Source organism: Rattus norvegicus, chromosome 17, assembly GCF_036323735.1.
Source record: "Rattus norvegicus strain BN/NHsdMcwi chromosome 17, GRCr8, whole genome shotgun sequence".
Classification (NCBI taxonomy): domain Eukaryota; kingdom Metazoa; phylum Chordata; class Mammalia; order Rodentia; family Muridae; genus Rattus; species Rattus norvegicus.
In genome coordinates, this window is record NC_086035.1 from 71,883,640 (window position 1) to 72,027,328 (window position 143,689).

Below are 143,689 nucleotides of genomic sequence, written 5' to 3' on the forward strand. Positions count from 1 at the left end.
ACGGCATAAACTAGAGAGAGTCATTGCACCGGTGCCTGTAATCTCAGCACTTAGGATTGAGGGCGAAGGCAAGAAGATCAGAAACCAACCTGAGTGCAGGGAGTAGCAATGAGCTGGAAGCCAGCCTGGGCTAGAGACTGTCTCAAAAATGGAAAATATTGAAGGGAAGGTTGCGTCTCTTATAGCAAATTTTCTCCCCAAGCCAAAAGTGCTGAACAGTGTGTGATTTCAACACCTACTCTCTTGCTTGCCACCAGAATACTCTATGGCTTTGCCAACAGGATATTACACGACAAGAAACACAGCTTCCAGGGGTTGTGTTGGGCTGGCAACACGGGAACAGAAGAGGAAGGGAAGCGAGGTGCTCTTCCATTTTCCTCATGGTTTGTCCAAATGAATTTCAGGGCTGGGATCTGTCCTGTGGGATCTGCCAAGTGAGGGATGCTTTGTAGAAGTGACCGTGAACCCATGGGTTTCCTCAGTTCTCTCGGTGTGGCCTAGAAACAGCCATGTCGTAAGCTAGAACCTTGCTGAAAGACCAGGAATGCAGACCTCTGGAGGGAGATCCAGTTATCTGTTTAACTAGCCCTTTAGGGAGGTAATTCAAATTTCTACCCAGTTTGAGACCTTTATCCTAAGGACCTCATGGGAACTGGGGCTGGAAATTGTGACCTGGATACTTGGAAGGCTGGAGAAGGAGGGTTACCATTCTGGGGCCAGCCCTGCTTGCATGGTAAGGCCCTGGCTCAAAACAGCAGCAGCAGAAACAAACACGAACTCGGTAAGGACTTAGAGGTGTGGCTGGGTTGGTAATGCTTCCCTCGTGTGTGTAAAACCCATGCCCATCACTAAACGAGCAGGGCATGGTGACACTTGCCTGTGATCCCAGTGTCTAAGGGGTGGAGGCAGGAGAATCAGAAAGTCAAGGCCGTCCTTCCCACACAGCAAGTTAGAGAAGCTTGAACTATTCGAGACCCTGCCCCAAAGCAAATAAAAAAATGGACGGACTTCAGGGATGGTTCTGCAGTGACAGAAGCAGCAGGGGTGGAGGAAGCCTGGAGCCTAGCCGAGTCTCCTCACAACCCCTTGCTTTAGGTTGGATTTTAAATGCTGCCTTGGTGCGCCAAGGACTCCTGAGGAGCTTCTGATCGATATGCATTAGACCCGGCAGATGCAGCAGCCGCACAATTGAAGGTGTGACGGCGAAATTACATTCTCTGACTCATACGTTATTGTCAATGGGCCTGAGGACGCGGTCTCAATTAAAACCTGCTTCGTATGTGTTCTCTGAGTCTGAGAATCAGCAGAAGCTATCTGCCACCCCCGCCCCTGCTGTCCTTCAGCCCTGGAGGGCTCAACAGACTCACACCCTCCTTGGCCATCCTCTCTTCGGGAGTTTCCCTCCCTTCCCCTCCCCCTCCTCCTTTCATCCCTCCCCCTTGCCTCCCTCCCACCTCTTTCTTTTTTCTTCCCTCCTCCTCCTTCTCCTCTTCCTCTTCCCCCTTCCTCCCCCTCCTCTTCCTCCCCCTCCTCCTCCTCTCTGTGTCTCTTTCTGGTTCGGTCTCACATAACCCATATTGGCCTTGAACTCACCTTGTAATCAAGAGTGACCTTCACCTTCTGATCTTCCTGTTTCTGCCTGTGGCGTAGGCACTGGCCACCTGCTTTGTTCTTAGTTTTGTTTGTTTAGGGAGCTAGTGATCTAACCCCCACCCCCACCCCCACCCCCACCTCGGGGGTTTGTGTGTATAAGGCAAGCACTCTACCAAGGGAGTGCCATCCCAGCTGTCCCACTCTTTTACAAGCCAGTAGTCCTTGGTGGCCAGTTTTAATTGGTAGAGAAAGAACAACTGTTTCCAGGATCATTAATCAACAGCTAACATCTGAGGGGTGCTCTCTGCCATTTGCACATGGGATGGAACAAAGCAGCCAGCTATAGTGTTCTTTGTCCTCTGTTCCCAACCAGACAAGTAGAGAGATCAGAATACACCAGTCTGGCACGTCTCAATCATAACTCTTCTGGTGCTAATGGAGTGGGGTTTCCTCACTCCAACAACTCAGTCTGCAGCTCTCTGGATGCCAGCTGGACATCCTACAATCCCACCTGATCCTGTTGCTACCCAGAGAAAGTGTCAGAAGCCACAGTCTGAAGAGTTCCATCGGGTAAGACCCAAAAAAGTGTTAGGAAAAGGTGAGGGGTGATGGGTGACTGGAAAGGTCGGTGGCTCTGGAGAGATGGCTCAGAGGTTAAGAGCACTGGCTGCTCTTCAAGAGGACAGGTGTTCAATTTCTAGAATCTACATGAGAGCCTGAAACCATCTGTAACATCAGACCAGGGTAACTCATGACCCTCTTCTGGCCTATGCGGGCATTGTACAATCATGGTACATAGACACACACTCAGGCAAAATACCCATATGCATACAATGAATACTTTAAAGTACTTGGGACATTGGTATGAAAACTCACTGGGTTAAGGCACTTGCTATCTACCCTGATTGCTTGAATATGATCCCTGGACCTCACAGAGTGAAAGGAGAGAGCCGACTGCCACAAGCTGTCCTCTGACTCCGTATGTCTGTGGCACATGAGTGCCCCGCTCCCCCAAACACAAGTAAAATAAACGTAAAAGGAAAAGAAAGAAAAGCATTGAGTACTTAGCCTACCCATACTTCTGTCCAACATGGCTATAAAGATCAAGTGTTCCGCTCTTTTGAAAGCTCTGCCTTCATTGATCTACATGTTTGATTACTAGAATAACTCACAGAACTGGTGATGGCCGTTTAGTATTGGGAAAGATTTGAGTCAGGAATAGCTAGAAGGGGATTTATACCATAGCTAAGCGTGGGTGGGGCAAGGAACTTGTCTGTCCCTCTGGACTTACCAAGGGAGAATGGGACTGAATTCCATCCTAAGGTGTTTAAGCAGAGGCTTCCTCGCATAGCCAATGGTTGATAAGTCATTCATCATTGGTCACCAATTCTCCTCTCCCCATTGGTCCGGGAGGTGCCAACCCTTGATGGAAGCACCAATCAGGCCTTAGAACTCAGCACACAGACAGCACCAAAGACAAGACAAGACACAGACCTAATCCATCAAAGTCCAGATAGTTCTGAGAAAGTCACTAAGTGTACCAACCTTCCCTTTTGGCTTCTACTGTAGTCCCACATCTGGGTAAATGTTCTTGTTAACTGAAGTATATGTCGACCCAGGATATCACTTTTGTACTTAAGAGATCACTCCGAGAAAGGCTTGCGGTTACGTACACTGGATCCTGAGCATCCAGCGTAGTCACCAGTCAGCTAAGAAAGACTTTCTATTGGCTTAAACACACGTCCAAGTAGTTGTCTGGTAGATACCTCACAACAGTCTGTCTGGTGTGTGTGTGTGTGTGTGTGTGTGTGTGTGTGTGTGTGTGTGTGAGAGAGAGAGAGAGAGAGAGAGAGAGAGAGAGAGAGAGAGAGAGAGAGAGGGAGAGGGAGAGGGAAACAGAGAGGGAGAGGGAGAGGGAAACGTGCAGGAGTGCTCTCCTTCCTTCCCATCTAGAACTTCACGATTTGAGCTGCTCATGCCTATGAGGTGCCATCTGCCATCTTTATGTGTCAGAGATCCACCTCGGGCAGCCGGAGCTGGCATAGCAACAGATACATTTACCCACAGGGTCATCTTGCTGGCCTTTGACATACTCTATATCTGGATCAATTGACCTTAGATAATGTTGGCTTTAGTAACAACCAAGTCCGGGAGGCGGAGTCCACGTCTGCTTTACATCATCATCACGGAGGGGGAAAGGTCAGAGGAGCCGGCAATCACGCACAGGGCAGAATCCAGCTCCAGACTCCCCGAGACAAACTGGAATCCATGTTACAACGGTGGTCTGAGAGCTCACCACCTGCTCAGGCAAGACTGTCATGGCTGTTTATCCAAAAACACTCTATAAGTGAATGCAGTTGGTGAAAGCCAGGCCAGCAGGAATAGAAAGAAAGAGCAGAGCTTCATTACGTGCGGTAACAAGCCCCCAAATTCTTCCCACAGCAACACTTCTTAGACAAAGCAAGCTTGGGGGACTATCCAAGGGGTCCACATGTCTAAGAAGGTACTTCATGATAGGCTCAGTCCTGAGCATGCTCCCAAAGGTCAGAGTTCATCCAGGGAAGATCATGGACACATTTTTTTGGACATTCTTAGTTTAAGGTTTAGCGCAGGTATTTGAAAAAGTATCCTGGTGGAAAGGAGCACTTTGGGGCATGCATAGCTCCCATCATAAAGATGGGGTAGACAGAGCATGCACAACTCAAATCATAAAGTTCTAGATGGGAGAAAGGAGAGGTCGCTTTGAAGGTGCATTTCTGTCATAAAAGAGTCTCAGGCAGCTGCAAATAAGTCTCTGTTTGGGACTCACGCCTCATTTTTAAGGAATTCAGGATAGAGGTCATTCTTCTGAAGCTACTTACCAGTGGAGGGGAGGGCCTTGTACACTTAAGTGAAGACACTTAACTGAATGTAACTTCCTCTTAAAGCTACATTTACTTCTATATATGTGGGCCCATGTGTCACGTCACATGGGTGGAAGTCAGAAGACAGCTTTCGGGAGTGTGTTTTCTCCTGAGATTGGGTCCTGGAATGGAGCTTCTGCTTCTATCCACCCGTGTAAGTGTCTACAGGGGCTGAGCGGGTAACTCCGTTGGTAGAGTGCTTAAGTAGCATATAGAAGGGCTTGATACCCAGCGCCACACCAACTAGGCATCGTAGGACACATAGGACATACCTATAATTCCAACGCTTGGGAAGTGGAGGCAAGAAGGTCAGAAGTTCAAGATTACTCTCTACCATGTCGGGAGTTCAGGGCTAGCCGAGGCTGGAGATCCTGTCTCAAAAAAGTAAAAGAAGGGGTTGGGGATTTAGCTCAGTGGTAGAGCGCTTGCCTAGCAAGTGCAAGGCCCTGGGTTTGGTCCCCAGCTTCAATAAAAAGAAAAGGAAAAAAAAAAGTAAAAGAAAAAAAACCATAAAAACCGACAATAGGTTAAATCTTCCTGGGACAGCTGGTGTGACTGTAAACACCATTTGTCAAGTTCTTTCTGGGAAGCACGCCTTCGACTGGCACTGTCCTTTCCCACGGGCACAGGTGTCCTCACCGATGTCACTGTTCTAGCAGTTTGGATGTAAAAGAGTCGCTGAGTTCCTCTTTAAAGGTGAAGTCGCTATGACTCCAAGATGCTGGCCGTACACTGTGTCTTTTCTACAAAGGTCGAACTATATAAGCAGATTTGACGGGCTGGAGAGATGGCTCAGTGGTTAAGAGCACTGATTGCTCTTCCAGAAGTCCTGAGTTCAAATCCCAGCAACCACATGGTGGCTCACAACCATCTGTATGAGATCTGATGCCCTCTTCTAGGGTGTCTGAAGACAGCTACAGTGTACTTATATATAATAAATAAATCTTTAAAAAAAAAACAGATTTGACAATTGCTCAGGCTAACTTTTCTAGCTCGCCTTGCTCTTTTTGCCTCCACTACGTCTTCCTCTGTGTGCGATATCACAAATTTATAGAGGCAGAGGTACATGCAAAGTGCTGGTTAATTTCTCCAGCCCAACCTGCTGACTTAGGTGCATGATCATTCATTATTTACATTTTAAAAAACTTTTTGAACAATGAAATAGCAAGCATATCCAATGTTACTTCCAAGCTCCAACTTCCCTCTTATCCCCTCTAACCATCCTCCTCCCAGCTCGCACCTTTTCTTTTTCTGATAACCCAGGTAGGATTTTCCCGTGCGCGCGCATAGATGTGGGGCTATCACCTGGAGCCCAGGAATCCGACCGGTAACACACTCCCCAGACATAATGGCTCTCCCTCCACCAGCAGTCGTTGCTAGTAGCCACTCACTGAGAGTGGGACCTGAACAGGAAGGATCTCATCTACCCAAGCTGTGCTAGGGTTTTGGCTGCTTGACCTTGGGCAGGGCTTGTGCAGGTAACCAGAGCTGCTGAGAGCTTATTACTGGGACAGCCATCCTGTGTCCTGAAGGCAGCATTTCCCGGTGCTCACTTCCTTCCTCTACTCTTACATCCTTTCAGTTTCTTCTTCCTCAGTGTTCCTCAAGTCATGATTGGAGAGGGCCTTCTCTTATTGTTATTAGTTTTTAAGATTTACTTATTCATTATATATGAGTACACTGTAGCTGTCTACAGACACACCAGAAGAGGGCATCAGATCCCATCACAGATGGTTGCGAGCCACCACGTGGTTGCTGGGAATTGAACACAGGACCTCTGAATGAGCAGTCTGTGCTCTTAACCACTGAGCCATCTCCCTAGCCCTTCTCTTATTATTTTGTTTTCTTTTCTTTTTTCCGGAGCTGGGGACCGAACCCAGGGCCTTGCACTTGCTAGGCAAGCGCTCTAACCACTGAGCTAAATCCCCAGCCCCCTCTTATTATTTTTAAGTCTCCCCTCTGATGTGCCTACAGTGTTGAGCTGTTACTTCCATGGCTATTTACTACCTGGAACAGTCTAAGGACCTCTCTTTCTTATTTAATTTCATATGTATATATTTAATAATATATTTATATGTATACATACTATATATATACACACATATATACACACACATATACACATACAGGTAATGCCCGCTCTTTTCTCAATTCTAGAGCTGAACAGAAATTCTGTCAGATCAATGTATAGCCAACTTGACGTTTACCATTAGCTATGGGGTTGCTCTTGTTCTTGTCAACACACCATGAAGGGCCTTTTGGCTTGCATATGTCTGAATTATTAGCTGCAAGCAGTCCTGAATTAGGAACTATGTCATCCAACACATACAGGAGAATGTTACAGAGAATGACTAGGTTAAGTGTCTGGCGATGTGCTTAAAGTCCAGTGCCAACTGAGCCTGGTTTCGTAATGTTCACCTACAGCAAAGCCAATTTTATTTTTCATAAGGTTGGGAACCTGGCCTGGGGTCTCGACTGTCTGTGACTGCCCATAGGATAACAGATCCACTTCTAAGACAGGAATGGAACACTTAGGAATCTATAGAAATGTTTTACAGGCTGAGGGTATATGAAGACTTGGAGTCCCGGCTCTGCATAAGCTGATCTTGGTGGTGTGCTGCTGTGAGTTCAAGGCCAGACTGATCTACATAGTGATTCCAGGCCAGCCAAAGCTACATAATGAGACCCCATTAAAAACACACAAGCAGGGGTTGGGGATTTGGCTCAGTGGTAGAGCGCTTGCCCAGCAAACGCAAGGCCCTGGGTTCGGTCCCCAGCTCCGAAAAAAAGAAAAAAAAAAAAAACCACACAAGCAAACAAAAACAAGAGACTTTGTACTTGTCCTAAATGAGATATATGCCTATGTCATCCCTCTCCCCTCAAGGCTCAGGGGTCTCTTCAGAAGAGTGGGTGGAAAGACTGTAATAGCCAGAAGTGGTGGGTGACTTCAAGAGAACAGTGTTTTCCACACACAACAGGACTGACAAACATATGAACTCACAGAGACAGACAGCACACACGAGGCCTGCAAGAGTTCAGTCTGAACGAAATCCAGCGAGGAGCAGAGGTGAGCACAAAGCCCCACCCCTAGCTGAGACGTTATTTGAACTTGGTGGATAGCTTCCGGGAGGGGGACAGCCTGATTTCTTCAAAACAGAGACACTGGCTATATGGAAGGACTTGGAGAGAGGAGAAAGAAAGGGGGGGGGGGATTATGTAATTGTATTTAAATTTTAAAAATTAAAATGATTTGGCTCTAATATCCAGTAAAATTCAGTGTTTTAAGGCCCTTGTTCAAGAAGTAAAGGTGGCGGGCGGGCGTATTTGGGGCGCGTGTGTAATTAAAGGTAATGGGGAATATGCTCACAAGCATAGAGTGGGAGCTGGAGAGATGGCTCAGTGTTTAAGAGCATCGCTCTTCTTTTAGTGGAACCAGGGTTGATTCCCAGCACCCACCCACATGGCAGAACAGTAACTCTAGGTCTGGGGGATCTGATGCCCTCTTCTGGTCTCCAAGGGCAGCAAGCAGACACATGGGGCACAGACATACATGGCACAAATCACACTAAGTAAAGAAGTAGGTAAGTAAACATTTTTTTTTTTAAAGGCTCACGGGGGTTGTGGATTTAGCTCAGTGGTAGAGCGCTTGCCTAGGAAGCGCAAGGCCCTGGGTTCGGTCCCCAGCTCCAAAAAAAAAAAAAAAAAAGGCTCAAACGGCAGCAGGGACATTTTGGGGACATGACGGTAGCAGATAGTAAAGCCTGTAGCTGTGCACAGCTTTCGTAAAAAGAGTTTGTTGTCTAACGGAGTATAGAATACTTCGAAGGTACATTGTTATTAAGAATTTGACTCTGATTTGCTCAGCTAACAAGGCAGCGAGATGCCTCCTCAGGCCAGTTCTTCCTCTGTGGCATTGTCTTACTTCGAAATGAAGGATGGCGTTTGGACTAGAGTCCATAAAACATAGCAGACTAGGGACACCCGATTGTAATTAGAAAAAGAGGAAGAAAGGACAGCCCCTCCCCCACACACTCGCTCTACTCCCATCCCCCACCCAGCCTAGCGGAGTTTCCAGCTCACCTGGACAGGACTGTTCGCTGCCTGGAAAGCCAGGCTCTTGTCATTTGAATGGGTGTTTTAAACACTAGAAGTTCAGGTGAATCCTCATTTCTTCAAAGCGCAACATAAAATAGCATTTTCCTGCAAGGCAAAGGGGTGCACCCCAGGGATCCTAGCTCTTGCGGGTAACAGGCAGAAGGAGCAAGAGTTCAATGCCAGTTCTACTAGAGAATTCAAAGCCAGCCTGAATACATGAAATACTATCTCAAAGAAACACAACCAGAAAAAGAAAAGGAGAGAGGGAGGGAGGACCAGAGGGAAAGAAAAAATAAGGAAAGAGAAAGGATATATATCACACCATTGAACAGAAATTAACTTTCTGAAATGGGGTGTCTCACAGGATGGTCTTGAACTCCTGGGCTCAAGCAACCCCCAGCTTTCTGTATGCTGACTAAGCAAGGCTGGCCTAGAAGGGGCAGTGGACCTGCCTCCAACGTCAAGTACTGGGGTTAATTACAGGCCCGATGTCACCCTACCCCGGCTTGGTTAGTTAGCAAAAGCCTTAATTAACTTAAACGAGGAACCTGCTTTGGGGTGTTTGGGTCAATCGACCATCCAGGCATTTGTCTTGTCGGTCTCAAAGAGGCAGAATGTACGGAAGAAAGGTGCCTACCTCCTCTTTCTCGTTCCCTAAGCAACACTTTCTCTTGACAGATTATCAAACTGTGGGTGAGGAACGGTTTCTGGAGAAAGGAATCATTCATCCCTGTGATCTTACAGACGAACATTTCCACCAGATGTGCCGGGAGTAGGTGCTGGGGGCTGGACACTGGAGCAGTAAAGGTGCTGAACTAGCTTTCCCAAACACTGTCAAACATCGGTTTTACTAGGCTGCTCTCTCAGCCTTTCTTTAGTGGCTATACAAGTCAAGCAGCGATTTGAACGTCCCGACATCATTAAGGCAAAAAAAGATAAGATTCCTCCAAGTCCCTTCCTTCACCACACAGCCTGAAGGAACTGATGCATGAGCTCATTTCCATCTCGTTCTACGTAGCTGTCCTCCATGCTTGGCCTCTGCACAGGCAGGCAGCACCTCTAGGGCTCTCGGCTCAGGGCGGGACCAGGTCGCCCACCCCGGCCTCTGGGTTGCCGCCCGCAGGCGCGCAGAGCTCACGGGTGACGCGACTCCCGCGCTTCCTGCTCCGCGGCGGAGCCTCCTCCGCGCCGTGACGTGCCAGGCTGTGACCAAATATGTCCCTTTCCCCTCCCTCGCCGGCCCCATCGCCCGCAGGCCGCCCCGAGCCTCGGGGCTGCCACTTGGACGTCCGCCTGCCCGGGTGTCGCGGGCCAGCCCCCCGCGCAGCGTCCCCGGCGCGATGCCCTTCAGGAAAGGTAGGGTGTCCCGGCGTCTCTCCCTGTGCGGAGACCCTGGTCCCCTCGGGGAGGTTCCGCCTTGCCTCCTCCCGCCCAGCACTGGCCATCCTGCCGCGCGTTACGCCCCTCCGCTCTGCCCTCCAGCCTTTGCACGGTACCCGGTAGCCTAGTATCGTCCGTGGCTACACCACGTGGGTGCGGGAACCCGGGCTGGGCTGGGAGGCAGAGAGCGCAGCGCCAGTCGCCGTACTTCTAGCGAACGCCTGGATCCTATAGCGTCCCAGCCCCGGGATGCAGACGCAACGCCGAGATCAGGATCTTGGGGTTTCTTTCTGCGGAAACTTGTGCCATTCTGATGGCCGGACCTCGGCAGCCTGAGGCGGCCAGGATGGAGACTGCAGAGGGGAGGAGGCCGTGTCACGCATGCCAGGCAGATCTTATGCTAGCCCTGCCTCCGCATTGTCACCCTGGGGAAGTCATTTTTACCCCGCACTTTTCAGTTTCCTGCTCAGCAAAATGGGCACAGGAAGAGAGCCGGCTGTGAGGAGGACCGGCAGAGCATATTCGGAAGAAGCAAACTGATGCTCCTCTGAGGTGGGCCTGGCACGACTACACGCAGTGCCCGTCTAGGCTTGGCAAGGTCTGCCAACTGCCACTGCTGCATCTAAGCTCATTCACCTTGGCATTCGGCCCTGCAGGCCAGTAGATTCCCATGGCTCCCTGCGTGGGTCGCCAGAGTATTTGGCCCCATTTTATAGTCAGGGTTATGGAGGACCCGGGTGACTCTCCAAGTCACTGCTTAAATCTGGGCTCAGTAATGCTCAGGCCAAAGCCTTGGAACGAGTGGGAGCGGCAGAAGTGGAGAGTGGCCGGGGGAACTTTCAAACCTGGACTATGCGACCTCAGTATTTTTGTTTGTATTAAGAGGTACGTCATCCAAGACCCAAGGCTCAGCAGGGCTCGGTGAATGGCGTGTGCCTGTAACCCCAGAGCTTCGGCAGGTGGGGGAGGGATGGAGGCGGGAAGATCAGAAGTTTAAGGCCTTCCTAAACTACAAAGCGAGTGGGAGGCTCTTTGGACTACTTGAGACCTTGCTCATGACAAACAAAAACTGCCTAAGGCTCTCTCCCTCGGGGCCTACGGACTTGTGGGTGGACTGAAAGGAAGCATGATTCTCCAGGTGCTGGGACTCTGGCGAAGCTCTCCCTGCTGCTTCCACCCACTTTTCTTGTCAAGCTTTTCTTCTTTCATAATTCAGGTGAATGGGCAGGTTATTTCTGTGGTTGCTGGGAGGCTCTAGTGGCCTTTGTCCCGCACAAGCACAGAGTGCTAAGGTACCAGTCCCAGCTCCGGGCTGTGAAGAGGACTGGCTGACACCCCTATGCTGCTGGAGATATGGAAATGGGGGGAGGGCAGCGATCAAAGAGCAGGGCTGAGCTGGGCTGATAACTTTTCTCCGCTGGTGATGGTTAAGCCCACAGCCACAGTCCTCAGGGTCTCTGTTGACCCATGGATACCGTGGTCACTTTGTCCCTGGACTCTCTTTCTTGAGGGTGTCATGTCAGAGTCTTCATCTCACCTCATTAACCGTGAGGAGTCATTGATCCATTGATCACTGAGTCTCCCGCTCTTTTCCCTCCCGGTTCCTCTGCCCTCCCCCCTCCTCTCTCCACCTACCTCTCCCTCCCTCTTCCCCTCTCCCCCTCCCCCTTCCACCTACCTCTCCCTCTTCCCTCCCCTCTGTCTGCCCCTCCCCTGCTCCCCTCCCTCATCCATCTATCTTTCCCTCCCCCTCTCCCTCTTTTCCTCTTCCTCTCCCTCCCCCTCTCTTCCTCTCTCTCTCTCTCTCCCTCTCCCTCCCCCTCCCTTTCCCTCCCTCTCTTCCTCTCATATTTATGACCTTGCAGTCTCTGTTGAGCAAATTGAAAGAAGGCAAAGATGTCTGTTAGTCATCCTGGTGTTTAGGGGATGGCCTTACTAATTAAGGTCTGGAATAATTAGGTTGTTCAATTAGGTTTTTTTTTTTTTTTTTTGTGAGTTGAGACAGGGACTCCTTATGTAGATCAGGCTGGCCTCAACCTCAACAGAGGTCCCTCTACCTGCTTCTGTCCCCCAAATGCTGGGATTAAAGGTACGTGCCACCACGCCTGACTCTTTCTGTGGCTGCACATTCTCATGCTAGCACTTGGGAGGTGGATGCAGGATGCTCAGGAGTTCAAAACCTTAAAGAGGGGATAGCGTACAGCTCAAGCTGGCCTCGCCCTGGATTCACATCGGAAGCTGGCCTTGAACTCCTAATCCCCATTTCCTGAGTGCCGGGACTGCAGGCAAGCACCTTGTCTCAGCAAGTGGTTTATTTATTTATTCTTTTAAAAACCAGAATTAACTTATTTTGTACATTGTTAGACGATAAAGACTATGTTTGCCAACCACGTTAGGCTCTGCTTTTGTTCCTTGTTTTAATCTGAAGAAGCACTGCCGAGCTGTGAGGGGACTATGGTTTTCCGATTCCGTGGTTCCTTCTGAAGGTCCTGGTTTGAGAGAAACTGCTTGGAGGTCGTGTGGTCTTGACCTCCAGTGGCTCTGATTTGAGCCAAGGTATAGACTCTGGTGGGCTCTGAGTCTGAGGCGGAACTACCTTGCCTATTAAGTTGTGAACTTATTTATTTATTTATTATTTACTTATCTACTTACTTTGTGTGTGTGTGTGTGTGTGTGTGTGTGAGAGAGAGAGAGAGAGACAGAGAGACAGAGAGAGACAGAGAGAGACAGAGAGACAGCGAGAGACAGAGACTGTACACACACACCATGGCACACATGTAGACGTCACTTCAGGAATCAGTTCTTCCTTTCTACCATGTGGATCCTGGGGGAACTCAGGTTATCAGGTATCAAGTTTGGCTGCAAGCATCTTTACCTACCGAGCTCTCTTACTGCTGCTGAGTTGTAAACCCTTAGCAGTAACACAGCAGGGAGTAGGAATTGCTGGGGCCCGTGGTGTGATTTGTGTAGGTATCCTGATTAGCCATGTCCTGAAACTGCCTGCAGGTGACACGGTCAGTTATGAAAGGAACCAGTCTAGCCCATCCCGACCCTGGGCACAGGTAGGAAAAGCATACGTGTACACATCTGTCTGCCTGTCTGCCTGTCATATATCTATATATTTTTAAAATTTTGAACCTTTTGAACATATTGACTATTCAGAGTATAATTAAAAATAGTATGAAAAGCGGGGTGGTGGCTGCACAGGTCTTTGATCCCAGCACACCGACAAAATCATCTTTTCTGTTTTCCACCCCAGACCAAGTGCAATCAGGTGGAGGAGGCTTCTTCAATCGGCAGGTGCGGGAGGTTTTCTTAGGGAGCCAAAGGTCAGAAAGGGATGGTTGCTAAGCCCATCCTTTAACAGAGTTCTATGTCTTTAATAATTAATTACTTATTATTATTGTGCGTTCATGAGTGTGAGCCCATATGAAGGTCAGAGGGCCACTGTGGGGTGGGTTCTTCTGCTCCTGTGGGTTCCAGGTATCTAGCTCAGGTCTTCAAGCTTGTGTGGTAAGAGCCATCTGTTACCTGTTGAGCCATATCCCTAGCCCTCTTTTTATGTCTTGACAATCACACAAAAGATCTGGGACCAGCACCATTGGGGGGCTTGGAAGAAATATGTCTCAGAAGAGAAGCTCAGTAGACAGCCTTCTCTGGAAGAGTGGGTAGGATACCGGGAAAGCCCAGTGGTTAGTGAGAATGCTGTGTATTCTTAGGCCCAAGATGCTCAGGGGCAGAGTGGCTGTCTGACTGTAGTCCTGACCTTGTGGAGGATGCAGGCTGAAGCTGGGCTGCAGAGAGGATGCCGTGAGACCCCCATTTTCCTTTCTTTCTGCTCTCATAGCATTGGCAGCTCGGGAGCCAGGAGCCTGGTGGTACTGTCTACACAGGTCAACCTGCCTGGCTACAGTGCCAGGTAGATAGCCCTGTGATGGACAGTGGATTTGTTGGGACCTCAGATGTCAACCTTAGGTGCTTCACCTGCAGGAAGCACTCAGTCACATCTCCAGAATTTCAGTAGGGCAAAGTTGAGTGACGGCAGGCCAAGTCATCCACTCCTCTTTGAAACGTTTCAAAGTACCTTCCAGATACTAGGTAAACAGATAACACAGGGTGCCCTCCCAGGAGCTCACTTCCTATGTTACCCAGCAAGTGCCAAGAGCGGAAGGTCAGAGGTTGACTCGGGGCGATGAATCTGACTTTGCTGGCAGGGTTCATGTAGAGCATACAGTAGGCTCCAGGTCTCATCTCCAGCACTGAATAAACCTCGTATGGTGGCACACACCTATAATCCCAGCACTGGGGAGGTGGAGGCATCATACGAGATTACCCTTGCCTACAAAGCAAGTTCAAGGCCTACCTGAGACCCCATCAAAGGAAGAGAAGGAGGAGGAGGGAGAGGAGGAGGAAGAGGGAGAGGAGGAGGAGGAAGAAGAGGAGGAAGAGGGGGAGGGGGAGGAGGAGGAGGAGGAAGAGGAGGAAGAGGGGGAGGGGGAGGAGGAGGAGGAGGAGGAAGAGGGAGAGGGGGAGGAGGAGGAGGAGGAGGAAAAGGAGGACTCTGAACCCAAATTAGGGTGTGTGGTAAGACATGTCTGTAATCCCAACACTCAGGAGGCTGAAGCTGTTCAAATCTATGAACTTAAGGCCAACCTGATTACATGGTAAGAACGTGTCTCATGAAATCAATACCATGTGCATGGTAGTGCAATCCTACAATTCTGACCCTTGGGTGGCCAAAGCAGGATTTCATTGAGTTTGAAGCCAGCCTTGATTACGTGAGACCTTGTCTTAAAGCAAACAACCAGACAACCAAACAACCTAGCAACACTCTTCTGTCTTTCTCTACTCTCTTTAACACTAACTCTATTGTTAAAAAAATATATATCAAGTGCTGGAGAGATGGCTCAGGGGTTAAGAGCACTGACTGCTCTTCCAGAGGTCCTGAGTTCAATTCCCAGCTACCACATGGTGGCTCAGAACCATCTGTAATGGGATCAGATGCCCTCTTCTGGTGTGTCTGAAGACAGTGATAATGTACTCATATAGTTAATTAATTAATTAATTAATATTTAAAAAATCAAATAGAAGCCTTAACAGAGAGCCAGTTCTGAGTTTTTGTTTTTTGAGGATAAAAGGCTCCCTCCACCCTCTCCCTGCCCTGTTAAAGAAACTAGATTATGGATGGAGAGAGGTGTGAACTGGCCAGCTGTGGTGGGAGAAGACAGCCTCTCACTGCGTTTGGTGGTTTGGTGTCCTGGTGATCATAAGGGACCTCTCACCTTTCTGATGCAGACCCCAGTGGTATGACTTTTTTTTTTTTTTTTTTTTGGTTCTTTTTTTCGGAACTGGGGACCGAACCCAGGGCCTTGCGCTTCCTAGGCAAGCGCTCTACCACTGAGCTAAATCCCCAACCCCATGACATTTTATAATATGGGGAGAGGGAGTAGTGCAGGGTCACAGGCCTCATGCACTCTGAGGCTCAGGCAGTACCTGACAGTCAGAGGAAGCAAGATGTCAGTCTCCGCTAGGCATCTTGTCTCCTGACTGGTCTCCAGGGTGACTGAGGGTGTAGTGAGGGAAGACTTTTGGTCCCAGGGCTGACCAAGAAGCAGACCTATAGGAACTGGCTTTGAGATTGGCTTGAGTGGGAGAAGTTAGGAAATATGAGATTTGAGAGAACAAAAAGGGGGACAGGAAACGTGTCAGTTAGGCACAGGGAGGAAGTCATGAACGTCACGGTTGCGTCTGGAAGCTGCTGTGGAGGGAGGCTGAGGTGGCACTTCGGCAAGAACTTGACACCTTAATGTCTGGATCTTCCAGGATTCAGAGTGTTGTTCCACGTGCAAAAAGCACTGGGTTCTGGGGTTCCAACCTCAGCACCACAGAGAAGGAGAATAGAGGGAGGGAGAGAAAAGGTGAAAAATATCTGAGCCTCATAGGTATGGATATGGCTTAGTCTAAAGCCTGGACTCTCAGCTAAATTTCTGAGGTTCCTTTCAGGCCTACTGTCTTCTAGCAATAGGATGTTAAGTGTTCCTGCCCGGTTTCATCATCAGAAGGGGCAACAAATAGTAGGTCAGAGTTTCCGCAGTAAAGATGGGCTGGGGAGGGAGCTCACTGGTAAGACACTTCCCCTCTGTGCCTGTGGCTGGGGTTGGATTCCCCAGCACCACAAAACCAAGACAGGAAGGCTGGACACAGCAGCTCATACCTGTAATATCCAGCACATAAGAGACGGCGGCTGGGGGGATTGCTGAGGAGTTCGAGGCCAGTGAGGGCTAATCAGTGAGATTGGAGGCCAGCCTCAGCTACAGCATGAGATTCTGCCAAAACAAAACAACAATTAAATAAAAACAAAACCCAGGGCTGTGTACATAGCTCTGTGGGTAAAGGTCTTTACCATATAAGTCTGGTGGCTTGAGTTTGATCTCCAGAACCCATGCAAATAGGTGGGAAGAGAAAATGACTTTGGAAAACTGTCTAATCTCCATACTCATGCCACGCATATAACACATGCGCGCGCACACACACACACACACACACACACACACACACACACACACACCCCACAATTAGTTAAGGGCTGGAGAATGGCTGGGTCATTAAGAGCCTTTATTCCTCTCGAAGAGGACTTAGTCCAGCTCCTAGCACCTACACTGAATTCCAAGGGGAACCTAATGCCCTCTCCTGACCTCTGTGGGCTCCTGCACGAAACTCATACAGGCAAGCAAGTCCTCTTACAGATTAGAACTGTTCTAGTGGTGGTGCATGCAGGGAGGCAAAGGGCAGGCAGAGCTCTGTGAGTTCAAGGCCAGCCTGGTCTACACAGTGAGTTCATAGACATCCAGGGCTCTAGAGAGACTTTGTCTCAAAAAAGAGGTGTTCAGGAAGAGGGGGAGGGGAAGGAGGAGGAGGAGAAGAAGGGGGAGGAGGAGGAAGAGGATGAGAAAGAGGAGAAGGGGAAAGAGGAGGAGGAGAGGAAGAGGAAGAACAACTGTGACCATCCCTCATTTAATCCTGCAGGAGCTGTGTGGTCTGAGGGGATGCAATAGCTTTATCTCTCTCTCTCTCTTTTTTTTTTCTTTCTTTTTTTTTTTTTTTCGGAGCTGGGGACCGAACCCAGGGCCTTGCACTTGCTAGGCAAGCGCTCTACCACTGAGCTAAATCCCCAACAGCTTTATTTGTTATAACATCTGCTATCCCAGCCCTCTGGCATAGCGTTCCTGGGTGACCACATGTGGGGGCCCACTCATCCCACAGGCCGATGGTCAGGCTCACAGACCAGTGGGTCTGTTAATAAGTATGCCTCAGTCATTGAGTTCCCGTGAGATGGTTCTGGGAGTGGCTTAGGCAGGAAGAGGCAGTGGGGTGACCTGGGAGCAGGAAACTAGATGCTGATTGGTCGCCTCCATCAGGCACTGTCTGAGTGATCTCACCTAAGGAGACCACTAGGTCACTGGGGTCCATTTACCTATGTCAAAGAAGGAAGTGAGCTAATGCTCTCCCAGCTCTGACTCTGAGGTGGGTGCTGTCCAGTTGCTTAGACGGTTGTCACACACGTGCACCCAGTGTTTGGCCTTCAGGGCTTCAGATGGAAATTGAACATGAGAAGGGTCAGCTTGGTGGGTGATGTAGCTCGGTTGACAGACTGCTTGTCTAGCATGCACAGAGCCCTGGGCTTGCTCCACAGTACCGAGTGTGCTGGTAGCCATCTGTGATCCTGGCACTTGGGAACAGAGTGGGAGGTTCAAGAGTTCAAGGTCATCCTTGGCTACAAGGTCTGGCTGAGCTACTTGAGGGGGAGCATCTGGGAGCCTGTGTACGCAAGAAGCTAAGTTCTCAGGCAAGTGACCTGTGGAAGTCCCTGACTCTGGTCTCTGTCTTCCTTTGGCTTCGACTCGAGGACTGAATTTTACATTGTTAATATACTCTACCCCTTCACTAAGCCCGTCTGCAACGCTCTGTCTCTCGGGTCAGGCTGTCCTAAGTACAGATCTGTTATTGTTTCAGGTGGCTTCAGGACAAAGCGGGCTTTGATAGGCTTCCCACAGTCGCAAGCCTTTGTGTAAGTCTCTCCTGCTCTGCGTTTTTTACAGTCGGCTAGAGGGAAGGTTGGAGACCCTTGCATTCTCTCTCTTTTTTTTTTTTTTTCAGAGCTGGGAACCGAACCCAGGGCCTTGCACTTTCTAGGCAAGAGCTCTACCACTGAACTAAATCCCCAACCCCTTGCATTCTCTTTATATGTCCAATGACAGACAACTTGAAATCTACCGACAATGAAAGTCTTTCTATGTAATCCACGCCATTGAGAAGCTCACTCTGTAGATCAGTCTGGCTTTGAACTCACAGAGATCTGCCTGCCTCCCAAATTCTGGAATTAAAGGGGTGTGACATCTGCCCAGCCTACATAGAGAATTTGAGATTAGGCTGGGCTGCATGAGACTCTGTCTCAGAAACCAAGACGCTCACCCCTTCTTTCCCCATGCCCCAAAGGACTGCGAAGTGGACACCAGTGAGGAGAGGCTGAGGAGGAGCAGCTCTGGTCTGCTGAGCACTGTTCTTCCTGTTGCCCCACAACTGTGTGTACAACTCTGGGCAGCGGCGGTGCGTCTTAGGGTCTAAGAGAGGAGGCTTTGCTCCTGGGTGTCTCAAGCCTTAGCGGAGGTGATCAAAGTACTTCAGAAGGGTAGACAGGCTTAGGGTTATCCTGCCCTCTCCATGAGCTTGCTTCAGAAATCATCCTCACCGACTGCTCGGCAAACAACCCTTATCTCTGTGTTTGCAGACACTGTCAGGATGACTGTCTTGTTCCCCTTTCCCAAGGAGAATTTTCCAGAGGCTCAGGTGCCCCTGGTGCGTGAGGACGCTGAGATATCAATTCTTTTCAAGTTAGCTGCTCTGACCCTAGGGTGGCATTGGTGTGGGGCTCCGGACTCTGTAACCTCTCTCCTTGAGGCTGCTTCAACCAACCCTCCAGTTGCACTGAGAAAGAAAGGGCTTATCAGTTAGTGGGAGGCAAAGGGGAAGTTAGCCAGATACCTCAGAGGAAGTGTGGACTTTGAAACCGGAAGAGAGAAAGTGAAGGTCTGACTTGGGCTTGAGAACGATACAGACAGGCCCTAGGACAAGGCTGCCATTGGCGTTGAGATGTGCGCCTGCGGGCAGCCAGATGCCATCTGAGATCAGTGGGCACTGAAGCATTAGTAGCTGAAGGCCAAAAACTGCCCTCCTGACGTTTTTTGTTTAAGTCAGACTTTAGAATCAATTCAGGAACTTTTCTCCCCTAAGGCAGTGTCTTTGGTAGCCCAGGTTGGTCATAAGCTCAATATGTAACTGAGGCTAGCTTAAATTGTGACTCCTGTCTTTACCTTCCCATGTGCTGAGGTCAGAGACGTGTGTCCCCATGCCTGGCTTTACTGGGAAACTTTTGGTAGTACTAGGGATAGAGCCCAAGGTCCTTGAGCGTGTTAAACCAGCATTCCGAGACTGAGCACATCTCCAGTCCTCAAGATTACTCAGCCATTTTGAGATAGAATTTCAGGCTGCCTTCAACTCATTTATAGGCTAGCCAGGCATCGATCTTGTAATCCTTCTGCTTCAGCCCTCCCCCAAAGTGGGCACCATAGGTTCGTCTTTAAGGCCAGACACGATGGCACATGCCTTTCATCAGCACTTGGGAGGCAGAGGCAAGTGGATCTCTGAGTTCCAGGCCAGTCTTGTATACTCTGTGTGTGTGTGTGTGTGTGTGTGTGTGTGTGTGTGTGTGTCTGTCAAGCTTTAATCTAGCCAAGGGTACAAAATGAGACCCTGTCTGAAGAAAAAAAATATTTTAAATATTTTAAAAAATTATTTGTTTATGTAAATTTTTTGAAACAGATCTTTCTCTACTTAGCCCTGACTGTTCTGGAACTCATTATGTAGACCAGGCTGGCATTGAACTTACAGAAATCCACTGCAATCCCAGGGGGATTCATCTTTCATGTGTGGCATTAAAGATTTTTGCTACCATGTCCGGCAATTAACAACAACAACAAAATAGCATTTGTTAAGATCTTATTTACTGCTGGATGGTGGTGGTACACTTCCAGGACAGCCAAAGCTACACACAGAGAGACCCTGTCTAGAAAAAAACAAAAGAAAGAAACAAAGTTGTTACTTTTTTAAAAAAGAGATTTATTTATTTACTATATATAAGTACACTGTAGCTGTCTTCAGACACACCAGAAGAGGGTGTCTCACTACAGATCTCATCAGATCTCTTTACAGATGGTTGTGAGCCACCATGTGGTTGCTGGGAATTGAACTCAGGACCTCTGGATAAGCAGTCAGTGCTCCTAACCACTGAGCCATCTCTCCAGCCCCATGCTACTTATTTTTATTTTATGGGTATTTTGTCTAGATATACATCTGTGTACTGTGTGCAAGGAGTGCCCGAAAGAGACCGACAGAAGGCGTCAGATTCCCCTGGAATTGGAGTTACAGTCATAAACTGCCATGTGGGTTCTGGGAACCAAAAAGAGCAGCCAGTGTTCTTGTCCACCGAGGTGCCTCTCCAGCCCCTGCAATTTAATCTTTAAAAATATGTGGGGCTGGAGAGATGGCTCAGCGGTTAAGAGCACCCGACTGCTGTTCCAGAGGTCCTGAGTTCAATTCCCAGCAACCACATGGTGGCTCACAACCATCTGTAATGGGATCTGATGCCCTTTTCTGGTGCGTCTGAAGACAGCTACAGTGTACTTATATATAATAAATGAATGAATCTTTAAAAAAAATGTAAACATTTTATTTTTTATGTCTGTGTACCACATGTGTGCACCACCTGTGGAGGTCAGCAGAGGGCCATGGATCCCCCTGCGATTGAGTTTCAGGTAGCTGTTAGCCCCCATGTAGGTAACTGATGCTCTTCACCAAGGAGCTGACTTTCCAGTGTCTTAATTGATCGTTTTGGGAAAGAGTCTCACTGTGCCACCTTGCCTAGCCTGGGACTTGTTTGCTGTGTACACCAGCTGGTCTCAAACTCACAGAATTCCTCCTGCCTCTCTCTGCCTTCCAAGTGCTGGAACTATGAGCATGTCACTACACCTGGTTGGCTGGCTTCCTTCCTTCCTTCCTTCCTTCCTTCCTTCCTTCCTTCCTTCCTTCTTTCTTTCTTTCTTTCTTTTTTTTTAAGTTATATGTCTCCTGTGGCTATGTGCATGTGATTAGAGGTACAGCAGAAAGCCACAAGGGGGCACCAGATCCCTGGAGGTGGCGTTACGGGCAGCAGTAAGCAGCTCCTGTGGACACTGAACATGGATGGAGCAACTGTGCACCCTCTGTACTGCTGAGCCATTTCTTCAGACGACTGCAGAGCTTTTAAGAAACTCAATGCCCTGGGAATTCTGATGAATAGTTTTGTTTGCTGATTTGGAAAGATGCTTCCTGACACAACTCTTACCCTTACAGTACAGTAGGGTATACGGTACGCCCCATTTTTAGTGTATTGTATTTCACTGGAAAAGTTTTGCTTCAGTAAATGGACTCCGGGGCCATAATGATCCATACCTCATCACTTTGAAGCCACTCTGCTGTATTCCAGCATATCTAGAGGTTGGAAGAGTTAGCCCTCTTCGGCTCCCTTGCAGCTAAAGTTCGGGGGGGGCGGGGGTATGGCTTAGGTGCTGTGGAGACTTGAAGGCTTGATCTCCACCTTGCGCTAGTGAAATGTGGTGCAAAGATGTGGGTCTTAATGGCAGGAAGTTAAGTCACAGAGGGCACACTCTTGAAGAGAATACAGTTTCTTTCACCTCCTGTCTTTGCTTTCTGACCACTATAAGGTGAGCCACAAGGCTTTGTACTATGTCATCACTTACCAAAAAAAAAAAAAAAAAAAAAAAAAAAAAAAAATCAACGGAGCCAACTACTTACAATGTGAAAGTAAAATACCCCTTTCTCCTTGTGAATGTATAATAAGGCAGGGGACAACAGGTGTGGGAATAGGGGTCACGGGTTAGAGAAAAGGCTTAAGGGTTAAGAGCACTTGTTGCTCTTCCAGAAAACGGCAGACAGGAGTTCCATTCCCTGTACCCATTTCAGACAGCTCACAACTACCTGTAACTCTAGTTTCCGAGAGGTCCAATGTCCTCCTCTGGCCTCCACACTCATGTGTCATACATTTACACACACACACACACACACACACACACACACAATATACATAATTATATTATTTTAAAAATAAATGTATAATGCACTTATAAGTTGACCCATCCATGCATTTTGTCACAGAAAGTTGACTGACATAATGATAAGTAGTAAGCCAGGTCTGAAGATATACAGTGATATACAGGAGACAGAACTCAGACCTGTGTAGCTGGCGCCATGACAGCTGGAGTGGTGACAAGACCCACAGAGAACAGATAAGAAGGCTGGGGTGTGCACGTTGGTGAATGCCTTTAATCCCAGCACTGCAGAGGCAGAGAGGCAAAGGCAGATCTCTCAGCTCAAGGCCAGTCTTGTATATTTTAAAAAATTATTTACTTATGTAAAATTTGTAGCTGAGCACTGGGGACCTGGCTTGCTGCTGAGCGGAACCGAGCAGAGCAGAGGTGGCCTCAGAAGACAATAGGCAGTTCACACAGGTTCTCCACAACCACAGTAGAACATCTTTTGTGTGCATAGGGAGATGCAAAGGCTTGGATGGTTTTCATGAAGGCAGGTGGGGTGCTTTAAATGAGAATGGCCTCTACGGGGGTCATACTTAATTTGCATACTTAGTCCCCAGTTGATACTGTTTGGGAAGGGTTAGGAGGTGTTGCCTATGGGGGGAGGGGTGTTGCTGGGGTGGGCTTTGAGGTTTCAAAAGCCTACTTCAGCCCCAGTTTCTCTCTCTCTCTCTCTCTCTCTCTCTCTCTCTCTCTCTCTCTCTCTGCCTACCTACTGCCTGGGGGTCAGGATGTAAAGCTCTCAGCCACTGTTCTCCAGTGCCTGTGCCTTTCTGCTTCCCCCATGATGATAACTGATGATGGACTAATTCTCTGAAACTGTAAGCAACCCCCACAGCTAAATGCTTCCTTTTATAAAAGTCTCCTTGGTCACGGTGACTCTTCACAGCAGTAGCACAGTGACTGAGACGGCAAGATTCACTTGCTGTTTCAACTTGATGTCGAAAGCGTGCATTCAGTCTGTAACCACTTTCTCGAGAAGGAATCCTAGCTAGAGTCATGGGGGTGAAGCAATTCAATCGGGTGGGAGTGTCAGGCCCAAGCAGATGGTGACTTGGGCCAGAGATGCAGCTCGTGCGGATGGGTCTGATGTGGGTGAGAGAGAGTGAATCACAGAGACCTCCCACAACTGCCTCCCACCTGCGGTTTACAGATGCGGGGGGGGGGGCACTGATTTCTCCATTAGCGGCTGCTCTGGAGTCCAGGTAGTAGCAAACTGCAGCGTGCTAAGTGAAGTCTTTATGACAAGCTAGGCACGCGCTGTCTGCAGGCTGTCTTTGGGGATGCCCTGACTCACCTGTCTGAGGTCACGGTGACCTCCCTGAGCAGCTGCGTGCCTGATGGCCTGTCTTTGATGTTGTTTTGAATAGCCCACAGGAGGTCAGTATAACCGGCGGGAGCCGCAGGGCTTGAGGTTCCAAAGAGCCTTCCACAGGGAACTATTGTGCTTTGAGTCAGTTACCCCGTAGACTGCTTTTGTTGTTGTTTTTGTTCTTTAACATGCATAGTACATGTGGGGGTATGTTTATGTGTTTGTGCGTGTTACACGTGCGTTAGTGCCCATGTGTGCAGGCACGTATGCACATCTGCAAGCATGCGTGTGGGGACCTGTGGGTATTTTCAGAAATCTTCCTTGATCACTCCACCATACTCATTGAAGTAGGGTCTCTCAGTCAAACCCAGAGCTCTCTGGTAAAGCTAGTCTCAATAGCTAGTTTGCTTTGGGAAAGGGCAGCCTTGAGAGAGAGGAATTATAGACACGCTACCACGCACACCAGGTATTTGTGTGGGTGCGCCTATCTGAACTTTCATCCTCTTGTGTGTGCAGGAAGTGGTTTAATCACGGACTGCCTCACTAGATTCCTAGCCTTCATTTTAAGAAGAAATTAGCTGGGTAGGGCGATACATGCCTGTAAGCTTAGAGGCAGTAAGATGAGTTCAAGGTCATCCTCAACCATAGTGGACTCGAGGCGAAGGTAGGCCATTCCAGATCCTATCTCAAAAAACAAACACAGACGAACAACAAAGTCATCGTAGCTCAGACCTGTCATCCTGAGGGGGCTGAGGTAGGAGGTTTTCTGTGAGTTTGAGGCCATCGTGGACAATACAATAAGTTTCCAGCTAAACTACAGTTTTGAGACCCTATCTTAACAAACAAACAAAGAATGGACTGCGCTTCTAATCCCAGAATTCAGAGCTCCTTGGCATTCATCACTTGGGAGGCCGAGGCAGAAGGATGAGCACATCTAGGACCCCACATGGAAAAGCAAACAGTGTTTGGAATGCTGGGGGTGGAGCTCAGTGTTTGTCTAACGTGTGAGGCCCTGGTTCCTCAAAAGGTACAAAAGGTAACATGCCCCCCCCCCCCCCCCCCCCAGCAACAACAGAAGCAACAGCAGCAGCAACTAAGTTGCATTGTTGTTTCTAAGGAAGGTCGGGAGCTTAGGTGCTGAAGAAAAAGGAAGAAAGAAGGATTTTCTCTTCAAACAAGGCTGAGGTACACATTAAAGAGTTTTAGAAAAGTTTGTATGCTGTACTCACACACACAAATGCCACTTTGCAAGCAAGACGACAAACATTTACCAGGCTTCCCATTTTCTGGACAGTTCTGAGTATGTAGCAGTCAGTCGTCCATTGCCAATCTTCCTGCATTTACATAAACTGTCAAGGGCTCCATTGTGAAGAGAAGGGTGAAACCCAAGCCAGGATTTCTGTACCAGCAGGGCAGTCTGCAGCTGACCAAGCTCACCTCCAAACTGAGTGAGCAACTCTTTCTAGTTCCCGTTGGCTTTCCCTCCTAGCAGATGCATAAGTTCCATCAAACTTCCATTCCCGGGCAAACTAGAAGACGGTTGCTGCAACCTCCATCCAGCTGACCCACATGATACACCTCAATGGCCTCCTCCTAGAGAAATGGGTTTTTGAAACCTCTGTGTTTGAATAACGAAAAGAATCCAAGTTCATTTCATAGCTTTGGATTGTAGGATCAAAATGACCTAAGATATAATAGATTTTTTTTTAATTGCACCTTCCTCCTGATAGGCTTCATAGAAGAAAATCAAAATGCTGACTTGCAAGATAGATGGCTTGCTTAGTGGGTGAGTGTGCTAGCCACACAAGCATAGGGAGCTTTTCCAGAATCTCCAGCACTCACATAAAGAGTAGGGTGTAGCCATGGCTACCTACCTGTAACCCTAGGGTAGAGAGAGAAAGGAACTGGCTGCTAGCAGACCTCCATGTGCAGAAACAGCCCTTTCTAAAGGAATAAGGTAGAGAGACACAAAGCAGGGCATCTTCTTTGGCCTTGGCATATGTGACTGAACATACATGAATAGATAAATAGATAAATAAATAGATAAATAGATAAATAGATAAATAAAAAAGTAAAAATAAGAATCTCATCAATTGTTGTCCCATAGTCCTCCTGTCATAAACAGCAACTGGGCATAGCATCCCATCTTTAGAGGCAGATCTCTAGGAGTTCAAGACCAGCCTGGGTTCCATAGAGAGTTCCAGGGCAGTCATAGATACACAGTGAGACCCTGTTTCAAACAACAACAGTAGCAAAACAATCCTCTTAAATAAGTCAGTGTGTATTCTACCAAGACTCTGGCGTGCTGGTGCCGTGTCATTTCCTGTGGCTTAGATGTCACTGGAGAGTGCCAGAGGGAATCCATTTTTAGCTGGGATCATGTTTTTGTTAGATGCTGGTTTATGTGAAAGCTTCTTCACTAGATCATTTGACTGAGCGAAAGGTCACATAGCTGCTACTGCTGTATAGGAAACCAATTTATTTTCTAACCTTAAAAAACTCCCAAGTACTGGCTTCAGAATGAATCCTCATAAGTAACAACACTTGGTACAATGTTGGTGCATCTCAGCAACAAGTAACTTTACTGAGCAAGGGGACAGAAAGTCCTTTTTAAATGTTCTGTGGCTGTGTACTTCTTCCGGGGCTTCTGTTATAAATAACCGGATGACTGGTAAGACCTCTTAAAAACCAGGCTGTAGGCTGGTGAGGTGGTTCTGTGGGGAAAGGCACTTGCTGCCAAGTCTAATGACCTGAATGGGACCCCAGACATTCCCAGAAGGAGAGAATAGACTCCAGAAAGATGTCCTCCGACCTCCATGTATGCCTTTAGGCACATGACCCCTGTCCCCACATATAGATAAAAGTTAAAAATTAAAACACTTCTCTTGTTTTGGTGCCAAAGATGCAGAGGTAGAAGAAAAGTCATGAGTTCCATGCCAGCCTACATGTTTGGCGGAGTTGAGCATTAATACGATGAGGGCGGCCTTTAAGTGCTCAAAAAATTAAAAATTATGCTTTGTGATTTGATTATGGTGGCCCTGTAATCTTAGCACTCAAGAAGATGAAGCTGGAGGATTTCTGTAAGTTCAAAGCCTGCCTGGGCTACATAGCAAGTTTCAGGCTAATATAACTGTTGTTGGCAATGGTAGTTATTTCTGTGGGACTGCTGGGTCTCAGGGCTGGCTGTAGGGTCACGTCTATGAGGCTGCATCAGGCATCTGATACACACGAAAGATGCTGTCCTCCACACAATTTTAGATGTGCAATGGGTGAAGGAACGTCAAATATTCCTGGTAATATTTCCTTCTAAACTTGCCTCTCAGAACTTGGAAGTCCGAGGTGGGGGATTACTTGTATGTTCAAGGCCAGCCCAGCCGCCATGACCAGCTTCAGGTTATTTTAATTAGAAAGTAAAATTCTTAATGATAACATCTGATGACCACCGGGAGCTGTGGCATTTTGTGAAGAGCAATCAGTAAGGTCAAATACCAGAGCTCCTGGGGCTTTAGGAAGTGTCTGCACAGATAAGGAAATTCAGAAGGAAATACCACCATGGATATTTGATGTTCTTTTAACCGTTGCCCAATGAACGTGTACTAGTTTAAAAAACAAAAAACAACAAAAAAAGTAATTTTCTGTATCTTTTAATCTTTGCCCAATGAGCACGTACGACTTTAAAAAACAAAAAGTAAATTTTTTTGTATCTGGGCATGGAGGTGCACATCTGAAATCCAGCGCCAGCATGAAGAGGTTGGACAGCTTAAAGCAGAAGGAACTTCGTTTTGAGGGCAGCCTAGTTACATAGCAGGGCCCTGTCCCTCCAAATGATAATAATAATAGCAAGGTACAATGACATACATGTATGAACATCTTATAGTGAAACCCATTATTTTGTATGCTTGCTAAAATTTAAATGAAAAAACCCTCACATTTTAAAACCAGTGTTTGAGATGGAGCCTCATGTAGCCCAGATTGTCTTCTAACTCACTATAATATGACCCCGAAATTCTGATCTTCCTGCCTCTGCCTTCCAAGTGCTGTGCTTACAGTTGCGGACTACCGCCACATTTGGCTTCCGAAAATTAATCATTAACTTGTTTGTTTGGTCTCACCGCTAGCTTTGGCTTGTCTGGAGCTCCTTGTGTAAATCAGGCTGGCTTAAAACTCCTAGAAATCCACCAGGCTCTGCCTGGAGAGTGTGGGGATTAAAGACCTGTCTGGTTCAAAAAGTAACAGAAGGCAAAAACAAAACAAAACCACACCTCAGTGGATTGGATGTCAACACTTGGAACTTTTTTATTCCGCCTATGATTTCTGAGAGTAGGTATTGGGGTTGGGAGCGATGAAGAAGGTAGGCTTAAGTCCTGAAGTGGTTACCAGGGAAGAGGACCGGGAAGAACCCGACACCCCAACCTGGTGTAGGGGAGGAACCCTATCTCCGAGATCCCAAGCGGGGACACGTGGACCGTATCCTCTACTGTATTCACTCACAGAAAAGTGATGGGCACCGCTTTGCAGCCTAAGCAGAGCCCGCCAGCAGTCTCAGCGTCCTGAAGAGGTCAGGCCGGGACTCTCCGCGGCTGGCAACAAAGGGGCGTGGCCTCGAGGCAGGTCTGCGTAGATTGGCTGCGGCGCACGTCCGGCCCACGAGCTGGTCAGCGCACGCTCCTCCCCTCCGGGGCCTGCCGCACGCTGAGTTCACGTGCGGGTCTGTCCTACCAGTTGTCGCACGCACGTGTCTGTGCACTGCAGGCACGGGTGGAGGAGGGCTTGCAGCCCCTGGGCTTCCCGCCTTTGCTGGCCCGCTAGGTCGCCTTCCTGGCAAAGGGAATTTTCCAAGAAGGCCAGGGTGCCGCGACGCTTTGTAAATACTGTAGAGGAACCTGCCAGCCGGGTGCGGCCGGGGTGGGCATGTAAACCCTACAAGAGGAAAACAGTTACCAGGAGAGCTCTTTTTTTTTTTTTTTTAATCTATTTGTGCTCTTTTTTTCTAATTTTTTTAAATTTTGAAACCTTGAACTTGGGCGATTGCCTAAGAGCACAGAGTGTTTTTAATCTTCGACAGTAGTACAATTACTTGGCAGCAGGGTGTGCCAACCCACCCTGATCACGGACTCGATGTTCTGCTGGGCATTTGTGTAAATAAGTCACGGAAACCCGCTGTGAGAAGACGGCTTCCGACCTAAATGATCGCTTTGGTCCAGAAACGAGGAAACCAAAGCTATCTTTCAGGCACCAGCTCTGAAAACCCCTGAGGCTGCCCCTTACCCTCTCAGTTCATGGGACCTAGAATACATAGCGTCTGTGATTACGCACAACACTTAGCTAAGAGGACAGAAAGAATTGCTGAGCTGGTAAGAGTGCAAATGTCATGTAAGGCTTTCTTGTAAGCAGTGGGGATGCAAGTTGAGGGCAGGATAGGGAGGGGAGGCACATGATTTCTATCTGCTAGTACTTGGAAGGCTGGGTAAACAGGAGGTTATATTGGTCTTGTTTTTGTCTCGGGACATAAACTTATGGGAGCCAAATTTGAGGTCTGTTACTGAAAAAGTATAGGGTTCTGTCCAGGAATCTGGTCGAGCTAGATGTCCACATTTCATTCAATAGAGAATGAGTGGCTAAGACTCAGTTCTCATCTTCCATACCTCACGCCTTTGTGTCTTCATAAAGCATCTATCTTGACCGATAGATAGATAGATAGATAGATAGATAGATAGATAGATAGATAGATAATAGACAGATAGATGGATGACCTTGCAAAAAAAGTGATATTGCCAGGAGGGTTTCTGCCCTGATTTATCACTTTGGTTTTTTTTTTTTTTTTTCTTTCTTTTTTTCGGAGCTGGGGACTGAACCCAGGGCCTTGCGCTTGCTAGGCAGACGCTCTACCACTGAGCTAAATCCCCAATCCCGATTTATCACTTTGGACTGGAAGCTTTTGTTGCTGCTTTAAGTCCAGGTGGAAAAGGACTGTCCTGCACTAGGAAAGGATCCCCCATAGCCACCCCACCAGGGAGTGTGATCCTGACTGAGCCTTTAACAAATACAAAGGAATTGTTATATCTACCGCTGTTCATTGTTTCCACTGCCCCAGTTTTCTCACCCTTCCCCTCCTCGAGGTTGATTAGATCTGAAGAACTGGGTCTGAAGGACTGACTTTGACCTGAGTACCTATTACAAGGAAGATAACACCAAATCTAGTTCCCTAAAAAGTCCGGAGGGAGGTGCTGGTCAGAGTCAGCTCCGAGTTCCCTACATTGTGCTATTTTGGACTTGAAGGATATCTAGATAGGATGATATCTGTATAATCCTAGTAGGTAGTCAGGAGGTCAGGAGTTCAAGGCCAACCTTAGCTTCATAGCAAGTTAGAGACCAGCCTGGACTACTTGAGATCTTGAAATCTTGTCTTTAAAAGATGAACACACATAAATACACAAACAGGCCTGCCCCTGGGATACCAGAGGGTACTATTATCCCTTATCTAAGGCAGAAACAGGAGGATTGCTAGGAGTTGAGGGCCGTGTGAGCTACAAAGTATGAATTCCAGGCCAGCCTGGGCTACAACTGAAGCATGAACCTTCAGAGGTGCCAAATGTTTTAGATAAACTTTTCTTTCTGTGTTTTTCTTTTTGAGACAGGGCCTCGTGTAGCACAGACTTTTAAACAACTAAGAACCCATCCAGAAAATACCAAAGTTTCGTTTGTTTGGTGGGTTTTTGTTTGTGTTTTGCTTAGAAGGATTTACCCAAGGAAGCATTCATACCTGGTTGCTTCTCTGCACTGAGTGCTGTGCTGTCTTTTGTTTTTGTTTTTTGTTTTTAGAATCCCTGAAATAATGTTGGCCTGCTGGGCATTAGACGGCCCTTGGGGAGAGCACCTTTTGCATTCTTACTCTTGGCCTGGAAGGTAATGGGTGTCTGCAGTTAGAAGTAAAGCAAGATCTTGGTGAATGGAACAGCTAAAACTAAGCCACCGTGAGTCAATGGATGTGTCGAAGACTGGCGTCAGCATTGAATACAGAGTGGATCGTCTTTCCTTGAGAGACTTGATTTTAATGGGGGTGGCGTGGGGGAGACTGCTGACCGGTGCCTCGGAGTTGTGGTGAGAAGGGAAGGGAGAACTCCTGGGATCTGCAGAAAGGCTTACAGGTTACATGGAATCTCGCTAGGGATTGTAGCTCAACTGGTAGAGCATTGCGTGCATGGATCCCTGGGCTACGTCTGTCGCACTACACGGCCTGGGAGTGGTGGTACATGGTTTCAATCCCAGAACACTGGAGGATCAGGTGTTCTGATCATCCTTAACTATCTAGGGAGTTTGAGACCAGCCAGGCGGGAATGAGATCCTGTTTTAGAAGCAAGCAGCTAGATGTGATGACACACACCTTTAATCCCAGCACTGGGGAGGCAGATGCAGGTGGATCTGGGAGTTTAAGGCCAGCCTGATCTACACAGTGAGTTCCAGGGCAGCCAGAGCTATACACTGAGGCCATGACTCAAAAAATAAACAACTCACCTAGAACACATTGGCACTTCTCAATGTTCATATTTAAGACAAAGCCCAGATGGTGAACTGACCAGGAGGGTCATAGACCAGAAGAGGGACTGTCTCTGCCTGTCTCTCAAGTGTACATTTTTATAAGGTTGGGTTTTTGTTGGTTTTTTTTTTTTTTCATTCCCCTTGCATGTGTGTTTTTTAAGGCTTTCCCAGTCTTTTTTAGGTCCCAGTTCTAGAACGTTGGGATTGAAAGTTTTGTGGTTTTGTTTGAGACAGGATCTTGCTGTGTATCAGAAGCAATGAATCCAGGCACGCTCACCCTCTCAATGACCCTCCTACCTCAGCCTCCCCGGTGTCAGGATTATAGGAAGGTACCTTTGAACTGGGCTATCTGATTTTGCTTTTAAGCAAAAGAACCTTGTTTACCAGAGCTCCAGAAATAGATACTTTGTCTCAAGACAGGGTGTAGCATTCTCTAAACATAGCTGGCGCTCCTTTGTCACTCTATCGTGTGTGGTTCATTAGATTGCTGGGTGGTCTATTAGAAAGTAGCTGACTAGCGACCATCCAAGTGTTTTCTCTCCTGTTCCTCTGGTTTTTGTTTGACAGGATAGATGTTTTTTTGAAACAGGTCTCCTGTAGCTCAGACTGGACTGGAACTCATCTTTCCTTGATTGTCTTTAAACTTGTGTCAATGCTCCTGCCTCAGCATATTTTTTTAAAAGATTTATTTATTTTTATTTTATGCGCATTGGTGTTTTGACTGCATGTGTGTCTGTGTGAGAGTAGCAGATCCCCTGGGACCAGAGTCACAGACAGTTGTGAGCTGCCATGTGGGTGCTGGGATTTAAACCCAGGACCTCTGGAAGAGCCGCCAGTGCTCTTAACCACTGATCCATCTCTCTAGCCCATTATTATCATTATCATTATTGTTATTATTATTATTATTTTAAATTTTAACTGGACATTGTGGCACATCCCTTTGGTACCTGCCATCAGGATGCAGAGGCAGGCAGATCCCCTCCAGTTTAAGGCCAACCTGGTTTACATTTGAGTTCTAGGACATCCAGGGCTACATAGAGAGACCCTGTTTTAAAAAATTGTGTGTGTGTGTGTGTGTGTGTGCGCGCGCGCGTGCACGCGCACGCGCACGACTTGGTATCTATATGTATATGGGACCTTTAGAGGTCAGAAGAGGTTATCAGCTCCCCCAGAACTGTAGCTACATGAAAGTTGTCACAAGACCTTTTATTGTTCTTTTTTTTTTTTTTCCTCCGGAGCTGGGGACCAAACCCAGGGCCTTGCGTTTGCTAGGCAAGTGCTATACCACTGAGCTAAATCCCCAACCCCTTATTGTTCTTTTTGAGACAGGGTTTCTCTATGTATCCCTGGGTTTCCTGGAACTTGCTGGGTAGACCAGGCTGGCCTCAAATCTGCCTGCCTTGGCATGTGCCTGCTGTTTGGTTGGTTGGTTTTGTGTGTGTGGTTTTGTTTGTTTGCTTGTTTTGTCTTTTATTTTGTTGAGACAGGGTTTCTCTATGTAGCCCCGGAGGTCTTGAAATTATATGTGTAGCCCAGGCTGTCCTAGAACTTACCTACTGCAGCCTCTGAGCTCTGATATTAGGGGAGCGTGCCAGCCTTATCCTTAACTCATCTTTCTAAGTTTGTTCTTTTTCACATGTGAGGTCTGTCATACGCACGCAGTACCACACGAATGTGTAACAGCGTCTTAGTGAAGATGGTAATTTGTTATTAGCCAAGATTAGCCACCCCTACTCAAAGCAGGGATGGGATAGCAGAGAGTGAACCAGCACTTCCTGAGCTGGGACACATGGAAATTGTGGAAATTGTTGTCGACCATTTCAATGGCAAATTCTCCTGTTATCAATCTGCCTGGAGCCCAGGGCTCTGTAGTTAGAAGGCTGACTCAGAAAGTGTGAGTTGGGCGCCTTTGCCTCTTTTGCTGTGTCTGAGTCAATGAGGAAAGCCCGCAAACCACTAGGTGTCAGGGACAAATGCTGTGCTGTCTGCTGGAACACTGTGGTCCTGGACGTGAGATTGCAAGGAAGTCCCTGCTTGCTCACTCAGTGAAGTCATCAGCACATTGCTGGGACTGTTCCCATCAAGGACCTGTCATATATTTCCCAGCGTTGGTTTGCATTGTGGTCCAGATGGCTTTTCGTGGCCCACTTTGGCAGAGGGGAAGGGACTGATGCAGCCAACGAGAATCAAACTTGGCTGTGGGGTGGGGAAGGAGGTAGCATGGGTTGGCTCCTTGGAGTAGAAGCAGTGCTGGGCCTTACTTTCCCTCCCTGCAGCAGGAACAACACCAAGGCCCACTACTTAAGGCACCAATACTGGGAGTTTATGCAAACATTGTTTCTTCGAATCAGGGAGGCAAGGGTTCTTTGTTACATTGTGTCCAATACTTAAGTGACTTATACAATGTGTTGTGGGACCAGACTTTTCCTCGAGAGGCAAAACACAACATGCTCATTCACTCACCCCAGATCAAAATATGGATTCGACTATAGTCCAACCTAGTGAACCAACAGTTGTATTGTGGTACTTATAGGAGGAGTAGGGGGTGAGGGGTAATTGCTGAAAGGCAGCTGCATCAGCAAAGCCCACCCCAGCATGGGTAACAGCAAAGGCTGACAGACCTGGAGCACACTGCACAGGCAGCTCAACAGATTGGAGGGTGTCCTTTTCCACGTGCTTCAGTGGATCTAAATCTCCAGGTGACTGGGCTGGTTCTCCTCTGCTGCTAGGCTCTGCTTTCTCCTGCATGGTGGACCCTAGTGAAGGTTTTAGTTTGTTTACCTCTCGGCTTTAAGAGTTCAATGTTTCAATATCAGTAGCAACTGTTAGCAAACAGGCACAAATCATTTGATCACTGCTCTGTGTATTTTAACATGTCCCTCCCCCCCCCTCTCTGTGCGTGTGTTTCTCTGTGTCTCTGTCTCTGTCTCTGTGTGTGTTTCTCTCTGTCTCTCTGTCTCTGTCTCTCTGTCTCTCTGTGTGTGTGTGTGTGTGTGTGTGTGTGTGTGTGTGTTTGTGTATTTATGTGTAGGCATGAGCACCCCAGGTACTCATGTGGAAATCAGAGGACAGCTTGGGGGAGGTGGTTATTTTCTCCCTCCAAGTGGATTCCTGGGATGGAATTCAGGTTGTCAAGAGCCTATCTCACTCTGTAGCATAGCTGATCTAGAACTCTCTGTACAAACCAGGCTGGCCTTCAACTCACTCTGACATCAGCCTGTCTCTGTCTCGCTCCCAAATGCTAAGAGCACCCTGTCTGCATGTACACCTGCAGAAGAGGGAGTCAGTTGCCATTACAGATGGTCGTGAGCCACCTTGTGGTTGCTGGGAATTGAACTCAGGACCTCTGGAAGAGCAATCAGTGCTCTTAAGCTGAGCTGTTTCTCTAGCCCAAGTGCTAGGATTAAAGGCACAAGCTACAACACCTAGCCTGTTCTTTCTGTTAGAATAGACATCTAGCTCTTTGGGGGGATTCTGTTACAAAGCTTAACTTTTGGAGATTTAAATGTGAATTCATCAGTTACATAGAATATGTTTCATCTAGTATCATCATAAGAATTCAAATCCAGGGGTTGGGGATTTAGCTCAGTGGTAGAGCGCTTGCCTAGCAAACGCAAGGCCCTGGGTTCGGTCCCCAGCTCCGGAAAAAAAAAAAAAAAAAAAAAAAGAAGAATTCAAATCCAGGGATAATGGAGGTAGGAGGATTTTCATGAATTCAAGACTAGCTTGGACTTCAGAGTAGGAACCTGACCCAAAGAAACCAAAACCAACAAAACAAAAGAATCTAGATTAGTGCTCACTTCGGCAGCACATATACTAAAACTGGAACGATACAGAGATTAGCATGGCCCCTGGGCATGAATGACACACAAATTCGTGAAGCATTCCATATTTAAAAAAAAAAAGAATCTAGATTAAAGGCAAGGACCAACACTTGAGTGTTGACCTCAACATATGTACCATGGGTACACTTACCCACACACACATGCATGTACAACGAAGCCCACATACACACGTGTGTGCATGTACACACACATTAAAAAAAACAAATCAACATTTAAAAATACAAATAAGAGAATTTTGAGACAAGAATTGGCACAGCGCCAATTCTTCTGGCTGAGGTGAGAATTTTGAGAGTTCAAAGCCAACCTAGGTTAAGTAAGCCCCAGTCAGAAAAATAAAAGGAGTTCCCAGATGAGTTTGACTCAGGCCTTGGGTGTGAACTCATGATCTATGGAGGGTGAGAGATTGGTAAATGCAAGGTTATAGGGTGCTGCTGTGGGCTAAGCTTGGAGTTTTAGGATTTCATTACCCTCAAAGAGAGGTTTAAGAAGGTTAATTGATAAGAGTGTCTAGGCCTAGCCCTGTCGAATGACAAAGACTGGGAAGGTTATATTCATTAGAAAGTCCATGTAAATATCAGAAATAGATCAAAAAAACCAAAACAGAACTGATAAGACATTTGAAATTGAGTAAAGAGAATTACTGTTTGAATTGTTATGTCTTCTGAGATTTTAGCTGTAACTTGACACAGCCTAGAGTCATCCGGAAGGGGGGTCTCAGTCGGGAGATTGATTAGACCAATTTATGGTCATGTCTGTGAGAGGTAATTAATAAAAGAGAGCCCAGCCTACCGTGGGCAGCACCATTCCCTGGGCTAGTGATCCTGGACTGTAATAAAGCTAGCTGAGTATGAGTTTGTGTGCGAGCCATCAAGTAGTGTTCTTCCATGGTTTCTGCTTCAAGTGCCTCCCCTGAAATCTCTCAGTGATAGACTATCACCTGGAAGTCCACATCAAATAATCCTTTCCTTCCGTCAGCTGCTTCGGTCTGAGTGACAGTGACGGAGCCATTTACTGTGAAGGATCCCTCTGTAAACTGGTAGATATTCTTATGAAAAATTTCTTTCTTATTTATATAGCAACTCCTTTTTCTGTTGATTAGTGTTAACACGGTTTGTTTTTTTTTCCATTTTTTTTACTTTCAACCTATCACTTCATACCTGGAGCATATTTTATATAGTTCAATTTGCTATTAAAACTATGCTTTTCTGAATTTGTTCTGAGATACTCTTTTTCACTTTGTAATTAGGCTGATTGTCTGGAACCCAGTATGTAGCACAGACTGGCCTTGCATGCACAATTCCTTCTGCCTTAGACTCTGACTGCTAGGACCGAAGGCTTGTACCACATGTCTTGTTCAAATTATGTCTTTCAATTAGAGTGTTTAGACCATTTCTCAATACAATTATTAACTATCCTTAAATACACAAAACCCATGTCTGACTGTCCTTATTCTTCTCAGAGTGAAAACTGTGTCAGAGCAGTGGCAGACTTCTGTCTGTCCTGAGCTAGTCAAATCTGGGTGACAGATTGCCTGCCCCCTGGAGATTTCCTTTGTGACAGGTCCCAGAGGTGATAACCTTCTGGGTATGGAACTTGTGAAGGGGAATCTTCGGGTTTGGTGTCTTTCTAAATCTGTACTTTTTAAGAGGCTGGTGGGGCTGGCAGATGGCTCAGTGGGCACAAGCCTGAAGAGCCTTAGAACCCACAAAGATCCAGGAAACCTGTAACTCCAGCAAACCCGTAACTTCAGTGTCGGGGACTGGAGACAGAGGGCTGCTGAGGCTTGCTGGTTGCTAGTCTAGCTCCATTTTCAGTCAGAGATGTAATTTCCAGTAATAAGGTGTAGAGGGATAGAGCAGTGAGCCCAGTGTGTGGGAGCTGACACTCCCTCACGCTCCAGAGGCCGAGACAGGAGAAGTTCAAGGACAGGCTTGATTTTTACATTGAATGCAAAGCCAGTTTGGGTAGGACTTTATTGCCAGTGTCTGGGAGGCAGAGGCAGATGGATCTCTGTGAGGCCAGCAAGCTTCAGGCCAACCAGAGCTTCATCGTGAGACCCTGTATCACAAACTCCAGCAAAACCAAGGCTAGGGATATAGCTCTGTTGGTAGAGGAGAGAGAGAGAGAGAGAGAGAGAGAGAGAGAGAGAGAGAGAGAGAGAGAGGGAGAACGAAGCGTTGGGTTCTATTCCCAGCACATAAAGCGGGCAGAGCAGCTGAGGACCGTATCTAAGCATCAGGTAATACCATCAGAAGCTCAGGGTCAAAAAACAAAAAACAAACAAACAAAACAAAAAACAAACAAAAAAAAAAAAAACAAAAGAGGAGGTTGGGGATTTGGCTCAGTGGTAGAGCATTTGCCTGGCAAGCCCAAGGTCCTGGGTTCGGTCCCCAGCTCTGAAAAAAAAAGAAAAAAAACCCAAACAAACAAAAAAAAACCAAACAAAAAAGAAGCTCGGGGTCATCTTCTTCTACATCGTGAGTTCGAGGCCAGCCTGGCTACATGAGATACTGTTCTCTCATTTAAAAAAAAAAACCTGTGTATGGGGGAGGGGTGGTAGTAGTTGGGGATTAACCTTGAGAAGACCTGCCCTGCATTCATATCTCTGACCTACCCCAGGGCCTGGTCAGGCCTTTCTCCTCTCTTTCTGGCCTGGAAAAGCACACAGACATCCCGATGACCCTTTAAGATAATGAGAAACTTGTGAAGTTCCAAGGGATTTACTGATAAAGCATTTCCTCACAGGGCTGGAAGAATGCTGCAGTCCTGAGGAGAACCTTCCGGGCCTCCCTTTCATCCCTTGCAGATCCCTGGCTCACTCAGCTTAGCACATACTCGATGTGAGTGACTGCCCCCTTCAGTGTTTCCATCATCCAGATGAAGGTGTTCCCCAGGGAAACAGCTGATGTCCCGGTGGGATGCCCTGTCACCAGCAGACATGACAGAGCCTCTGCCAACAGGTTCCTCAGGTCCCTCGAGACACCCAGGAATCTGTGGGAATGGGTTCCTTTATGGTCAAGTCCTGAGAAACCCAATTTTCCAGCACGCTGAATTGGATCGAGAGTACAGGGAATCAGAGACATTAGGCCATGAGCCACCTGTTCAGATATTACACCATAAGCAGCTCTTTTAAAGTCTCCCTGTAACCTGTGGGAAACAGAATGAAAACATTCACTCATCCCAAAAGCTGAGGTGGGGGCTGGAAGAGAGGTAACTGGCTTGATGTCTGTCTAGGTAGCTGTGAGCTCCATCCTGGCATTGAATAAATTCGCATATGACCTCAGCACTTGCAGAGTGGAGGCCGGAGGATCAAAGCTTAAGGTTATTGTCTTAGTTAACTGTTGTTCTATTGCTATGAAGAGGCACTGTGATCAAGGCAACTCTTTATTTTTTAAAAAGAGCATTTAACTAGGAGCCTTGTTTGCAGATTCGGAAGTTTAATTCAACGTCTTCTTGGCGGGGAACACGGCAAGTTCACCCCCAGTGGCACACTTCCCCCAACAAGCCACGCCTCCTAATTCTTATCAAGAAGCGCCCTTCCCAGGTAGCTAAGCATGCAAATATATGAGCCCGTGGGGGAGCCATTGTTATTCAAACCACCACAAGCCGTCCTAGGGAGTTTGAAGGCCGGCTGGGATACTGAGGCCACGCTGTGAATAAATAAAGGGCAAACTTGTGGGAACTGGAACACCGATTGACGGGTCCCCGTGGGGGGACTGGGATGATAGGACTTGTGCTCTGATCGCTCCCTGAAATGGGCCATCTCTCCAAGTGTAAGGAGCTCCTGTACTTTCCCTACAGAGTCAACCTCACTGAGACGCTCGCTGCCCACTGCAGCTATTCTCACGCACCTTGACACGATGGACATCTCCTGGGCCACAGCTTCTTCTGCTTGCCCCATCCTTCCCAGCTCCACCTCCCAGTGAGTCTCCCAGGAAGCCTTTTCTGACCTCTGAGGCAGAGGAGGAGAACTCTCCATTGGGACTACACAGGAGTGAGGAGAGGGTGGAGGAGAGCAGGCTCACACTTCTCTCATGGAAACCATTCAATGGACACCGAAGCTTCCTGTCGGTCTTGGAGGCTCTAGGGAGCCAGCAGGATTTTCCAGAGGAAGGGAAGGAGGGGACAGGGCTGAAAATGGTCTTAGGAAGCTTGGACTTTGTGCACAGAGACACAATGGAGAGGCCATAGGGAAAGTGATGGGAAATCCCGGGCTAGGTTAGGCATTTAGAGTTCAGGGCTGAATGGAACATGAGAGCATGTGCTGGAATGACTGTGAGTTCAAGTCCAGCCTGGGCTTCAAAGTGAGGCCTCCCCTCCCGCCCCCCCACCCCCCTTTAAATCACTGTGGAGACAGCAGAATATAGATATTTTAAAAAATAAATTTATGAACTAAGATTTGGTGACATAAAGGAAGTTACAGGAAAAGTCTCAGACTTGACCAGGTCGACCTTTCTCGAAGGCTCCCATATTTCTAGCTACTCCTGTGATCCTCATAGTCTCGTTTGAAAACTGAAGGTTCATGTGGTTCATGCTGGTCTGACACATCACAGTCAGATCCTTTTCCCGACCTAGGCCTGTTTACAAGGAGAAACTGACACTTTGCTGGCCCGACCCATCTCTCCTTAATTTGTTTCTTAATCGGGCTCCAGATTTCTTAGAAATGTCACTGACAGTAAACAATAAACAAGTTCCATTTCCCTCTGCCGCACAATGCCGGGGGTGCACCTGGCTGAGGACATCACACCAGGCAGGCAGGGGACACTGGTATCCAGCTTAAGTTCTGCTGGGTGAGGGATTCCACAGTCTGGGCTCATCTCCCAGGTCCCTTGGCCTAGAGCTGTCACTGGTTTGCCAGCTGAGGCCCTGGCCTTGTTGGGTTTGTTTTCTAACCTAGGGTCTTGGGTGTCCCTGATCACTTGGACAAGAGCAAAAGCCTGATGCGGTGGATCAGGCCTGTAACCCCACCACTTGGGACTCAGGCAGGAGGATTGCTGTGAGTTCAAGGCTAGTCTGTGCTACAAAGTGAGATTCTGTCTCAATTCTGTTCAAAATAAGCAAGCATAGCAAACACCAAACAAACCAAGGATAAAAACAAGAAACAACAAAGAAACGAATAGAAAGAAACAAAACAAGCATGGCGTGTCTTCCCAGCATCCGGGCCCTGGGAGGTGGAAGCAGGAGGGTTAGGAATTTGAGGATAACCTTGGCTCAGCACCTCTGTGTGCTTTGTGCACACATCAGCTGCATCTCTTTTGTTCCCAGGCATAAACGAAACGTGTGTGAGGAGAGAAATACAAGCCACTCTTTACATGGCTATAGTTCCTAGAAAATTGAGACATTTCATTCCCCAGCCATCACCACCAACAACCCTTCTGGTTTAGCACGTTTCCCTTTTTCTCATTCTTCATTGCTTCTCTGATAATTTCACACATACAATTTTGATTATAGTCACCCTTCCCTACTCCTCTCAGATCTATCCTTATCTCTCTATGCATTCAACTTCATATCCTCTCTCTCTCTCTCTCTCTCTCTCTCTCTCTCTCTCTCTCTCTCTCTCTCTCTTCAAACACATTGAATACAACTGGTGCTGCCCGTGTTCTCTTGCATACGTAGCCTTCCACTAGAACATGGTTGACCTACCAGGAGCCCCACCCTTAAAGAAAACAGACTTTCTCTCTCCCTGTAGCTATCGTTTGTCCATTAGTTCTTAATTTGGGGGTGTGATTTCATGCCCACATTCCTGCCCCAGGTCTTATGCAAGCTGTCTCAACTACTGTAAATTTGTATCTGCAGTTTCCCTGCTGTGTCGGCCACTGCCTCTGGCTCACACAGCCTTTCTGACCCCTGTTTTGCAATTGTCCCCAAACCCTGGGAGGTGGTGGATGATAAGACAGACGTCCTTTCAGGGGTGAGCAGTCTACAGTCTCCTGTTATCTGAACCGTGACAAATCATGGGTCCGTATTAATCACCATCTACTACAGAAAGAAGCTTTTCTGGTGGGATTTGAGAGAGAGATGCTAATCCATGAGCATAAGGGTACAATTGGGAGTCAGTTTACCCCGATGCCCATTTACCAGAATAATAATAGTACAGTCTCCCCGGGGGCCTAGGACCTGTCTAGCCAAAGGTTCTCTGACCCAATATCAGTGCCAGATATGGGTTTTGAAAAACCCGGTGTTTGTTCTAGTTTTATAAGTCCTGGAATGACGCTAAGGGACTGGAGTGAACCAGGCATGCGACTGTCTCTTGAGAAAATGGGGGTATGTAATTCAGCTGCTAGGAATTCTGGGAAGCACTGGGAAGAACTCTCAAGGTCCTGGGTTCCATTCCTGGAGCTGTGTGTATGCGTGTGCGTGGGGGTGGAGGTAGGGGTGGGCGGTCAGACTCTTGATATTCAAACCATTCTAGTTACTCAGCTTTTCAAAATGATTGCACTGGCAGGCTGGCGAATGATTGCCTTTGATCCCTACTGTTGGAAAGGAGGCAGGATGCAGGAGGTCAGACATGAATATGTAGATTTTACCAGTTGCTTTTCTCATTGCTGTGAGGAGAGACAAAAGCAATATATGCTAGAAGAGGTTTATTCTTGCTCATGGTTGGAGGATTGAAGGCCATGGCTGAAACCGTGTGAGCCTTGCCATCATCTCTAGTCAGAGAGCAGAGAGAGGATGGTTATTGGCTAACTTTGCTACTTCAGGACCCTAGTCCCCGGAGAGGGATCCACTCACACTCAGGACGGTCTCCCTCTCCTGTTAATCCCTGGGGAAACATGCTCATGGTGTCTCCATGGTGATTTCAGAGCCGGTCAAACTGATAATGAGCCTAACTATCACAGCAGGTCTGGGCGGGGTGGGGGTGAGGGTAACAGTGGTGGGAATTGTTGAGTTTAGGGGACACTGTTTCCTTTGGGGAATAGGAAAAGTTCGAGAGATAGGTGGTGGAGGTGGTTGCTGCCGAAAAATGTGAATGTATCCAACACCACAGGGCTGTGTGCTTAAAGAGAACCGCAACAGGACAAGAATGTTAGGCCTCCCATAGCAACACAAGAGTCACCGGAAAATGAAAGACGAATGTTAGAGCCCTAGCTAAGTGACTGGTGCACCTATAATACTAGCACTTGGGCAGGGGGATTGCCATAAATTCTCCCCAGCCTGGTGTATGTAGTTTGTTTCAGAACAGCCAGGATTTAATAGAGAGACCCTGCCTTAAGCAAAAGAACAAAGCAACCAAGCAAGCAGTCCTCACTCCTTTCTCCCTCATCTCTGCGTTCCCCTACTCCCGGCACACGTGCACCCTCCCTACAGGTGGAGGCCGAGGCCTGTAAACAGAAGTACATGAGGCTCCCAACATCTGCAGGGTAGCAGCAGGTAGGACCCGGCTGAGCCTCTGGGCGGCCAATGGTCAGGAACGCGCTGCTTTTGTATCTGATGCTGGCCCAGGAGCAGAGTGGATTAGGCTGCCTGTCCATCTTACGGCTTCAGCAAAGATAGCTGGGAGACTCCTAAAGGCCAGACCTTACCTCCTCACAGGCTGGGATTCTGTGCCACGGCTCTTTGTCCTACTTGGAAGCACAATGGGTAGGGCAGAGCAGCAATTGCCAGACTGCAGCTCAGACTTCACTGTGTGATGCAAAACATCTGGGCCTGTTCCTCCTCTGTGTTTCTGTCGCAGCGGGCCAAAAGCGAGCGCCTTGGTCTGGGGGAGAGATGTCGGTCTGACTCAGTTGGATCATGCCCAAGTCCCGGTGAAGTTTGCCGTTGGGTCAGGAGTCTGGCTGAGGTCAGGGTATGAGGACAGAGGGTGGAGGTCGTGCTAGGCTTTCCCCAACTCTGCAGGAACCCTACCGTGGATTCTCCTGGACCCACTCTGTGGCCTCAGGTTCCAAGTGCGGAGTTGCAGAGACCCTGGACGCACACGCATACATACATCGGGCATGCTTAGGAGATGAGGTCCTTCCCAGACATACCTGTTCTTTCTCTTGGGGACTTCCAGTGGGTCTAGCAGTGGGGAATTTCTCTGGAAACCCCCAAGAAACTTTGCGCCCTAAGAATGTGTCTAGTCTTCTCACAGAAAGTCAACCCAGTTTTAGTTCTCAAAACAAACCTTACAAAAGGAACCCTCTTTTCTTCTTCAGGCAGGGTCTCTTGTGGCCTACGATGGCTTGGAGCTCTTGGTGTAGCTAAGGATGATTGTGAAGTTCTGGTCATCCTGCATCCGCCTCCCCTGGACTGGGATTAGAGGTCTGGACCACGCTAACCCGTGTATGTGGTGCCGATTGAACTCAGGGCTTTCTGTATGCAAAGCAGGCACTTCACAAATTGATGTACAGCCCCTGCTCTTCTTTGGATTCTTGAAGCAGGGTCTTGTTACGGAGCCCAGGCTGGCCTTCAGCTCATTCAGTCTTCCTGCCACAGCCCACGGGTTGATGGGAGAACAGCGCGTACCACCATGCCTGGATAGATCTCAACCCGTCAGAGACTAGAACAATACCGCCGACAACACAAATGGGATTAAACAGCCAGGAGGCCAAAGTCTTGCTTCCTGGCAGGTGGGTCTCTTGTGAGAACTCAGATGGCGAGCGAGTAGGCTGTGGCTTTCCTTTGATCTGAGGACACATCGATATCAGCAGCCTACAAGGCCATACTTCCCATACTTCCTGTGAGACTACCAGTGTTTGGGTAAGGATTGTGAGGATTACCTCAGGCTCTCAGTAATCTGCTCCGGAGGCTCCAGGTAGACCACTCCTTCTGCAGCTCAGCATGTCTGTTTTTCTAAGTGTGGGCTCTTCCCTAAGGTGTTTTTACCAGTTGTGGATAATTTAACAGGAGTGGGATCCAGGACATTTTCTTTTTTTTTTTTTTTTTCTTTGAGCTGGGGACCGAACTCAGGGCCTTGCGCATGCTAGGCAAGCGCTCTACCACTGAGCTAAATCCCCAACCCCCCCGGGCATTTTCTAAGAGCAAGCTTTGACCAAAATTGGACAGCAGAGGTGTGGCTCAGTGGTAAAGCACTTTGCCTAGCAGGTATAGTCGATATAAAGCCTTGGATATGAACTCCAACACTGGAAAAACAAAACAAAACAACAAGCCAACAACAACAACAACAACAAAATCCAAACCAAGGGGTTTAGAATGATCGTGATGATATATACTTGTAATTCGTGTGTGTGTGTGTGTGTGTGTGTGTGTGTGTGTGTGTGTGAGTGAGAGAGAGAGAGAGAGAGATGTGTTTGGGAGCTTGATCAATCTTCCTTTTTCCCTTGAGACAGGGTCTCTCATTGAGGATCCCAGTGATCCTCCTGTCTCCACCTCCCTGGCATCGCTTTGGCTTCATCCTGCTTTTCGTGTGGATGCTGGGATTTGAACTCACACTCCCATGCTACTCAGCCAGTGCTCCTATCCATGGTTCCAGCTCCCTTGTTCCCACATTTGTAACTCTAACCGTTGGGAGGTTGAGGCAGGGTGATCAGGGGTTTGAGGCCAGCCTGAGATACATAGTGATACCTAATGGCCTCCAGACCAGCCAACTTTTTAGTGTCTTTCTGTCTGTCTGTCCATCCACCTACCTAACTCTCTGCCTCTAAACACTTCTTTAGCTATTTCTTTAAAACAAGGGCTGAGCAGAGTAGGTCACATCTGAAATCCCATCACTTTGGAGTCTGAGGGCAGAGAGAGACTGCTGAGAGTTCAATGCCAGCCTGATGTACTTACTGAGTTCTAGGACAGTCAAGGCTACATGGTGAGATCCAGCCTCAGAAAACCAAAACCAAAACCAAAAACCAAAAACCAAAACCAAAAGTGAACCCAAGCAAAAACAGAGCCCAGATGAAATCCCGGAAATGAGTTTGATCCAGAATGCTTATCTCACAGGTGGATGAGGTGTCCAGTTTCCCACCATTGTTCAGTGTTTATCAAAGAGAACACATTTCAGCAGATGTGGTGGAATTTTATCCAGCATCACAGGTTTCTGAGAAGAGTCATGTCTTCCTGTAGGACTTTCTTTCCCTCTCTTCGGTGGCTCATACACACCCTTGGTATTTTAAAAGAATATTGATACACATTTTCAAAAGCAATGTTAGAAGTTTTATATTGCGGTGGGAAAAAGCAGTGCAGAATTGTCCCCTTTGTCCCCTTTGACATTTGCAAATGTGCAGGTCAGTGGGCTTGAGTGTGTTTGCTTCCTTGTGCAACAGAGCTCTAGAACGTTCTTGTCTTGCAAAACTTACTCTTCCCCTCATTTTTCTGTCTTCTCTCAGACCTTGCAGTTGTCACAGGGGTGGCATGGGGACCACTATGCTCTCTGTGCACTTCCCTATCTTCTGTCTGTCTCACTGGACCTATAGTGGGTTTCAGAGTTCTGCTAAGAACCTGCATGGCAGTGACCCATTTGGTATCTCAGTATTTGGAGGTGGATGGAGAAGTCAAAGTTCAAGGCTAGCTTTGGCTATGTAGTAAGTGTGAGGCCATTGTAAGCCCTAAGCCAGCAAGGTGGATGGTGTAGTAAATGCATTGCCCTCAAGCCTGACTACTCGAGTTCAATCCCTGGAATCTACCTGGTGAAGAAGACACTGATTCTAGAGAGTTGTCCTTTGACCTCTACAGTATGAACTGTGGTATTCATTCCCAGCTTCAACAATTCATATGTAAATACTACATACCTACATACACACATGCATGCATACATACATACACACCATACACACAAGCATACATGCATACATACATATATCCATATATACAACCATCCATACATGCATTCATACACATATGCATGCATGCATACCATACATACGTAAGAAAAAGGTAACTCTCAGGGATCACTCTCACTCCCCTGGACTACATCATCAGCACCTTTCTTCTCTTCTCCAACTGTTAATTAATTATTAATTTCTAAATTAATTTCTTGAGTCTCAACATGGTAGCCTAGGCTGGCCCCAGAATCTACCATGTAGTAGAATCCGGCTTCAAGTTTACTTTGTAGCTGAGAATGACATTGAGCTTCTCATCTTCCTGATTCTACCTCTCCAGTGCTGGGGTCGCAAACATATCCCATCACACCCAGTTTATGCTGTGCTAGAGAGCGAACCCAAGGCTTTAGTCATGCCAGGCAAACACTGCCACCGGAGCCATCTCCCAGCCCTACCTATCTCCTTCAGGTTTTGTCCTGTTTTATTTTCTGAAATGGGTTCTCACTCTGTAGTCCAGGCTGAACTCATTATGTAGTCCAAGGTGGCCTTGGACTCTTGGCAATCCTCCTGCCTCAGCCTTTCAGAATGCTGGGTTTTCAAAATGATGGAATTTCAAGTATGCATCACATGGTATCTGACCGCCCTTCTTTCCTTCTCTGTTTCTTTTGTAAGAAAACACACATAAACACACACGCACACACACACACACACACACACACACACGAATGCAAACAAAAATAAACAACATATCAATAAGACAAAACTTAAAAAAAAAATAAGACAAAACTTAAGGGGCTAGAGAGAAGGCTCAGCAGTTAAGAGCACTGATGCCCTTCCGGAGGTCCTGAGTTCAATTCCCAGCAACAACATGGTGGCTTGCAACCATCTCTAATGGGATCTGATGTCCTCTTCTGGTTGTCTGAAGACAGCAAGAGTGTACTCATAGGCATAAAATAAATAAATCTTTTTTTTTTTTTCCGGAGCTGGGGACCGAACCCAGGGCCTTGCGCTTCCTAGGCAAGCGCTCTACCACTGAGCTAAATCCCCAGCCCCTAAATAAGTCTTTTTAAAAAAACATTAAAAAAGACAAAAATTTAAATTCCCAAACAAACCAAAGTGAGGAAAACCATCTACAAACATACAGAGCTTACAAACATACAGCACTGCGGCATTCTGTCTGTTATTCTTTTGAGACAGGGTTTCTCTGTTGTAGTCCAGGCTGTCCTGGAACTTGATCTGTAGACCAGGCCGGCCTTGAACTCAGAGATCCATCTGCCTTTGCCTCCTGAGTGCTGAGACTGGAGGCAGGAGCCACCACCGCCCACCTCCACGGAGTTTATTGTGCGTTGGTCATCTACTCTTGCCCTGGCTCATATACCCAGAGAGACTCTGTCGGAGGAAAAGGATTTTCCCTTTGCTCGTGGGTATCTGTTGCATTCTTGGTTATCACATACATTCCTGGAACCCATGTCTACTTTCCCCTGTCAGTGCTGGGACCCTGTGAGTCTTGAACATGTGCAGACCCTGTGCTGCAGCCTCTGTGAGTTCATATGTGCACCAATCCTCTTGTGTCTGGAAGACATTGCGTCTTTGGAGCGGAATCATCCTTGGCCTCTTGGTCTAATCGTGTTTTCCGTACCCAAGGCAGGGCTCTGATGATGATATCCCATTTAGGATTGAGTATTCCGAACTCTCCCAGGCTCTTCACGTTTTGCACGCGTGGGTCCGTGTTAATTCTCATCAATGCAAGAGGAGGGAGGGTTCTCTGATGAGACCTGAGTGAGGCAGTGATGTCTGGGTCTAGCAATTTGTCATTAAGTGTCTTTGATTCTGTTTCTTTAGCATAGGTGTCCCCCTAAGCCCATGGCCTATCTAGTCTAAAGTCCCTGACTTTAGCAGGGTCAGGTGTGGGTTCCATCTCATGGGTTGGGCTTATTTTATTTTGTTTTTATTTTTGGTGTTTGTTGACTGTGCCCTTGTAGGAAAATGATACTGTGAGAGACTGCTAGCATTCACCCAGGATCTATTTTCCTCCTCCTCTGTAGGGGAAGAGTTCTGGACAGTGGGCCTGCTACGAGGCCATCTTCGTCCCTTTATTTGCACATAGGTGTGGGCTGCGACTCAGTCTGGCCAGGGAGATGAATGTGCAAGTGTCATGCAGATGTGGGGAGAGTTGTCTTCCCAGGAGGAAGCCAGTGCCTTTTGGTCTCTTTCTGCTTCCTCTGACTGCCAGAACCATGGTGATTTATGCCACCCGGCTCGTAGGTGTAGTACTATATTCAGTGAACGGTGAGATGGGCTGAGTACCCTCCACTGTGGTGAAAGTGGACATCACTGCTGTCACTTGCCGAAGGCCTTTTATGTAAGTGTGGCTGGGAACCGCCAAATCCAATTAAATGTGTTAATTGATATCTGTTGCAGTTTGTTTTTAATGTTAACAATCGAATCCCAGGGCCTGGCGCATTCTAGCCAGCCACTCTAACACTGAGGCGTAGACTCAGTTGTCTTTTGTTTTCTGTTTTTGTTTTTTGTTTGTTCATGTACTTGTTTTTGAAGCAGGGTCTCATATAGCCCAGACTGCCCTGACCTCCTGCTTCTTTTTCTTACAGATACTTTGTAACCCCTGGGACTTTGTGTATACAGTCTAGCACTCTCCCAACTGAAACACTTGCTTGACTAGACCTAGACATGGCTAGCTCAGAACTTACTATTTAGCCCAGCCCGAACTTAAACTGTTCTGCTTGCATTTCTTTCTTTTTTTTTTTTTTTTTTTTTGGAACTGAGGACCGAACCCAGGGCCTTGTGCTTGCTAGGCAAGTGCTCTACCACTGAGCTAAATCCCCAACCCCTCTGCTTGCATTTCTACGGTTGCACTAAAATACCTGGACTAAAGCAACTTAAATAAGGAAGGGTTTATTTGGTTTACAGTTCTAGGTTACAGTTATCGTGGAGAAGGTAAGGTAAGAATTAAAGCATCGTATCCACAGTCAAGAGCAGAGAAAGTAAATGAATGGATCATCACTTGCTCTCAGCTGGACCGATCCTGTCTTAACATTGTTCTGGTCCCTTTGTGTAGGGGATTGGTGCCACCCACAAGGGGCTGCATTTGCCCCCATGGACTAACTTGATCTAGGTAATTCCTAAGACTTTCTTTCCAGGTGATTCTGGGTTATATCAGTTTGGGAGTTAAAAACTAAGGAGGACAAACTCATAGAAACCCTCCTGTCCCAGCCTACTGAGTACCAATATTACAGACGTGTGCCTCAGATTACAGACTTCAGAGTTGTATGAATCAGAGGTGGCTTTGTTTATTAATCATTTATGAGCCATAAGATTTCTGATCAGATTAATAGCATCCGAAGTGGAAGAAGAGCCTTCCGAAGGGATGTGGAGAGCTGTTGACATTTTGTGCAGTAACTTTAGGGTCTTCAAGTTTTAACTTTCCATTTTGTAATAATGTTACTGAAATGTTGCAAAAATAGGGCAAAGCATTTACAATCCCTCTTACCCAGAGTCTGCAAGTGTTAGCCTGCTACTCTTACTTTTTAATGTTGTCAGTCTTTCTGTCTATCCGTCTGTCCATCCACCTAACTAACTCTCTACCTTTAAACACTTCTTTAAACATTTCTTTAAAACAAGGAAAGGGCTGAGCAGAGTAGGTCACATCTGAAATCCTGTCACTTTGGAGTTTGAGGGCAGAGAGAGACTGCTGAGAGTTCAATGCCAGCCTGATGTACGTACTGAGTTCTAGGACAGCCAAGGCTACATGGTGAGATCCAGCCTCAGAAAACCAAAACCAAAACCAAACACCAAAAACCAGAACCAAAAGTGAACCCAAGCAAAAACAGAGCCCAGATGAAATCCCGGAAATGAGTTTGATCCAGAATGCTTATCTCACAGGTGGATGAGGTGTCCAGTTTCCCACCATTGTTCAGTGTTTATCAAAGAGAACACATTTCAGCAGATGTGGTGGAATTTTATCCAGCATCACAGGTTTCTGAGAAGAGTCATGTCTTCCTGTAGGACTTTCTTTCCCTCTCTTCGGTGGCTCACACACACCCTTGGTATTTTAAAAGAATATTGGTATACATTTTCAAAAGCAATATTAGAAGTTTTATATTGTGGTGGGAGCAAGCAATGCAGAATTGTCCCCTTTGTCCCCTTTGACATTTGCAAATGTGTAGGTCAGTGGGCTTGAGTGTGTTTGCTTCCTTGTGCAACAGAGCTCTAGAACGTTCTTGTCTTGCAATACTTAAACTCTTCCCTCAGTTTTTCTGTCTTCTCTCAGACCTTGGCTCCTAGCCTTTTCATCACTTTTTCCTGCATGGAAGTCGAGCTGTTTGTCTCAGAGGAGTGGCTCAGCTTACTTTGCTTTGCATAGTGTTCTGGAGCCTTATCTGATCCTTATCCTTTTGTTGACTCTGTAGTATGCTACCATATCCATTTACCACATCTTATTTATTTATTGATCTTTCAATGAATACTTGATGTTTCCGACTCCTTCCTATTCATGTGCATTGCGCAATGGTGCTTTGGCTATGAGTGGACAGTAGCCAGAGTAATCCGCACTCACTTGATTGCTTCGGTCAGAGTATTTTATTTTGGCCACAGGAAAACAGTTTATCTGTAATCCCAGCCCTCGGAACGTCTCCACCATCTGGAGTTCAAGGCCAACCTAGGTTACCTAAGATCTTGACTCAAAAAAAAAAAACCTAAAAATTTAAAAGTACTTGAGGCGTGACCCCCTACGTTACCCTCTGTGAATCCCTACCAACAAGGATGGCTTCAAAGTCATTGCTTTTCCAGGGCTTCATCAAAGGAAGGTTTAACTAGGGACTTCTATTCTGTTGACTACAAAGGTCAATGGTGTTACTGTTGTGTCTGAATCTACGGTTTTTCACTAGACTTCTGTGTTAGAGGCTTTTTCTAGATGACTGGAGCTTGAGGGCTCTGACCTTAGCAATGAAACAATCTATTAATAGGTTCATAATTCATTAATGGGATGTGATTGAAATTAGGAGATGGACTCTGCTCGGAGGAAGAAGATCAATAGGGAATGTCCTGGAAGGTGTATCTTGTCCCCAATCTCCACTATCTCTCTGATCTCTCTGTGTCTCTGTCTGTCTGTCTGTCTATCTGACTGACTTTAACTCCTTTCTGTCTTTCCTGCTCCACCACATCCTCACACTCTTGATGCTCTGTGTCCTATTATGGCCGTAGCAATAAATCTACCCTACCACAGCCTAAAAATGCTGCAACCACGAGCCAAAACCAGCCCTTCTCCCTCTGTTAGGTGTTTTGTCACAGGGATGCAAAGTGACAAGCACAGTCACTGTATCCTCAGTCGGCGGCTTCACACTCACACGAACTTGAATTGCACTCAGAGACTCAAAGACAGAAAAGAATCCTTGAGAGCAGAGACTTGTCTATGCAGGTCATAGAACTGGTGAGTGGTTGCAGTGGGAGGAGGATGATAGGCCCCCCAAGGAATCATAGATTCCCTCGTTTGCAAGGCTGGTTGAAGACCAGCTGCTTTGCTTTTCAGATGTTGTCCTTGGGATCTGGATGCCATGGGGATGTTAGTAGGATACGTGCTTGACATCTCTCTAGCCTGCTGCTGCTCCTCCTCAAGGCGAACCTCTCTTTAACCCTTCCAGCGAGCACCGAATGTCTGGTCATGGGCACCACACAATGGCCTCAGCTCCCTGGGGCTGGCGATGTGGATCAACAGGTATAAGCACTTGCCTCACAAGACTGATGGCCTCAGATCAATCCCTGAAATCTGGGGTGGAAAGAGAGAATGTCCTTCCCTCTGAAGAACGTTGCTCTCTGACCTCCATCTGCAGAAGAGAAGTCCTTGCGTCTTTGTTAAGTAGCTGCTATCTTAGCTATGGTCTTATTGTTTGGGGAAGTGATATGCTGAGATAGCGTCTCTCTGTAGCCCAGGCTGACCCCAAACTCATGGTGATCCTTCTGAGTGGTAGGATTATAGGTGTAAGTGACCAAGCCTGATGTGGGACTAAAGATGCCACTGAGCTTTAGCCTCACCTCCCCATTGCTAGGATTGCAAACATGCCCCACCGTGCCCAGTTTCGGCAGTGCTTGGAGAGAACACCCGGGCCTTGCCTTAGCTATGCGAGCATTTTACCAACCAAGCCAGATGTTCTGTATTTTACGTCTCGTGTTTTATCTGCTGATTTCTTTCCACTCTCTTCACAAGTCACCATGCAGAATCAAACAGGCTTGCCCTTATCTCCAGCTAGTCCAGACCGTCCCATTCTCTCATCTGAGTACTATGCATTAACACAGCCCAGCTGGAGAAGAAGGTTTTCGAACATCTAGTTAGCATTGCTTTCCAAAACCTGCATTCATTATTTTTTTTTTCTCTTCACAATCCAGCTCTATTTTTAGGCTGTTTTCCACTGAGAGAAGTAAGAGGGGAAGAGAAGGGGAAGGGTGCCAACCCGGTCTGTCAGCTGGGAGTTGCTTCACAACACGTGTTTGCACCACAGGCGCTGACAGGCAGGTCGGCCTTGGCCTTGCGACACAGCGCCCTCCCCTACTTTCTCAACGCTGATCCCTGTGAGCAGCAGTGGGGCTCACTTTTCCATACTCAGCAGATGGGCTGTTTTGCAGTCTGTGTTCTCCTCAGGCCTGAGTTCAGTCTAGGGTAGGGAGGCTCTGACTACCCCCATCAGTGAGTCTGTGTACTCAGACACGAGGAGTGTGTGTGTGTGTGTGTGTGTGTGTGTGTGTGTGTGTGTGCGCGCGCGCACGTGCGTACATGGGTGTGGAGGCCTGAAGGTAACTTTCCCGAATTGGTTCTCTTCTTCTAGCATAGATTCAGGGCCATTTCTTTTACCTGCTGGCTGAGCCATCTTACCAGCCTGGTACCATAGTTTCTTCTCTGCCCTTCCACTCCTGCTGGGCGAGCTTTGGCAATGGGCTATGACTGGATCGTAACAGCAAACTATATCTCAGCTTGCAAGATTTAGAGGGTCTGTGAAATTGCTTACCCTTCCCTTCCTCCTCCCCACTCCTTCCCCCTCCTCTCCTTCCTCCTCTTCCCCCTCCTTTTCCCTTTCTTCCTCCTCCCTCTCCTTTTCCTCCTTCCCCTCCCCCTCTTCCTCCTCCTCTTCTTCCTTCCCTTCCTTCTACTCCTCCTCTTCCTCTTCCTCCTCCTCCTCCACCACCTCCTCTTCCTTTTCCCTTCCCTTTCCCTCTTCTTTTAGAAGTCAAAGTCTCATTGCAGCTTAGGATGGCCAGAGACTTATAGTGATCCTCCTGCCTCTGCCTCTCAAACTCTGGGGTTACAAGCATAAGCCACCACATCTGCCTTAAATCAGCTTCCCTTGTAACCGAATTTTTGTTGTCGTTGTTGTTGTTTTGAGACAGTGCGGCCTCAAATTCACTCTGTAGTCATTGCCTTGCTTACTTACGTCTCTGTTGCCGTGAAGAGACGTCGGGACCACGGCAGCTCTTACAAAGGAAAACGTTTAATTCAGGCTGGCTCACACTTGAGAGGTTTAGTCCGTCATGAACACGGTGGGAAGCCAGGAGGCACGCAGGCAGACATGGCGCTGGAGAAGTAGATGAGTACATCTGGGTCTGAAGGCAGCTGGGAGAGAGAGACACTGGGCTGGACTTGGAAAGTCTACCCTCAGGGGCACACTTCCTCCAACAAGGCCACACCTCCTGACCCTTCTCTAGTAGTGCCATTCCCCGTGACTGAAAAGTCAAAGGCATGCATTGATGGTGGCTATTCTTGTTTTTTTTTTTTTTTTTTTTTTTTTTTTCCGGAGCTGGGGACCGAACCCAGGGCCTTGTGCTTGCTAGGCAAACGCTCTACCACTGAGCTAAATCCCCAGCCCCAACGGTGGCTATTCTTATTTAAACCACCAGTCCTTGGCCTCCTGATCCTGTACTCCCCAAGTACAGGAATTACAGCTAGAGTCAGCTCGGCCTTGAACTCACCGTTCTCCCGACGCAGTGACGTGCTGGGATCCCAGGCTAGTTTCAAACTTACTTTGTAGGTAAGGATGGCTCTGGACTCCCGATCTTTCTTCCCTCACCTCCCCGTGCTGAGATTACAAGTAAGTGCACAGTTTCTGCTTTATAAGGTGCTGGGGATTGCTTTGTGCATGTTAGATAAGCACTGGACCAACTGAGCCACACCTCCAGCCTCCGTCGTCGGCTTTGTGAGCCACCATGTTCCAGCGTGCATCCCCTAGAGTCTTCTGCAGCTGTGTCTTTTTTAAAGTTTGCTCTTGAAGAGCAAAGACTATAGAGACACTAATCATCTCCAAAGATCTACCTCAAACTTAGACTCAATCATCACCCCCTCCCCCATCCCTGCCACCACCAAGGATACCCAGCCTCTGCTCTATCCCAGTGTTGAGTGTCAAAACCTGTACTGTGGAGGTGCAACACATGCATACTCACCCCAGACACGGAATGTCCCCATGATAGATCAAAGTACGGATACTGCTTACCAAAGTCCAGCTTGGTGAACGAATGAACTCTATTGGGTTACAGGAATATGGGTGAGGGTTACCTACAGAAACAGAAACAACTCAAAGACCGTTGTACCACCGAAGCCTACCCCGGCTTTGGTGACAACTCCCAAAGCTGGGAACCTGGAGCACACTGCACAGCCTGCAGGCCGCTCCACAGGCCGGAGGATGTCTTTCTAGGTGCCTCAGGTGACCTAAATCACTTCCAGGAAGTTCGGCTGGTTTCTGCTTCTTCCAGGCAGCTGGTCTGGTTCCGGAGTCTTCTTTTGCCCCGTTTCTCCTCTCAGAGTCTTTTTTTGCCACTCAGCCTGACTGTCTGAGGGTGGTCTTAGCAGCTAGGCTTTGCTTACTGAGGGTAAGGGGTGGGGTGGTGGGCAATGGGGGTTGCGTTAGGCATCTGATTCAGGGAGTTCTTGAAGCTCCTTTTTTGTTGCTTATCTCCCAGCTTATGCTTATGCAAAGCATAAGCTTATGCTTATGTTTCAGCTTGCTCCCCTGAAAGATTGAAGGTTTTGATCTTGTTGGATCAAACTGTTACACAACACCTGGTTTTCCCCAGTGTAGCATCAACATCATTGCAAATTTCATCCATCCATGTACATCCATCCATGTACATACACTGCACATCCATGCATGTACATACATGAACATCCATCCATGTACATACACTGCACATCCATGCATGTACATACATGAACATCCATCTATGTACATACACACACTGCACATCCATGCATGTACATCCATACATGCACATATACTGTACATCTATACATGTACATACATGTCATTTGCAAAAGGCAATGCTGAGTTCAACCATGCAGTCACCATCCCATGAGTTCTGTGTTGTTTGTTTGTTTGTTTGAGGCAGGATCTAGGTAGCCCCGGCTGAATAACCTTGAACTCCTGATGGCCCTGTTTTCGTTCTGGAGTGCCCACAATACAGATGTGTGCCACTAGCCCTTGCACCATGGAATTCTTTACTGTCACTCTATCAACTCCAACCTCTTGGCCATCAGGATCTGCGCAAGCTAAGTACTTTCTCCCTAGGATTTAAACAAAAGGACTTATCACTCATTAACATGAACATTTTTTAGCTATTAGCTAGGCGTGGCAGTGTGTGCCTTTGATCTTAGAATAAAACATCAAAATGAAAGCTATTGGGACCTGTAGAATATTGTGTTTTGGAGAAGCATGACTACTCTGCATCGTGTGTGTGTGTGTGTGTGTGTGTGTGTGTGTGTGTGTGTGTGTGTGTGTGTGTGTGTGGTGTGTAGTCATGTAGTATAACACTTCTTGGTTGTTTTTTTTTTTTTTTGTTCTTTTTTTTCGGAGCTGGGGACCGAACCCAGGGCCTTGCGCTTCCTAGGTAAGTGCTCTACCACTGAGCTAAATCCCCAGCCCCGGTTGTTTGTTTTTAAAGACAGGCTTTCTCCATGTCATCTGGGCTATTGTGGAGCTCACTTTGTAGACCTGGCTCTCGAACTCAGAGATCTGCCTGCCTCTGCCTCCTGAGTGCTTAGCCAACCTTTATTAACACAATTACTCTGTGTCTTGATGGGGTTAAGAGACTGACAGAGGATCTTAAAACCTTCCCAGAGTAATGTGTAGTGTTGCACACAAGACGCCGACAGAAAGCTTTTGCTGCATGGACAAGGCCTGCCTGTCATGATAGAACATGTCTGTAATCCCAACAAGTCAGGAAGCTGGGGCAGCATCTTGAATTCAATGCCAGTCCGTGTTGTATCTCATGAAAGCTAATTTCAAAATGTAAATCAATACCCAGGGCTCGGGGGTATAGCTTAGTTGGTAGAGTGTTTATTTATTGCGTGTGAAGTCTTGGGGTTCAGTGCCCAGCAGCAATAAGCTAGATATGCAGGCATGTGCCCGTAATCCTCATACTTAGGAGGTAGAGGCAGTAGAACCAGGACTCCTGTGTCAGGGCTGGAGAGATGGCTCAGTGGTTAAGAGCACTGGCTGCTCTTTCTGAGGACCTGGGTTCAATTCCTAGTACCTCCAAATGTGAATAATTTTTTTTTTTTTGGAGAGAGAGAAAGAGAGAGAGAGAGAGAGAGAGAGAGAGAGAGAGAGAGAGAGAGAGAGAGAGATTTAGTTTAGTGTCTTCCTCAGGGAATATAAAAAGTTCCAGGCCAACTCCGTCTATGTGAGGTCTTCTCTAAAAACATCAACTAAGTAAATTAATAACTATACAGCCGAGAGTGGCAGGAGGAAGTGTAGACCTGTGACCCAGCGCGCTTGGGAAGCCAAAATGGGAGAACTGAGAGTTTCATGTTTGCTTGGGCTATGGAGGGAGATATAGTTTCACAAAACAAAAAAAATTTAGGCTGGAGTGTTGGCTCAATGGTTAAGAGCACTTGTTCTTGCAGAAGAAGACCTGGGTTTAATTTCCAGAGACCACAGGGTGGCTCACACCCACCTGTAACTTTAATCCATATATATATATATGATTATATATAAGAGCACACATATATACACACATACATATTCTTTCCTATTTAAACCATATAATTTAAATTTTTCCTTTCTCGGTTTGCTACACTTGTTTAAGATGCTCTTCATGAGATTTAACCAGGGAACAAAGTCTGTGATGGGTGTTTCTGAGACTTCCTTTGTCAATGCAATTAATCTGAGTCTCTTCACTGACGTTTCAGGCAGATTCTTCAGACGAGGGCAAAAAGTAGCCTCCTTCTTTACCTAAACACTACAGAAACAGTCCTCTAGGCCACATATTGAAATTCTTCACTGAAACCTCTCGGGCCAGGTCTACACAATTCAAATTACTCTCAGTAACAGAGTCTTCCATGTTCCTCCAGGATAGCCCCATTTAAAGCATTCCACTGCTTTCCAAATCCAAACTCCCCAAGTCTATATTCTTCCAAGCAAAAGCATGGTCAGACCTTCATAACAATTACCCCAGTTCCTGGTACCAACTTCTGTCTTAGTTAGGGGTTCACTGCTGTGAACAGACACCATGACCGAGGCAAATCTTATAAAGGACAACATTTAATTGGGGCTGGCTTACAGGTTCAGAGGTTCAGTCTGTTATCATCAAGGCGGGAGCAGGGCAGCATCCAGGCAGGCATGGTGCAGGAGGAGCTGAGAGTTCTACATCTTCATCTGAAGGCTGCTAGCAGAAGACTGGCTTCCAGGCAGCCAGGATGAGGGTCTTAAGACCATGCCCACAGTGGCGCATCTACTCCAACAGGGCCACACTTTCTAATAGTGCTACTCTCTGGGCCAAGCATATACAAAGCATCACAATAGCCCTGGGCTTTCCTAGAACTGGTTGTATGGACCAGGCTGGCCTAGAACTCAGAGATCTACTTGCCTCTGCCTCCCAAGGGCTAGGATGGCAGACCTGCGCCCCCAGGTGCTGCTAGAAAATCCTAGTTCCTGCCTCTTCCAGTGCTGGCCTACAGCAGTGGTTCCAAATGCCTGGCAGCGTCCATGTTTTGAAAGAAAATACAATTTATGAGCTGGTTTTGGGAACCTCCTATGTCATCTGGACAGCTTCTCTCAAGTCTCTATTTCCATTTTTCTACAAGTCACACATGTTTTGTGACTAAAAGCCACCTTTGGATGGGGGTGCCGACATAAAGGTTTGTTTTTGCCAATTATTTGAGGTCTTGCTTCTCTCTCTCATACGTGGAATCTTTCAAGAAAGCGACTAATGACACTTTGGGTCTAATTAGCAACGTGAGACTGCTCACAGCCTGTCACAGCTTGTTCCCTCCATCCCTCTTTCCCCGGGGAGCAGGCGTAGGCACCAGCATGGTTTAAGTGTTTAAGTCTTAGTAGCTGTTGTAAGAGTAAGGCAATGGAGTCACATGCTGCTGTTGTTGATAACCAAGTCTTGGCAGCACTGGGGTTTGGTGACCCTGACCAGAGAATGGGTACAAAGGTTATGGCAAAAAAAGAAGAAAAAAAAAACCACTTCCATATCCTTTTTGCTAAGGTTAGACCAGGCTCACTGAATTCACCCATAGAACCAGTGGGTGTTTGGTGGGGCATTTCACCTAGGGTAGCTTAACTGTCCCAGGTGACTTGAGTAACAGTCCAATCTTCCTTTGTCCTCAGCACTCTTGGTAGGGGTAGATGTATAATGTGACCACTTGGGAGGGGACAGCGATCTGCTGCTGTGTCAAATATGTGATCACCTTTACACACAATCATACACACACACACACACACACACACACACACACACACACACACACACACGCATGCACACATACGCACACATGCACACATGCACACATGGATGGGGATTTTCCTCCATTGGTAGAGTGCTTGCCTAGAGTGCGTGAAACTGTGTGTTTCACCCTCAGCATCAAATAAACCAGGGATGAGGACTCACGCTTGTAACCTCTTGGTGAGATATGGGTTACGCTTGTAACCTCTTGGTGAGATATGGGTTACGTGAGACCCTGTTTTCTAAAACAAAACCAATCACCCCCACACAAACCTTCTTCCTAACTGCCTTCCTTCCTCCTTGGTCTTTGACTTGATTCCTTGACCTTTCTAATCTCCAATCTTCCCTTCGCCCCTTCCTGTAGACAAGGGGTCGAGGGCTGTGGAATGCGGACTAGATTGTTCAGTACTCTCTTTTTGGCTTCAGCAGGGTCTAGATTGTGACTCAGAACCTAAGGGGAGTTGTCAATCAGTCCTACTGACTGGAGTCACCTGGCTCTAAGTCACCCGACTTGAAGAATGTTCAAATTCTTGGCAGTGTCCTTTAAAAGGCTGAGTTCATAATATCCACCGTGGGGACCCGGGAGTTCGTGAAGCCCTAGGGGGCCACATCTGAGGTAAAGATAAGGGTATTTTAGCAGAACTAGGGGAGGAATCGGAAGGATGTCTAAACCGCAAACCCAAGGAGGCGATTTTTGGATGTAGTTGTAGCAAAGCTGTTCCTAAGGATTGTCGTGTTGGAGCAATTTTACCTTCCACAAGAACTTCCTTAACCTGTGGTTGCATGCTGACAGCTTCAAAAGACCCAGTAAAGTAGTGTGAATTCAGCTGTGCGTCCCACATTCTATCTGTACCTAGATATTTGGAACCCTAAGCAGGGTCACGGTGACTTCCTTTTGCCTGTCTGGTGGCAGAAGTGACTGGAGGACTTAGTCCTTGTGGATTCCAGGGAAGGGAAAATGCCCCACCCGAGAATGCTTAACTACCTCCTGCCTTGAGGGCTGGCCTTAAATCAAGAGATTTAAACATAGATATAAGATAAATAAAGATCGGTCCCCACTGGTGCCACTCCCACCATGTACCCCTGAATGGCTCCCAGCAATCTGTTCCTAAGCTTTGAGGTGAAGGAATGATATCTGGCCGTTTGCCTGGCTTGTAGGTGTGTGCAAACTCAAGTGGACAGCCGGGAGCATGGCGCAGGCCTGTAATACCAGGTTGAGAAAAGGGAGCAAGTTTGAGGCCGGCCTGGGCTACATAAGAAAACTGCAAACAAAGCAAACATAAACAGAAAACCTAGTGGAAACTTGACAGGTGCACTATGGTTACTGGGGGAGCGGTGAAAGGTGGGAGTGTCCTGGCAGGGATGCACACTCGCCCTCTAACCTCCCCTTACACCCCAAACCCCACCTGTCAGCCTGCAAACACCAATGAGGGAAACCCTTCTGGGGACACAACTACTAGATGTTTTCCTTGTCGAGTCAGTCCACTCTAATTTCAGGAGTGGAGCGGGACTATCGCTTGGGCTTTCTAGGGTGTCACCTCTGGCATTTGCTCTCACTGCAGAAAAACAAGTTTAAATGCAATGCACCGGGTTTCTGAACAGCTGCTCTTGCATAGAAATCGGAAGGTCAGCAAAGCTGTCCTGGGGTTGGGGGCAGGTAATGGGGAGGGTGGTACGGGAGAGTAGGGTGAGGGAATGTCGGTTAGAGCTGGGAGGTTCCCAAGGGCTACTAGCCAGGTGAGCTCCAGGTCTCCTAGGCTCGCCAGGCTTCTGGAGAAGGCAAGGCGGAGGCCCCAGGCGGGGCAGGCTGGGTTGGGAGCAGAGCAGCTGCGCCCGCCGCCAGGGAGCCGGCGCCCTCCCAGCAGAGCATGCAGGACGTGCGCGACGTGTGGCAGCCTCTGCGCAGACTTTTCCACTGCAGTGTGGGGTTCCGCGAGCGCCTCCAATCACAGCCCAGCTTCATCGCGACGTGTGCAGCTCGCCGCTAGGCAGGGCAGCGCTTCTGAGCGGAGGCTTCTGTCGCTAAAGCCACATTGAAAGTGTCATGTCTCCACGGCCTCCCGTGCAGCGGTCCCCACCGAAAGATCCCTAGATCGCCGCTGAATTAAACGACCTCTGGCAGTTCACCGACTGCCTCTTAGGCAGATATCTCCAGCCTATGCCAAGTGCAAAAATCGGGAAAGGAAGCGAGGGCATGTGCACATCAAACAAAATAGAGCCGGGTGTGCTGGGGGCAGGCGCGTGGGGGCCGAGGGGGTGACAGGAATTTAGGATCTACTGTCCCTTGATACGTTGGAGCTCATAGTCCAGTAACGGAGGCGGGAGTGGGCTCTACTTTTTATTACTACTTGAAGAAGGGTCTGTGGAATTCCCTCTTTCCCTTTCTGCTGCACCTCATTCATTCACTCATTTATTTATTTATTCATTTATTTATTGTCCTCTTGAAGCACCTAGCACTGTGAGGGGTTGCAACGTTGCCCAAGCGTGATTCCAGGGGATTCAAGAAAAATATGTGCCTGTGCCCGGAGGTGGCAGTGCCAGCAGGGGACAGACATAGTGGGAGATAATGCACGGGCATCATCGGGAAGCAGCCCCCAAATCTTGTAACTCTGGTGCATGGTGCCGGGGGCCCCACTGCTTGAAGAACTGAATCGGGAAGATGCTTTTGCATAGCACCAGCTGTGTGTGAGTGTGTGTGAAGGGGTGGCGGACCACATTGTGTCAACCGACCACATTGGACACTTATCAGATCGCTGCTCCCTCCCAAGCACCAATGTGAAAAGTGGCTGGAATTATTGGGGAACTCCGTGCCTAGCTGGCGCCCGTAGGGACCAGGCATAGGTAGGGAGGGAAAAGGAGGATGAGAGAGCCTGGCTGAGGCGCAGGAGTAGAGCGCGCTGCCCTCATCTACCCGCAGGGGGCGGCAGCAGGCTGTCTCTCGGCCTTGCCCACCCTTCTCTCCACGTGAAAGGGGGCTGGGACGCAAAGAATGCGGCCCGCCCCGAGGCTGACGCGCCGCGCTACCGGTCAGATCTTAAAAGGCCGGGCAGTGCGTGTGGCATCCCGACAGAACAGGAGAGGAGCAAGTGGCAGCGCCCGGTGTTGGGAGCGTGGCTGTCACTGCGCTGGAGCATCCCTGAGCTTCTGAACAGAGCCGGGTAGTCAGCAGTGCAGCAGCCGCAACTCCACGCCGAGCCGAGCTCAATCTGTCTCGTGTCTCCGCTCCGGCGATCCTCCGAGACTCCGCACAAAGCACATTTTCCAAAGCAGCGCAAGGGAGCGCCCAGCCGCGTGCAGGCGGACGCACCCTTCCTGTCCTTTGTTCCGGGGGGGATCTGCAGCTGCTCTTCTCCCCCAACTCGGAGTCTTCCCTCCAGGGGTGGCAGGTCGCCGAATACAGCAACGAAGATGCCTTTGGAACTGACCCAGAGCCGGGTGCAGAAGATCTGGGTGCCTGTCGATCACCGACCCTCGTTGCCCAGATGTGAGTGCAAGTAGCTCCATGGGGGGCCTGGGTTGTAGACGGCGCCGCGAGCAGAGCCCGGCCATTGTGTGTGCAGCGGCTTTGTGCCGGTTCCCCTTTGCGGGAAGAGCACTCGTGCGGTTCGGCCGGGCGAGGCGGGGGTGGCGGCGGGCTTGTGTCTCCCAGGCTGGGCTGAAGGGGCGCTGTGGCTCCGGAAACCTCCTGTGTGCCCGGCCGGCCTGAGCTCGCGGGGCCAGCGCCTCCCAGAGGCTGGAGAGACCTGGCTGCTCCGGAGTCACCCCCGGCCGACTGGAGCAGGGGCGCGGCCGCCAACACCGACGCCCCTTTTTTTCTTTGGGTCTCCTCGGGTTCACGGTCTCTTTTCTCTCTCCCTCGGATCTCTCTGCACCTCTGTATATTTTCATCTTTGCCCTCACTCCGGTGACTGCAGGTTCTTGGTTGGTTGCAGGGATGGATGGTTTATGGGTTGGTGACTGCACACTTGGTGTTTCAGAGACGCACTCGTTTACCCGGAGCACGGAATTTACTGGCAGTTTCTCTTAGTGCCCCACCTGTTGCTGTCTGTGAATGATTTGGGAAGGTTTCATTCACTTCCATCCCTAGCTAGGAAGAGGTATCACTGGGAAGAGCGGAGGGAATTGCTCTAAGGCAACGCTTCCCTTCCAGGCAGCACGCCCAGGACCCGTGGAGGCAGACAGGCGTGAGCTGCCCAGTGGACACGTCGCTCACACCACGTTTGTAGCTTGAGAATCCACTGGCAAAACTGGGAGGTGGTTTCCTATCACCCTGGGAAACTGGAGCACCAGGCTGCAGGGTAGGCTTCGCCGCTGTCATGTTCCTCAGGATGGCCATCAAAGGACATGACAACTCTTTTGGAGCTTTGTGGGTCTGAGTCACTGGTTTCCCTGCCAACCTGACCCCAGCCTCCCTGTATAGTGCAGTATGAGAGACCTCTAACCGGTCTTTGCTTTGGTGGAACTCGTCCCCAAGACGTCTCCTTTTTAAAATTAATTTTTTATTTCTTTGCCCAAGTAAGTCAGTGGCAAGACTTCTTCCCCAAGCCCTGTCAGACACATTTACACACTGGGGCCATCTTTATGAAAATGTACCAGGGAAAAAAAACCAAGCCTGTGGCACATCTATAATCTCATTACACATTAGCTGGGACACTGAGGTAAAAGAATCATGAACTTAAAAAAAAGAAGAATCATGAACCTGGACTACACAATGAGACCCTGTCCAAAATAAGTAAGTAAGTAAATAAATAAATAAATAAATAAATAAATAATAACTAGTAAACAAACCAGGGAAAGTTGGTCATGGCCAAATTTAGATAGCCTGCCACTTCTGGACTTTTTAATCAGGCAGATTATAGCATTTTCTAACTTTTAAAGTGAAATTGTAAGGGCTGTTTTTTTTCTATGTATGTGTAAAGCCGGGTGGTTGGGAGTATACATTCTTCCCTTGTTCGGGTCTGGCAGCCTTTGCCAGAACCCTAAATACGAAAGAGCACCACAGTGTATCCAGTCCTCCTCCAGGCCTCAGAGCCCGGTCATTAGATCCCATGAGCTTGCACGTCTGTCACGGAGTTGAGAGATTTGCAAAGATTGCTGCCGGAACCATTTAGTTTGAAGCCTACGTACCTAAAGGTGACAGATTAAGGTGACCAACTCACTCACTCCTGGAATTCTTGTGTGTGGTACTGATGTATAGCCTCCGACATTCCTTCACATACAGATATCTGCAGCCAGGGTTTCAAAAGCATATCCATATTTTAAACGGTATTTTCCCTATATTAAATTGTTCCTACTGCAACAGAGAAAATAGGTTACTCCTTTTCTAATGACACTGGGAATCTTGTGGATGGACGGACTTTCTTCCTTTCTTCCTTTCTCTCTCTCTTTCTTTCTTTTTTCTTTCTTTCTTCCTTTCTTCCTCTCTCTTTCTTCCTTCCTTTCTTCCTTTCTCTCTTTCTTTCTTTCTTCTTCTTTCTTTCTTGCTTTCTTTCTTTCTTCCCTTCTTTCTGAGACATGGTCTCCTGTGGCCCTGACTGGTCTGGGCTCAACTCAGATGGGATTAAAGGTGTATGCTCCCACACACACCCATTTTGGAGATTTCCATTCACTTAAATCTTTTATCTGTTTTTCCAGAGCTGATTTGACGTAAACTCACTATGTGATGTGTAGATGACAGTGAACTTCTGGTCCTGCTGTCTCTCCCTAAACGCTGGGATTATAAGCATGCATCCACATGCCTGGATTACTTGATGGGCATTGAACCCAGAACTTTGTGAATGCTGGCCAAGAATGCTCCCAGCTGCAGCGGTTCCAGCCCCATTACCGTTTTACATATGGTCTCCCACGTCAGAGGCTGACAGCCAGCTCCTCTGTGGCTTGTTACTAGAGGGCGTAGGTAGAGAAGATTGTCCAGATAAAGCTAAAAAAATAATCATAACAACAAACAAATCCCAAAGGCCAGGCATAGTGGTGCACACTTTTAACTCAAGAGCGAGGGGGTGGGCAGGTAGATCTCTGAGTTCAAGGCTAGCCTGGTCTCCATAGCCTGTCTTGAAATAATAGTAATAATAATAGTAGTAGTAATAATAATGATAATGATGATGATAATAATGACTGTGTTGGATGATATGTTTGTCTGGAGAGCATACAAATTGAGTGTCCAGTTTCTTTAGCAACATTGTGATAAATGTGTCTTGCAAAACTGGAAGTTTAAGCCACAATTTAGACAGACACTACTGTATTTGCAAATGAGCTTCACTGAGCTGGCTCTCCTGTTGCCTGCGCTGAATGAAAATCTATAGCCTGATTCTTAGTTGGGTGTTGTTACCAGTTTCCTCAGAGTTCCAGGTGGATTATGTTTTTGTATATTTAATATATCTGAGCTTTGAGCCATCCCAGCCCTGGCCAGTGTGATGGGTGGCTTGGGGTACAGTAGACTGTAGGTCCAAAGGTCCTATCCTTTACAGAGCAAGGGGGATATTCAAACTGCCTGGTGCGGAGTTGCCTTAAAGAGCAGCTACGAAAAGAAAATCATCTTAAAAAGTATTTACTTGTTATTACCGGGGGTGGGGGAGGGTGGCGCACACCATGGAGTATCTGTGGAGGTTAGAGGACAGCTCTGTGGGGATGGCTCTATATCCTTTAAGTGGGCTCTAGCGTTTGAACTTAAATCCTCTGGCTTGTGAGGCAAGCACTGTTACCCACAAAGCCATCTTACCAGCTTTTGCCTTTTTCCTATTTCCTCAGTAACATGGGGACGAGATGCAAATCTGTGATTAGGACTGAGCATAGAATGCACGTGAAGGAAGGTGGGCATGGTATCCTTGTCTAACTTGTCCAATACCCTGCCAGGCATATCTAGAGCAGTCATCCATGAGAGCCCTGGGGCGGTTCATTGTCAACCGTCAGTGTCTTAAACACAGGAAAAGGAGAGGAAGACAGGAAGAGATGAAGGTGTCCCAGATCCAAGGGGGTGGTGAGGCCTGGCTTTGAACTTTGTCTTAGGCTCTTGGCCTTGCGTACTGAGCACATCCGTTGCCTCCCACAGTATAAGATACCCCGTCATAGTGTGCGGCAGGGATAAGGGGTCATGAAGGTCAGGGCCATTCATTGGGCATCAGATTCGTTAGGTATTAGGAGACAAAAAGTTCATGTGTATGTACACTAACCACGAAGGAGAGGGCCTTTAAAAGATGGATCTCTTAGCTGTCTTCTTCCTGCCCCACACATCCCAAGCCCACCCTACCGAGGCAAGCTCTTGTTAATCCATCATCCTTAGAGGGAACCGCAGGCGGACCTAATGATGCTTTCATCGAGCGAACAACCATGTGGCGTGCATTGCCTTCTGTTGCTGGCTGGTATTTATTGTGTTCTGAGGGCCAGGTTCCTGAGGACAGGCCCAATCTCAGTTCTCAGCAGGGATGACGGACCTCCTTCAGGGTCCACAGCTGTCTGACCTAAACGTGTTCCTCCATGTTTCTTCCTTGAACTTGTAGCTTAGCTGAAGCGTAACCCATATGCTTGCACAAAGGATGAAGATGATTTAGCACCTTTTTCTAATGTTGAAGTTTTGCAAAGCATGCAAAGAACCAAGCATGGATGACGTGTGGGGATCTTCCACAGCAGAGCACATTTTCAAGAAAAGCTGCGGGCGTCAGGTGGTAGGATGATTGGAGTCAGTGGTCTCCATGCCTCCACTTGGCCACATGTCATTGATCATTTAATCTAGGAAGAAGGGTTGAAGTTAGGACCCAGGTGTGTGTCTGCCTCGTAGATTAGCTTCAGTAGACAAGCACTGTTGAAGTTGGGGGTTTAACCACACGTCTTACCGTAATTCTTCACTCCTCAGCCATGCTCTCCTAGCTCACCAGCTGGTCTGGTGTCCTTTGTGTATGTTTGCCTGAGGGTGCTGGCACGGGCAGCAAGACTGCATTAAGAACTAAGACTGCGGGGTTGGGGATTTAGCTCAGTGGTAGAGCGCTTGCCTAGCAAGCACAAGGCCCTGGGTTCGGTCCCCAGCTCCGGGGGGAAAAAAATAAAGAAAAAAAAACCCCAAATATTTATGTAAAAGGGAAAGAGGGGTTATGTTTGTCTTTGAAAATTCTGTTGTTTGAACTCAGTATACTGAGTTGGTTGGGGGAAAGTTGGAATTCCTAGGAAAGTTAGGGATCGGATCCAGGGAGAGGTTGGAGGTGAGGGTGAGGGGTCATGGTTGGTGTCCCTTTGTCAGTGGTAAAAAAATGTCTATGAAGATAAGAACCTGAGGGCAGGTGGCAGCAGGTTGTGAGCTCAGGGAGACCCCTTGAGCAGGGTCGTGAGGTTTTTTTTTTTTTTTTTGTTTTTGTTTTTTCGGAGCTGGGGACCGAACCCAGTGCCTTGCGCTTCCTAGGTAAGCGCTCTACCACTGAGCTAAATCCCCAGCCCCAAGGTCGTGAGTTTTAAAAGAGTCTGTGATTGGGATGCTAGGTTATCTGCAAGGGTTTGCTCATCTTACGGTGCTGGGATGTCTGGGTGAGGGGAAGCTACACTTGGTTTGGCCACTGCTCTAGCTCCTCAGCTTTGAGCACATGGGGAGAATGAATGGCTTCTGCTTTGTCAACTAAGGGAGTGATCCAGGTTTATTGGCGCCTGAAATCCCACAGAACTCTGCTGAGTCTACCGTATCGTATCGTTTTCTCCCCACCTCCCCCTTCCAAAGTGTCTACCGCCAGGGGGATTATCCCTATGACTACTAGATAGGCATAATCCCCGATCTGATAACTCGGTCGACTTCTGCCTCTCTGCATCCCTGACACAATTCCAACAGAAACAGTCCGTGCACACAAGCATAATATGGGTGCCTGTCTGGGGGCTTCCAGTAGAAATGGCTCAGTGCAGTTGTTAGGGAGGAAGAAGGGACCATTGGCTAGAGGGACAGGAGCTCTAGGAACCTGTTCTTTCTAGGGCCTCTAGAATGCATCCGTGGGCAATGTCCCGAAGGGCTGGTTTGTCATCTGCATTCTCTTGTCTAGATAGCCTCGCACTCTTCACATGCAGGTCCCCATTATCAGAGAGAACACATACCTCTGCTTATCAGACATGCTTCTACTCAGATCCTAGGCTGCAGATCTAAAGCAAAGGATCCATGTTGGGTACCCCCCCTTCGGACCAGGCTTCCCATGAACCTCTGTCTAAATCTGTACGGCTGGTACAACTGACTCGTCTCTTTCCCTGCAGGCTTCGAAGCCTGTCTGAGACAAGGGAAGGCCAGCTGGGCTCGAGTTGGCAGGCGGCCTCTTTGGCCTGTGAGCTCCCTTGTCACCAGGATGCAGGAGTCGCCTGAGAGTCTCGGGGGCAAAGAGACGGCCAAGGGAATGTTGGAATGTTGGTTTGTCTAGCGGGGTTCCTCTGGCTGCTCTCTAAAAACCTCCGTCCCTGGTGTTTTGTCTCATTGTGATTCTAAGGCTATATGGGGCACTCATTCATCACAGGCAACAGCATCTCTGGGAGCCTGCCTGGGACTTAGTGACCAGCTTACTTAGGACCCTCTGACTGGCTATTACCTTGGCAGACTCATGCATCCCTCTGAACTTGGCGTCCATCAAATCCTGGCAGCAGAATGGGGGGGGGTGGTCAGGAAGGTCGTGAGAGGCAGAGGCATGGTGCCCAGCCAGGGGGCCCAGCATTTGGGTCCATGACCTACTTTTACTCGATAAGCCCTATTTAACTTTTTTTTTTTTTTTTAAAGAAAGTCTCAGTGGAGCTTAGAAAATGTCTTCCCTCTTGGTTTTCTGGGTCTCACTCATGTCTGTTTCCTACCTGTTTGGGAAGCCATCTCTCCTCCATGCTGATTTTTACCCTTCCTGGCATTAGGGTCCCATCTTTGTACCCCCATGAGATGCTCTTCCACCATTTTGCTAGCGATTGGAATCCCTGTCTGGAGCTCAGCCCCTCCCTATCTGATTTCACCTTCGCCTTCCGAACTACCGTTCACCTGTTGCCAATATTGCCTGAAAAGTGAGACTGAAATACGAGGCCAAGGGTCGTTAGGTGAGGATGGGGTGAGGCAGTCTCGTTGGGTCATCAGATAGCAGGGGCTTTGGGATGTGCAATGACGTCATAACTTTAGAGCGAGTCTTTTGTGCTGCTTTGAGATGGTTGTCCATAGCTGCCCAGGCTGGCCTGGACCTAACTCTGTGTAGCCCAAGCTGGTTTGGAACTCGACTAAGTAGCAGAGGATCGCCTCAAACACTGAGTGATCCTCCCGTGTCTGTCTCCTAAGGGCCGGGATTACCGACATGTGCCACCATACCCAATTTTGGTCCTATTCTTCAAAATAATGTCTTTGGGCATAGGACTCACGCCATCAGTTTTGCTGTTCGATTGATGGATGGCCCCTTTCTTAATTTTTTCCAGCCTGTGGGCCGAAGCTGACCAACTCCCCAACGGTGATTGTGATGGTGGGGCTCCCAGCCCGGGGTAAGACTTACATCTCCAAGAAGCTGACTCGCTACCTCAACTGGATAGGTGTTCCAACGAAAGGTAAGCCAGGTTTGAAGGCTAGGAGCTGGAACCCTCAGGCGGGGCCACTCCCAGCAACCGTCCTGGATTATGGAGTCTGATCCTGCTTCCCAGTTATCTTAGTTCACCTTCCCTTTCATTAGGCTCCCTGTGGTGACCTCATTCTCCGTGGAGCTTTTTCTTTGAGAGTCCCGTGGTGTGTAACTACAGCCTTCCTTTAGTAGCTATCCTCAGTAGGAATTAGCATCACCCGCTGTGCTGAGAAACTTTGATGCTTTTAAATACTGGTGTTGACTCCAGATCTACATATGATAAACAGTAACTATTAAATGGGGCCTTATCACCATGGTGGTACCAGCAGGAACACAGCTAATTTAGACATGGTAGGAGTAACTTAGAATCACTAGATCAACAAGCAGCCAAGGCTGGCTGATCTTGTCAGTGAGACCCAGTCATGTGTGGATACCATAGGCAACAGTCATCTTTATTTATTCTATCATTTATTTCTTTTGTTTATATATGTATATATAAATATATTATGTTTCCCCTGCAAATACGTACGTGTACTACACGTATGTGTGTCATGCCCCAAATGGCCAGAATAGGGAGTCAGATCCCTTGAAACCAGAGTTACAGATGTGCTGGGAACTAAACCCTGGTTCTGTGCAGGAGCAGCAAGTGCTCTTAACTGCTGAGCTAACTCTCCAGCCCATTTATTTATATTTATGATTTTGAGACAGTTATTTCATAGCTTGAATGAAGTATACAGCTAGCGAACTTCTGATCCCCCTGTCTACGACGTCTCTGTGCTGGGATTGCAGGGATGCATTACCATGCCCGACTTTGGGTGCTGGGATCCAGCCCAGTGTTCTATTCATGCTAGACAATCACTTTTAACAACTGAGCTACATTGTAATTTATTTCGCACTATTCCTACATTGTAACTTTTTTTTTTTTTTTTTTTTTTTTTTGCTAGACTCTTGGCTGTCTTCGCAGCTTGTTTCTAATTGATGGCTTTGGGAGGCTTGGGCTAGTATCTGGTTCCTGAAAGACAGCTTCTGGTATAGCAAACAGGATGGGTGCTGTCCTTGGTCTAGTCCTGTTTCCCAGACAGTGACCCAGGAGAGACAAGCCTGGACTAGGGATTCCACACTGTTTCCATATGAAATTCCGTATCCAGATAGCTATTAGCTGGCTTTCTCTTGGTTGGGAAGCTTCTTGTTCCTGATGGTCCTTGTCTCTCCTGTCCAGTGTTCAATGTGGGAGAATACCGACGGGAGGCTGTGAAGCAATACAGCTCTTACAACTTCTTCCGCCCTGACAATGAGGAGGCCATGAGAGTCCGAAAGTAAGTGAGGTGCCTTGAGTGTGTGTGTGTATGAATCTGTACCTGAGGAGAACCTTGCATTTTCCTTTAAAAAGTTATCTTATGTGTATGGGTCTTTTGCCTCTGTGTATGTTAGTGCCTGGTGCCTGGGGTAGCCAGGTTGTGATCTAGGTGCATGCTGGGAATCAGACCAAGTCCTGGAAGAGCAATAAGTGCTTTTTTTTTTTTTTTAAGATTTATTTACTTTATATATGAGTACACTGTTGCTATCTTTAGATCCACCAGAAGACCAGAAGAGGGGATCAGGACCCATTAAAGATGGTTGTGAGCTGCCATGTGGTTGCTGGGATTTGAACTCAGGCCTCTGGAAGAGCATTAACCACTGAGCCGTCTCTCCAGCCCAACAAGTGCTCTCTTAAACTGCTCAGCCATCTCTCCAGCCCTTATAGAGGGTCTGTTGATGAATCTGGAACTAGTTTGGCTGCTCAGTGAGCCCTGGGGACCTGCCTTTCTCTAGACCCCCAGTGCCTGGCATTTAGACGAGTGCTAGAGGTGCAAACTCATGTCCTCATGTATTTGTGGCCAGGTGCACTACGAAAACAGGACCAACTCTGAAGGCCTTTTCTTTGAGGTAGGGTCTATCACTCATCTAGAACTAAATAAGTCAGTTAAATTGGCTTGCTGCCAGTAAAGCCCAGGCTTCTGCCTGTCTCTGTCTCCCTGGCACTAGAATTAGAATTATATACATGCTGCTGCTGCTGCTTCCTCCTCCTCCCCTTCCTCCTCCTTCTCCCCTTCTTCTTCTCTTCCCCTGCTTTCTTTTCCTCTTTTTTCTTCTTCTTCCTCCTTTTTCCTCCTTTTCCTCTTCTGCTTTTCTTCCTCTATGTAGGTTCTGAGGATCCAACTCAGGTTGTCGTACTTGGCAAACAGTTTCACTATGGACTGAACTATCTTCCCACCCTGTGGCTTCCTTTGTTTTGAAGCTGGGTCTATCACTCATCTAGAACTAGGGATTCTCTTTGTAAAAGAAGAGAAGGCCAGCCTGCATGCTGGTGGCCATCAGACCGAGCTAGTGTTAGGACAAGTCTCTTGGCCTCTCTGCGACTGGCTGCTTTGATCTTCTCCCAGAAGTACAAACCGAGACACCCTGAGATACTTCAGCAGCCGACACAGGCCAGGAGTGAACAAAGTCCTTTTCATTGGAAGTCATCAGTTTGCATTTGCAAAAGAGTTCTTAAACTGCAGGTGACAGGGCAGGGCGTGCTCCCCAGCCCGGTCCAGTGTGACTCTCTGGGTCTGCTTTGGCTTTTATTTTTATTTTATTTTATCAGCACTACTAATAGTTTGGTTTAGTTTTAAGTGGTATTTGTTGAATAACCTCCCTGGCTGACAGACGCTACCTTACATAGCAAGATTGGCCTCATCCTCAGATCTACCTGCCTTAGCCTCCTATATGGTGTTTGCCATCCTGCTGCCTAGCCCCAGGTCGTGTAGCTGAGGCCGGCCTTGAGCTTTCTGTGTAGCTGAGGTTGAACCTCTGATCCTCTGTCTCTCCCCCCAACCCACAGCCCGGGACCCCAGTACGAGAATGATATATGGTACCACAAAGCTTAAGTTTTGTACAGTGCTGAGGACTGAGCCTGTGGCTTTATGCATACTGGGCAAGCAGTCAGTCAAGTGAGCTGTATCCCTTTCCTCGGTTGGTACCAGTTCTTTAAAAAAGCTCCCCTGGGGGTTGGGGATTTAGCTCAGTGGTAGAGCGCCCTGGGTTCGGTCCCCAGCTCCCAAAAAAAGAAAAAAAAAAAAAAAACTCCCCTGGTTTAACTTTTGAGCCAAGCACAGTGCACAGTTTCTATAATCCAAGAATTCTGAAGGCGGAGGCAGGAAGGCTGCAAGTTCTAGACCAACCTCAGCCTCAGAGTAGGTTCAAGGTCAGCCTGGATGACTTATACTCAAACTAAAATGGGAAAAGGGGGGCTGTTGTTTAGCGGTAGAGCACTCACTCAATCAGCGTGTTCGAGGCCTTGGTTTTAATTCTCAGTACCACAAAGGAAAGACAGAACAAAAAAAAAATATATAATTGAAAGGGAAGGGGGAACATGGTAACTCACCACTGCAATCTCAACCAAGGAGAGACTAAGGTGAGAGGCCTGATGGGAATTTGAGGCCAGGTCAGGCAAGAGTCCAAAGCCAATCTGGATGGCATAGCTGGATCCTGTGTGGGGAAAAAAAAAAGATTCAGAAAAGCAAATAGGAGTGTTTCTTGGGGAAATTGATTCCATTGTATAGCCAGGGATGCTGGCTGCCTCCCTCAGCTGTGTGGAAGTGGGTGTCTATACTGGTCCTTGGGTTGGAGGCTCCTGGATCCAGTGAGGCCTGGCCAACACTGAGCATCTTGGAACTGGAACCCTCAGTGTGTGTCACGGGGTTTGGGGTAGTGGTGAGAATGTGGCTGCTTAGCTGGGCCTGCTCTGACCAGCCCCTTCTCGTGTGTTTACAGACAGTGTGCCTTAGCTGCCCTGAGAGACGTCAAAAGCTACCTGACAAAGGAAGGAGGACAGATTGCAGTAAGTCTGGGGGTGCGGGTGTGGGGGGCGTCACAGGCATCTCTGTCCTCGTTGGCCCAAGCAACTGAGAATAATTAGAGTGAGGACGGGGACAAATGCCTCTCTTCACTTAAGTCCTGAGGGGACAAGTGGCCCAAAACAGCTTAGTGTATGTATCTTGGGATGGATGTTGGGACATAACTGTCACTCACCTGTACAGTGGGCATCTGGACACCACTTCTGTGTTGCTGCCAGCCACTATAGCCAGGGGGCATTCCTCAGTCCCCCACTGTATTTCACTGCTTGCTAGTTCCCCCCTCCCCTGCTGTGTCTAAAAACTGCAGGCAGAAGGAGAGGAGGGGAGTCTGGGATCACCCTGGAGAGAGGTTAGGGGACAGGGCACACTCTGTTTGGAAGGAGGGAATATAGGGCTTATTTCTAGAAACAACAGACTGAATTTCTTGTGGTTTGGGTAACTGTTATTACCAGGTTTGATTGATTGATTGATTGGTTGACAGATCCTTCTTCCTCTTTATCAGGTTTTTGATGCCACCAATACAACGAGAGAAAGGAGGCACATGATCCTTCATTTTGCCAAAGAAAATGACTTCAAGGTGAGCCAACTCCACCCCCCTTCCCCCAGCAAGATGACAGAGGACAAAACCTTGGGAGTAACTGATTGCCTGGCTCTGGGGTCAGCTTCTGGGCTGCCCTGAGTTGTTGTTACCGGGGGTCTCACTCTGTAGCGCAGGTTTGAGTGGAATTCACTGTGTGGCCCAGGTTGACTTCAGACTTGAGGCAATCCCTTTGCTAAGTGTTGGGATCGAGGGTGTGAGCCCCGACTAGTTGCCTGTTTTGCCGTCTTAAAACAATGTCTTGGGGTTGGGGATTTAGCCCAGTGGTAGAGCGCTTGCCTAGGAAGCGCAAGGCCCTGGGTTTGGTCCCCAGCTCCGAAAAAAAAAAAAAAAGAACCAAAAAAAAAACCAATGTCTTCCTTTGGGGTGGGATCCCTAGGAACTATGGAGCCTTCCTTCCCTGGGGGGGGGGGGGGGAGGGCTGCGGCCATTGCAAAGTTGGTGTTTAATGAAGTAATATTTTCCCCAGTCAGCACCTTTTCTTGTTCTTTCCTTATTAATGTTTTGGTTAGCAAACAGACAAGTGCTTCTAGCTCTAAAGCACAAAAAGTGTGCATGTGGACATTTTCATACATGTGAACCATTATACTTTCTTTGTTTCTGTTTGCCCTTCCCATTTTCTCTTGACCCCCCACCCCCACCTGCCACTTACTGGTCCTCATCGGCTCCCAAGAAGTCCCTCTGCTTTTGAAACAGGCAAGACTCCTGGTACATGTAGTCTATTAACCTGTTCCCCACTCTTGCCTTTGGTCTTCCTGATCTGTCATCACACATCACACAAACACAGACACAGACACACACACACACACACACACAGACACACACACACATTTAAATTTAAATTTTGCATATAAGAGGAAGCGTGCAGTGTCTGTCTGATTCTAGCTTTACATACCCTAGTCATATCCTCTTCCTGCCGGTTTCCTTTCTTGTATCACGGTGAACTCAAAGCTGGCTTCTGGTGGACTGTGTTTACCTTCCCGTCTTGCTTCCTTCCCCCCCACAGGCATTTTTCATCGAGTCCGTCTGTGACGACCCTACAGTTGTGGCCTCCAATATCATGGTAAGACAATTAGGAAACCCTGTTTGTATATGACCCCTTATACTATGAGATCTCATTTGCAGTCCTGGTGGGAGCTCAGGTCAGGGACCAGACAGTAACTAAAACCATAGAAGCAGGTGACCTGTCCTGTGTGTGGTTGAGTGTTGTCAGGTAGATACTGGGGCAGCAAAAATACATGGGAATATTAATTTAGCACAGTCTGTGACCTGGACCCGCTCTTAAGTGACATCCATGCCCTTTGCAAGGTCATAGAGGGCAAGTAGCAGTACACAGTCTTGGCGGGGATGTGGTAGATAATGGAGACAGGCAGGGAGTAGCAGTTTAACCTGGCGTCCGAAGCTAGAACGCAGTGATGCTGGAATAGCCAGGGATGATTGGCAGCTCTTCAGTTTTGCCTCTCCAGTCTTTGGTAGGTCAGACTGCTTTGTGTAAACAAAGTCCTTCAAGGCTCAGCATGCCAAGGCAAAGGTCCAAATTTGGGAAGAAAGGGTGTAATACGTGCCCCCCGACCACTCAACTACAGTGTGCCAAGGGAAACTTGTCCAGATAAGTCAAGGTCAGTGGCAACACAGTTTGATTAAACCTCCATTTTATTACTTGATAGCAGTAGATCACAAACAGAAATGAGAATTATAAAGAACAGGTTGGTTTTTGTTTTGCCTTGTTTTAATTTTTTTGTGTGTATACATGGTAGGGTGGGCACCACAGTGTGGAGTCAGTCCTACCACATGAGTTCTGAATATCAACTCAGGTCATCGGGAGTGGCAAACCTCTTGACCTTCCAAGCCTTCCTCACCATCCCATTCAGACTTTTTTTTTTTTTTCTTTTTTTTTTCTTTTTTCTTTTTTTTGGAGCTGGGGACCAAACCCGGAGCCTTGTGCTTGCTAGGCAAGCACTCTACCACTGAGCTAAATCCCCAACCCCCCATTCAGACTGTTAAGGCAACCATGTTTGTAATGTGGCTCTGGGATGGAGTGCTTGTCCACTGTGTATGAAGCTGTGGGTTCAATCCCCTGCACTACATAAAGTGGGTGTGGGAGTAAAGACTTGGAATCTCAGTTCTTGGGAGGCGGAGGCAGGGAGACCGGAAGTTCAAGACCACCCGTGGCTGTGTACTGAAATGTATGAGAGCCTGTCTCAAAATAAAACAGAACAAGAAGAAAAAAGTGGGAACCTCGTACCATCCATCTCTAGGCGTTCCCATCTTCCTGTCTGCCTTATAGTTGTGGGAGAAAAGGATTAACAAAATCCTCAGGGCAGACATGATGGTGTCTGCCAAATAATTTCAGTGTTGGTCAGAGAGATGTAGGGAGTCTTAACATTTAAGGTTACCTTGCTCCACATGGCAGCCTCTAGCCCAGCCAAGACTAGATAGCAAGACTTGGCCTCAAAGACCCAAGTCAGTTTCCCTAACATCTACCTGGGTTTTTTTTTTTTTTTTTTTCCCATTATTGTCCAATTATAGGAGACTCCTTGTCCCAGAAGTGCGGCTCTGAAAGGTGTAGTCACCAGGTCTAGTTAGATGTCATCATACAGACGAGCACAGGCAGATACTGTTCTGTTTGGAGCAGATAAGGAAGTCCTACCCAAGACCAGGGGCCATTTCTGAGCAACACTTAGTGTGCCTTTCCAAGTGCCAGCATTCGTGTGCTTCTGTAGGGCTCTGCTGAAGTGAGGGTCAGGCTCACTCAGTTATTGGATTGACCCCGCCCCCCCCTTGGTGTATGGTCCAGATGGGGTCCTTATGGGGTCTTTGTGGGTCCTTATGTCTGTCCTTCATGAGCATCCTCCCGGTGTAATCATGAACGAGGCCAAAAGGCCATGAGTCAAACTTCCCGACACCCGTTCTCATCTTCCTCTTCTACGCTCGGTGGGATGATCTTTTTTTCCAAGCCTTTTTGGACTTTTCCCCCTTTGAGAGCTCCAATCCTGGTTAATGTAAGCAGAAAGCCTCCCAGGGTGGTTCATTCGCTGCTCTTTGTGGTGCTATAGGAAGTGAAAATCTCCAGCCCGGATTACAAAGACTGCAACTCCGCAGAAGCCATGGACGACTTCATGAAGAGGATCAACTGCTACGAAGCCAGCTACCAGCCTCTTGACCCTGATAAATGTGACAGGTGAGTCCCAGAAGATGTCACCCTGGATCATCCAAGCGAGGCCTCAAAACGTCCTCTAAAACAGCTCCCAAATATATTTGTCTACGAACTCTTCAGATTGGCTATTGATGGCTGCCGAGGGAGAGACCCCCTCCTTTGGTGACATGGTGGCCGCTGGCCCCAGTGTCGGACTCACACCCATACATAAAGGGCTGAATTAATTAGACTCAAGGGGTTATTAAGTATAAGACTCATGAAATGAGGGAGATTAGAGAGCAGTTAGAGGGAGATGGTGGTGGATGGGTAAGTTATTTTGAGGGGTGGCTCAGCAGTTTTAAGGGCTCATACTTCTCTCTTCCGGATGATTGCAGTTAAGTTCCCAGCAATCATAGCCGACAGCTCACAGCTAATCAATCATAATTCGAGCTACTGCAGGATGCATGTCTGCGCACTTACGTGCACATATCCACACAGGTGCATGCACACACACACAGACACACACACACACACACACACACACACACACACACACAATTAAAAATTATAAGCATGTCTTTAAGAAGTGTAAATGTGTCAGTGTCTTTCTTAATTACTGTCTGCCTTGAAAAAAGTTTACTAGGCTTTTTCTGTTTGTTTGATTGATGGGTCTCACTATAGCCCTGGCTGGGCTGGAACTAGTTATATTAGAGTCACAGATCTGATGGCCTCTGCCTGTATGGGGATTAAAGGTGTGAGCCATCATGCCTAGCTAACCGCCCCTCCTCAATTTATACATTTATTCACTTGTTTGTGTTGGGTTTTTTGTCCGTCTGTGTGTGTGCATGCGTACTTAAGCACCACAGCGAACATGGGGAAGCCAGAGGGGAACTTTTGGGAGCCCCTTTTTTCTCTGTCTACCTCGTGAGCCCAGGGGATCTAACCCAGGTCATCCGAGTTGGTGGCAAACACCCACTCTTGAGCCATCTCGCTCCCTGTAGCTCACTTTTTCAGACAGTGTTCACTGAACCTGGAGCTCGCTGAGTTGGCTGGGCCGACAGTGAGCCCCAGTTGTCTCCCCTTCCCCGCCTACACTGCGCCCTGCCTAAGAAGATATGTTTGAATTTTATGTTTGTGTATTATTACTGAGTGAGCCATCTCTCCAGCCGTCCTATCTGGTTACAGCCTGGTTGAGGGAATTGTTGTCTTGGGTTTATTCTCCTACAGAACCACAACAGTTACTGCTAGGGGCCCCCAGGACTCAAATACATGCTAGAAGTTGGCCAGGCCCGGGGTGTAAGGTATGCCGTCTGCAGGGCTACGGAGGGCTGAATGGTGGTTTCTTTGCAGGGACCTGTCATTCATCAAAGTGATTGACGTTGGCCGGAGGTTCTTGGTGAACAGAGTGCAGGACCACATCCAGAGCCGAATCGTGTATTACCTGATGAACATCCACGTGCAGCCCCGGACCATCTACCTGTGTCGGCACGGCGAGAATGAGTACAACGTGCAGGGCAAGATTGGGGGCGACTCAGGCCTGTCCAGCAGAGGCAAGAAGGTAGAGGAGGGGAGACTGGATTAGGGACTGACCGGAGGGAAGAGGTGATTGGTTCCCACCTTGTTGTAGAGTTGAGCGTCCTTGGCTGTTGTGCGTTTTTTTTGTTTTTTGTTTTTTTTTTTTTTTTTTTTTGTTTTGTTTTGTTCTGTTTTTGCTGTTTTTGACTTACCTATGCTGTGTGCATTTGGATGTGGGGCTGGTGTGCGTACATGTGTGTGAGTGTGGACTAGAAGTGGGAAGATGGGAGTCAGGCTTCTTGGACTCTGATAAGGTTTGAGTGGCCTTGGCTGTTGCCAAGCAGTGACATAATGAAAGGAACTGGAGTTTATTTATGTGACCTCTGCCTCCTGCATTCCCTCAGTTCGCCAATGCCCTGAGCAAGTTCGTTGAAGAGCAGAATCTGAAGGACCTCCGCGTGTGGACCAGTCAGCTGAAAAGTACCATCCAGACCGCGGAGGCCCTAAGGCTCCCCTACGAGCAGTGGAAGGCGCTCAATGAGATTGATGCTGTGAGTCCGTGTGGCTGAGGGGAGGCCTGGTAGGGAGTAGAGAGTTCTCTCATGGGTCCTCTGGAGTCCTGGTGGCTTCTTGAGACCCCCTTTATTTGAGGTGGACCTGTAGGGAAGTTTTCTGGAATGAATGTTGGTCTTCCCTGACAGGGTGTGTGTGAGGAACTAACCTATGAGGAGATCAGAGACACCTACCCTGAGGAGTATGCACTGCGTGAGCAAGACAAATACTACTACCGCTATCCCACAGGCGAGGTGAGCATGGGTCCCGTCCTCCTGTCTGCTGGTCTTTCTTTATAATGGCCAGGATCTGGGGCATGTGTGTATGAAGTTGGCTGAGAGAAGGCCTTGGGGGGCCCCAGTGGGATCAGGTAAATCCCTACAAGATCTACACCCCATCCTGTCTTCCACCAGTTCTGCAAACTCATCTCTACTACTTCTGTGGTCTCTAAATATCACTAAAGAGAACCTTGTAAAAACCCTGAGGGAAGTGCGTTGCATTTCCCACACTTGAGAACAATGTATCTATCTGTCTCTCTGACATGGATGTAGGGGAGAGGATGGCTGGTGATTCATTCCAGACTGAAACTTTTCCCTGCCCAGCAGGTGACACAGTAGACAGGCTGGCCTTGATGTCAGAGGGCTTGCACCAGGGTAGGCTGATGTTGGTAGAGGGAATGGCTCAGCTACTCTTGTTGGAATGGTGTATATTGAGCCATGTGGTACTCTGGGAGTTCAGCCAGGTGACTGTGTTGACACCTAGTGGGTGTCCTTTGTCATAGTTCTCATTCCTGGTGGGCCACCATGCTGTCTTGTGGTCTCACTCTGGCCTTCCTTGCTTTTGATCGATCCCACCTCAACCTCCCCGGTACGGGTATATAACACATGAGCACCGCCATACCTGGCTACACGCTTGTTGCTTGAAATGGGATCTTAACGTGCAATACAGGGTTGTAATACGGGCTGCCTTGAGTTGATAGCAATCCTCTTGGGATTACAGACACGCCCCATGTGTATGTCAAAAGGAGACTGTAGATTCATTTGTTGTCAGCCGGTCCAACCGTTTCCTCTCGCTCCTAACCCTGGTGACCACCATTCACCATCTCTAGATTTACCTGTTCTGGGTGGTGCACAAAAGGAATCATTCAGTGTAAAGGTGGTGATACTCAGTGTCTTTCACTTGACAGACAAACGTTTGAGGTTCTCTCATGCTGTGACACGTGCCAGGACTTTGTTCCTTTTAAGGGGCAAAGTTAAGGGCCTGAGTAATAGTCTGTGGTAGTAGCGTTTGATCCTTCTCTAGAGAAGGAATTCAGGGAGATAGGATTGCAGGCTTTCCTCTTGTTCCTAGGAGTATTTCATCCAACTCAGAGCTGAATGCTCACAAGGATGGATGTGTGTGTGTGTGTGTGTGTGTGTGTGTGTGTGTGTGTATGGGGGTGGGGCAGGGAGGGGCGTGGGGTGCTGTGAGCCAGTCCGTGAGGCTGCAAGTGATTGCATGGCTCTTCTCTGCCTGTCCTCTCCTAACGTGGTTTCATCCCTGTGTTGCCCAGTCCTACCAGGATCTTGTCCAGCGCCTGGAGCCTGTGATCATGGAATTAGAGCGCCAAGAGAACGTATTGGTCATCTGTCACCAGGCTGTCCTGCGCTGCCTACTAGCCTACTTCCTTGACAAGAGTGCAGGTATTTATGGCAGCTGAGCCAGGAAGGAGGGAAGGAAGAAGGAAGTGCGCCCTTGAGTTTAAGTGGCAGGGGACCCATCGTTTCTCACTTCGAGTTGCTTCTGGGTATGGGTCCGCCTCACAGCCTGCTGAGGGCTCTGTACCTGCTCCCTGCAAACAGTGTGATGTCTGGTGGGATTCGTTACTTCTCAAACCAGCCTGGAGAACCCTCAGGCCTCCATGTGACCAGGGGCCTCTCTGGGTTGGGAATGAGGCTCTTGTGCCTGGGGATGCCCCTAGCTAGCTTCTCGCTTTGCTTCCAGTCTCTTGTCTAACTATGAAAACATGTCTCCTTTCAGAGGAGATGCCATACCTGAAATGCCCACTTCACACAGTCCTGAAACTGACGCCCGTGGCGTATGGTGAGTAGCAGCCCCTGCTGGGCCCGGAACCCGGGATCTCCCTATGGCTGGCAGAGGAGGGTGATTGTCTTAACAGAGGCTGTCTTCTTCTCCTTCACCTTCAGGGTGCCGTGTGGAGTCCATTTACTTGAATGTAGAATCAGTGAGCACGCATCGGGAGAGGTCAGAGGTGAGTTAGGGTCCGGTGCGCTGGGACCCTTGGGAAGCCCTGGGATCGGCTTTCTTCTGTCTGGAGGGGCCTCACTGAATTTCTTTGGCACCCACTGTGCCAGCTCCACATCTCTCTGTTCCTAGCCCATCTTTCCTGTGGCATCGTGAAATCTATTCATTTTCTCTGTCTGTAATCTCCGTCTGTCTGTCTGTCTCTCATTCTCTCTATCCTCATTCCTTCTTGACCGGGAAGAATAACTTAAGCAAGCGGTTACTCCCCTTCTGCCAATCATAGCCCCAGCACAATAGCTGTTACCACTTCAGGCAGCAAAGGCTGTGCCCTTCTCAAAAGCACCAGAAGCCTGACTTGGATTGGATCAGCCAGCCAAGCAACGTCACCGGCACGCCCTTAAGTTCATAGTTAGCAAAGGTCTGAGATAAGAAGAGGGTCAGAGGAAGGGCCTCCTTACAGCACGGCCAAGGGAAGATCAGGGCACTCAGTCCCTGGCTGCTCTTTTCTTCCACCTCAGGGAGGCCTGAGGCTTTGGGGGAGGGAGTGTATGGTCATGTTGAATCCCCTCACTGGGCAGGTGGCGGATCTGTCCAGGCCTGTGTTGTGAAAGTGGGTTTAAATTTGCTTTATGCAGGCTGTCAAAATACAACACTTTGCCAGTGTAGTCAGACCTTCCTCTTACACCGAACTTGACTTTCTGTCTGTGGAGTCCGCAAAACAGGTGACTTACCCATCCCCAAGGAGCTTGGCCGGGAGACTTTGGTAGGAAGGGTACCTGGATGGGGTGTCAGCCTGTTTTCTGTCCTGCTTGCGCTGTGGACTACACGAGAAGAGGACTGTGTCCCCTGGGCTGCCTCGCCCTGTCTCCTGGCCCCGCCCCTCTGAACCAGAGCACCTGCTCACTTAGCTGAAGAGAGCCTAACCAACCCTGGGTTTAGACATGAGACGGGCTCCGAGGACCTCAGAATACTTGCTTGCTAGCACTGGGGCTGAAGATGTCCTGGGCTACGAGGTGCTGGGCCGTGCTTTGGACCCCAGGAGCTTACTCTCCTGTCTCGTCTTGGAAAGCAGACATCTCGTCCTGGTAGACAGACTGCTGCCTGTTTTCCGTGTCTTTGGCCTCCTAGACTGAGGCTGGGTACTGTCTGGGCAAGCACAGCGCTGTGTGTGCCACAGAGCAGGTGGAAGGGAGTCGGCCCTGATACCTTTCCCCTCCCATTCCTGAGGTCTCAGAGCTAACAGTCTCTCCTGGGTGGGCCCTCAGTGGGTGGGGTGACTGGGAGTTAAGATTTTTTTTCTCTGACCCCCTTCTCTGCTGTGGTTGTAATTATTTTTTTTCTTCCCCTGCTTTGCACATAGCGAGAAGTTGTGTGCCCGCAGGAGCTCAGGGTCAAGGCCACTCGCCTGGGTGTCCCTCTGGTTGTTGTACCCTTACAAATGTCAAGAGGAATGTCTGTGTGTGTGTGTGTGTGTGTGTGCGCGAGCGCGTGCGAGTGCGTGCGTGTGTGGCTTCTCTACCTCCCTCCCCACTCCTCGTAACTGTCGCCTTCTCTCTTTTGTCTTTGTCTGCTTAGGATGCAAAGAAGGGACCTAACCCTCTCATGAGACGCAATAGTGTCACCCCACTAGCCAGCCCCGAGCCCACCAAAAAGCCTCGCATCAACAGCTTTGAGGAGCATGTGGCTTCCACTTCTGCTGCCCTGCCAAGCTGCCTGCCCCCGGAAGTGCCCACGCAGCTGCCCGGACAAGTCAGTGATCCTGCTTTAATTACTGCCTACGGGGGGAGTGCAGAGGGGAGATGATCGCCGTATCTGGGGCTCTGTGCCGGGCCATGTTTGCAAGTGAGGATGAGTGCCTGGGTTCAGGTGGGCTGCGTGTGTGAGGCATAGCAGGCGAGGTTTGTGGCTGTCCGGTGTCTGTATGTCTGTCAGGCAGAACACACAGTGCTCTCTCGCTCTCTCTCTCTCTCTCTCTCTCTCTCTCTCTCTCTCTCTCTCTCTCTCTGAAATCTTCCCTTGCCAACAGTCACTCCGAGGCTGTGCTCTTTATTCTTTATTGAGCAGAGTCAGGCAGAGTAAATGAAATTGTAAAACGCACCCCTCGTCCTACGCACAATTGCGAGTACGTAGAACAGCCTACACTCTAGCAATTCTCAATTCCGGAGTCTGTACGTTCTGCGGCACTGATGTCTTTCTTCTCCCTTGCTGTCACCTCTGACAGAAAAAGGCCACAAAGAAGAGCCTACATCAGCTCCCCAGAGCCAGCACAGTTCCGTCCTCCTTAGAAACAGTCCAGAGCTGGAGGGGCAGCTGAGTTTAAAGCTCTCTGCGTGCAACTTACGTTCAGATCCCCAGAACGAACCCATGCAGCAAGCTGAGTTCAGACACACGTGGCTCTCACGTGTGGTGAGATGGGAGGCAGAAGAAGCAGGTGGACTTCTGGGAAGAAGCTCACAGACAAGCTAACCTGATCTACATAGGCCAGCTAGCCTGCTCTACATAGGCCAGCTAGCTAGCCTGGTCTACATGGTGAAATCCCCACACACAACAAGAGACCTCCTTTTAAAGAAAAGGGGGAAGGCTCCTGAAGGAGACATCTGAGGCTGTCCTTTTATGGTCAGTCATGGGGTACTTGTGTTACCTGCATCCCTGTACACGAGTACTTGTGTGCGTGCTACACATACACACACATACAGAGTCAGGCACCCAAGACAACATCTTTTCACACAGTGGTTAGATTATCTATCGGGAGTAGAAATAAACAGAACTCAGCGAGACCCCCTGTTTCACTAGACTGAAAGAGCAAAGGCTGAAGGGCTTGGCTGTTGAGCATTAAAGTTGGTTTTCAGGAAGCCAGTCCTTCAACGATAGACCTTGCCCCATGTCTGGATGAGCTTCAACTCAATGCTAGGCCAATTCTCGCTGCATCTGCTGTCCCTGAGCTTCCAGTCAACTTCCCAAGGGTTAGAATGAGGTCTAGAGAGAACCTTGTCGCCTCCAACGCTCATTTAACTACTCCAGGCCTCAGTTTCCTAATCTGTGGAATTGGGGAGTAATATACCCTACAAAAAGTGGCTCAGACAGGGTGATGGGTGGTGTGTGTATAATTTGGGGTCTGGTACAAAGTAAGCCTTAGGAATTGTAGCTCTGACCTAACATGAGTATATATAGGTTTGTTTTTTCCCCATTCGGCTACTAGTTGGCGGGGAGATGTATATATATATATTTAGTTCAGGCTCCCTCTTAGGCAGTCTTTAACTTATGGTCGCTCTAACTCTGCTTCTGGAGTGTAGGATTATTTTGTTTTGTGGAGGACAGGGTCTCATGGTGCATAGAGACTGACCTCAGACTCACTGTGTGTACTTCAGGATAACTTTGAACTTGTGGTTCTCCTCCCTCCTCCCTGGCCTGTGGATTTTAATGTCCAGGGCCAGTCTCTTTAGGTTTGGAAATGGACACAAGGCCAGTGGGAAGACTCTAGTAGCCCTTTCTTTAGGTCTGAGAGTTTTCTAATTACAGCCAAGCAGATGGCTTCTCCATCCCACTCTATCCTGGTGCATTGTGGGAGTCTTCTGTTGGGAGCCTCAAGGGGATTAACCTGGGCCAGGGGCAGGTGACATCCAGACCTACACTGATCTAGTCATGGCGGTCACTGGCAAGAGCTCAGTCTTGGTACTCCCCCTGCCCCTGCCCCCACGCCCCCTTCACAGATACCTCTGACTTTGTTAGGACAGCCCCTTAGATTCGCCAAGTCCTCAGGAGCAGATGTCTGGGATCTATTGGCCGGGTCAGACATGGGAGGTGTGTGGGGCTTGACTCAGCAGCTGCCATCTTGCCTCCTGACTGACTTTCTCTCTTTCCTTACCTTGTCTTTCTGCAGCCTTTGCTAGGGAAAGCCTGTCTGTAAGTATTTCTTGATAATTCCATTGCTTGCACTCCACACGCTTGCTTGTTGGCCCTTTTGGTCTCCTGCCTGTTGAAGTACTTAAGAGGAAGATAGTCCGGGTAAAGTCTGAGGTTGCCCATGGAGAAAGGAGATGGGAAGAGAGAATTCCCAAAGTTTATACAGAGGAGATGCAGAGAGGGAAAACTCACCACATTCAGCATGCTCCAATGCCATCAACCATAGGGTGCTACTCCCCACTCCCTCTGGGGGTGCTACACTGTCTTCATTGGCCATAGGCAGGGCTTGGCATAATGCCAGATTTCCCTGGTCGGGTCACATTTTGATGCTGACTTTTAGTGTTTGCTGTCATTGCTTTGTCCCTCCTTCCCCCAGAGGAGCATCCTTTTGTTCTGAAAACAGTATTTATCCAGAACCAAGTAACCCAGATGGGGACCTATTTTGATGTTCATGAAGCTGTCCTGGTCTGTCGGACCTGCCAAGGGACAGCCATGTAAGAACTGTAGCTGGAGATCCCATCCACTGTATCCTCAGATCTGACTGTAGCTGTAACAAGTCTGGCATTTAGGAGAGCTGTGTAACTCACAGAGAATGGGATTGGTCATCCTCTGTATCTCTGTCCCCTAACTTGTCCTGTTTAACAAGAAAAGTCAAAATACCTGCACACCCAAAAACCGGTAGGCAGTAGTAGAGCCAGGCCTCAAACAGACCTTGAAGGCTGGTTTCTTCTTCCCTGCAAGCTTATTGGGGAAAGCCCAGGTACTATCTTCCTGTTTCCAGTTCTTGAAGCCTAAGGGGCGCCGTGAGCAGCTGCTGGTCTCTGGGTTAGCAGCTGCAGGTTCCCTGGCTGCCACTTCCTAAGGAGAAGGGCGGGCATGGCTGTTGACTTCTCCCTCAGAAAGGGACAGTGTGCTTGCCATCACGTGACTGCGGTGGACTGCTTGAGGGCCAAGGGTTCTCTTCTTGCAGTCTTTGGGTTTGAAACCCTGTGGTTTTGCATGTGCGTGTATCCCTTAGAAGGCAATTCTCTCCTGCTGGGAAAAGGCCATTCACATCCGCTACCACCACCCTACACTATTAGACTCACCTTGGAAATGGACAAGCCAAACTTTGCCATTTCTGAGTTGAATCTGATAGTGCTTTTGGCTAGAGTGCCTTTTTAGTTAAGCCAGGATTCATCCCATAGACATCCTCCCCCCAACACACACACACACACACACACACACACACACACACACACACACACACACACACACTCTGACTATGGTTAGATTCTAATCTGGAGCTCTAGCATGTAGCCCAGCCTGAGAGTGTGACCTCATGATGTCCTAGACCTAGATCGATGAAATCAATCCCGATCATGTGACCAGAATTAATCAGTGACAGTTTTATTGAAACAGTACTGTCTTAGTCCTACCTACTTACTCTATAGTCCAGGCCTCCAATTCGGCAGTCCTCTTGTCTCTCCCTTCTGAGCGCTTGGATTCCAGGTATGCATACACTGCCTTATTTGGCTCCCAGAATTAATTTTAAAAGCCAGGTCAAACCAACTTTGCCATGTTAGGCATGTTGAGGCAACTTTAAGACTTGAGCTCCTCCCCCATCTGTAAGTGGTGGTTGTAACTCTATAGGGAGCATCGGTCATGAAAATATGCATATAACTCATGGCCAATATCTGACACCTAGGAGAGGCCCTATGAGTGAAGGCTGGTGTATTACCCACCGCTTCCGGCCTCTCCAGCGTTAAGTATGCGTGTAGATGGTCCTTTGTTCCCTCCGCTCTGTGCTGGAGTACTCAGTCTTGAGGTTGACAAGCCCCAAAGGCCTGGTGCCCATCACCTTGGTCTCCGATAAAACCAAGTGATGCGCACACACTGCTATCTTCCTGGGGATTTTGCGCTGCTTGGAACCAAGGGACCACCTGCCGTTCCCAGTGCGTTTTTCATCTTGAAAGTTACAGGTGCACACTAAAGCGAGAATACCATGCAGGCTGGCAGTGTAGCTTAGTGGGTGCAGGGGAATCTCCTGGCGTATAAGAGGTCCTGAGTTTGATCCCCCAGCACCGCATAGAGCAGGCAAGGTGGAATGCGTCTACAGCCCCAGCACTCAGGAGAAGGCAGGAGCATCAAGGCCATCTACATGACATAGAGTTTGAGGACAGCCTGGGCTAAAATGAGCATCACAAAACTAGACAGAAGATACTAAAATCGGTTTTGTTCTTGCCTTTTCCAACCTGTCTGCTTTTGTCTTTTCCTTCCCCCACTATGCTTGAAAGACGAACTGTCTGTCACATTTTTTCAAAGTTTTCTCCTTACTAACCTGGGAAAGGTAACTGAGCCGGTGCATGTCCCCCTGTTTCCTCCTGCGTCTGAGTCCTCGAGTCTCAGCCAAAGGGCGTCTTAGCTTGTGTACAGTTGCCCCTTGTGGAGTACGTGGCCCATGTGTCAGTCTTTCAAGCAGTGTCATTGATGTGGGGTCCTTTCCCGTGTGTGTGTGTCTGTCTCTGTGTGTCCTGAGCCACAGGCCCTCTGAGGAAATAAGGTGGCCGTGCTGCTCCGCCCCATGTGGCTCTTCATTGTTTATGGTCGCTTGGCCTTTGCCTGTGGTGCAGCAGGGGACGTCGTCACCCTTCCCCTTTGTGACCCTACAACATGGCTGGGACGATCAATGTGCATGACCTAGGGCATTACCAGAAGGACTCCTATTTAACACAGGATACTGTCGCCTGGGTCCCCCAAGTAGAATTCAGTTATGAGTGGTGATTCTAGGACAGCCTAGCACTGGTCACTTCTCTAGACGTCTAAGTTAAGTTCCTCTATTCTGTGGCCCGGGAATAGTTATTGTACTCCTGCCTACCTGAACCCCATCTTTCCATGATCCTGCCCCTGGAAGGACAGTTTTAGGAGGGGAGGGGCCCAGACATAATACTTTTGTTAGACATTTCTTTTTTGAGGGATTTCTAGGGAGAGATGCTTGCTGGCCAATGGCCATATTCAAGGCGAGTGACTTAATATTTTAAAGGGAACTAGATACCAGCTAATGCATTGTGAGGCTTCTTTGTAGGGGCTACATGGGTCAAGACCCAGCAGACTTTAGTGACAACCTCCTCTGAGCCATCCCACTCACCTCTTATATTCTGTGGAGCTCTGTATCCACACTTGAGACTCCAGCGTAGCTAAGTGCAGGGCCCTGTTAGCTCTTTCCGGAGAGGAACCATGGCACTCCAGACAGTCCTAGCTGGCCTTGACCTTGCTGTGACCAATGTGAGAGAGCTCTGTGTGGCATGGAGAGTAGCCCCTGGTTCCTACAGGGGAGGGTGCATGACTTTCCTATTTGTGCCTCATGGTCCCTTGTCCTTTGTCTGACCCCTGGAACAGCGGGCTCCCCGTCACATGCCTGTCCCTCTCCATGCCCTTCGGGCTGGAATTTAGCCCAGCGCTGAGCAGAATCCTGGCCTCTTTGTCTAGCTTCTTCTGTAGCTGGGGGTATTCTCTGTCGTGTCTGAGTTCCACTTGGGTTCTCCACATGTTTTGTGATCATCCTCTGCTAGGGGTGTGTTCTTTTGGGGAGCTTCGGGGGATCATCTTGTGGCATGGCTTTGAGCCTTCTGCTTAAGAAATGCAACCGGCACCAGATTCTGACTCTCCTTTCTGCTTTCTCCTGAAAACAGAACATGAGGAGCCCCCGGAGCGGTGCCGAATCTTCCCAGAAGCACTGATGCTGAAGTAGGGGTTCCCTTCCGTTTCCACAGCCTGCCTTGTGGCTGCTCATCTACCTGAGGCCAAGGACTTCCAGACTGGGGGAGAATGGAGGTCTGCTGGTTGAAGAGTAGCAGCCCTCACCTCTGAGGTGTTGGGGGTGGCAAAGACAATTTGGAAGTTGTACAGATCCCAGCTTCCTGTGGCAAAGCAGCAGACCTCCCTACGCTCTGTTCTCTTGCGACCGACTTCCAGGGCTGTCTGACCTCACAGATGCTTCCAAAGTTTGGGGAGGACTTTAGTACTAGAGGACGTGAGATCAGACCCCTAAGTTGGGGCCCTGGACACCGCCGTGCTGTTTTGTTTTCTTTGGATCCTGGCCTGGCACGTTGATAGCTGGAAGACAGGAGTGGCAGAGAATCCCGAGACTCAGGGTGAGTTAGACACCACCTGCCAGAGGCTCAGGGACGATCACAATTCCTCATGAGCTTTTTGCATCTTGGCCTAGGAAGAGGCCTCAGAGACAAGGGACTTGGGCACATGCTGCATTGGATATGGGGGATTCTCCCTTGAGCTGTGGCCTGCTAACTGAGCAATGACTTGCCCTGGCTCCTCCACATGTCCACATGCCTTCTGGGTCCCAAGTAAAGGGATGGACTGGCTGTATCCGTGGAAGGAAGGATTTTGCTGGAAAAGTTAACCAGGGTCCCCTCTTCCCAGAGGCCCTTCGGCCTTTCCGTTCTTCACCTTGGGACCCGGAGGCACCTGAGTAGATCCTGTGGTGGCTGGCTGTTTGTTTGCACTCTTTCTCCCTTCGTTTTCCTCCCTCCCTCCCTCTCTCCTCCCTCTTCCCTCCCCTCCCTCCCCACACCTCACTTCAGGGACTTAGAAGGAAGTGTGCTGGCCCTTGGAGGTTTGCAGCTGCTGAGTGGGAGACGTTGGGGTGTCTGAGACGAGAGCCTCAGAGCCATCAGCTCCACTCCCATTGTTTAAGAAGGGACGGTGACTCAAGGAAGGTTCGTTTCAGGACACCTGCTCACAGAGCTGTCCCCTTATTTTGGCCAAGTCTCTGTGGCTGTATGCCTTATACCACCATGCTGGGCATCTCAAGGAGTTCCCAAGAGTAGAGAATCGTCCCTGTCAGCTTTACGGTGTCGGCGACATTTTTTGCATGGGTTGAAAGTAAGTAGCGCCTGCCTGTTTCTCCCCTTGGTCCACCCGAGTTCTGGGGGGAGGGCAGGACATGCTAAGCCTGGAAGGAAGCATTGGGAAACTCAGCAGTGTTCGCCCAAATGACCCTTCATGAGATGCTGCACAGCTGGGATGGAAGGCCACCTTTTTCTTTTTGCTTCCTTCCCGTGAGCCCTAGGGACCCTATCTTCCCCAGCTCAGGGGACAGGTCCTGGGGTGACACAAGTCATGCTTCATACACTTTAAAGTCACTTTGTGTTCCACAGCTAACCACTCGGCCCAGCATTCGGCCCAGCCCACTACCCTTTAAATCTGTGGTTCACCAGGATATATATAGACACACACGTATATATTCCTCTGAAGACTTGGACTGTTTTCTCTTGGTGGCTTGGGTCTTGACAAGGATATATGCAGTGCAGACTTGGGCTGAGGTGTGCAGGCGGATAATACTTTTGGACCTGGGGGCCTGCAGTTTTGTTTTGGGGGCTGGGGGCTGGGGGGAGAGAAGCAGGATCGGAACTGTGTAGCCCAAACTATCCCTAAACTCATGGCCCATCCTCCTGTCTCAGCCTCCCAAATGTTAGCCGTTCAGGTTTCAGCATGAGCCGCCATGACGGGTACTGTGGCTGTGTGCCTGAAGGTGGCTCCTTAGATCCCTCCTCCTGACCACACCCACTCAGCTCTAACAACCTAGAGATGGTGAAGGCTGAGACAAGGGTGGTCATGTGTGACCAGCTTAAGTCAGGTCATCAAGACAAGGCTTTGCCCAATGTGGTTTCACATTCTGTGGACACCGAAGAATAAGATCAGGCCCAGGAGATCTTGAAGCGAGTGGAACGTGGCTTCCTCTGAAAGCCAGTGACTTGATGGATGGGGTGGATAGCACCCACAGAACTTCCACTCTCCTACCCAAAACAACAAGATAAAATGGGGACCAATGCTTTTAACTTTGCATATTTGTTTTTTGGGGTAAGTTTCTCCCTTTTCCTTCAACAATGGGCAATATCCTTGATTTATGGGGAGAAGAAAAACTGTTGGAACCACACCAATGATATCTTCATTTGTAATACTTGAAATTTATTTTTTTATTATTTTGATAGCAGATGTGCTATTTATTTATTTAATATGTATAAGGGAGCCTAAAACTAGAAAGCTGTATAGATTGGGTTTAATTGTTCATTGGTTTGGGGCCTTCTTTCAATGTGTGACTGATGACTTCTTCATGTTCCGTGTAATTGTCTCTGTCGAAGACCTGGGAAGAAGCTATGCAAGCTTTTAAACAGGATGCGCCTTTCAGAAATTTGTATATTTTGCAGTTGCAAGAACAATAAAAACCTGGTTGAGATATACTGGCGGAATTTGCCTCTGAGTCTTTTGTGGGCACAAGTGTCAGTTTTCTTTTGAAGCATTCATTTCATGTGTGTGTCAGTGTGTTTGTGTATGTGTATGTGTGTGTCAGTGTGTATGTGTTTGTCTGTCTGCGTTTGTGTGTCAGTATGTGTGTATGACAGTGTGTGTGTGTTTGTGTCAGTGTTATGTCTGTGTTTGTGTGTCAGTGTGTGTGTGTGTGTGTGTGTATGTGAGTGTGAGAGAGAGAGAGAGAGAGAGAGAGTGCACACACATGTAGGGTCAGAGGACAGTTTGGCAGGAGGCCATCTCTTCCGGCCTCTAGAGATTGAGCCCAGGCCGCCAGGCTTGTCAGTGCCTTTCTTGAGTCATTTTCCTAGACCATGGGGTTTTTCATTGAGATTTATGGTAGCGCCCCTCTCCGCTCCTTGCAGAACCAACCCTGTATTATCTTCCTTCAAACAAGAAACAACTGTATCAGGTTTGTATATTTGGCAAATAATAAAATGTAACATTAAATTAATAGACTTTTGTTGGTTTTCCTTTTCGTTTTCTTTTTTATTCTTAGTTTTTCAAGACAGGGTTCTTCTGTGTAGCCTTGGCTGTCCTGGAACTTACTCTATATTTAGACCAGGGTGGCCTTGAACTCAGAGGTCTGCCGGCCTTTTCTTTTCCTCTGAGACAGGATAATTCAATATATATAGCCCAGGTTGATGTCAAACTTGTCATCTTGCTGTCTCAGCCTCCCAAGTGCTGGGTTATAGGCATACAGTACACAGTACCACACCCAGCCAAGACGACATTCACAACAAAGACTTGTTTCTGTAGGTGCGGGTGTGAGTGTGCCCCTGTCTATACATAGAGGACAGGACAACTACGTGTGTTGATCCTGGTCTATCAGTTTCCCTGAGGCAAAGTCTCGCTGCTGAATGAGCTAGGTTAGCTAGTAGTCTACAACCGGAGTATTCCCAGTCGCCCTCCCTCTTACCCCGCTAACCCCCATCTCACCATAGGAGCAGTGAGGTCCAGCTTTCTGTGCGTTGTGGGAATCTGAACTCAGGTTGTTAGACTAAGACAGCAAGTCAGCCTCCTCGACTCCCTGGAGATTGGATTTAGGGACTCAACGAATGTTAAGTGCAGTGCCCTGATGTTTCCCACAAGCTCGCTGATCTGCGTAGTCGAAGAAACCCAACTCCTACCACATTACCCTCTGGCTTCCACACTTGCTGTATCAGCAAGCCTGCCACACCCCCTCTATCCCCCAAATAAATGAGTTTTCAAACTTCAGCAACTGCTTTGTTCTGATTGAGAGCCAAAAGTTAAGGGTTTGGTGTTTGTTTGTTTTGCCCAAGAGTCAAGGGTCTTCCTTACAGACTGAAGAGAGTTGGAGAGTGGATGACAGGGTATATCCAGTTTGAATCTTACATGACCCAGAAGTTGCCCTGATGTCCAAACCCCTTTCAGTCTTCTAACCCTGCTCAGGAGAGAAGAGTCTCCGGGCACCTCCATGCTGAGTGACTTTTGGGACAGTCGTCTGGAGGCTGAAGTGGGACAAAGACAGCCATAGACTTTCATGAGGTGTTGAATGTGGGGGATAGGATTTTGCAATGGGTTTCATCTTTCAGGTTACCTTCTAAGAGGATGAGAAACCTACTGGGGGTATGGGTAGAACACTTGCTTTGCTTCTGCAAGGCTCTGAGTCTGATCTTTAAATTGCTTCTTCCCTAAATGAAATGAAGTTTGACATAAAAAGGAAGGAAGGAAAGAAAGAAAGAAAAAGAAAGAAAGTGATGGAATATGCCTGTGTAAGGTAGGCGGAGTGGTATGCAAGCCTGAAAGAGGTAGGGACTGAGGGATGCTGGGAGAATCTGGTGTCCAGAGTCTGCTTTGAACACCTAACACCTGTAATCACAGCACTTGGGAGTCCGAGGCAGGAGGATGATAAATTCAAGGCTGGTTTATATAGTGAGAGTCTGTCAAAAACACCGCGAATTAACAACAACCCCTCCCTCAGAGGTATGGATAAAGAAAATGTGTGGTTTGTAGACACAGTGAAATTTTATTTTCAGCCATAAAGACCAAAGTTAGCAGGAACGTGGATGCAGCTAAATAGAATCTTGTTAGGTGAATTCAGTCAGCCCCAGACGTTGCTGTTTCTCTAGCTTGTGATGTGGGAGGGTCCCAGCCTACTGGAGGTAGTACGGTCTCTAGGCAGGTGATCCTGGATTAGTTTAAACAGCAAGCTGAGGGAGCTATGAGAAGTAAGTCAGTAAGCGACATCACTCCACGGTCTCTGCTTTAGTTCCTGCCCCCAGGTTCCTGCTCCCAATTTCTGTTGGGATTTGTAAACTATGAACAATAACCGGAAGTAAACCCTTCCCTCCCCAAGTTGCTTCTGGTCACGGCATTTTCTCATAGCAATAGCAAGCAAAGGAAGACACAGTCCACCATGACCCGGTGACACGGAGGCAAGAGAGCTTTGCTCAGGAGCTGGTCTCATGGCATCCAGAGTCACGAGGGAGAAAGTGTCAGATGCTCGCTTGGTTTTATTTAGTTTTACTCAGCCACTTTCTCCATTTTAGTCTAGGATCCCTTGCATGGGGAAGGGTTCCTCCAACAATTAAAACGAATCTTCCCACATAACAAAGATAATCCATAACAGTCGTGCCCAGAGGACCACCTTCCGGTGTAGATTCCATCAACTTGACAATACTAACCATCAGGCTGTCTACGGAAGCAAAGAAAATTAACGAGAAGGTGAGAGCTTTAAAACGAGGGACGGTTTAGGCAGGGTAAAGGGGAAAATATTCTCAAAGTATATTACATATTTACATGAGAATGTCATTTCACATGTACCACTATGAATACATGCCAACTAAAATATTAAACAAACAACAGTCTGATAAAAACAAAACAACCCACAAACGTAGGGTGATGTGTGTTCTATGATACATCTACGATCGGTTGTTTCCTGCTACTTTAAATAGTTGACCAAGTTTTACAGTATGGTTCATTAAATAATTTCAAGGAAAGGTACCGAGCTGTGTTTGGAGAGGCAGAGGTGGGGCTGAGAGCCAAATGAACCATCACTCTTGCCTGAGGTTTCTCCTGAGCATGGGGAAGCACTTGGTCGGAGCCATCTAGGCGACTCAGTTCCCAGTAAGATAGACACGGGCAATCGCGTCTTCTTTAGGCCATTTCCCTCCAATGAGCATCTCTAGGCAGCCACATGCTTACCCCACACTCTGACTCCTTCTGACTCACTGAAGCCTGTACATCTTACTCTGCCTGCCAAAGCTCCTGGCCACAGACACCAGTCTCTGCCTCTGGGAGTGAGAGCGTTACTGTTCATTCGCCCTGCTGATGTATGCCTTGTCCTTTTGAACAATGTGTTTCACCCCAGAGCTAATGGGGCCGTGCTTGGGGCCAGCCCTGACTATGCCAGTTCTCGCTGATCAGCCTTTTTGACCTCTCTGCTGGGATCCCAGCCAGACGGGATTATGTCGGAGTAGATGCCACAGCTCATCGGTTTGAGTTCAGTCGTTTTTCAATCAGAGTTGCCTAAGCAAGATCTCTCTCAGCCTGGGCGGTTGTGATTTACAATGTATTCATTTAAGTGCGTTTGTGTGCGTGGTGTCACACGCATGTGTGCAGAGGTCAGAGGATCACACTGGGTGCCCTGCTGTGTCATTCTGGTTTATTTCCTTGAGCCAGAGTTTCTCAGAGAACCTGGAGGTAGGGTAACAGACACCAGGCCACAGTCGGCCTCCCACTCTTACCCTGTGCAATGTTGTAACATCCACATGGTTACAACCTTTGTATGTGGGGCTGAGGATTTGAACTCAGGTCCTCAGGTTTGAGTAGCAAGCGCCTTTTACCCACTGAGCCACCTCCTCAATCTCTGTTGAGATTTATAACGTGACCATCCAAAGTGTTCTGTGTCAGGGGAGGGGTTGCAGCATCCTGTGTGGTCTGAGAGAGATTGGTTCAGAACCACACCGTCCACAATGAGCACTACAGATATGGGGGAGTGTGTCCACCTACACGAGGCATCCAGAGTGATCAGGATCATACAACAGAATGGTGAGGGCCAGGAGCCTTATGTGTGTATGTGTCTGAGTGTATCAAGAGCCTGAGAAGATCAGAAGAAGGTTAGATCCTGTCATAGTCAGGGTTCCTATTCCTGCACAAACATCATGACCAAGAAGCAAGTTGGGGAGGAAAGGGTTTATTCAGCTTACACTTCCACATTGCTGTTCATCACCAAAGGAAGTCAGGACAGGAACTCAAGCAGGTCAGGAAGCAGGAGCTGATGCAGAGGCCATGGAGGGGCACTGCTTACTGGCTTGCTTCCCCTGGCTTGCTCAGCTTGCTCTCTTATAGAACCCAGGACCACCAGCCCAGGGGTGGCCCCACCCACCATGGGCTGGGCCCTCCCCCTTGATCACTAATTGAGAAAAATGCCTCACAGATAGGTCTCAGGGAGGCATTTCCTCAAACTGGGGCTCCTTTCTCTGTGATAACTCCAGCTGTGTCAAGTTGACATACAAAACCAGCCACTACAGATCCTAAGGAACTGGGGTTAGAGATGGTTGTTAACCGCCATATGGATGTTACTTCTGAGTGGTTAGAGGCCACAGCTCATTGGTTTGAATTCAGTTTTTTTTTTGGGGGGGGTTCTTTTTTTCGGAGCTGGGGACCGAACCCAGGGCCTTGCGCTTCCTAGGTAAGCGCTCTACCACTGAGCTAAATCCCCAGCCCCGAATTCAGTTGTTTTTAATCAGACTTGCACAACACAGTTGCCTAGCAAGGTCTCGGCCTGGGAGGTTGAGATCAAACCTGGATCCTCTGGAAGAAGCAGTCAGTGCTTTTAAACCACTGGGGCCATCTCTCCCACCCCATAGTGTGTACTTCAGGGTAGGTTATGAAAATAGATTTCAAGTGAACATCTTAACAGACATTCAAAACTCCAAACGAACAGGATATTCTACAAAACTCCGCCCCACAAAAACCCAAGGAAGTTTGTGGACTAGACGTATATGTTTAACACCTTAATCAGGCCAATGGTACTTGAAGGTAAGCAGGCAGGTAGATTTTCCTTATGTAACCCAGGCTGGCCTCAAACTTGTGATCCTCCTGCCTCAGCCTAAGTGTTGGGGTTGTTGGCATATATATATATTTGGTGTAGAGAGAGGGCAACTCTGGGCTGGAGAGGAAGCTTACTTGGTAACATGCTGGTTGTGCAGCAGGGAAGACTGGGGCTTGAACCCCCAATGTCCATATAAGAAGCCTAGAAGAGCTCTATATAGATCTATGTCCCAGCACTTGTGGGCAGACACAGATGGATGCCCAGAACTCAATAGCCAGTCAGTCTAGCTGAGCCAGCGGGCTCCAGGTTCAGTAATAGATTCTGTATTAAAAATTAGGTGGGGGCTGGAGAGATGGCTCAGTGGTTAAGAGCACTGACTGCTCTTTCAGAGGTCCTGAGTTCAAATCCTGGCAACCATATGGTGGCTCAGAGCCATTTGTAATGAGATCTGATGCCCTCTTTTTGGTGTGTCTGAAGACAGCTACAGTGTACTCATATACATAAAATAAATAAATAAATAAATAAATAAATAAATAAATCTTTGAAAAAAAGATTAGATGGAGACTGAGGAAGACACCTGATGGCAACTTTCATCCCCCCCTCCACAGCATGCACACATCTATATCACACACACACACACACACACACACACACACACACACACACACACACTCATTTGCTAAACACCAACCAGATTCTCTGTGAAATGAATGTAAGTTACACAGTGTACCCAGGGCGGGATCTAATGGTGAAAGACGAGCTTCTTGCCCACAGGGCACAGCTTCCGTGAGAGGATTACATTTCTGTGTGGCCATGGTTGCTTATAAGGCCAGTGTGCTCGGTTCCCTCCTCCTCCTCTGGTGTCTGTTTCCTTAGCACACACATCTTGAAGGCAGGTCAGAGATCCTTTCCTGGCAGATAGGAAGCTGAACCATTTTCCCAGTCCCTCGAGACAGTCTCTCTAGGTTTCTGAGGTTCTCCCTGAACTCTAGGAATCCCCCTGCCTCAGCATTCCTAGTATGTGAAACTACAGACATGAGTCACTACTCTGCTTTCCTCTCATCTTTTTCTTTAAGCTGTTTTTTTTTTTTTTTTTTAAGTTTTGAATTTCCTGGGCAGAAACTCCCTGTGACTAACAGAAGCTTCAGCTCCATTGAAAAGACTTAGAATTCAGTGGACTTGAAGAAAATAATACTAGAAATAGATATTCTTTTTGACTGAAAATATATATTCTTTTTCACTGAAATTTGAGTCTTCTGCATAAATCATCAGCCTCCATCGAGACTGTCTGCTGTCTGAGTCAGTGGCCAGGAATTTGGGGATATTCTTTAGGGTCCCGGTTTTAATTTCTACTCCAAGTTCATTAAGGCTGCTGTCTTAGTTCTTTTCTTTTCTTTTCTTTTCCTTTCTTTTCTTTTCTTTTCTTTCTTTTCTTTTCTTAGGGCAGTGGATCCCCTGGAGCTGGGGTTATACTCAGTGCGTAAGCCTCCTGCCCGGGAACTGAACTTTGGTCCTCTGCAAGAACAGCAAATGCCTTTAACCCCGGAACCATCTCTCCAGCCCGGTCTGGAGAATTACTTTTCTATGGCTGTGATAAAATAACCTGACAAAAGCAACTTAAGGGGAAAAGGGTTTATTCTAGCTCACTGCTCAAGGTTCATAGAAGGAAACTTGAGGGCAGCGGGAGCTCGAAGCCAACTGGTCACATTGTATCAATGTTCAGAAAACAGCATTGTATCAATGTTCAGAAAACAGCATTGTATCAATGTTCAGAAAACAGCATTGTATCAATGTTTAGAAAACAGCATTGTATCAATGTTCAGAAAACAGCATCGGAACAAAGGAATGCTTGCTTCCAGCCCCATTCACTCTCTCTTCTTTATATAGAGTCCAGGATCTCCCGTGCAAGGAACAGTGCTGCCCACATCCCAGAAGATTTTCCCGAAGCAATGACTGGAATCAACACAACCCTTACAGACATACCCGGAGGCTCAACTCTCAGGTTATTCGAGATTCTGTCCTGTGGGCAATTAATCTTTACAGTTGCTTAAATTAAGCCAGGCGTGGTGATGCAGGCCCGGAGTCCCAGCAATTAGAGACACATAGCTACGAAGATTAGGAATTCAAGGTCACTGTGGTAGAGGTGCCAAGCTGGAAGGAACAGCGCATCTCAGCAAACACCTGCTCTGGCTCCACTATGGCAACTGGGGTGACACCCTCATGTGTGTAGTCTGTGTAACAGGCCCCCAGACCTTAGCACTACTGACTCCATGATGGATGTGCCATTCAGGTTGTAAGACTCAGCACACAGACAGCACCACCCGCCCCACACAAGCGAAGGCCTAGTCCATCAAATCCAGATAATTCTGAGAAAGTCACTAAGTGTACTGGCTACTTATCTTCTGCAGTTCCACGTCTGGCTAACTGTTCTTGTTAACTGAAGTATGTCCACCCAGGACATGCTTTTTGTGTTTCAAAGCTCATTCTGAGAAAGGCTCACTGGGATCCTGAACACCCAGTGTAGTTATTGGCCCGCTAATAAAACCTTTCTATTGGCTTAAACCTGTGTGAGAACAGTCTTTTCTGCTGGATAGCCCGCAACAATGTCTGTGATCAATATGACAGCCAGGATGATCTAGAATTTGGCATTGCTTATGGATAGCCTTCCTCTGTTTCTTGCACAGGACTGAGGCCATGGGCTAATTTGCCCTGGTCTTCCTGAGCCCTTCGGTGGGGATTTGTTCCTGTGTGTGGTCCATCTCAGTCTAGCTCGGTTCCCCTCAGCACCCTAACTGCTTTGCCAACCTTACTTTTCACAAAGCTCAGGATGTTTATACTCCAGTTCTTTCTGCCCTGAAGTTCTCCCCAGATATCCAAGGACCTCCTTCAACAAGTGATTTTCATCTCCGTTTAAATGTCACTGATTGGAAATACCTTCCATGTCCATGCGCAACCCTCCCCAAATACATACATACACACACACACACACACACACACACACACACGAGCACATACACACACATACACACACACACACACGAGCACATACACACACATACACACACATACATGAGCACACATACACACATACACACACACATGAGCACACATACACACACACACACACATGAGCACACATACACACACACACACACACACACACGAAGGAATGTCACAGATTTTCAGGCTTATAGAGAGGACTTAGTCTTTTTTTTTTTCTTTTTTCTTTCTTTCTTTTTTTCGGAGCTGGGGACCGAACCCAGGGCCTTGCGCTTTCTAGGCAAGCGCTCTACCACTGAGCTAAATCCCCAACCCCGAGAGGACTTAGTCTTATGGATGAAAGGTTCTTGGGCATCTTCCTAAGGAGGGGACACTGAAATGGTAATTAGGAACCTAATCTCATGAGTCAAGTGCTTTTGCACCAAGGTAGACAATTACCCCTTGAGAGACGTCAGTTGAAGCTAGGTGAAATTTGAGATCCTGGTTTATTTGGCCTAGCCATATCTGGTGGTAAGTCCCAAGTCTGACTGGCTGATGTGTTTCCAGCCAGCACTCGATGAGTCACCAGACCACAGGAATGGGATGGGAGCCGAGTTGCATATTCATTAGCAACGGGCTTTTTTGTGGTGGTGGTAGTGGGTGCTGCGGAGACATCTGTCAGCATCAAGTGACCAACAGATTCTCACAAAGAAGGCATAATTCAGCATGCTCACATAACCTTAGAGACCAGGTATCTGCTTTCAGTGTTTGCGTGTGTTACAAAACCAAGTCCACTCTCCTCACAGTGTGTCAACCATCGACTCGAAGAGCCTTGCAAAAGAGAGAGAATCTAATCCTGAGGTGGGAAAGAGTGTGGTGATGGAGGGCAGTCACCGTATGCGCTCAGAGGAGCATTTATGGGGTGAAGAAATAGTGTTAGGAGGCACGAGGAAAGGTTGATTGAAGGTAGGGAAGTCAGGTGGTTAGTGGCCCATGTAGTCAAACTTCATGACATGCCTGACTGAAAACTGTCAGTGTTACCAAATGAGGAGGATGTGAGAAGGTCACCCACGGGACACTTGTACAGAATGAGGCAAAGGACAGATGGTTTCAACAGTCCGAGATAGACAGAAATAGCCTCTGTTGTTCCAGAAAAACACCTGAAGCAACTGTGGTCTGACTGGTTCATCAGTGCACTACTGACGAGAGCAGAGGGCTTAGCCTGTGACCGCTCGACCTGGTGATAAAGCAAGGGGCTAACAGAGGGCGAAGCTAGAGATTTGCTCGGGTTTGCCTTCCGTCTCACGTCTTTCCTCCTCTCTGACACCCTGGATGGTTTTTAGGAGTTCATCTGTATAAGAGCACCCTTCTTAAATCAGGCTGGGAATGTTACTCACATTTCAAAAGTCTTCCCTAGCTTTGTCAAAAGAAAAAAAAAAGAAAGAAAGAAAGAAAGAAAGAAAGAAAAGTTTCAGCAGGTAAAGGGGCTCGCCACTAAATGTGACGACCTGAGTTCAATACCAAGTACACATGTGGCCTAAGAAGAGCACAGATTCTGCAAGTTGTTCTCTGGTCTCCATACAAGATTCTCTCTCTCTTTCTCTCTCTCTCTCTCTCTCTCTCTCTCTCTCCCTCTCCCTCTCCCTCTCTCTCTCTCTCTCTCTCTCTCTCTTTGTGTGTGTGTGTGTGTGTGTGTGTGTGAGAGAGAGAGAGAGAGAGAGAGAGAGAAGTATAATAAAAATTTGATGTTTAAAAAGACAAACCGGGGCTGAGGATTTAGCTCAGTGGTAGAGCGCTTACCTAGGAAGTGCAAGGCCCTGGGTTCGGTCCCCAGCTCCGAAAAAAAAGAACCAAAAAAAAAAAAAAAAAAAAAAAAAGACAAACCTTGGGCTGGAGAGATGACTCAGTGCGTAAGAGTACTTGTTCCTCTCACAAAGACCAGGGTTCAATTCCCAGCACCCGCATGGCAACTCATATCTGTTTTTGTAACTCCAGTTCTGGGACTTCAGACATCCTCACACAGACAGACATGCAGGCAGAAAACCAATGCACAGGAAATAAAAAAAAATCATGTGTGTTCTTTTGTGACTGGGTTCCATTTGCCTAAGAATTTCATGAAGTTTTTAATAGCTTAGTAGTACTCCATTGTGTAAATGTACCACAATTTCTGTATCCATTCCTCGGTTGAAGGGCATCTGAATATTAGCCCAAAACTCGGAAAACTTGAGATACAATTTACAGACCACATGAAGCACAAGAAGAAGAAAGACCAAAGTGTGGATGCTTCACTCCTTCTTAGAAGTACTCACAGGAGGAAATACAGAGACAAAGCGTGGAGCAGAGACTGAAGGAAAGGCCACACCTGGGGATCCAGCCCATATACAGACACCAAACCCCGTCACTATTGGGGATGCCAAGAGGTGCATGCTGACAGGAGCTTGAATGTCTCTCCTGACAAATACAGAGGCGAATGCTTGCAGCCAACCATTGGGCTGAGAACAGGATCCACAATGGAGGAGTCAGAGAAAGAACTGAAGGAGCTGAAGGGGTTTGCAACCCCATAGGAAGAACAACAATACCAACTAACCAGACAGCCCAGAGCTCCCAGGGACTAAACCACCATTCAAAGAGTGCACATGGACCCATGGCCCCAGCCACCTATGTAGCAGAGGATGGATGGCCTTGTCGGGCATCAATGGAAGGAGAAGCCTTTGGTCCTGTGAATGCTCGATGTCCCAGTGTAGGAAAATGCCATGGTAGGGAGGCAGAAGGGAGTGGGTAGGTGGCGGGGTGTGGGGGGAGTGGGTAGGTGGCGGGGTTGGGGGAGGGGAGCACCCACATGGAAGCAAGGGGTGGGGTGATGGGATAGGGAGTTTTCAGAGGGGAAACCAGGAAGGGGATAACATTTGAAATGTAGATAAAGAAAATATCCAATAAAAAATGGAAAAAAAAAAGGCAAACTGCACAGTCACCCCAGAAACACCAACAAAACTTTCATCATTAATTCCAATATTAATATAAACTCCAGGGGCTTCTGTCCTCTCTTCTTTATTAAAGACAAAGACTGAATGGTTTAACTTAGAGCGATTGAGACAGTAAAGCTCCTGCCTCAATTCTTAGATCTTGTGGTGTGAAAGTTCTTTACACTGTGCATGCCGTGAGTACATGTTCAAACGGACGCCGAGTGTGAGTCAAGTCATCGGACGTCCTCCTCGGTAGCTCCCTCTTCTTCTTTTTTTCTGCTGGTTTAATTATTTTGAGACAGGATCTCATTATGTAGCTCAGGCTACCCTGGAAATCACAGAGATCTGCCTGCCTCTGTCTCCAGGAGCTGGGACTACAGTCTCAGTGACTCTGGAGCACATAGGTTTGGCTTGCCTGACTGACCTGCTAGTGAGCTCCAGGAATCCTCCTGTCTCTGCTCCCCAGCCCTGAGTTGACAAATATGGTCTCCGCCCTGATCTCTCATCTGGAGCTAGAGGTCAGATCTCAGGTCCTAATGTTTACAGAGTGAGGCACTTTACCCACTGAGCTTCCCCGCTCCAGCCTGTTCTGGCGCTCTTAAGGGCTACTAAAGACACTCGAAGAGCTAAGTAAAAGACCGGCTGTCTCTATTTACTGCATATGAAATTGAAATGACAAGATTTAAAAATCTACCTAGCTTTTATTTGAAAATAAGGATTAGCCCACGAACAACATTTTTGTGGAAACAACCATGATTTTCTAAACAGAAATGTTTAAAAGAAACAGTGTGGACAAGTTTGTTAACCTTTGCCTGGTGGAGTCTCTCACGATTCTGTAGTCTCTCTACTGCGATAAATGCTGGGGCTGAAGTATTAGGAGGTCCAACCTCCTGTGGATAGTTGGAAGGGGAGGGTCATGCTAAGTGTTTTTTTTTTTTTTTTTTTTTTTTTTTTTTTTTGGTTCTTTTTTTCGGAGCTGGGGATCGAACCCAGGGCCTTGCGCTTCCTAGGCAAGTGCTCTACCACTGAGCTAAATCCCCAGCCCCATGCTAAGTGTTTTTAAATTTAATTATCAGTGTTCCTTCTTGATCTTATACCCAGACTGAACAATTGCAGCTTATTTGTTTTGTAGCAGACAGAGTAACAAACTTACCATATGCCTCACGCTGCCAAGACCACTGCTTGCATTTCTTCTGTGTAAAAGGAGGTGACCAGACGAGTATTTAAAACCTTATTTGGAAATCACCTTAGTTATCTAGAAGAATTCTAAAGCGAGTAAGAGGGCCTCATGCCTTGCCCCCTGCTGTGCTTATTTTAAATAAATTATAGAAAGAAGCCAGCAAAACTAATAGTTAATGACAGTGCAATCCTGCTACCAAGACTGTGACTTTATTTCAGTTTCATTGCTTTTCCCCTTAGTGTCCTTCTCTCTGTCAGGACTAAGCTGTCCCGTCTCTTCCCAAGCCTTCTGAGAAATGTGACAATTTCTCAGTCATTCTTATCTTTCTTTTTTTCCCCCTTTTTTCTTTTTTTTCGGAGCTGGGGACCGAACCCAGGGCCTTGCGCTTTGCTAGGCAAGCGCTCTACCAGTGAGCTAAATCCCCAACCCCATTCTTATCTTTCTTGACCCTGGTGCTCTGAAGAACTGTTAGCAGGCATTTTGGATACCATTTCTCAATTCAAGTTTTCTTTTGACAGTTTCTCAAGTCCAGACAAAATAATGTCCTATGGATTTCGGCAAGGAGAATGCCACAGCGAAGTGTCAGCTTAGGGTATCACACTGGGGAGACGCTAAGGATTTTTACCCTGCCCCCGCCTTTTGCTATTGTAAAGAACACATATTTCCTGCCAGCCTTAGATTCTTTAGAAAGGAATCACATGTAGTTCAGCTTATTATCATGGAGAGAATAATTACTTCTACCTTCTGAAGACTGAGAACAGCAGTAGCAAAGTGTGTGTGTGTGTGTGTGTGTGTGTGTGTTATTCGCTTTTTTGGGGGACTGGGTTTCATGTAGCTCAGACTAGCCTCAAACTCACTAAGTAGTCAAGGTTGGCCTTGAAACTCCTGACCCTACTGCCTACACGTCCCAAGTGCTGAGGTTAAAGATGTCCACCAGCTTGGCTCTGTGGATATATTTATTTTTATCTTTTATTTATTTTTACACTCCAGATTTTTTTTAAATTTAGAGAATACTTTATTAGTTTTTGTAATCAAACCCACGTAGATAAGACCGTACATATTTAATACAGTGTGTTACCCCTGTACAAATGGAAAAAACTTAAGTTCAACATTTCTAGACCAATATGGCTGTTAATTTCTGTACAGTGCCAACTCAACACAATAAACGGGGATACTTTTTTCCAAAGTTGACAGCACAGCTAAAGTTTCAAAAAATTCAAATTATATATATATATATTTATATTTATATAAAAGACCAATAATAGCAGTGTGTTATGCATCAACAGCAGCAACAGCTTTTCCAGGTTCTGCAGTCATCTGAACAAAACTGTAGAGACATCCAGCACACTCCATTAAAAAAAAAAAAAGGAAAAAAACAAAACCCGAGAAAACAGCACAGTTCTGTTACTCTTGTGGTACCTGGCACCATTTTTTTTTAAATTAGCTTCTCAATCATCATCTGGAAAGAAAACATTCTGAGCAACATCATTAAAAACAGCTCTGATAGAGCACAGTCACTACTACGTATCATAAAGCAGGTACAAGCTATTTTACATCCACAGAGGTATGATACAGTACTGTCCTACATCTATAATACTAGAGGATACAATTTAAAAGGCATTATTTGAGACTTGATTCTACTTTTCCAGCAGAGGGCCCAAACGATGGTGTGACACAGCTTTGTAAAGAAACATACTCTAGACAGGATTTCCTTTCACAAGTGGCACAGTTCTAAGGATTCATTCTCTCCATGAATGTCAGCTAAAACCGTTATTTAAAAAATGAAATATCCCTAAAACAAAACTGTATAACCACCAGATTCACATGAAGATGACCTAGTGGAGACAAGCTGGACCTCACCTTACCAACAAGCTATCAAATCTGTTATGTTAAAACAGTGAGACCTCCAAGGAAGGAGATGCCAAGTAGTGCTTCAAAGCTTCGGACCACAATCAAACACAGCATAATTTTCAACAGCAGAAGCTCATCTGCATATGCTCAAGGATGCTGACATCAACATTTAATCATCTGCTCACTCATCCAGGAAGAAGGGGAGATCAGTTACTACTGTACTTTATTGTGTTCAACCAAATCACCATGTTACAAAAATAGCAAGCTGCCATAATAAAAAATAAGGCTCCTCTATCCAGCACCAGATAGCATCATTTTACTTTCAAGCCTAGAAATTGCACACTTGTATATAAACCAACCGAAGATGAGGATTGAGAGTTCATCTTGGTGGATTTTTCCTTTGATGAATATGAAGTGTCCTTCCTTATCTTTTTTGATGACTTTTAATTGAAAATTGATTTTATTTGATATTAGAATGGCTACTCCAGCTTGCTTCTTCTGACCATTTGCTTGGAAAGTTGTTTTCCAGCCTTTCACTCTGAGGTAGTGTCTGTCTTTGTCTCTGAGGTGTGTTTCCTGTAGGCAGCAGAATGCAGGGTCCTCATTGCATATCCAGTTTGTTAATCTATGTCTTTTTATTAGGGAGTTGAGGCCATTGATATTGAGAGATATTAAGGAATAGTGATTATTGCTTCCTGTTATATTCATATTTGGATGTGAGGTTATGTTTTTGTGCTTTTCTTCTCTTTGTTTTGTTGCCAAGACGATTAGTTTCTTGCTTCTTCTAGGGTATAGCTTGCCTCCTTATGTTGGGCTTTACCCTTTATTATCCTTTGTAGTGCTGGAGTTGTAGAAAGATATTGTGTAAATTTGGTTTTGTCATGGAATATCTTGGTTTCTCCATCTATGTTAATTGAGAGTTTTGCAGGATACAGTAACCTGGGCTGGCATTTGTGTTCTCTTAGGGTCTGTATGACATCAGTCCAGGATCTTCTGGCCTTCATATACACTCCAGATTTTATTCTCCTCCTGGTCCACCCTCTGACTGTTCCACTTCCCATACCTCCTCCGCCCCCCTACCCCACATCTTCACGAGGATGTCCCCACTTCACCCCACCAGACTTCTAAACTCCCTGGGGCCTCCAGTCTCTTGAGGGTTAGGTGCATCTTCTCTGACTGAACCCAGACCCGGGAGTCCTCTGCTGTGTATGTGTTGGGGGCCTCATCTCAGCTGGTGTATGCTGCCTGGTTGGTGATCCAGTGTCTGAGAGATCTCTGGGGTTCAGGTTAATTGAGACTGCTGGTCCTCCTACAGGGTGGCCCTCCTCCTCAGCTTCCTCCAGCTTTTCCCTAATTCAACCAGAGGGGTCAGCATCTTCTGTCCATTGGTTGCGTGCACATATCTGCATCTGACTCTTTCGGCTGCTTGTTGAGTCTTTCGGAGGACAGTCATGCTAGGTCCCTTTTTGTGAGTGCCTCATAGCCTCAGTAATGGTGTCAGTCTTGAGGCCTCCCCTCGAGCTAAATCCCACTTTGGGCCTGTCACTGGACCTTCTTTTCCTCAGGCTCCTCTCCATACCCATCTCCACATTTCTTTCAGACAGGAAGAATTATGGGTCAGAGCTTTGACTGTGGGATAGCAACCCCATCCCTTACTTGATGCCTTGTCGTTCTGCTAGAGTGGGTTCAACAAGTTCCTTCTCCCCACTGTAGGGTATTTTGTCTAAGGTCCCCTCCGTGGATATATTTTAAAACCACTAAAGTGGAGCATAAGTATTTCAGAGGAGACTTCTTTGAGGACACCCAAATATCCTGTCCTTTTGGAATTCTCACCCTCTAATTTTTGTGTTTGTTAGCAACGCTCCTCCTCGCAGGAAGGAGGAGCCTTCTTCCTGTGGCACTGTGAGTGGTTTCTGTTTTCTTTTCCCCTTTCACACTTATTGTTTGCAGCCCTTAGGGAAATCATCTTATCTTTCTATTCACTGGTGGAAGAATCGTAAGTCCTACTGTCAAGAATAAGACCATTACTACAGTTTAAGTTAAATTTGAAGCAAGTTTTAATCAAATAGTAGCAAGATTGATGGTCCCTCTGGTCAGGTCCATCTCTGGGTTCCCAGAAAATGGTCAGGAGTTGTACCTTGCAGAAGCAACCCCATAAGGCCACCGTATTTTCTGTCAGGTCCAATCAGGGGCAAGCATATATCCTGAGGTATTTCCTGCCCATAAACTTCCTGCCCACATGTGATCAAGCACTCCTGGTGCAGATGGGTCAAACAAGCACAGGACAAGCAGGAACTTAACTCTTAACTGCATACAGAACTCTTAAGCCACAAGGTTTATTTTTTCCTATCTTGGTCTCACAAAACAGATTAATCACGTCATTGTGGACTTGTGAATATTCCTTGCTGATAATCTGCTCTGTGAACCTCTGACTTCCAAGTCATTCACCAAGTGGCTTCCACCTATAGAAGTATTTAAGGTGTATTCCTTAGACAAGTGTGCCAGGGCACTTGGTCACCTCTCAGAGTGAAAGCAGTTGTTTCATTTTTTCCTCCAATCTTATTTTTCTTCTGTACTTAACTATCATGACACTCTTGGATGCTGAGGTGTCCTGGTGGTATGAAAACAGTCCCACTAAAATGTCCTTAAAACAGTTATTGCGAACAACAATAGGCTGTGGAGATGGTTCATCTGTAAAGACCACTTGTTGCTCTTCCAGAGGACCCTGGGGTCTAATTCCAAATTCCCAAACAGTGACTCTGAGCTGCCTGTTAATTCCAGTTCCAGGGGGAAACTAACACCATCTTCTGACCTCTGGGAGCATTGCATGCACATGGTACACATACATACATACAAGCAGACAAAACACACACACACACACACACACACACACACACACACACACACACAAAGTACATCTTAAAACGAACAGTAACAAAACACCAAAGTGTGGTTATACCTCTGAAATCTCATTACAAGAGAGACTGAGTAGAGGCAGGACAGTCAGACAGAGGGTAGTCTGGGTCACCTCGGGAGACACTGTCTCAAACAAAAACAAAAGCAATCCCCACTCCACTACTCAGGAGATTTAATCACTGCCCAGCCTAGAGGAGTGAATTTTAGTTAGTCCAGTAAGACTTGGGAGGCTATCCCCACCAGCAAGTATTTCTGGAATGCCTATGACCTGCAAGTCATTGTGACAAGAATTCCAGGCAGTATGGGGACTTAGCAAATGCCTGTCAGAAGCAGGCATTTAGCTGATTCACTCCAAATGTTCAAGTCAACAACCAAGAGAGTTGTGTGAAGAAAGCAAGAACTCCAAGAGTCTCACTAAGGGAAAGCAAAAAGTAGGTTTCTTTCAAAAGGCGCATAACAAAGGGTGGGGATGTAGCTCAGAGTTTCTCTCACCTGTGTGAGGCCTTGGGTGCAATGCTCAGCTCTGCAAAGAGAAAACAAAGACCAGAGGCTTTTTGTCTGACACATGTTGACACTTTGTACAAACCACTTCCTTACGACTAGAGACTGAGCTGACTTGGTTGGTCGGTTCTTTGCAGCTAGTACTGAGACACCTTTAGCATCTTTGCTACACCTCCAAGATTTGGGGTAACTGAAAGGAAGACTATCTTCATTTTGTTATTAAATTCCATAATGTGTCAGTGGATGAAAATACCCGGCATTGACAAGTAGATAAAGAAACAGAACGCAGTAAAACCGAGGGGTAGCTGTCTCAGAGTTACATTGTCTCTGAAACAGCAGCAACTGCAGGCAGTCCTGTCCTTTGAGATTTTCCCTTGGGATTGAGGCTTTTGCCCCAGGGGCCTGCTTCCTCTTCCACCCCTCCTCCTTCTCTTTTTCCCCACTTCTTCCCCTCCTCCCTCCTCTTCCTCCTCTTCCCCTCTTCTTCCTCCTCTTCCCCTCCTCCTCTCCTCTTCCTCCTCTCCTCTTCCTCCTCCTTCCTCTTCCTTCTCCCCTCCCTCCTCCTTCCTCTTCCTTCTCCCCCCTCCTCCTCCCCCTCCTCCTCCCTCCTTCCTCCTTCTCTTCCTTCTTCTTTCTCCTCCTCCCCTCATCCTCCTCTTCCTCCTCCTTTTCTCTTTGGTTCACTTTGCAGGTTTCAAACAGACTAGGGAAGAAGCAGTGAGAGAATTCATCATTCTGACATTTTATCTCTTTGGGGGCTTAATGTCTATTTATTTCATCCTCAGCCATAAAGGGGAAAAGAGGTCTCTTTCACTTGTTTGTGCCACTTCATGCTCCAGGTATGGCATGCAGAGCAGACAGTAATCACACAGGAGGACTGTGGGTACTCCATGCATGGCAAGCACTAGAGGAAGATCCTTCAGTGACGATCAAGGTGTGCTCCATCACAGGCTGCAGGAATATGAGTGATCAAAGTGGGTGAGAACGTCTGCAGATGTTCTGGTCTTTCTGAGTCAGTTTCATGACTTACTCCTTAAAATATTTTTTGAGATTTTATTTTTATTGTGTGAATGAATGTTTTGCTTACATATATGTCTGTGCACTGTATGTATGTATGTATGTATGTATGTATGTATGTATGTATGTATGTATGTGTGCACTTAGTGCCCACGAGGACAGAAGGGAGCATTGGATGCCTTAGAACTGGAGTTACAAACAGTTGTTAGCTGTGGATGCTAGGAATCAAACCAGGTCCTCTGTCAGAGAAGAGCTCAGAGCTCACTCATGTTCAGAGAGGTGCTAACCCTATTCCAATTCCGACCAGGCCTGCAGCCGTGGGCACAGAACACGGAAAGGCTGAAGGAAAGCAGGCGCTCTGGGTCGGACTGGATCCTAAGGCATACGTCAGTCCAGTGAGGAATCTTTCCTCTCACACAGGAATGAATTAATTCTACTACAGGCAAATCACATCTGGACAATTAATTCTTGGTCCTTTAGACTGGGAGCTCACCAAGGACTACGATGGACCAGGTAGATACAGAGGTCAGTCGATCAAAGGCATGTAAGACTAGGAGAGATACCCTCAAGAAGTCAGAAGAGGCCATGTGGTGCATGCCTTTAATCCTAGCACTTGGGAGGCAGAGGCAAGAAGATCTCTATGAGTTCAAGGGCAGCCTGGTCTAAAGAGTGAGTTCTAGAACCTCCAGGGCTTGCTACATATAGAAACCCTGTCTCAAAAAAACAAAATGAAACGAAACAAAACAAAACAAATGAAAGGAGTCTGAAGAGGTAGGTCACTCATTCAGGATTTATGGAGACCCTGCTTTTGGTTAAGATTGTGCTGAGTAATAGGAACTTTTGCAAGAGATGAGAGAGGGGCTGGTGATGTGGTTCATTTGGTAAGAATGTTGGCCTAGCATGGGTTTGATCCCTAGAACTACGTAAAACCAGACATAGTGGCACATGCTTATTATAATCCTAGCACTTAGAAGGTGGGGGTAGGGGGATGAGAAGTTCTAGGTCATCCTGGGCAACATGAAGCTTTCCCCAAAAACTGAATAAGAGAAGAAACAAAATATTCTCTTCCTGTCTCTTGGTGTATCTGATGCATTTATTTGGGTAGTATATTATAATTAAATCAAGCTTTTAAAATGATGCTAGCGGGGTTGGGGATTTAGCTCAGTGGTAGAGCGCTTGCCTAGCAAGCGCAAGGCCCTGGGTTCGGTCCTCAGTTCCAAGAAAAAAAAAATGATGCTAGCACTTTAAGAAAGATATGGCATATTTAAACAAATATTGTGCATATGAGATTTAACTACTTAGGGCTGCTTAACATGCAGATGTTACTTGTCTTGAAACATTTTACTTCATTTTACACACAAAGGGGCTACCATTTTTCTTTGGGACTTTGAAGAATATGATCACAGTTGTTCATAGGAGTTTAGTGTTGGGCTTGCCATCCAAAAGGATGCTTGAAAAAAAGCATCAACTCAGAAGGAGGAGGAGGAGGAGGAGGTGGTGGAGGAGGAGGAGGAGGAGGAGGAGGAGGAGGAGAAGCAGCACATAGTTCTAGAATCTCAGATGTCTAGAGCTGAGAACGTCAAGGTCTGATTAGGCAGCTCTCCCACTTTACTGATGAGAAACCAAGGCTCACAAAGAAACACGTCAGATGTATGCAGATAGCACTGAAGAGCAGCTCTGGCTCTCTCGGTGGAAACACATCCCACTGTGTCAGAAGCTATACACTGTCACGTGCAGCTACCCCTATTGGCTGAGGAGCCACCTTCTGCTCCCAGGACCGCTTCTCTGAGACTTTCCTTGTGAATCCCCACCGCCTCCCTTTTCTCCCCTTTAGCTCCCGTGGTTGCTTTTTTCATGGCGTCTGTCCACCTGGCTAGACCCAAGCTTGTTCAGAGTCTCTCTTTTAAGGAGTGAATATACAACCCAACCTTCCCAACCTTTGACCAAGATCAGCTCTATTACCTGTGCTGTTTATGACACAAGCTAGAGTCATCCGAAAGCAGGGAACCTCAATTGAGAAAGTTGCCTTCATATGATCTGTCTATAGGACATTTATGTAATTAATGATCGATGGGTGAGGGACCAACCCATTTTGGTTTTGGCCACTCCTGGGCTGGTGGTCCTCGATTCTGTAAGAAAGCAGTCTAAGCAAGCCATGATGAGCAAGTCAATAAGCAGCACCCCTTGATAGCCTGTGCTCAACTCCTGTCCCCGGTTCCTGCTGTGTGAGAGTTCCTGTCCTGATTTCCTTCAGTGATGAGCAGTGATGCAGAAGCATAAAATAAATAAATCTTTTCCTCCCCAATCAGCCTTGGCCATGATGTTTCACTATGGCAATAGTAACACGAAGCCCATACCTGTTCTCATTAGTTTAATATCAATCAGATCTGCCCTTTGTTCAAGAATATTTTTTTCAGATTGTGTCTTATGTAGCACAGGCTGGTTGCCACCTCATTATTTGAAGATGATTTTGAGCTTCTGACCTTTCTGTTTGTAAGTGCCAGGATTACAGACACGAGTCATCACATGGGGCTCACGTTGTGCTGGGAGTTGAACTCAGGCCTTCGTGCACGCTACTCTCCTTATTCAGCTACGTCCTAGCCCACATTAAAGGATTTTGGACAGAGAAACAGTACAAGGACTTTGTATTCATTCCACACACTGACCTGGTATTGGAGTTCTTCCCAGAACATTGCACCATCTCAGGGGACTTAGAAAAAACAATACAGAGTGAGTTTGGCATGGTACGTTAGTGAAGAAACCTTGTCAGTTTTTCTCAAAGAAAAGTCTGAAGTAGTTTTATGGTGCAAATGAAAACCACAGAACTCAATCCTTTAATCCTAGAACAAACAATTTCCACAGCATCTCCTCAGCGAATGTGTCAGTTTTCTGAGTTGGGTGGCAGCTCCTAGGAAGGCACCAATTTGCAGATGAAACCCAAGGGCCGATGTCCACCTGGTTGCATGGACATAGAAACATCACGTATCTCACAGTAGATAGGGCACAGAGGCTATCATAGAGACACACCATAGAAAATGTCCGTGTTTCTCATTCTTTTTTAAATTTATTTATTTATTTATTTATTTTTTGGTTCTTTTTTTCGGAGCTGGGGACCGGACCCAGGGCCTTGCGCTTCCTAGGTAAGCGCTCTACCACTGAGCTAAATCCCCAGCCCCAAATTTATTTTTTTTTTAAGATTTTATTTTATTGTATGAGTACACTGTAGCTGCCTTCAGACACACCAGAAGAGGGCATCAGATCTCATTACAGATGGTTGTGAGCCACCATGTGGTTGCTGGGATTTGAACTCAGGACCTCAGGAAGAGCAGTCGGTGCTCTTAACCACTGAGCCATCTCTCCAGCCCCTCTCATTCTTTTTTAAAGATTTATTTATTTATTATATATAAGTACACTGTAGTTGTCTTCAGACACACCAGAAGAGGTCATCCAATCTCATTACAGATGGTTGTGAGCCACCATGTGGTTGCTGGGATTTGAACTCAGGACCTGCGGAAGAGCAGTCAGTTCTCTTAACCACTGAGCCATCTCTCCAGCCCCGTGTTACTCATTTACTGGAAGATGCAAAACAGCTGTGTATGTTAGAGCACGGAGCTGCCTGTCTACCTGTGGCTTCAATTATCTTAATAAAGCTCTCTTCTGAAGGGCAATATGTCTTTTATCCACCTCTACTCCTCTCTCTGTCCGCCCTTTCTCTCCCTCCTTTCTCCATGCTAAGGTCCACCACAGGCTTTTCTAACAAAGACCTTACTTCTTGGTGTTTGGACCCTGGCACAGATGGTGGTGGCCACCATTTGTGTTGGATAGACAACTTTAGTTCAGCTCCCAGGGAGGAAACATTGTTAACGAATTTAAGAAGAAGCAACGTTTCTTTTTCCCTTCAGAAGCAGATCATGACCCCAAAGAAGAAGACTTCATCTCTCAGGGAGGCTGATTTTAACAAAGCCCTCTTCTTGTAGGGAAGAGAGACAAGGACTCCAACAATTAGTCCTCTAAAGTGTAGCTCTGTAAAAACAAGACGGAGGAAATAGGCTGGGACATCCATCCGCCCACTGCTTTTTGGCTAGCCCAGGCCAAGGCAAAACAAAGGCAAACACATCCAGATGGTTCAAGAGTTCAGCCTCTATCCTGGTAAGAGAAAAGACTGGCTTCCTGCCCCTACCCTCTCCTCCTGGTTCAGGCCTCTCCATCTCACTACTGGGATTGTTGCGTTTTCTAGACTGAATTCCAAGGACCCTCCCCTTTATACTTGGGGTGTCTCACATGACCTTGCCTTGAGTTTCCTTATCAGTGAATGTTGGGAGAAATGGTTCCAAAGAATGAAAAAAAAATGTCTTCCTGATAGATATTTTAGCCTCAGAACACAGAGTTTTGCCTTCCCCGAAACTTTATGAGCTGCTCAATCATCTCCCTTGCTCACGCCTGTTGTATCTAGGATATGACAAAACTTAGGGCTTTAAAGAATGTTGCTTCTGATCACACAAGTCATCACAGGCACGTCAGTAAACAAACCAGGTAACCATAGCTACCAGGGGACCATGAAGTCAGTGTCTTCCTTGCTCTGCTTTATCTGATTTCATTGGTTAGTAGATATTCAGAAAAGCAGTCCTTGGGGCATAGAGCCGCCTGAGATGGGGAAAGTGTCCTTTTATTGGGGCTTATTTATTGTTTCTCGTTACAGAGGCTGCCTTCCACCTCACTATGTAACCAAAGATGACCTTGAACACCTGATTTGCCCCTGGTCTAGGTGGTGCTGGTACCAGAATCCAGAACTCGTATATGCTAGGTAAGGGCGCCACCAATTGAACTACATCCTCAGGCATATTCATTTATTTTGAAAAAAAATATTAGCATACAAGATAACAGGCTTCATTGTGGCTTTCCCTCTCTTCCAATGTCTTCCCTGGGTCTGCTGCCACACTCTGGCTTGATCTTCCTTAATATTTCTCTGGGAATTTCTTTTGCATTCTGGGACAATGCAAAAGTGTAAGGTGTTACCTTATCTGGCTTGGAAATGCTATTCTCTCCTTTCATTTTATACACTTATTTATCATTTATTAATCACATTTTTGAGACACCCTTACTCTGTAGTCTGGCCTTGAACTCCAGGCAATCCTTCTGCCTCCCTGCTGGGACTGGGACTGCAAGCATGTGCACTTACACTGGGTTTCTCTTCTCTTCTTGGTGTGTAGAACTTGTAGTTTTGTTTTGTCTTTCAAAATATTTCAGAGGGACATTGTGGCGTGTGCCTTTAACCTCAGCGACGAGAGGCGGAAGCAAATAGACCTTTGTGAGTTCCAGGCCATCCTGGTCTTCATAAAGACAGCCAGAGCTATATAGAAAAACTCTGTCTCAAAAAAAAAATACAAAAACACAACAAAGCAAAACAAAAACAAAAAACCCAAACAAATAAAACAAACAAGCAAACAATAACAAAAACTACAAATACCACTACATCGATAACAAATTATTGTTACAGACTGCTTGAACTGACTATGGGGATGTATTAACACCATTTATTGCATACCAGCTATCTGGAAAAGCATTGTGCCTCACACTGTGGAGGTTGCAAAGAGCCTCTAGAAGTGGCCTGAGGGACTGCATGAGTGAACTGACCTGCGGTCTTTCCACAGTTTGAGCCTTACCCACAGAGTCTGTCCGGATTGGTTCAGACGATCATTTGCTCAGACTTCATGGGTATTTTTAGAAGTTCCCTAGGTGATTTTAATAGGTGGCAAAGGTTGAGAACCATTGACCTGAAGTAACCTAAAATATCTCTGGTAGTAGCGTTTTGTAAGTTGAAGTCAGTATAAGGAGACCTCAGATATATTTGGAGGGCAGGGAGAAGGTGGAAAGATCTTATCTCACAGAAGGCTTTTCCCTCAGTCTGGGGGAGAAGCATTCTGTGAGCCTAGTCTTCTACGCTACAGAGCCATTGAGCATTGCCTCTGGGAACAGCACCTGACTCCCTCCACCCAGGAAGAATATCCCTTTCTCTGTAGTTATCCGAATCCATGAATCCTAAATGACTTTAAAATTCTTGTAAAGTAAAAAAAACATTTAATTTATTCCACATGTAGAGATCTTATCTAACACATGTCTGCGTACCACACATGTGCCCAGTACCGGTGGAGCAATGGGTCCCTCAGAACTGTAATTCCACATGGCTGTGAGCTATCATGTGAGTGGCTGGAAGTGAACCCTGTGCTCTTAACTCCTGAGGCCAAACCTCCAGCCTTGTTTTGAGGGTTTTGTTTATGGAGACAGAATCTTTCTGTGCAGACAAAATGGGCTTCAAACTTCCAGGGTTCCTCTGAAGGCCTGGGTTTACAAATACAGTATCAATGTAGTTGAAACAACTCAAATGGTCCTTCATGTGGACTGGGTTATAAAATGTCGTACAAGAGGCCAGATGTGGTGATACACTCCTTTAATACAGGCAGGGGCAGGGGCAGGGGCAGGGGCAGAGGCAGAGGCAGAGGCAGAGGCACAGAGTGGCAGAGTGGCAGAGTGGCAGAGTGGCAGAGTGGCAGAGTGGCAGAGTGGCAGAGAGGCAGAGAGGCAGAGAGGCAGAGGATCTCCTTGAATTCAAGTTCAGTTTGGTCCACATAATGAGTTCCAGGACAGTTAGGACTACAGAGTGAGACTCTGTCTCAACAAACAAACAAACAAACAAACAAACAAACAAACACAATAACAAAATATAGCCAGATACGGCAGTACATCTTTGTAATTCCAGGCCTTGGGAGGCAGAGGGATTTTAATTTTTTTTCCTACTACCTGAAAAAAAAACCCAGTGAATACAGTATGGAATTTATATTATATTATATTTATAATATAAATATACACTATTTATATTATATTATATTTATAATATAAAATATTTATATTATAGATAGTGAAATAAACACATATATGCAAATATTGTTATATAGTAGGATATCATCTTTCTATCTCTTACAATGCACAGGAAAAATTAGCAGAGGTCGTTTAACGCTGTAGGAATTGGCCATTTAAAATGACTTTGTGTTTTAAATTAATTTTATGCATTATTTCCATATAGGTATGCAATATATTTTGATGACATTCACAGGCACTTCCCGCTTATCTTTATCCCAGTCTCTTTGGGATTTGAATCTTCTTCTGCCCTAAATGTTTGCCCTCTTCTCCCTTTCTTGTCTTTTTCCTCCTTTTTATAATTCACTATGTTTAATTAGAGTTGTTCGTATGTGTAGTGCTGGAGGCTCCTTACTGAATCATGGACAACACATTCCTGAAGGTAAATGACCCCCAACTCCCAGCAGCCACCAACTCCCAGTAGCTCCTCAGTTAGAGAGGTCTTTTATGCCTTCTGAAAGTTCCTTAGGGTTGTTTACAGTGTGGGCTCCTATTGAAAGCTAGGAAAGAAATTTGCTCTCGTTTCTAGAAGGTCAAGGTGGTCTTAGAAGGCGTCATTAGTTAGGCAGTTGCTCTTGGTGGTAGATCAATAGTTTTGTCACTATGGACAGCAGGACATGGAACCCTAAGGAGGCTGGATTGGATCTAGGCCAAATGATAGTGTCAGCAGCAAGCCAGCCTGTGAGGGATGGTCTATAGCGTGAGCTGGAGCATCCTGCCGTCTTCTATCTTGGCTGCAGGTGTAGAGAATAGAAAGGAAAAGAAAAAGAGAAAGAGTAAGCGAAAGAGAGAGAGAGAGAGAGAGAGAAAGAGAAAGTGTTGCCCAGCTCCGGGTTTGGGGGTGGGGGAAAGCAAAGGCAATTTGGGGAATAGCTAGATTTAGGGATCCACCTATCTCTGCTTCTCCAGCACTGTGACTGTAGGTGTGTACCCCTTCCTGGCTTTTTAGGTGTGTGGTGGAATTGAACTTTACCCCCCCACACCATGGTGGTACAGTGAGCACTTTTATATACTAAGCCACCCCTCCAATAGTAATTCTTTGTTTAATTTAGTATCTAGAATTTGGCCGGACCAAATGTAATAATGACTATCAGAATTGTTAGTTTCTAAAAACTGCTAGCCTGAACAGGCTGGGCTCAGTCACCCATCCCTAGTGGGCCCGTTAAAGAGATAAATGCTATCGAAAAGCAGAGAAAATAGATTTATTCAGTGTGACTAAACCGAAGGAAGAACAAAAACACGGAGTCTGAGGTCCGTACCTGGGGTCCTGACATTAGGTTTAGGTCTCATCAAAGACAGGAACTAAGCAGTCCCGACCAAGGTGGGGTTCTGCCGTATGAACCCACCACTATTGTGGTTCCTAGTTTCTCCTGCAAGGTGTTCTGACAAATTGTCAGGACTATGAGACCTATTTCTGGTGACAATCTCCCTCTGTGACTGGTACCAGGTCTTGGACTAGACCTTGTTGCAGCCGGAGACTTGTGGAGAAATGTATCAATGTATCTTAGAATCAATCCATTGTTTCAACAATTAGATACCTGAAGGGAGGAGAACTGTTCAGACCACTCTATCTCCTGCCAGGACTGTTACAATGGTGATTGACAGGACAGGCTTTGCCCCGTGCCAGTAGGGACGTACTTGGGAGTGGAGAACTCTGTGTTCTTTACATCAGCCGTGCTAATGATGCTCCCCCGAGTGATGGGTTGGGTTGTTGTGATGCTAACATGATGTGATGGTGTCCTTGCTTGTTCTTCTTAAGGGTGTCCAAGTTTAACAATCTGACTATAGTTGTCAATCAGCAGCAGCAGCATATCTAAAGAAGGGGTTGGCAAAGATGGCAAGGCAGCCTTGACATTTAGTTTATTGTCTTACGTATGCTCCGAGTTTCTAAAAACACTGGCTGCAGTGTTTTAGTGGAAAGAGCCCCGGGCCAGAAGTGAGGGAAGCGAACTACAGTCTCTGACTTGCTAGTAATGAGCTGTTTTGAAGTGAGCCACGGAAGCTTAGAAAAAAAAAATCTTGGTCCTTTATCACCTGTCATCATGACTCAATTTGAGCTTTCTTCTGAATTTGAGAGTTCAGGGTTTGTGTATGACCTTTGGACTCAATCCGGCTCCCATTCTCGGTACCAAGACTGTGACACTGGAGGCTAGGGCTGGGAAGGGAAGCTCATTCTGTAATGTGGTTCTCTGGTAAGCACAAAGGACCAGGTATGATCGCCAAAACAGATGTGAAAACGCTGGGCATGGGTGGTGTATGCTTCGGATTCAGGACTAGAGAGGCAGAGAGGATCCTGGGAATTACTGTCATTCCGCCTAGCCCAGGTGATGAGCTTCGGGTCAAAGGAGGTGGAAGCATTCCTGTACTCTGGTATATACTCTGGTGTTCTCTGGCCTCAGTGTACACACACATGAACACACATGAACACAACCCTGTAATATTTTTCTGGACATAATTTAATTCTTCTTTTCCTGCATGGCTTGACCCAGTTTCTATTAAACTAGAGGATATGAAATCCCAGGAGCTAATTGAACCTTTTCTTTCCATCATGGGAAGGGATGAACCCCTATGAGACCATGAGACATGTAGGTCAGTCAACCTATTTTCCTCTTTGCCATCCATGATTGGAAGAGGAAAAAAAGCTATGCCTAACACACAGAGGGAATTCTGTCTCCGTCTGTCCTCAGCTGGGCCCAGGGTGGCAGCATCGCTGTCAGGTTCATAATGTCTTCTCATAGTCTGCCTGTCAGATACGCTGCCACGTGAGTCAGGGATGACAATAGCCACACCTCTTCTCTCGTGATGCTGTGTTGTAAGCAGGCTGTCTGCCTCAATGAGGCAGTACCTCTCCCCGGGACATTCAATGCAGGCAAAGATGTTGCAATCCTGAAACTTCATTTAGAAACTATTCGCAAGTGGAGATCTGTTGACAGTGAGGAAGGCTTTTCACACTTAACTACACCCAAGGAGGGAAGTACAAGGTCCCTTTATTGCATTAGATTCTGTGCAAAGAGACCCATGTGGGGGAAGCCTGGCGGCAAGACAGAAACAAAGAAACTTTTCTACGTTCCTCAATTGATCGCTACACATGTCTCTATTCTTCATTTCAAAAATAAACACTGAAGCTTTGCAGGGTCTTGGAGATAGCCAAATTGGCGAGTGCTTGCCCAGCAAGCATGAGGCCTGAGCTCCTTGTGGGCTCCTAATCCCAACCATTGTGGGGGAGACAACCGATCTCTGGGGTTCACTAGCTTGCCAGCCAAGCTTAGTGAGCAAACCCTTTGTCACTGAGAAGTCCTGTCACAATGGATGGTGCCCTAGGAAAGACACCTGGAGCTGTTCTCTGGATTCCACAAGTGTGCGTATGTCCTTGCACATGTGTCCCACCCCACCCCGGCAGGATCTGGTCTGTTGAGTCTACAGTATGTGATAACCATTGATTACCTAGGAATCTGAGACTGGGGTGGTTCGGGAAGTTGTGTGGGTTGGGCTTTTTGATCTTCACTCCAGGAAAAAATATAAACAAAGCACACTGAGTCATTCATCTTCACCGTAGCTAATAAAGGTAGTGGGTTCCTTGCAACCGTGTTTATATTCTTGTTTTGAAATTATGACAGCAGAAAGCCAGACATGAATTGACCATACGACTGGGAGAACGGCCAAGATTGGATTCCATTAAGGAGTTCTTTTATATGACTGTGTGCAGATGTGCATCCAGGGTGCTCCAGGATAGGAAAAAGTCAGAAACAAGGGAACGAACCATTCACAGGATACTAGTTCAGTAAATCATGTCATGTCCTGCACATTCTGGACCATGGTCTATTATGCATCTTGGGTCATCTCCACAGACACACCTGCTATGAGAATTTCTATGTACATGGTTATTATGGAAGAGTTGGTAGGACAACCTAGTAAAGGCATAGAGATGCAGAACACGAAGGCAGAAGAAACAAGCCAGGGTGTGTTGTGCAGATAAAGCCTTGGCATTTACCTGATACCTCTGGGGACTCTGGAGTACCAGCTGTAGTCAACTAAAGACGAGGAGCTGGGTTTCCTAATCTGTCAGGCACTCCTAGATCTTGGTTGTTGGGGTTGAAATCTCGGCTCCTGTCCAGACAGACCACACCAGGCCAACATGGTTCCATGTGGAAAGGTTTAATGAGAGAAGAAGAATAGAAGAGGAGAGGAATCGAGACTGGCCATTAGCATGTGGGGGGAAGTGGGGAGGGAAATAGGGAGAGAAGGGACAAAGGAGGAGAGGGGAAGAGCAGGGAGCAAGAGAAGAAACAGAATGAGGAGGGGGCAAGCAGCCCTCTTTATATTGCCAGGCACAGCTGGCTGTTGCCAGGTAACTGTGGGGTGGAGCATACTTGGCTGTTGCCAGGTAGCTGTGGGGGTGGAGCTTAGACAGAGTACCAACATTGGTGCTTTCAGAAAAATGGTTCCAGAGGCCCCAGAGCAGGTCTTGAAAGAGCTGTGGGCAGACACAGCTGAGAAGGACAGGTTGAAACGATGGGAAGTTGGAGGGGGAAAAGGGCAGTGTCTCTTACTATGTAACCATGGAAACGAATGAATGAAGGCTCTGAGATGATCATAGAAAGTGTGTGTGTGTGTGCGTGTGCGTGTGTGTGTGCGTGTGCATGTGCATGTCTGTGCAGGTGCATGTGGAAACCAGAGGTTGATATTAAGATGATTTCCTCAATCACTTTTTTTTTCTTTTCTTTTTTTCCCGAGCTGGGGACCGAACCCAGGGCCTTGTGCTTGCTAGGCAAGCGCTGTATCATCCCCAACCCCCTCAATCACTTTTTTACCTTTTCTTTTCTTTCTTTCTTCTTCTTCTTTTTTTTTTTTTTTTTGAGACAGGGTCTCTCAGTGAACTTGGAACTTGTTATTTCAGCAAGGTCAGCTGGTCAGTGATTCTTAACTAATCCACTTGTCTCTGCCTGACCCAGGCTGGCACTGTCACATCTGGACGTTGTATAGTGTTCTGAACCAGGGCTCTGAACCGAGCTCCTCAAGCTTGTGCAGCAACAATCGCTTTAGCCACGGAGCCATCTCCCTAGCCTCCCCGCCCCCCCAGGAAAGTTCTTTATGAGCACTGATCAAAAATAAGAGTCTTACTGCGTTTGATCTTATTTTGTTCTTAAAATGAGAAACGTGCATACGTGGTGGTGTGCATGTAAAGAAAAAAAGTCTGAAAGGAAACAGCCCCCTAGTAGTAACTCTGTTGTCACGGGAGGGGTTTAGGTTTGGGAATAAGGGCTAAAGCGCAGAGACATGCGGATTTCACCTCATGAATGGGATGAAGGGTAGAGCGATGCCCCGGGCCCCTGCCGTTGATGGGACAATGCGCCTGCGCAGCTCATGTGCTTCTTTGCGGCCGGTCCTAAAAACTAGACGAGCCAACCCGTGTGGACCATAGGAAGTGCTTGCTGAGCTTAATGATGTTTTCCTTGAATGAACAGAATGCCGAAGTCTGCAATTAGATATAATACTGGACTGGAGATTGTGGCTTCGCCCGTCTCCATTCTGGATGGCTGGTTGTCATTTTAGGCTACTTCAGGAAAACATGATCTTCACCTAGGACCTCCTCTTCCTGCTTGAAGGATAACAGTCAGATGTTTGTTAGCTTATCCTCTGTTCTCCGTAGGGACCGTCTGGGTGGAGAACACACTCTCATGTTTTGTCTGAAGCAGGAATTGGTACACATAGCAGGATATTACATTTTTAGGCGGAATGAAGCTCTCTTCTTACTTTTACTTGAGTCTAGATATTAGAGATGAACTTTTCCCTACTTTATAATCAACGACAAAAGAACATGGAAAGGTCTGCAAAAAAAAAAGAAAAATCTCCGACTTCCTTGCTAATATAAGGCTAGAGATAAAGCCTCACACTAGCTTTATGGGCAAAGCTAATCTGGGCAAAGAAAATCAAATGGCAGATAAGTCTGCAATAATCTAATTCAAATATCTGCTTCCTGTAATCTCTTATTTCACTCCCTCAGTAAATCCTATATTATCCCGCTGCCTATTTATCTTATATCATTCATTTGTCCACAGATTTTATAATGATTTATTTAACCTGTATTCATTCACACATTTACCCATGCATCCCATATCTATCCATCCGTCCGTCCATCCATCTGTCCATCTATCCATCCATCCATCCATCCATCGCATACAAGCCTCTATATCATACTCTCTCTTTTTTTTATTTAGAGAATACTTTATTAGTTTTTGTAATCAAACCCACGTAGATAAGACCTTACATATTTAATACAGTGCGTTACCCCTGTACAAATGGAAAAAACTTAAGTACAACATTTCTAGACCAATATGGCTGTTAATTTCTGTACAGTGCCAACTCAACACAGTAAACGGGGATACTTTGACTATTATGTGACGGGAGGTGTTTCTTTTCTGGTCCAATCTATTTGGAGTTCTGTAGGCTTCTTGTATGCCTATGGGTATCTCTTTTTTTAGGTTAGGGAAGTTTTCTTCTATGATTTTGTTGAAGATATCTACTGGTCCTTTGAGCTGGGAGTCTTCACTCTCTTCTATACCTATTATCCTTAGGTTTGATCTTCTCATTGAGTCCTGGATTTCCTGTATGTTTTGGACCAGTAGCTTTTTCTGCTTTACATTATCTTTGACAGTTGAGTCAATGATTTCTATGGAATCTTCTGCTCCCGAGATTCTCTCTTCCATCTCTTGTATTCTGTTGGTGAAGCTTGTATCTACAGCTCCTTGTCTTTTCTTTTGATTTTCTATGTCCAGGGTTGTTTCCATGTGTTCTTTCTTGATTGCTTCTATTTCCATTTTTAATTCCTTCAACTGTTTGATTGTGTTTTCCTGGAATTCTTTCAGGGATTTTTGTGTCTCTTCTCTATGGTTTCTACTTGTTTATTTATGTTTTCCTGGAATTCTTTCAGGCATTTTTTCGATTCCTCTCTGTAGGCTTCTACTTGTTCTCTAAGGGAGTTCTCCATGTCTTTCTTGAAGTCCTCCAGCATCATGATCAAATACGATTTTGAAACTAGATCTTGCTTTTCTGGTGTGTTTGGATATTCCATGTTTATTTTGGTGGGAGAATTGGGCTCTGATGATGCCATGTAGTCTTGGTTTCTGTTGCTTGGGTTCCTGCGCTTGCCTCTCGCCATCAGATTATCTCTAGTGTTACTTTGTTCTGCTATTTCTTTTTGGTTCTTTTTTTTTTTTTCCGGAGCTGGGGACCGAACCCAGGGCCTTGCGCTTCCTAGGCAAGCGCTCTGCCACTGAGCCAAATCCCCAACCCCTGTTCTGCTATTTCTGACAGTGGCTAGACTGTCCTATAAGCCTGTGTGTCAGGAGTGCTGTAGACATGTTTTCCTGTTTTCTTTCAGCCAGTTATAGGGACAGAGTGTTCTGCTTTCGGGCGTGTAGTTTTTCCTCTCTACAGGTCTTCAGCTGTTCCTGTGGGCCTGTGTCTTGAGTTCACCAGGCAGGTTTCTTGCAGGGGAAAAGTTGGTCCTACCTGTGGTTCCAAGGCTCAAGTTTGCTCGTGGGGTACTGCCTAAGTCCTCTCCGAGGCAGCAGCAACCGGGAAGATCTGCGCCGCTCTTTCCGGGAGCCTCCGTGCACCAGGGTTCCAGATGGCGTTTGGTGTTTTCCTCTGGTGTCTGGATATGCACAGAGTGCAGTCTCTTCTGGTTTCCCAGGCGTGTCTGCCTCTCTGAAAGTTCAGCTCTCCCTCCCACGGGATTTGGGTGCAGAGAACTGTTTATCCGGTCTGTTTCCTTCAGGTTCCGGCGGTGTCTCAGGCGCAGGGGTCCTGCCGCTCCTGGGCCCTCCCCTACGGGAACCCAGAGGCCTTATACAGTTGCCTCTTGGGCCAGGGATGTGGGCAGGGGTGGGCAGTGTTGGTGGTCTCCTCCGCTCTGCAGCCTCAGGAGTGCCCACCTGACCAGGCGGTGAGGTCTCTCTCCCACGGGGTTTGGGAGCAGAGATCTCTCTCTCTCTCTCTCTCTCTCTTTTTTTTTTTTTTTTTGGTTCTTTTTTTCAGAGCTGGGGACCAAACCCAGGGCCTTGCGCTTCCTAGGCAAGCGCTCTACCTCTGAGCTAAATCCCCAACCCCCATACTCTTTTTATTTTTGTAAATTATTTTTTATGTATGAATGTTTCACCTGCATGTGTGTCTGTTTGCCACATCTATGCCTGGTGTCCATGGAGGACAGAGGAAGGCACCAGATCCCTTAGAACTGGGGTCATAGATGGTTATTACCTACCATGTGGGTGCTGGGAATTAGACCTGGGTCCTCTGCAAGAGCAGCCAGTGCTCTCAACTGCTAAGCTATCTCTCCAGTTCCTCATATGCTTTCCCCGCTCACCTACTGCTAGGTACTGTCTAACTAGTGACCACAATGCCTACGGACTGTGATGATAACGATTACACGATGAAAGCAAAAATGCCATCAAAGCGTGGGCATTTGCTTCAGAGATTCTTACAGAATATGCAAAATCAGGAAACCAGCATCTTTTAGACTCTTCTCATCATCTTCCAGTCTCTTCCAGCTACCCACACTGCAGAACTTAGCGGGAACTAAACTATCATGGAATAATTTAAGAGCCCCAGCTCTAGAGTCACAGGATGTAGGAGGTACAACTTTTTGGAAGATTGTCCTTCCTTCTAGATCTCCAGCACTGTCCTTGTTATTAGCTAGAATTTCTGTTTCTGCATTTCTTTTTCTTTCTTTTTTTTAAAGATTTATTTATTTGTAAGTACACTGTAGCTGTCTTCAGACACACCAGAAGAGGACATCAGATCCCATTACAGATGGTTGTGAGCCACCATGTGGTTGCTGGGATTTGAACTCAGGATCTCTGGAAGAGCAGTCAGTGCTCCTAACCGCTGAGCCATCTTTCCAGCCCTGTTTCTGCATTTCTTATTGTGCTCCGTTGATTTATGTGTTAGGCCTTGCTCCAAATGCTGTACTACCTAAATTGACTTTGTTAAAATAAGTTCATTGTCTGGTAGAGTAAATCATTTTCTTTTATTCAAGATAGTATCAATTTGTTTTTGGTCATGTGCTTTCTTCTATTCTATAACTAAGCTCTAGCTTCCGTTAAAATCTCGAAGGTGTTTTACTTAGGTGTCATTGATTCTGTCAACCTTTGGGAATAATAATTTTGTGTTTTTCAGTCTGTGAATGTGTCTCTTCTTTAGCTTTCTCTGCTTTCTTTTGCTGTTTATCTTCTATTCACAGATCTTATGCATAATTAACCACATTTGCGTCTAGGTATTTTTTCAAGATTTGTTACTTTTTTCTTATATGTATGGATGTTTCACCTGCATGTATGTCTGTGTGTCACGTGTGTGCAGTGCCTGCAGAGGCCAGAAGGGGTCGTCATGAGAACTATTGTAACTAGAGTTACACATGGTTGTGAGCATTGTGGAGGTGCTGGAAGCCAAACACCGGTTCTCTTTGAGAGCAACAAGAACTCTTAACTACTCATCGTCTCTCCAGCTGAATGCCTTTTATTTTTAATATGAACCAATTTCAACCTTAAAGAAACGAAATAGTGGGTTGAAACCCTTTCTTTCTTTCTTTTTTTCTTTTCTTTTTTTTTCTTTTTTTCAGAGCTGAGGACCGAACCCAGGGCCTTGGGTTTGCTAGGCAAGCGCTCTACCACTGAGCTAAATCCCCAACCCCGAAACCCTTTATTTCTTGACTCAAAGTATCCTGTTTACATAAAGAAGCAATATTTCCTGTCCTGTTGGTTAGATTCTATGCTTTTTACCTTGTAAAATATTTATATTTTACTCTTTAAAAATATGTATGTTATTTTCAAGTGTCTATTTTTTTCCTTAACCAATTGAGAGAAGATGGCACAGATCAGCCCACTTTACCTTTGAGTATTTCAGTGTAAATTTCCCAAGAACAAAGAGACTCCCATACATCCATATCACAATGATCGAACTCAGGAAATGTAACCTGGATATAAGATTTTTATGTAAAGCAAGTTAACAACATTGAGAGTCAGGAGTGTTTTAACATTGTTTTATTTATTTATTCGTGTGTGTGTGTGTGTGTGTGTGTGTGTGTGTGTGTGTGTGTGTGTGTAGGCATGTGCACCATAGCACATGTGGCTATCAGAGGACAAGTTCTCTACTTAAGAGTAGACCCACGTGGATCTCAGGGGTTGGACTTGGGTCTTGAGGCTTGATGGCAAGTGGCTTTACCCACTGTGTCATCTTACTATGTGAGCTCTGCCCTGTGTGTTTTAGTATTGTTAGTCTGTATGGCTTATTTCCCTGGTAGTACAAGTTCAGGATACATATTGTGCTGTTATGTTTTCATTAGTATTCATTATTAACAACTCAGGTTTTCTTTGCCTTTATTATACTGACAAATTTGAAGAGTGCAGGCCAGTTACTTTACTAAACGTTGATCGGTCTGGGCTTTGTCTTGTCCATCTCACAATTAGATTTTGTTTAAGGACCCCAGTTTGAGTATTATGTAAGTAATATGTCTATCAGGGAGTTATGTCTGAAAGTTCACACGGTGCCTATATGGCTCTCATTGGTGATAACGGTGACTCTGCTTAAGGTTTTGTTTTTTCCTGTTGTATATATTTACTCTCTCCCTTCTTGGATCTATTGGCTCTGTGATGGCTATTTTTTGTGTCAACTTGATATAAGCGAGGGCCGTCTAGCAAGTGAGACTGCAACTGAGAAAACGCTGCAAGTACATTGGCCAGTAGGCATGTCTGTGGGGCTTTCTCAACTGATAGTTGATGTGGAAAGGCCCAGACTACTGTGGGAAGTGCCACAATGCCACTTCTAGACAGGTAGTCCTGGGTTATGTAGGAAAGCAGGCTTAGCAAATCGAGGGGAACAAGCCAGTGATCATTACTCCTCCGAGGCTTCTGCTTCCCTTCCTGTCTTGAGTTCCTAACCTGACCTCTCTTGGTGATGGACTGTGACCTGAGCATTCTCAGATGAAATAAACCCCTTCCTCCTCAAGTTGCTTTCAGTCATTATGTTTTATCACAACCACAGAAAAGCAAATTAGGACAGTTATTTTTGAAAAAAAAAAGGCATATGCAAATTTGTTTAATCCATTGGCCAGTCTGTTCATCTGTCCATCCGTCTGTCTAACTACTTGTCATATCTATCCATCATCTATCTGTCTGTCTATCTATCTATCTATCTATCTATCTATCTATCTATCTATCTATCTATCTGCCTACCTACCTGTGATGGTGTATATATGCTCAGCCCAGGGAGTGGAACTATTAGAAGGTATGGCCCTGTTGGAGTAGGTGTGTCACTTTGGGTGTGGGCTTGAGACCCTCATCCTAGCTACCTGGAAGCCAGTCTTCCACTAGCAGCCTTCAGATGAAGATGTAGAACTCTCAGCTCCTCCTGCACCATGCCTGCCTGGATGCTGCCATGCTCCCACCTTGATAATGGACTGAACCTCTGAACCTGTAAGCCAGCCCCAATTAAATGTTGTCCTAATAAGAGATGCTTTTGTCATGGTGTCTGTTCACAGCAGTAAAACCCTAAGGTACTACCTATCTATATACCTGAGATATGAAGATATGTTTTATCTATTTGTCTATCCATCTATCTGCATCTTTCAATCATCTCTGTCTCTGTCTGTTTCTCTCTGTCTCTGTCTCTCTCTCTCTCTCAATCGATCAATCAATCAATCATTTATCTATCATCTGATTATCTGTGTGTATGTATGTATGTATGTATGTACGTACATATGCATGTAGTAATAGTGTGACACATGTAGAGGCTAAAGGTCAAAGTCTATTTCTTTGTTGTTGTCCACCTTAGATTTTGAAAGAGTTTCTCACTGAAACTTGTGCTCCCTGGTTGGATAGACCTTCTGACCACTGAGCCTTTAGTATGTGCCTGTCTTTGCTTCCCAGCATCAGGATTATAGGTAAGTACCTTTACATCCAGTGTTTCACATGGCTTCAAGAAATCTGAATTCCAGTCATCATGCTTATATAGCAAGTACCTTACACTCTATCAGCCCCCCAGGCTATGACACTCTGTTCTTTGCAGTAAAGACTGTCCTTGCTTATTTGCAACACCAGTATATTGTCTCTAATATATATTTTCTGGAGCATGTATAAAGACAAAAACATATGATCCTTTTCTTTTTGTAAGGGAAAGAGTTAGAATCCTTTACTAAATTGTAGCTGACCCTGGTGGTGAAGGCTTGTAATTCCGGTACTGCAAAGCTAAAGGCGGAAGGATCTCATTTTTGAGGTCAACTCGGTCTATTTATTGAAGCCCTGTCTGAAAATAAAAACAAAGACAAAGTTCCCAAATGAAAAATTAGCCAGCCAGCCAGCCAACCAACCAAATAACTAACCAACCAACTAAGCAATGAACCAACCAACCAACCAACTAACCAACCAACTAACCAGCTAACCAACCAACCAACCAACCAACCAACCAACTAACCAACCAACCAACCAACCAACTAACCAATCAACCAAACAACCAACCAACCAACCAACCAACCAACCAACCAACTAACCAGCTAACCAACCAACCAACCAACCAACCAACCAACTAACCAATCAACCAACCAACCAACCAACCAAACAAACAAACAAACAAACAAACAACCAACCAACCAACCAACCAACTAACCAACCAACCCATCCAAACTCATGTGATTCTTCATTTTAGACTTTCTGGTCTGTTGTTGTTGTCGTCGTCGTCGTTTTCCTTCTGTGTGATAAGGTCCTGCTGACAGTATGGTGACGATGCTCGTTGCCACAGGGAAGCCACTGCACACAGAAGCCGGGAAGGATGGGAGTGCTGAGAAATGAGAGGATAAATAGGCGGAGTGTGCACAGGGAGGAGGTGGTGAGTCTCACCATCCGTAGGAGCAGATGTTAAGAGAGCTGTGCATCTGGCCACTGGCTGAGGTATAGCACCTGGACACACAATGCAAGTCAGGGTGTGTAAGAGTCAAGGACCATCTGTGTAACTTGTGGGGTTTCTTGATGCATGTATGTGTATATGTGTACAGGTTTGTGTTCGCATGTATGTGGAAGCCAGAGGACAACCTTGGGTTTGGCTCCTGGGGAACCGTCCCCCTTGTGTTTTGAGACGGGGTTTCTCATTGGTCTGGAGCTTCTGCAGTAGATAGATTGGTTGGACGATGGGCCCCAGACATTATCCTGTTTCTGCCTCCCCGGTATAGGGGTTATAAGAATGTGCTATTTGATTCATAGTACATCCCAATCACAGACTCCCTCCACTCATTACCCTTCTGTTCAGAGATGGACCACCTCACCCAGGAGGAGTGAGTGGATCCCGTCTCACTGGCTGCCTGGCTTTTTAAAAGTGGGCTCTAGGGGCTGAACTCAGGTTCAACCTCAGACTCAGACATCTGCCTGCCTCTGCCTCCCGGATGCTGGGATTAAAGGCGTGCACTGTTACCTCCATCTGGTCATTGCTTTCATCTTTAAAAAAAAAACAAACCACTTTAAATGCATCTTATTTGTATCTGGGTTGTTTTAATGAGAAGAACATTTACGTTAAGAAGCTGGGTTTGAGACAAGTCTGTATTGTGGTAGCGATGATAGTTGACTGTTGGTACTGTTGGGGTTAAATCTTGCCGTAGCAGATATTCCATTCTTATTTTATCTGCATCTTATAAATCACACATCCAACCAAACAGAGTGTTTCCACTGACTGACAGTATTCTGCCATGTCTGGCATGTGAGTCTCGTGAGGGCTTTGTGGGATCCTGTTTTGTCAGAGCTCGTTGAATGCTGGGAATCTCGAGGCTGTTCAAGGCACACCAGGCTAAGGAAGAGGTCAGGAAGGTGTGACGAGATTGGAGAAAATCGCAGTGATAGGTCTATTTCAGGAAGCCTGGGCTATGGTTTCAAATAAGAAGGAAACATGGCGAGGCCCTGAAGGGCAAATAGATGTCCTCCTCCATTGGCCGAGATTTGGTTCTCTACTTTACACCCTTTCTTTTTGGTCTCGGAATGAAAAAAGGTTTCTTAAAAAGCATAGAGATGTTAAGAGGTTTCAAAATATGGAGCAAGAGTCCTGTGTTGTCTCTCTGGTGTGTTGAAGTGGGACGAGTTGCTTCTCAGTAGGTGGGAAGGGGGCTGCTTGCTTCCTTTTTCATGAAAGGTGTGGTTAGCTACTTAAATACTTGTATGAAGCTACGGTAAGGTTTCTGAGATAGTGTGCCAGCTCAATGGTGAAAGCCCTTGGTGGCTTCCTATTGTTCTTGGGTTTCTTGATGAACGCCTTAAGATCAGTTCTTCACATCTTGGGAGGAGGGAGTCCAGCCCTCACCTGCCTTCCAGACTCAACTCACCGGCATAAGAACTTTCTCTTCCTTCCTTTTTCCCTCCCCACTTCCCTCTCTCCCTCTTCTTTATTTCTTCCTTCCTTCCTTCCTTCCTTCCTTCCTTCCTCTCTCTCTCTCTCTCTCCCTCCCTCCCTCCCTCCCTCCCTCCCTCCCTCCTTGAGAGTGAGTTCAAATTTATGTCTCTGTTTCTGCCTCTGCTTCCCAAGTTGGGCGACGACACGGCATATGTTGCCATTTCTGGCCATTGTTGATTTCCTTGTACCTACCTGTTCTTGCCATCACTTGTAACATCACTTGTAATCCTATGAATGCGTTCATTGGACCCTTCACTCCCATGTCTTGTTGGGAGTCTCAGGGTTGTGATTGTGCCATCATTGGTAAGAGGGTTTGATCCTTTCCCATTCTCCCACAAGGCTTGAACACTTTAAGGGGAGAAGCTATCCCAACTATGATCCCTCACTCCCAAGTATCTAGCCTGGGGTAGTAAATATCCAATAAATAATTGTCACATAAATAAAAGTAGAAAAAAAATCTGAATTGATTTTGCCCTAACTGTGTATTTTGCCCATCGATTAGCTATTTTTCTAGGCTCAGAGAAAGTCGAATTCTATTCTGAAACAGATGATTGAGATTGTGGGGGTGGGGATATGATCTTCAAATGTGCTTGGCAGAGAGTAATCAGCATGCGTCCGATTCTACCATCTGGAAGCTGGTTTCAAGTGCCAAGAGAAAGTGCGTCTGGGTTCATTAGAAACACCCGTGCCAATGAGCATGTGAACCGTCCAAACAAAGGGTCAGTTTTTTTTCTCCCGTCTTAGATAAGGTGAGGTGGAGGACTTGGAAAAGCATTTGCATGTTCACTTATTTCCTGGTGCTGAGGGTGATCTGTAGTCAGCAGAACTTGGACTCTGTTCCTTTAGCCACTGAAAGACTCTGTAGGCAGCTTTCTGGGAGCAATGGAAGCCAAGAGGTGAGAAGTCAGATGTCAGATGTGACTGCTGAATAGCAGGGTGGGTGAACAGCATGGTCGCCGTGCTTGAAGAAGGACTGGGGAGCCAAGAGTTCTTTCAAAGCCTTTTCCAAGCAGGTAGGACAAGGAGCTGTTTGAACACAGCATTTCATTCAGACATATTTGACCTCCATTCCTGGTTCAGTCTCCTCTAACTGTGTGACCTTTGACAAGACGTTCAGCTTCCTCGGCCCAGGCTCTCTAAATAAGGTTATTGTTCACCCTAAATGAGTCCGTGAATATAAAACCTTTAATTAAAAAGAAAAAAAAGAATGTTCAATAAAGGTCGCAGGAATACTATTACTCCAAATAGCCCCAGGGCCTTCTCCAGTGGGTGAGGAATGGGTGTGGCTGTTGATGTCGCCTATGGGTGTCTACAAGGCAGTTGTATGCTCTCTGCTCCCACGCTTCAGATATACACGTATATATTTAAAGTTAACTTCAATCGAACTGTGGCTTGCTTAAGGGGGAAGAAGGGATTATAAAAGGAAAATATGGTGGAAGTGGGGCGTGGGGGGAGGGAGGAATGAATTTGTTTTTGTTTTAGGATTTATCTGTTTGTCTCTATCACCGGTAGAACTGATGATACAGCATAGACAAAAGCCCCTGGCCTCATATAGGTTGTGATCCAGCCGAGAAGACAGACACGAAGCCATGAATCCCAGAGGTCAGTGCACTGTGAAGAGGCACAAAGAGCCCTCAATGTGTGGACCGGGCGGCTACAACCAATCTGATTTGGCGATTTGCCGGTAGAGGCTGAGGTGATAAGTCTTCCCTGTGTCGCTTTGAGACCTGCAGAAATGAGTCTCCCTGTCCCTTCCTTTGGCTCTCTGGTGGAGGCTGTCATTAAGACCAGCTCATTCTTGTATTGGGACACCAAGGTTAACTGCACCCCGAGGAACACGTCAGATTTATGGGTCCCAGCCAGTCCATTGACATAGGTCTGCTCGGCCTGCAGACTTCTCTGCTTGGCCTGCTTTCCACATGACTTGATGTTTAGCCTGTGTATGCCGCTGGCTGTGTGGAAAGATTTCATATCAGTCCTTTAGTAAGCCGTATGTCATGTGGAGAAGATGGGATTTCAGATCCGGAGACCAGGTCTGAGGTCACGTTTGGTCAGACAGAATCTCCATAAAATACAGAATAAGAAAATGTGTTCATCTTCTTTTTTTTTTTTTAATTTTTTTTAAAGATTTATTTATTTTATGCATATGAGTACACTGTAGCTGTCTTCAGACACACCAGAAGAGGGCATTAGATCTCATTACAGATGGTTGTGAGCCACCATGTGGTTGCTGGGATTTGAACTCAGGACCTTTGGTAAAGCAGTCAGTGCTCCTAACCACTGAACCATCTCTCCAGCCCGTGTTCATCTTCTTAATGCACTGAAGACTCATATGTCTTCAGTGCAGCTAGGAAAGAAAAGACTGCAGGCCGCGTGTGTGTGTGTGTGTGTGTGTGTGTGTGTGTGTGTGTGTGTGTGTCCACCGATGAGTTTATGGTGTCCCTGTACCTGTTACCTATAGGTAAGGTATAGATGACTACAATGGCCATAGTAATGAGGGCTAGGAAGGTACCTTGGTTGGTAAAGTGTTTGCAGCAGAGCCTGAGAATCTGAGATTCATCTCCAGTGTCCACTTACAAATGTGACACGTACTTGTAATCCTAGTGCTGTTACAGATGGTCCCCAAGGCTCTCAGGCCATCCAGCCTTGCCTAATGGGTGAGCTCCATTGACCCGGTGTCAAGGAACAAGTTGGACAGTTCTTGACATTGTCTTATTGTTCGATTGCTGTGAAGAGACGCCCCAACCAAATCGACTCTTACAAAAGAAACATTTACTTGGGGCTTAATTACAGTTCAGAGGTTTAGCTCATGATCATCATGGCAGGAAGTATGGTGGCATGCAGGCACACATGGTGCTGGGGAATGAGTTGAGAGCTCTATATCCTGATCTGCAGGCAGGAGAGAGAGAGAGAGAGAGAGAGAGAAAGAGAGAGAGAGAGAGAGAGAGAGAGAGAGAGAGAGAGAGAGAGAGAGACAGACTGGGCCTGGCTTAGGTTTTTGAAACCCCAAAGACCACCTCTTAGTGACTCACTTCCTCCACAAAGGGGGCACCTCCTAATCCTTCTCAGGTAGTGCTACTTGACCAAATCAAATGTATGAGCCTATGGGGACCACTCTTTTTCAAACCGCTACAGACACCTAACCTTCTCTGGTCTCCACAGGCATATGCATACACATGCAAGTGCACCAGCACATGTGCATACACCATCCCAACATACACACACATGCACACACACAGAGACACATGCACACACACACAGACACACAGACACATACACACACACGTGCACACACACATGCACACACACACAGACACACATGCACACACACATGCACACACACAGACACACATGCACATACACAGACACACACACACACACACACACACACACACACACACACACACTGTAAAACAGACTGAGAGCTAATTTTTTTAAAAGGGAACCAGATGTTTTCCCTGATCTGAGGCCAAAGCCTGGTCTTCTGTGATGAAAAGGTCTGTGTTCCCATTTGACCTGGTCTTGTCAGGGAATATCTGAACATGGAGACCCATTCTCTAAAGTACCCCACTGCCACCACATAATTGACAAATATGAGGCCTTTTTCAGTTTATAAAGCACTTCCAACCCTGAGACAGGATACAGGCAATTCTACTGTCTACTTCCAGCTCGAGGCTGCTTGTGAGGAAATCACGGCAAATGGATTAGGATGAATTATTTCCTCTCATAAAAGATGCAGTAGAATCCAAACTGGAAAAGTTATTGTATAACTTTTTTTTTCTCTGAGATGGGGTTTCTGGCTATCCTGGAACTCGCTCTGTAGAGCAGGCTGGCTGCAGACTCATAGAGATTCAGCCGCTTCTGCCTTCCGAGTGCCAGGATGACAGGCATACACCACCACTGGCTGCATGACTGACTTTGATGCCGTTTTGACGTCAGTACCTTACAGGAGCAATAGGGGAAGGCTGATTTGGTCTCACACTTCAGAGGGATCTCAGTCCATCACATCAGAAGGCAAGGCACACAGACCCCCATCTCTGGTGGGGAGAGCAGAGGGTAGAGTGTTGTTGACATGACAGCAGACGGGCAAACAGAAGGGGAGCTACACCCAGCAGTCAGTTCCCACCTATGGAAGGTTGCATGTCTTTGCAATACACTGCAGCCCACTGGAGAACTAGGGTTCGAAAGACGAGCCTGTGGGGGACACTTTGGAATCAAACCCAGAGGTGACCTCGTTTGGAGATGGGTCCTTGTGAAGGTAAATTGAAGTCATTAAGTTGGGTCTTAATCCCGTATGGCGCTGTCTGTAAAACAGCATGAAATGAAAGCATGGATGCAGGATGTATGTGTGTAACCCTGCACGGGCGTGAAGGGGAGACAGAAGGATGGCTGGGGCTCGTTGGCCTCCTGTCTGGTTCCAGGTTAAGTGAGAGACAGCGTGTAATGGAATAAGGTAGAAAGAGATAGAACAGGACACTCGGTACACTCCGTACACCCTTAAGTTATACATGGGTGTGTGCACCCAAATACACATGTGTGCGTACACGTACGACACATACAAAAGAATGAAGAAACAAATATTTTTAGCAGATGTAAGCACTCACTTGCCCCCAAGCCTAACAACCTGAATTTGGCCCCTAAAACTCATATGGGGGAAGCAGAAAACTATGTTTTCTGCTGATCTTCCCTACAGAGAAAAAATTAGAAACAAATCATTGGAAAGAGAAAAAAGAAAAAGAGAAAGAAAAAAAATCAACCAAGAAATTTTGTGGTAATGTGAACTGACCCAAATGGGTGACACTATTTACCAGTCAGGAGGAGACGTCGGGCCTAGATCCTTCCTCACAGTTGGAAAAGGAAGCGGCATTGCAGACATCTGATCTTGGATTTAAATACATAACATAGGCACGGGGAGAAAGCTTAGACAGGCGAGTGCTTGCAATGTAAGCTTGAGGGCTGAGGTTTTGCCTTAGAGCCCATATTTTAAAAAGCTGGGAGTAGGGGATTTAGCTCAGTGGTAGAGCGCTTACCTAGGAAGCACAAGGCCCTGGGTTCGGTCCCCAGCTCCGAAAAAAAGAACCAAAAAAAAAAAAAAAAAAAAAAAGCTGGGAGTAGTGCACACAAATGCACATACACCCATTAGCATCCACATACACATGCATGCATACGTACACACAGTAGCATGCTCCCACACAGGATTACATATACATACACACACAAAAGAAAAGGGAGAAATGTATAAAAGATAAGGGATTTCATGCTAGACTAAGAGGGAAAGGACTTTTATTGAAAAGAGTGACCCCCAAATACACACGGACATTTGCAGATGGGAAGATGGGGCTGCTTTGGTAACACATTAGACAAGAAGATTGCAGCAGATCTAACAGTAACCATAACTTTAGAGGGAAGCGCAGGGCAGATGGCATTTAATGAGACCTGAGCATGTTGAGCATGTTGGGATCTTGTAAGGGACAGGCACATGTGCCACTAATGGGTGCTGCCTATGTTCATAAATACAAGCACATAAGCACGAGCCACAGGTTCGTAAAGCAAACAGAAGTCTATCCCATTCTACACTGCATGATTTCTAAGAGCCTTTTGAGATCTGTCACTGGTCTTTCTGGGTTGATTCCTCCGAGACTCTGGTCCCGGTTTTTGCTGCTGTTGTTGTTTGTTTGTTTGTGTGCTTGTTTTGTTTTGCCTAGGATCCCCTAACCTTTTATCTGGGGCCTTAGGGACCTCATGCTAGCCAGGGCTGGGTCTTGCTGTCACCACCCTCTTCCCTGAATTCTCTGTTGTTACTGCAACACGACCTTGGTCCTGAGCACCAGGACCAGCGTGCCCTGCTGCGCAAGATTTCTCTGCAGAGCTTGCCTGTGACTCAGAGGAGGAGGAGTGAGCGGGCGGGCGGGCGGTGAGAAGCAGTTGATTCAGCCTGCTGAGTGACTCAGCCAAGCTTTCCTGCATTGGCTACGGACAGGAAGTAGCTGCCGATCCCTCACAGGAACCCCATCCTATGTCTTGTGATGGATCATCGGCAGTGACTCAGATCAGCTGGGCTCGGCTTGCACAGGGTCACCGAGTGCCGGTCTCCGGGAGTTTTTCCCATGAGCTCATCTTTGAATGCAGCAGGCACACAGCCTGCCCCATTCCTCAGTCTCTGAAGAGTGCTATGGATGGCGAGGGAAGCCTTTAGTTTGGATCCTGTGCTTTGAATGAGGGATTAGATCGGCACACAGGGGAATATTTTCTGTCTTTTGAAGAAGTGAAATTACAGTTTCTCAACCCAGAGAACTCCCCAACAGTTGTCCAGTGAGAAAGGACAGGACCAAAGCCAGAGAAAGTTTTGGTCACTTAGAGACCATCTCTGGCCAAACGCCTCCTTTGGTTTTTGAAGCGTTAGTCTTTCCATCAGGGTTGCGGGTGGCATGTTATTTAAGTAACCTCACAAAGGGGCGCAAATTTATCATCGCAGCACTTGGGAGGCAGAGGTGGGCAGATCTCTGTGAGTTTGAGACCAGCCTGTTCCACCTAGCAAGTTCCAGGCCAGCTACGGCTGCCTAAGGAAACAGACAGACAGGCAGACAGACCATAACGAATGAATGACTCTTCAAACAGAAATAGCACAGGAGTGGAAGGGGCTGCTATTTATTTGTGTGCATGGGTTGGAAGTAGAGCTAAGGTATACTTTAGAAAAAGTGTGTTTAATAAAAAGTGCTACATTTTAAGCGACAAATGGATGACAAACTCTAATCTGGTCATACTGGTGTCCACCTCTAACCCAGCACTCCAGAGGCAGGAGTGAGTGGATCCAGCCTTTGAGGCCAGCCTGGGCTACATGCCAAGTTCCAGGGCAGCCCAAGATAAGGCTTGAGATTTGCCCCAGAAAACCAAGTGCTGGCAAGGTATGGAGGTGCGTGCCTTTAATCTTGGCTGGAGTTCAAGGGCAGCCTGGTCTACAAAGAGTTTAAGCCAACCGGTACTACACAGTGAGCTGCTAGTCTAACCACCATTGAAACCTCCCAAACCAGACCAAAACAAACATCTAAACTCCTCAAGGATGGCGATGTGGCTGTGTGATAGAACGCTTGCCTGGCATGTATGTAGGACCCAGATTTCATTTCCCACTATTGGGGGGAAAACAATTGATGTGTAGGCACTGATGTTTGAGAGTCTAGCAGGACAGTAACAGTTAACTGCACACATGCCCTCTGATTATCTCACTTGACTTCTGCCAAGTGCTGATGAAATCTTGGCTTTTCAAGCCATTGACAGGGCTAAATGGCCTCTTATAAATAAATAAGACTACTAGCATAGTTATTGTTCATTTAAAATATAACTTTAGGTTGGTTTATTTTTTGACTTTTTAAATGTACATTGGTGTTTTGCCTGCATGTATGTCTGTGTGAAGGTGTCAGATTCTGGACTTACAGACAGTTGTGAGCTGCCACGGGGGTGCTGGGATTTGAACCAGAGTCCTCTGGAAGAAGAGTCAGTGCTCTTAACCACTCAGCCATCTCTCTGGCCTCCAGGTTGTTTATTATTAATTCTCTCTCTCTCTCTCTCTATATATATATATATAATATATAATATATATATTATATGTATGTATATATGTATGTGTGTGTATGTATCTGTCTATCTGTCTCTTTCACTGCCTCCTCTCCTCTCCCTACACACACACACACACACACACACACACACACACACACACACACACACATGCAATATCCACAGGCCAGAGGAAGGCAACAGATCCCCTGCAACTAGGAGACTGACCTCCTGACCTCATTCTATATGTACTCTGTATGTGTACTGGTGTATGCGTGTGTAGTTCTATGCAGCTTTGCCAGGTAGAGATTTTCGCAGCAACTTCCAGACCAAAGTCCAGCGCTTCCATATCCCTGTAAGACTCACTCACAATTCCTCTCAGCACCTGCTCCCCGTCTCCCAAGCTGCTAGCAGTCACCACTTGCCCCCAGCGCTACAATGTTTCATAGGTGGCATCACACAGTGTGGCATCTTAAGAGAGCAAAGTAAGAGCCACCTTCCTTTTGAGATCCATCCAAGTTATTGCAGTCTGGTAGGTTTTCTTTTAAGCTGGTGGGTAGGAGGCATTCCCTAGGCATGCGCCAGCTTATTTTAATCACTGACTCTCAGAGGGACATTTGGGTCAACTCCGGTTTGAAGCTAATTGTGAATAAAATTGTTATCTATGCAGCAATTTAAAAGATAATGTCGATATTGGCCTGCAGACCAAAGGTTTGCTGAGGGCAGAGAGCACTTCTGTTCTCAAAGTGCTTAGCATAGAGTTCTCACAGAGCTATGGAGGAGAGGTTTAAGTGTTTGGATGCACAGACACCATTGCAGGGGATGGCAAAGTGCCAGGGCTAAAATCAGACATAAATTGGACAGATTTGAACCCAAGGCCCGACTTTATCTGGGAGGTCCAAGACAGGCCTGTTCTGGAAAGTTCCTCACGAGTCAAATGAAGTGAGTAGCAAAATTCCTATTCCACAGGGCTATGATGTGAGTTAAAAGAGTTAGCATGTGAAGCTCTCGATGCAGCCTGTCGTTAGCCATCGGTAATTAATTTGTTATCATTGCTATTAGTGGATCATTAATCTGCATATACATCAGTTTGATAAAAGCTAATAACTTTTTTAATTCTTAAATTTTTTAAAAAAATTACTCATTTTGATTGTGTGTGGTTTTGCGCACATGTGGGTGTACACGTATGTGTGGGTAAGTGTGGTGTGTATGCTTGACCTTGGCCTCATGTATCTTTCTCCCTTGTTCTCTGTCTGATTTCTTGAGGCAGAATCTCTCACTGAACCTGGAGCTACGCTAGCTTGCCAGCAAGCCCCAAAGGATCCATCTCCCTCCGCACCTCCAAGCCGGGGTTACAGAGTGCAAAGCTACCACACCAGGTTTTGGTATGGATGTTGGGATCAGAACTCAGATCCCCGAGTGCACAGCAAGCACTTTACCCACTGAGCCATCTCCCTGGTCCCTATTGCTTTTATTCTGAAGTATGGTTCTGCCGTTTTTGTTTTTTTTTTCTTTTCTTTTTTTCGGAGCTGGGGACCGAACCCAGGGCCTTGCGCTTCCTAGGCAAGCGCTCTACCACTGAGCTAAATCCCCAACCCCCGGTTCCGCCTTTAAATGAAGGTATACACACCACTATAAAGCCTATGTTTATGTGTACTTGGATTTTGTATTCACGTCTACGTGGACAGCTACCACTTCTTTTTCACTTTCTCTCTCCTTTTTTTACTTTTAATTTTTGAGACAAAGTCTTACACAACCTAGGCTGGCCTCACACTCCCTGTGTAGCAAGAGTGACCTTGAACTTCTGATCTTCTGGCCTCCGCTCTCCGGATGCTTTGATTACAGTTCCACACCGTTTTCTTAGTGTTACGTAGTGCAGGGGGTCAAGCCCAGAGCTTGTGTGCAGCAGACAAGTATCCAGTATAACTATGCAATCCTATACAAGCCAAATACACCCCCAGCCCACAGTTGACATTCTGATCTGCCTTCTTGTAAAAAGAATCATTCTAGCTTAATGTTATACTGTTGTGAATGTGTGCCTATGCAGAATGATATTTGTATTTCAATACATTGAAAACTTAGAAGGATTGAAATATCCCTCTCTGCGCAGCCATTCCCCCGTGTTTCTGTCGGTCTTGGAAAATGGAATCTGTTTTTAAACAGTGGGCTTAGCGGAGTTTATTTTTTCCTTTTTCCTAGTAGTCTATTTTGGCAGTAGGACTCTGGTTCATCTCCCTCAAGAGATTGGTTGGTAGGGAGGGAGACTCTCTTGCTTGCTGGCCTGCATGCCTAGGGTCACGTTTTTTTTGTGGGGGGGTTGGGGGAGTGTATCTGCAGTGACCTCCCAGAATGTCAGAGCCCTGACTCACAGAGAGCCTCCCACCAGTCAGCTTGAGGCAGCAATTAGAAACTAACCATTAACTAACTCCTTGGGGTAACAGGAGGTGAGCAAAGTTTCCAGTTGTTTGACAGGACTCGTGATATTTAGCAGTACATAAATGAAGTCACCGGCTGTGACATATCAGGGCACTTCTTCAAGGGAGGTGCTGGACGGTGCACTGGGTTTCCTATGATGAATTACACATTTTGCCCGACCCTGACAGAATGAGTGTCTGCAGAAAAGCCTGATAAGTAAGGACTGGTTCTGGGAAGAATTCGGGCTTTGTAGATGGCTGTCAAAGCAATCGGATATGTTAAGCAAAGAGTTCCGAAGCCTTCCCACATGGTCCACCATCACCCGGGACTTCACACAGTAGCTGCATCTGACTAATTTACTTCAAGCTGTGATTTCTTTGCTCAGCTGCCTCTGGTATTTAAAGTGCCCAGCCCTGGAGACATCCCACTCATGAGCTGAGCCCAACTTCTGCTGTCACCTCCTCCATAGTATTTTCCTTCCTTCCTTCCTTCCTACCTTCCTTCCTTCCTTTTTTTCTTTTTTTTTTCTTTTTTTTTTTTTTTTTTGGTTCTTTTTTTTCCCAAGCTGGGGACCGAACCCAGGGCCTTGCGCTTCCTAGGTAAGCGCTCTACCACTGAGCTAAATCCCCAGCCCCCTTCCTTTTTTTCTTAAAAGCCGGATGATGAAGGTACATGCTTTTTTTTTTTTTTTAAAGTTTTTTTCTTGTTGTTAAAAAAAAAGATTTATTTAATATATATACGCACACTGTAGCTGTCTTCAGACACCAGAAGAGGCTATTGGATCTCATTATAGATGATTGTGAGCCACCATGTGGTTGCTGGGAATTGAACTCGGGACCTCTGGAAGAGCAGTCAGTGCTCTTAACCACTGAGCCATCTCCAGCCCCCCATTATTTTGTTTTGATTTGCACTCTGTGCTTCTGTCTCTCATAACTGATACCATTGGATGGCCAAGCTGACTTGTGTTCTGTCCCTAGAAAATGTGTGTGGTCCCAAATCTGTGGCCAGTAGGTGTTTTCCACCTTTGCTTGTCTGAAGGTAGGGAAGGCATGGGAGTGGGGATCTAGGGTCGCTGGTCACATTGGTTGCACAGTCTGGAAGCAGAGATCCACAAACGCAGATGATCAGCTAACTTTCTTTGTATTTATTCTGAGACCCCAGCTGATGGGCTGACCCTACATACCTACATTTAGGGTGGGTCCTCTCACCTCAGGTAACCCAGCGCAGAAATCGCCACTGACTTGCCCACATATGGTGATTCAAAATCCTATTGAGATGATAATTCGCATTAATTGCCAAAGCTGGGGCATGACAGCTGTCCGGAATGCTGGCCGGCATCTTTGAGATCCTCTTCTGGCTGTACAGTTAAGAGTATCTTCTCATATCCTCTGTGATACTTGTGACTGTGGCAGGTGGAGTGTGTTTGTACCACTCCTAGTTACTCTAGAACAACTTGCTGTATGAGTCTCACCCCCTCCTCCACCGACACCGAGGAGGAGATACAGCCACAGAGAGAAGAAGTCAGAGCTCAGAATCGCTGTCTGGGAAACACAGTAGGCCAGCTGTGCTCAGACGAAGGCTTGTCTCTTAGGTGGTTCTAGATCCTGTCAAGCTGCCAGCCATGGCAGGCTATGACCAGAGGCATGCACCCATCACTTGGGGGGGCAGACTACAGGGAAAGCCATCAAAGACGGAGGTGGGGTGCGGGTGGGGTCTCCAGTAGATGTTTTCTCTCACACAAGTATTCAGGCTCTTTTATAAAATCTGCCATTTCCAAGAACATAGAAATTAAGAAACGAACCCTAAACAACTCAGGCGTTTACTCAAAAGGGAAAAAAAAATTAAAAAAAAAAATCCCAAAGTAAGCAAATGACTTGGCAAAATCATGCTTTATTCTGTTGTTACCAAACTTAGGGGCTTGGTTCAATTACATGCGAGTAAAACATTCCATTTATTTTAATGTCTGAATGCACATATGTGTTCACCCCATTTTTCTGCATGTCCTTATCTTTCTCTCCCCCCCCCAGCCTAAAGATTGCTTGTTTTTTTTTTTTGTTTTAATTAGTAGGCATTAAGTAGAGGTAGCCAATGGCCTTTCAGATGTCCTGCCTCCTTGATATTCCCACAAGGACACAGGCTTTGAAAAGGTAAAGCTAAAGAGACTTTTATTCTGTTTTATGACATACGACGCATACACACGACTCCCACAATGAAAGGCACAGAACAGTCTTCAAGTGGAAGGAATGATACAGGAGGAAGATGTGGAGAGCAGGAGAAAGTGGGAGCTAAATTCCTAGCCATGCAAAAGCTCTCAGTACCAAACATACCAAACAGAGACCCCGAAGTCTGATCAAATGGAGCCAGGGCTGACGACGGACAGAGCTTGAACCACGGAACACTCGTCTTGCAAGCGTGGGGATCTGAGATGGATCCCCAGAATCTATGTAAAAAAGTAAAAATACACACTTCATACTTGTAATCCCAGTGCATGAAAACTAGAGATGTATGAACCCCTGGGGCCCACTGGCCGGACAGTCTAGCCCACGTGATGGGTTTCAGGCCAGGGACAGACACTGTCCGCCCATCCCCCGAAAAAATGGGATGCAAGAGAGGTGACTCAACAGTCGAGAGCACTTCATGCTCCTGTAGAGGAACCATGTGGGGTTCCGAGCACCCACATGCTGCTCACAACTACCTAGAACTCTAGTTCCAGGAGATTCAACTTCCTCTTCTGGCATCTGTGGATACCGCATACACGTGACACACACACGTACCCATAGGCAAAACATCAGTATACGTAAAAAAAAAAAAAAAATAAATAAATATTTTTTTTTTGGTTCTTTTTTTCGGAGCTGGGGACCGAACCCAGGGCCTTGTGCTTCCTAGGTAAGCGCTCTACCACTGAGCTAAATCCCCAGCCCCTAAATAAATATTTTTTTAAAAAGCGGATAGCACCGGAGGAATGACAACCAGGGTTGTCTCCGTCCCTGCACATTCACACATATA

The 143,689-nt window shown here is 47.0% G+C and overlaps 1 protein-coding gene and 1 non-coding gene across 11 annotated transcripts; both read left to right on the forward strand.

Annotated features, from left to right (window-relative positions):
* Nucleotides 1-9,680: 9,680 nt before the first annotated feature.
* Pfkfb3 (6-phosphofructo-2-kinase/fructose-2,6-biphosphatase 3) lies at nucleotides 9,681-90,887 on the forward strand. 10 transcript variants are annotated; one of them, XM_017600444.3, is made up of 18 exons: nucleotides 9,681-9,947; nucleotides 68,686-68,811; nucleotides 70,042-70,138; nucleotides 72,618-72,684; nucleotides 73,203-73,277; nucleotides 74,305-74,361; nucleotides 76,355-76,479; nucleotides 77,785-77,992; nucleotides 78,354-78,500; nucleotides 78,651-78,755; nucleotides 80,054-80,183; nucleotides 80,521-80,583; nucleotides 80,688-80,752; nucleotides 81,381-81,467; nucleotides 82,321-82,494; nucleotides 84,626-84,648; nucleotides 86,925-86,977; nucleotides 88,320-88,455. In XM_017600444.3, the coding sequence occupies exons 1-17, from the start codon at nucleotides 9,932-9,934 to the stop codon at nucleotides 86,965-86,967; spliced, it is 1,608 nt and encodes a 535-aa protein (XP_017455933.1). In that variant the 5' UTR covers nucleotides 9,681-9,931; the 3' UTR covers nucleotides 86,968-86,977; nucleotides 88,320-88,455.
* On the forward strand, nucleotides 34,821-34,924 carry LOC120098047 (U6 spliceosomal RNA). The gene has a single exon (XR_005495977.1). It is a non-coding gene; the product is annotated as a U6 spliceosomal RNA (small nuclear RNA).
* Nucleotides 90,888-143,689: the final 52,802 nt, after the last annotated feature.

Coding starts and splice junctions, on each gene's coding strand:
- Pfkfb3 (XM_006254192.4), top strand. CDS start 61,699: ATGCCTTTGGAACTGACCCAGAGCCGGGTGCAGAAGATCTGGGTGCCT. Junction 61,775..68,685: donor CCGACCCTCGTTGCCCAGAT/GTGAGTGCAAGT, acceptor AATTTTTTCCAG/CCTGTGGGCCGAAGCTGACC. Junction 81,468..82,320: donor CTGTGGAGTCCGCAAAACAG/GTGACTTACCCA, acceptor TTGTCTGCTTAG/GATGCAAAGAAGGGACCTAA.